A 121896-nucleotide genomic window follows, 5' to 3' on the forward strand; every position below is an offset into this window, starting at 1 on the left:
TTTAAATAATTTAGACTTAATTTAGAGATCGAAGAGAATAATTATTTTATATTTAACATTTAGTTAAATATAATAAATATAATTATAATTTTTCACGATTATAATGGATTAATCTAACAAAAAATGAAGAATATAGTTCATGCGCATAGCTCTAATGTGTAGATCGATAGGTTGTCGTTCCACATTCTTCTTTGTACTTACCATGGATGCTCAATGAGTTGATGACCTTGACCAACTACTACGAAGACGTACATTTCCGGAAATGTCCTGATCTCACTTCAAATCTTTCTCCGACATGATAGATTGTGTACAATCTTTTTCACAAAGGAAAGTTGATGAAAATATTCTCAGTTAAAAGAAAAGTAAAATAAAATTTTATTGTGAAATTAATAAATAAAAAATTTATAATTTCATTAGAAATATAAATATATTGATAAATAACAGAAAAAATAATAATATTAAAAAGATATGAAAATTGAAATGTAAATATATAATATTGTTTAAAAATATTCAATTTTAAAAAAAAATCTGTTTAAAGATTACAACTTTTCTAGAAATAATAATTATCTTACGGAAATAGACGATTCGTTGATTTAAATAAAAGGATATACCACATTGTTTCTGTCTTCTTCTCATATAATCACTTCCCGCTATCTTTCTTTAGTATGGAATTCGTTCCGAATGCGCATGTGCACAAGATTAATGCGGCGCGCCAAATATTGATATTTATTGTTATATCTTTAAAATTTTATCCTTATTTTATATAATTTATAATGAATAGAAATTGAATCTCTTTATTAGTAAATGCTTAAAACTGTAATATAAAATATGCTAATTCATTTGTATTTAATGTACAATATAATATAAAAGTTCTTCGATAAAATTGCATATATTTTAATTATTAAAAAAATTAAACTTTATACTTAATAGGCTTGGATTTTCTAAACTTATATTCTATAAATTAAAACAATTTAATTTCACATTTTTAAATTCTCTTAATATATATATATATATATATATATATATTCCACAAGTATATATTTAATAAAAAAATAAAGAGATTTCGAGCATGTATTGAAGCATAATGTGTCATGGGACATTTCATGGATGCCTTTGGTGATGAGTACAGAACCGAAGGCAGGTGGCTCTTTATACCATAGCATGAGTTCAATGTGTTCAGTTTTGCTATGACCGTCGTCTGGTCACGAGACATCTCAGAGGTAGAACTCCTATTTTAAGTTCAACGCATTTGGTTTCTGTGTCAAAGAAGAAAGGATACTACAATGAAATTCCGAACATTTGTTGTGAGTTGACAAAATATCTTTTTTCTTTTATTTCTAAATATTTTATAAATTTTATTATGTATTATTATTTATACTTATATTATATTTTTATCCACTAACATTATAAAATTTTTATTTTTATATATATATATTTTTTTTTAATATTTTTTTTTTATCATTCAATAGAAAGTTGTTTTTATATGTAATGACAATATTTTTTTAAATTATTTGTTTTCAATTTCAATAAACATTTGATTGAACATAATTTCTGTCGAAACGAATATATCGAATATGTCTGATTGGTATGTATTACAAATCAAAACTAGAGAAAAAAATTATATAAATTTAATATAAGTTGATGTTTATTATAGAAAGGTCCCGTATTCAGTAATCACAGGGAACCGGTATAAAGTAATACCGTTACACAAATGCGTAATAAACATCATGCGGGAAAAATATACTTTTTCGTCTTTTTTAATATCGTTTCATATCATATCATCATTATTTTTATTTTTTTTTTCTAAGATTCGTTCTAAGAAATTAATTAGATAATAGATAAAATTGATTAAGTCAATATAATGTCTTGTTAAAAAAAAATAAATAAATAAAAATTTCACAATAATTTTTATCAATATTATCAATATTATTTTTATAACATTTGATTTGATAAAAAATCTTAGATTGATTTATAGAATAATGAATTTATATTAGAATTAAATTTTATTCTATGAAAAAATATGAAAAAAATTATTATTTTTCTCAAATTTTTTCTATGCAATTCAACCATAAAGAAAATTACAATCATAAAATGTATTTCTCTATGTATTTCTATCATTCGAATCATTCTAACATTCTAAAAATCAAACAAATAATCTTGTAAATAATTACAATTTCTATAATCAAAATTAATAATTTTTTAGTAACTTGATTAATCATTAAAAGCTTGTATAATCTAATAATTGAACCTCACAATTTTTATCCTCGAAATTCCTGAAGATTAAAGAGCCGAAAGAATGCAATGATGATTAGTGATCGTGCACGCTTAGTGGGGCAGTCAGTATACAAGACTATAGTCTCGGGTATTAATAGTCCATGGAGCGTGGACCGAGTACCGTTAAGGCCGAATACGATACACCTTGGTATCTTACTAACGGGGAATGTCTTGTAAGAGCGAAACGTGTAGAGCCGAGAGATCATTGACAGACAAGCTAGTTCAAACAACGCGATATTTATATCCCGTTGATCCCCGGGATCATATTCGAATAATGCTTCCCTCTTGTTGCAGACAATAACTTGTTGGATCTATGAAATTCTGACAGACCTTCCGTTTGTTTTAGGTTAAGATTTTAATTCGGCCGCTGTAATAAGGTTAAGGTTAACTATGCCTCGTCTGATTTTCATGATTTTATAATGAATGAAAGAGAAAAAAGTGTTACGATTGAACAATGTAATAAACGATTAGTGTAAAGTACGATTATAAAAGAATAATATGACATAATAAATATCAAATTTATAGCTGATACTTTTGTGCCTTACGTGTCATGCAAATGAACATCCGGATACGAAACAAACGAAATCAAATGACGTCGATTCGACAACGGAATCTAATGAACCACCAGAAGGATATTATGCTTTTGTTAAATCACCAAATGCAGAACCGCCTAAAGTGAGACCACCACCTTATATAGACAGCGATAAAGAGTGCTATGGTACGTGTTGTGCTATTTATTAATAACGTTAATATTACGGAAGAAATAATTAAAAAATAATTTGTTTTCTATTGTTTCTTTATATATAAATTAATATGTATTAATAAATTAACGACTAAAATTTTTAGATACCGGTAAACAGGGAAAAGGTTTCGTTTCTATACATAATATTTGTGGAGATCTTAACAAGGGTTATATCCCACGAAATCCTATGAATCAATATTTCAATGGTTCGTCATATCCTTTGTAAGTGTAAAATAAAGTGTATATAAAATTTTCGTAACAAATCTTAATTTTTCCATATTATATCTTTTTCTTTTTTATATTTATTACTTTTATTATTATTTTTTTTTTTTATAGTGCACTATTGAAAAATCACACGCTGAAATTTTTGAGCAAAGCTTTGCCTATACTCAAGGCCGATGATTCATTACCGAAGGTGGCCACAGTTCACTCGTATTTCCAAAACTCGTTAGTAAACATGTAAAAACTTTAATTTCTCGTTATACATTTTATAAAATGTATTTTCTTTTTTTTTTTTTTTGTTCAAATATCAGTGTAGACACTGATGAGAAACGAAGCAGAAGTAAACGATCATCCGATTCAGAAAGCGCATTAGACACTCTCAGAAATGGTCGTAAATTTTGCGAGAATGGTGGAGGAGTGTAAGTTGTCAAATATTAACAATTATTAAATCAACTAACTAACTAACTCAAATTCGTATCTTCGACTATAATCTTCTATTTGTATTGAAGAGTTTGCATGCTCTACAAGGCTATACAAGGTGAGCCATTGGCTACATCAGCAGCTGAACGTCGTGACGAGCCTTCTACTCCCGAGTATCGTCAACGAACATCGCCACAAGAGAAACCAGAGTACACTGGCCCACCTACTCCTTGTCCAGCTAAAGTGGAATACGCGACACCGGTGTTCGCCAAGAATTATCAAGGCGTTTGGCGTTATGTAGTTCAAATACCTTACGAGGGTTATTTCACACAGACTATTGAAGTAACCAGATGCATGTAATATATACGGATTGAAATATTATAATTAATTACTATTATCGAATGATTACTAATATCTAACCATTTTTATAGGCAATCAAGATGTCATTATTTGGATGGTGGATGTCTGTCATCGCCAAGGTGGACTAGCTTGTTGGTAGCGGAAATTTTCTATCCCGATACATTCGTGGAAGAAAACCAAAACTCTAGAATCAATGGTCTAAGAGATATTGCAGGTTCACCGCCGCCTGTTCACGATTTTCAAAATTATCAACAATATTTACAAAAGCGTGCTGGTGAAAACGAAGCTCGAAACAGTGGATCGCAGCATCATTGCGATGGTGTTGACGAAATGGGTTGTTTCCAGGTAATAATTTGAATAGATTTTATGGATTTTAAAATAAGAAAGTACTGTTTCTTGATTTCATATATTATATTTTCGATATAGGTAAGATTGTATTACGACTGGTTCCTTGTACCAGGAAGCTGCAAGTGTTGGCGTCCCGATTATTTCAACCGCTATGTCCGTCGAAGCGGATCTAACGTTGAATTGTGATAGAAGCTTTGTGTGTCAGATCGCATGGATGAGCAAAGGGACGCGTTCATGAAACTTAAATCGATAAACATATCGGATTTCGTTAAAAAATGCTTGCTATTTTGATCGTCAGATGACCAAGTACAATTATTTTTAATAATTCGTAATAATTTTATTTATTGATTAATGACGATAATAATTCTAGTTACTGAAAACTAACAAATTATTAGATCATATATATATATATTATATATGTGAAGAAATATTTTTTAATTCTAATAATAATTCGAATTAATTTTTGCTTAATCGATATCAAAGTGGATGGATAGTCGATATATTAGCTTTAATATAATTCTATTAAATTCGCAGCATTGTACAAGATTTATAAAGACTGAAAAGAAATACCAATGTCATGAACGCAATAGAATTTGTACTTTTAGAATAATTTGTAATACTTGCAATACTAACGTGTATTGTTATTTAAATATTTCTTTTTTTTAATTAATTCAAAGTTTCATGGAAAAGTATGAGATACATTTTTTTAAACGCGCAAGTTTAATTAATATAAATAATTCTCTTTTTTTACTGATCATAAGCTAACATTTCAATAATACTAAAATTGAACAAATGTAAGAATAATTAAAAGATTTGTTATAAATAGAATCAAGATTTTTCAATGTTTTTAATATTTTTGTATTATTTATATTGTTACTTTTTTCATTAAAAAAAATACAGGAATCGATACTGAAGATATTTTTATTAAAAATTTATGTTCATTCCCTTATTTTAGAGTATTGTTGTATTTTTTTTATTTTATATATATTTATTTTTGGACATAAATAATATTTTTTGATTTAGAAATAAGAAAATTATTTACCTTTATCGCTGTATCAATTCGAAAATTATATATTTTAATTTAATTCTCAAAGTAGAATAAATTTCATATTTATTTTCAAAAATATGAACAAACTTATAATAACTGCTAAAACCAGTTTCATATTTTAAAAGTCGATATATGAAACGACTCGAACGACTACATTCGAATCAACATAAAATTATATTTTTCATTTCAAAATACTTATTACATACGTTATTTACGTAATAATATTTATATATCAATAAATTGCAACGTAGAAGATTAACTATTAAAATTTAACTATGTTCATTTATTTAAGAAAAAAAAATTACAAAATATCGAAATTAAAAAAAATATATATTCTCAGTGAGAGTGATATTAAACGAATAATTAAATAATTAAACAAACCGTGTTATTTTGATTCTATACATTAATAGAATTTCCATATCCCGTGCTAAATCATCGATCGAATTCTTAACTTAGTCCTCCTCGATTAAAATAGATGAAAATTTGCTTTATGAAATTATAAAATGATCTGTTCTGTATAGGTCATGGCTCAACTTTATTCTAGACCTTCCTTCCCTCTCTCGTCTCTTTTAAGCGCTTTACGCAACGCATTCAGTAATTGCACATGTAATTCCTGCATTATACTTATCTTAACCTCAACGAGCTAACCAAATGTAGGTATAGTACATACCTACGATTAAAAAGAAGAAAATTCGGACAACGTCGTTTACAATTCCCTTCCGAGATTCGTAGGCAACCGTAGTCGTTTACAATGTTACATACACTGTGTGTATAAGTATTGCTCGGTTGGATCAATACTTCGGTCGCTGAAAGACAAGGCGAGAGATAGTTGAAATGACGACCGTTAGAAAGAGAGAGAACCACATGGTGTCTGTCGAGCATGGTTATCGATCGATTCCACTTGTTATGGGGACATTAAGTTAACAAAAATTAAGAAATAATTCGCATTGATTTTATTCCATTATTCAATACGAACAGTTCGAAAAACTACCTTATAAACCGATTGATTTACTAATTAAACTTTCCCTCATAACTACTACCCTTTTTTAATCCTGCATTAGTCTCCTTGCTTAATAATCCTTGCTTAATTTATCAAAAATTAATTTGAAAATCGGAGTTAATGTATTTTGAAAGATTTGTCATTTGATTTTTATTTATTGATCAATTCTTTTTTATTTAACTCAAGTATGGACTTAATTCTTACAATATTAATCGTTATTATGGTGAATTGGTAATATTTGTTGAAATCATTATGTAAAAGTATGTTATTTCTATTTAAATAATATTTTGTAATTTAACTTCACATTTAATGTTTAACAATGATGCTTTTTTAAACTTTTTTTTTATCATTTGGACAAGATTCCTTTTTTTTTTATTTTATTTTTATGTTATTTTTTTATTCTAGTTGATGTGGATTTAAAATCAAGAATAATAATTGATAGTAAGTTATTATTAAACATTTTATAAATTATTAAAACAATTCAAAAAAGATATTTATAAATTCAAATATTGTAATTAATAAATTTATTATTAGTTATATACTTAATTCAAATACTATTTTAATTATTTATTCATATTTGATTTTTTGATGATAATCTGATTGCAAAATCGATAATTCGATAATTATATAATTCGATATTATGTTTCAAGAAGATATTTCATAAAACAAATGAATCATATAACACGTATCACTCATTCTATTTGTATCATTCTATTCGTATAAAATATTTTTATATCTTTAAATTTGCATTGTAACTAATCATTGTACAATTAATTATATTGAAAAATTTTATAATTTTAAAATCAAATATATTTCCTTTGAATCTTTCTTGAATCAATGAAGCTATAATATATTCAATATCCAAATCTAATTGATCGTTTGATCGTTCGATCAGAAACGATCGCCACGCGGATGTTTGAAAGATCGATAGAAACACCTACTCTGCGCCAAATACATTCTTCCACGTGATTCAGTGTAGCGCGCATATGTATCATGATAGTATAGAAATGTATATATATATATATAATATATTATATATATATGCATATACATATACACATATATACAAGTAGTGACAGCGTCGGCTGCTGCGCCAGCTGAAACGAAATAGTGGGGGTTATATATATAATGCGAACATAGACGGATCGCACAAGGGGAATGCAACGAGGGAACAGTTCAGTGTTAACCGACGGAGGAGTGTCATTTCATCGTCGTTTTGTCGGATCTTTACGTCAGGTGTATTGTTTCCTTTTTTCGCTGACAGAACACAATTGAAATGTACAATAAATAAGCATGCGATTAGGAAGGTAATTAAATAGACTATAATGTTATCAAAAACATCGAAACGGTTTGTCATTAACTGAAAACTAATCGGTCTATTTTGCGCACGACATGTGGCCAACGTTTCAAAACGGTTCGAGACTTCTCGCTAAAAATACATTTGCCAAACGATCAAAGTGCTGCAGATTAGTGAAAGAAAAAATCAGTGATGTTTTATAATATAGATCATCCTCATGCCAGTGGCAATATGCTTCCATCACCCGGTCTTTCGAACATAATCGTAATACAATGAAAATTCATGAAAATCGATTCCAGGAAGCAATCTCTTGGTTATTCATATGTTCTATAATTCTCATGATTGTCCGTCAATTTATTATCTGCATCGCAAAGGAAAACAAACACGATTCGACGAAACATCATTTAGCAGCAATGGAATCCGTTGCAGTTGTTAAATGGATTTGCTCTTTATTAATATATTGAAGATATGTAAATTTATACCGAAATATGGACAAGGCAGTTGTTAAAAATCATGAAACAACAACATCTGGTACACCATACACTTTATGGTTTGGTATACAAGTGTATCGCGATAGAATAATCACCGATCGTGAAAAATCACTAATTTCGAATTTTAATGGAGATTTATCGTCATCATATCACGAAAACGTTACAGTGTCATAGCTTACCGTGGTATTATTCCTTATATTGTAAAAAAGACGCGCGAACACTTAAAATGTGCGACAAACTATTTTCTATACAAATAAAGAAAAAACTATTACAACTCATAAAAGGAGTATGAACACCGTTTATCAGGTAAGTTTTAATCTATTTTTTATCTAAGATAAATAATAGGTACATTCAGATTGATTGGATTAATAGTGATATAAGAATAGTAATAATCTAATTAATCGATTGTAAAAGGTTATAATATAAGAATTATATTCAGCATTTTTATACATAATTTTTATACATAAAAATTAATAAACAAATTAAGAAAAATTGATAATCATTCAAACAGATCGTACGCATTTGTAATTCGTATCGATTGAAAAAGGAGGGAAAACATTAGATACAATCAAAATATATGAATCTAGATAAAGTTTTTCCGTTAGAACAAAACACGTATATCGAAAAATAAGAAACCGGTGTCAAGTGGCGCCACTAAATTGAAAGAATTTACCAAAGGGTTTAGAGAATTGCAGCTTTATGTGACCTATTTTTATTCCTAACCGAAGTTCATACTGCACACTACATCAATTATAACAAGTATATATTACTATGATTAAAAAGCTGATAAAAAAAGCATAAAAGAAACATATATCTGATTATATCATAGTATAATAGAATTCTGTTATCTGAAAAAATTATAAAATTAACATATATATATATTTTTACCATATATATTTTGACCAAAATGGATATATTTATAAATTAAATCATATAACATCCTTTCACGAAAAAAAACAAGCGAGACACGTCAAGATCGAATAAAATACGAATTTCAAAACATTAATGTAGAAATATAAAATAAGGATTATGATCAAGAATCATAATCAACGTGTGCCGCCAGAATTTAAAAGTGTAAAGCCACCAAAGATTTGAGATCATCAAAGGTTGAATTAGATAGTACGAGTAGAGTATGTCTCTTGTCTCTGTGCCGTCCCGCTAGCCAACTTTCCAGCCACGAGTACGTCTGTCATGGCGCTAAATTAAGTCTAATCGATCCTTTAGTAGACTATTTGCAATCCTCTAATTCAATTATGTAATGTCGCATATGTTGAAATTTCATAATTTCGTAACATGTTTTAACATTCTAATTATCGACTGTTTTATTTTTATATTCTTTATTATTATTTCCTTTATTATCTTTTTTTTATATCTATTTTTTATTCTTTTTTATATCCATATATATTTCGCGAAATTATTTTTTGTTTAATTTTGCTTAATTATATATATATTTTTTTATTTTTTAATTATATGTATGCTTGATTTTGTTAATTAAATATTAAGTGAGTGTTTTTTGTATATAAAACATATGATTCGCGATAAAAACCAGTCATAGGTATGTTTGATTTGAAACATAAGCAAACATATATTTTTCTGTTTCGTTATCAATCATGTTATATTCTGGAAAATTTATTGAACTGTTAATTAAGCATATTTAAAAAATGATTTATTAAAATATTGTGTAACGATGTGTAAAAAATTTTCATTTTTTTTTTAATATTTTTCAGTTAAAATCTTTCTCGAAGAAATAAAATTCTTAAAATTTTAAGCACGTTTAGAATACAATTTTGTCACGAAATATTTTTCACAAGATTACAAAATCTAAAAATTACAAAATCTAAAAGTTTTGTTTCTATCTGTAATATCGTTTTTAACAAAATTAAAAAAAAAAACTTTAAGGATTGATTTCACCCCTTCAAAGTGATATATTCATTAAAAACAAGCTTCACGTATAATCATGCTTTGCATATTTACAAAATTGTACAAAAACAGAATTTTTATTAGTTTTGATAATACATAACGCAAGTAAATGAAGATTTTTGTAACTGATATATGGGAATATAATAATCATTTGTTTATTTTTCTGATAATTGCAAATAATTTTATTTTTCTATTATTATAAAAAAAAAATTGCTGATACAAAAACAATATTTAGAATTATATTTCACGTTGTATATCTGTTACATTTCACTAATGAATTAATATTATAAATAAAGGTTAGAATAATTATTTTTAATTTTATATTATTATATGCACAAAGGCAAGTTGAAAAACAAAACTTGTTTTTTATATAAAATAATTTTTTTTTCATAAATTTTAACGAATCGTAATTTATTTTACAGATAAAATTTTATAAAAAAAAAATGTATAAAATTTTACGCATGAAGATCATTTTCGTTCTCGCCTCAAATTTGGGATTCCAAATATACTAACTTTCATCAAAGTCATATCATATTACGATGAACAAGATAACAAGCTTACGCATTATTTTTTCCTTTATTTTATTTAATTTATTTAGAATTTACTCAAACGAAATAATATCTCTGCAACTTACATACTTTAATTATTTCTTTAAAATTTATTCTAAACCTATTCTTATATTGATTCTTTTTTCCAGATATGTGCCATTTATGATATAAAATCAATGATATTTCGTTCGATGGATCTTTTTTCCTTTCCTTTCGTGTTTCTTTAAAATTTGATTCGAAATTGGACAGAATAAATAATAGTAGAAAACTTAACACATTTATCAGAAATATTTGTTCATCGTAACGATTTCGATCGAATAGTAATTAACAAATGTTTCTTTCTTCAAATACAAATGGAATTTTCACGCTTTATCAACACAAATTTTTTTCGTTTATCACGATTGTGTGTTTTTTCTTTTTTTTTTAGCCTTATTAGCCTTATTATCAATGATATCTTGAGCAAATAAATTTATTTGTTTAATTTTTCGTTATCATTAACAAATTCATATGTAAAAGATAAATTTTTTTATTTGTATTTGTTCTCTCTTATCGTTTGACAATGTAAGATAATGGAACACGTTGCTTTGAATTCCCAGTTGCCAAAAAAACATTTTATTCTATTATCGATAAGAAAGATGTAACATCTTCTTGTAATGTAATTTTTTTTAATATTTATGAATTTATCAAGAATTAATAATATAAGATTAATAAGAGAAGAATAATAATCTAATAATTATTAGAATTAATAATAAAATTATATTGTTATATTAAGATAAGGAATGAAAAAAAAAATAATTGAGAGATCTAATATTTATAAATAGCGTGAAATTATCGTGTAATTATACATATATAAGAGATTGAGTCTATTTGGAAGAAAAAGTAACGGTAAATTAGAAGTCAATTCAAATTAATTTTCAAATAAAAAAAAATTAGAATAAGAATAGAATTAAATAATTAAATAAAATATCTACAATGGGGTAGGTATTATTCATCGAGACGTTAATTATTTTTTATGTGCAATAATATTAAGATTAACACAAAGATAAAATCGCAATAAATACTTATAAAATAATAATAAAAATAAATATATTTATTTAATACGCCTCAAATTTCATCTCATAAAATTCTTATCGTATAGAAATGTATATATGTATATAAAAATCGACATTTTTAAAAATTTTAATTTAGAAAAAACAGTGTCAAATAATAAATGTTATCTATTTAAAAAAAATCTATTTGGAAAAAATATCTGATGTATAAAAAATTATATAAATGATTCCTTCTTTTCAATTTTTATTTTTTTTTTTTTTTTTATTTACTTTAACTCAATCATGCGATATAAGTAAATATAATACTTCTTAAAATATTGATAGTACGAAATCATGATAATGTTTGGCATTCTTGATTCGACGGGAAATATATAAAACGTTACAATTTCATAATCATTAGAGGAACGGCAAATGTCACGTATTTTACGTGTTAAAATTAATAACGCGACGATTTTTCAAAATCTCATCTGCATAAAGAAATATACACATATCGCCGGAAGCGCATATCTTATCGTTTCCGTCTTATAAAAGCTTTAATGCACGAGGATGTTATATTTCCTAATTTTACTCTCATTCGTTTGCGAAGTGAGCAATTTTTGAAAGAAAGAAGAAAGAAGAATAGTTTCGATGATTTTCATTATTTATCCAAACATATATGTATATATATATGTATATATCGCTTGAAATAATTTCAAAATTATTTAACTTGTAACTCGGTTTAGAGGTAAATTATCTACGGTGATAATATTCTTTTTTCTCTCTCTCTCTCTCTCCTTCTTCTAGAAATATGTGTTAAATCTATCTCTCGTGTGTATTAATTTTATCCTCTTACCTTTCAGGTTCAAGTATAATGAAGTCATCTATGAAAATGGGGGTGATAGCCTTAATAGGTCTGTTCGTGGTGTTTTACCAATACCATTTGTCAACCAGCGTACGATTCGATCAGATCGCAGATTTCAACACGGGTGGTTCCGCGGAAGAAAGCCCTGTTTTATCCCAGGAAGAAGTAGAACGCTACGTAAGGACGTCTAAATTCAAGGAAGTAATGGTAAATCTTCAAATCATCATCAACGTTCATCGTTTACGATTGCCCCTTTTAAAATGTACTTGCTCCCTATTTGTAGATCAAAAGCGCTGTGCATAAAGTTCAAGAGATGAACGGGCTCAGTCCAGACATAGCCTCTATGTTGGTACAGCAGTTAACGAATTATTTGCACAAGGATATTCTCGAATTATCCGAGAATAATTCGAAGAACGATCAAAACGTATCGTTGAACGAAGAGAGGCGAGAATCGTCGATGAATTCGGACAAAATTCCGGAACCGTTGTATATAATCACGCCGACGTATCGTCGGCCAGAACAAATACCGGAACTCACTAGGATGTCGCATACTTTGATGTTGGTAAAGAATGTTCACTGGCTCGTTATCGAGGACGCGACCGTTGCCACTAAACAAGTGACGAGGTTGTTGGAACGAACAGGATTGAAGTTCGAGCATCTGACTGGTAAATTCGATAGATTAGAAATTAGAACGGAATTTGCAAAGTAAATAAAATTAATTGAATCTAATAATTAACCTAAAATCAATCCATTTTCTTCGCCTGTTTCGCATCTATTTAAGAATAATTATTTATTTTAATATTAATTTTTATTATTTTATCATTATGTGTACTATAATTAATACGTGTAGCATGATATCCTTTCAAAATAATCAAAGAAAAGCAATTTCGAAATCTTAAACACGCCACTACTACCGAGTCGATATATACATAAATAGTTTCGATGAAAATTAATTTCGTCGATCGATAACCATATTGCCAGAAAATTAATTGAAATAACCGCAAAGGTCTTGATGAAAAAGCTTCATATTGATTTTGTTAGTCAGGTCACTCCGTGTTTAATATGTAATCGTGATACTCAGCATGTTCAGCATGTTTTTACAAACATGGAATCATATTGACATTTATGCAAATTGATGTATATCGTTTATGTTTATTTATGTATATTGAATTGTATTATAGTATATTCGACTTTAGATGCTTCTTTTTTTTTTCCAGCTCCGATGCCTGAAAAGTACAAGCAGAAAAAGGGTGCCAAACCACGAGGCGTGTCTAATCGGAATCGTGGCTTGCAATGGATCAGAGCAAATGCAACTAATGGCGTCTTCTATTTCGCCGATGATGACAATACCTATGATATAGCACTCTTCGACGAAGTATTATTTTTGCAAATACGCTCTTATTACATAATATGGATAAAGTTCTTTAAATTATATAAAGATTATGAGAAATATGATTTTGATATAATTTTATGTATATTAAAAAAAATTGCCTGAAATTTTTTTTGCTTTTTAATCCAAAACGTGGCATAAAATTATATCATTTACTTTAGATAATGTTATTTAATTATAACTATGTTTAAATAGTTAAACGGTTAAATTATATATTTTAGATACGTAAAACGAAACGAGTCTCCATGTTTCCTGTCGGTTTATGCACCAAATTTGGTTTAAGCTCGCCCATTATTAAAAACGAAAAATTCGTCGGATTTTACGATGGATGGATCGCCGGTCGAAAATTCCCAGTCGATATGGCAGGTTTTGCTGTAAACGTGAAGTTCCTGCTTCAAAGGCCAAATGCCTCGATGCCATTCAAAGCTGGATACGAGGAAGATGGATTTTTAAAAAGTTTGGCACCATTTGAACCGAAAGAAATTGAATTCTTAGCCGATAATTGCACCAAGGTACTCGCTTGGCATACGCAGACAAAAAAGAACGAACCAAGTGCACCTCTTGATATGAAACTGTACGGTGAAACGAACCTAGTTAAATTAAAACAACAAATAGTATGATGTTAAGTCGATAGCGACTGCATTTTCGAGTTCGATCTAATTTTAATGATTAATAAGTACGAAACAAAGTGATTCAGTGCCTGAAGTATTGTAAAGTACGATTGGCGTAGTAATGATCTTTTTTTGTTTTTCTAATTTTTTTATTGTTAATCTTAGGAAAAATTTAAGAGAATTTGTTTAAGATCTCCATAGGAAATGTTGTAGATAAATGATCTTCATAATGTTGTTTGTTTTTTTTTAAGCTTGTTATTAATCTTGAGCAATTGAATTTGGGAAAAAAATACGAATTTCTTTTATAGCTTAAAATTTTTTAAATAAATTAGCGTGCAAAAAGAATTGAAATTGATCTAATCTTGTTACGGAAGTATGTTTCTGTATATATATAGTGATATTTTACATATAATATATTTAATTAATATTAAAACTTTAGTTGTTACAGTAATTACTTAATAAAATGAAGACCAATTAGTGCGGGAAAAGTGATTCAATTGAAAGTTATTCGATGCGATAATACTATGATAAGAAAAAAATTTATTATTAGAGAAAAAAATTTTATTGCTCAGTATAACTTCTTGCATTATTTTTGCAACTTCTTCCATTTTATTTCATAAGTTAGTCGTTTTCCATTTATTGTAATTTCGCAACTACGCATTTATTTTGTATCTGATAAATGAATCAACTGCTTTTTTAAAATCACACATCGAATATTCATTAAGTTTTTAATGTAACAAAGTGAATACAAATTACCTTTTGTACTTATTCTTATATAAGTATCGTTTTAAATTATATTTCTGTTAAACAACAAACATGTACGAATTTACCATGCGAAATAGCGAATAGGAAATTATTTTATTACTCTGTTTTTATAATTAGATCCATTTTTATTGTTTCTTTAATATTATTATTTTATGTTACTTCTTGTTATATTTAAGAAAATTGATTATATGTTCATAGTACATAATATTAAGTGAACAAAAAAAAAAAAGAAGACGATGACAAAATATTATGTGCACTGGTTTTTAATAGATCGTGAATAATATCATAAAATTAAGATTCTCGCAATTTGCAATAAAAAAGATTTCAATCATCAAATTTGATATCATATCGAATGCATGCGTAGATAGGAAAAAAATGAAATACGACAAAGCGTTTCAAAAGATCTATAACAAAATCTTATGAATAAATATTAATTTATACGACTTTTAAATATATTTATTTTAAGAAAAACAGATCTTTTGAAGTTGTATCTCAATATGCAATATTAATTATCAAAATAATATAAATGAATATAGAAAATAATATTTGAAACAAATTTTTTAATTATCAAATAATCTTTTTCAAATTTTTTTGCTTTTATTGTTCAAGAAAAATAATTTTAAATTTTGCACGCAACCAGAATATTATTATCTAGTCCAACAATATCAAAATAAAGAAATTATGAAGAATGGCATGTTGAACGAATATAATTATACGTTATTTTTTTTTAGAATTTATAAGACTAACAAATTTATTTTCTAATTTGTTCAAATATCGATATAGATGATTCTTACAAAATTAATTACAAATATTCTTATATTAGTAAGAATTTGTCGATATATATATACATAATTTTGTAAAAATGTTGACGGGCACAACGTGTATAAATTATAAATTTCGTTTGCAGTTTTCTGCAATTTGCCCGTATTCTAATTAAGCTGAAATATCGTGAAAGCAATAAACTTGTTGTTAGAAAATGTTGGCTTCGTACCAATTATGTCTTTGCATCAGTATTAATAACTTTAACAATCATAAAAAATAAATGAAACATTTAATCATAGTAAAATAAAAAAAATAAAAACAGCTTTAAATTAGAGATCATGATTTTGAATATATATAAAAATGCACGGAAAACATTTTAATTAAAAATCCGTGTTTTTAATACATGTGTAGACTGATTATAAATACGCTCCTAAAAAATTTTTATTCTTGAAAATAAAAAAATTTTGAGTCTCTATTATTTCTTGAATTATATTCTCTTAATATAAAATCGAAATTTCTGACAATAAAAATTTTTGTCTGAATTTATAATTTTGTATCGTGAAAATATAATTGAAAAAAAAATGAGACGTGAGATTTTTATCAAATTCATAAGATACCGTAATATAGGAAAGAATTTTTTACCAAATTTTATAAATTTATACAAGAAAATTATTTGAAATTCTAGTTTTGAGTTGCGAGTTTAAAAATGCAGAAATTTTAAAGCTTAATTGATTAATATTCAATATTGCGTTTTCAACATAATGGGAAGTATTCTCGCACAATGCTGCTTTTTATGTCATGAATACCTCATATATTCTATATATTATATATCTATTATCAAGTCGGAGTTCCAGTATCCATCTGCAAAATGTTGCCAATAATAACTTTTCTATTTACTTTTTCGTTTAACTTATGAGCAAAATGTATTATCATAATTATAAATAGAGAAATAATAAATTCGATAAGAAATCTTCGATAGCATCGTTTTTCGGTAAAATGCTTAAAAATTTTTTTATATTTCACGACATTATATCAGAATATATTATGTTTTGCAATATTTGACAAGAGATACATTGTAAAGCCGAGAATGTAATATCTATATTTTTTACATTAAAGATTAAGATGCATTGCAATTTTGAAAGAGAAATAATGAAAGTGTTTTCCATTGATATCCTATTCATTTGTTATCATATGCTAAAACATGGAGAAGGAAAGCAAATAATGAACGGAATAAAAATTAGAGAATCAACACTATCTTTAAAATAAATGAAATAATATAGATAAAGAGAGCAATATTGTACGAAAAGAGTGAAGATAGCGTAAAAAAATTGAAATCAGTGCCATCTTCAAAGTATTATAAATAAAACATAAAAAAAAAACACAGAAAATAATAGACAAAGAAGACAAAGATAGAAATAGATTAAGAATTGACAGTTAACGCTATCTTTTAACTGTTAAAGATATCTTTTTAAAGACAGAATAAAGTAATATAAGATTTAAGAATCAGTATTATTTTTTGAGTATTTTTAAGAAAAACATTTTTAATATTCAAGAGATAGTACTATCAATCAATTCTCTATTTTTTTTCTATAATGTTATTTTTTTTATTTATGACGAATATATAATTTTTCGTATATTCTATCTTCTTATTAAATTATAGCTTCTACAGTTTGTCCGCGAGATAGCGCCATTAATATTAAATTCATTATTTAGTTTCTTATTTAATTTAAACATAATATAAAATATCCAATTAACAATTTAAAAAAAAAAGAAGAAATAAAGCGACAATTTATTACTTAAAAATACTAATTTGAGAAATATCATAAATAAAATTGTATATGAATGTTTCGAAATAAGAAATTCACAAAAATATTAAAATTGGAAAAAAATTTTTCTTAGAAGAAAGAATATATTGAAAAATATATCTATATATTAAAAAGCGATACAAAGATTGAAGTTTAATTTCATTTATTATATATATATGATTTAAATACGTACATTTAAATATGTGAAATAAAGAAGTCTCTTTTAAACAGCTAATAATATTTAAAAATATTTTAAATTTTATTTTAGTATTTTTTAATATTACCGTATTTGAACTATTATATGTTTCCTTTGACTCGATAATTCATTGTGCTTACGTCAACTTGTCAATGTGACGTCGTTATGTTATAAAATTGTTTTTCTATAACTTCCGTTAAGCAATTTCTTTTAAATTCCCATTTATAAAGAATAAACTTTTAGTTCAAGTATCGTTATCTATATATCATACAAATAAAATTGTCGATATCTATAGATACGATTCTACGAAAGTTTAGGTAAGCTCTAAAATCTTCTTGTAACGTAAATAACTTTATATAGAGTTGCAATAGTTACATCAAAACGGTTTCTTTGCCATTGTTCGCAGCAAGTGCTTCCGTTGAACATCGTTAAGTTTGTTTTTTTTTCATTAAGTTCTTAGGTTTGTCAGAATAATTATGAGACATTTTTTTTTTCATTTTATTTACATTTAATACATTTTTTAATTATAGATTTTTGTGTCCAGCGATTGTTTTACAGCGAACCAACCAAAATGAGTTACGGTTATCAAGTAAGTATACTTACTTTCTCTTTTTTATTATAAATTTTTTTTTTATAATATTATACATTTTTATATTTCGTTAACAAATTGAAATATTTGTAAATGAGATATTTTCAATGAAAAAAATATTATGAAAATGAGTCTTATAGATATTATTTTTCTTAATATACAGAAATCTTATATATAATGTAATATACATTTTTAATGCAATTTTATTCAAAATTCTTTTTTATTTGAAATAACTAAGACCTGCATTCCTTCTATTTACCTTTTTTCCAACTACCTTTTTTCCAGAGTATATAAAAATTTGATTATAACATTTTCTATTTGTACTCTGACTATCAAAGGGACCACCACCACCAGTGATTCCTGGAAATGTAAAACCACCAACATCATTTGGGCTTCCACCTGGTACACCCTCTGCCCCCGGTGCTCCGCCTTATTCTCAAAGTGGCAATATAGGCTTTACAAATATTCCTCCTGTATCTTTTGGAATGCCACAGCCTTATCCTTCTCAAGTCTTAACTCCTTATCCAACACAACCTTCTCATCCTATACCTAATCAATATTCTCAATATCCTCCTGCAACTCCAGAAACTCCTCAAAAATCGATTTCCTCTTATTCTCAACAAATGCAGCAATCATATCTAAATCAATCTACAATATATCCACAACAACAGCAAAATTATAATTATCCAAATCTTCAGACTATATCAGACTCAAAAGAATATTTTAATACATCTTCTCCTTATACCTTTGGTCCCAATGTTTATTCAAATAATTCAAGCTCCTATCAAGGCGGAAGCTATCCTGGGGGGCAGGGTGCAGGATTCTATTCTCCACACAAGGATAGATCTTATCAAGCTCATCCAGCCCCAGCCCCCCGGAGAAATCAGTTTGCGCCTAAGGTGAGATTAAATGAAGATATATATAAAAGACTACATTTTTTTAAATATTAAATGTATTTTACTCTATGTTTCCTTATTAAAAATATTGTATATGATTTGTTTTTTTGGATTACAGTTATCTCCTACAGTCATATCATATAATGATTTTGATGCCAGAGCAGATGCAGAAATTTTAAGGAAAGCAATGAAAGGTTTTGGTACAGATGAAAAGGCTATTATTAATGTACTTGCCAATCGTAGTAATCTACAGCGCCAAGAAATTGCTGTTCAATTTAAGACTTTATATGGGAAGGTAAAAAATTAAAATTTAATATACAATATTAAAAATTAAATTAAAGAAAAACAATTATTAAAAATTAATTAAAATTTTTTTAATAATAAAACAGGATCTTATAAAAGATTTAAAATCCGAATTATCGGGTAATTTCGAAAAATTAATTCTTGCTATGATGATGCCATTACCACAATTTTATGCAAAAGAATTGCATGATGCAATGGCAGGTATTGGTACCGACGAATGCGTTCTTATCGAAGTATTATGTACTATGTCTAATCATGAGATTTGTGTAATTAAACAAGCTTATGAAGCAAGTAAGTTTTGTTTGAGATAATGTTTTATATATGAGATAATGTAATTATATAATATTACAAATTCTTTATTAAAAATTGTCAATATTTTTTTTCATTTAGTGTATGGAAAAACACTAGAGGATGATTTAAGAGCTGATACTTCTGGAAATTTCAAGCGATTAATGGTATCATTATGTTGTGCTAATAGAGATGAATCATTTGATGTAAATCCTGCATCTGCTATAGAAGATGCAAAAGAGCTTCTCAGAGCTGGTAATTTCTGTAATAATATAAATATTTTGTGATATTTTCAAAATCTTTAAAATTATCACTTTGATTTTTCATTTTAGGTGAACTTCGTTTTGGAACTGATGAATCAGTATTTAACTCAATACTTGTTCAAAGAAATGTTCCACAACTGAAACAAATATTTGAAGAATATGAAAATATTACTGGTAACAACATTGAAACTGCAATCAAAAACGAGTTTTCGGGTGATATTAAGAAAGGTCTTTTAGCAATTGGTAAATAATAAATATTATATTATTTTACACATATATTTTTAAAATTATATATTAATGCAAAATTAATTTATAGTGGAATGCGTTAAAGATAGAGCAGGTTTCTTTGCTGAACAATTATATAAAAGCATGAAGGGTCTTGGTACAGATGATGATCGTTTAATCAGATTGGTTGTTACTCGTTGTGAAATAGACATGGGAGAAATCAAAGAAATATTTAGACAGCGATATAATGAATCACTGGAAGATTTTATTTCCGTTAGTATATTTAATAGAATAATATAATATAAAAAAATAAAAAATCAAATCTAATGATCATATTTTTACAGGGTGATTGTTCTGGTCATTACAAGAAATGTCTTCTAGCACTCATTTCTTAAAACTATTAACAGAAGTTATATTTGGTTCCATTTAATGACTTTTTCAAATATTTTACAATTTATATATTTGTTTGTATATTCTTGATTGCTTGATATATTGATGTAAATGAATAATATATTGAAATATTATATATTATAATTTACATAAAAACTTTTAATTACAACTTTAATTACATAAAAAAACTTATAAAAGTTTGCATATATTATAATATGAGGTATAAGGTAAAGCTTTGTATGATGAATCTCAAATCTTTATATTATTGTTAAAAATTGAAGTATTATAAAAATATTATTTAATTACAAATCTACAATAAAATATTTAAAAACGAAAAAATATTGACAATAAAATGATGACTAGTATTTTAATATTTATAAAATATATTGTTATCATTTTTATTTTATATATGCTACATATATACATATTTCTATATAATATTATATATTTTATGAATATTCTAAAATAAAAATAAATGAAAGAAAATAAAAATGTAAAAATTTTAAATATTTTAAAATTTTATTAAATAAATAATATATTTACAATTGTATATATTTATCATTCCTTAATTTACCAAGAAATTCTTTGAGGATAAGGCTGATCATTCCAATAAAAAACTTTATTGATAAAAATATAAAATTGTAAAAAATTTATTATTAATGTAGTTATTGATTCTGCAATAATTTGCCATGTTTTTGGTTTTGTAATAAAACAACGGTAAAGTATATATGGAATGATAAAATATCTTGGTTCTACTAATAATTGTGGAATGAGTACTATAGAAACCATAAGAATATAATTAATCTGTGTTATAAATCTTAAATGTTTAAGCCCATGAAACATTGTATACAAAGTAAATGAGTATAATGGTACCAAAAAATATTTAAACTGTTTGTATCTTCCCATAAACTTATTCCAAAAGTAAAATACATAATGTCTATTATCAGCTAACATATATGGATGAACAAAAGTATTAAAATGAACAATTATAATTAAAAAAATAATACTACAACTTGCAAATATCCAATGTTTACTAATAAACTTAAAATAATTTTTCCAGGAAATAATCATATATGGCCATAAAAAACAAAACAGAAAAATAGAAAAATATAACAATTGAGGAATATGAAAAGTAGGAACATGAGCTGTTCTATCACCAACTACAATTCCTTTGTTCCATAGAACAAAAGAAACAAATAATAAACATACTATAATGTATGGAAGCAATTGTACACACAACTGTAGGATAAATTTTGCAAGTAACTTCCATTCATGACATGTTTCTTCTATTATTCTTTTCCATAATAGCTAAAAATTACATAATAATATAAATTTCAAATATAATAAATATTTTTATTTTTTTTGTAATAATAATTTACTCACTTTTAAATAAATTATTGAATTATACTGTTCATATGAAATTAATTTACTTATTTTATGATCTAATAAATCAAATAAATGTTCCACAGTAATAAATGCAACCCAAATAATATTTGTTTGTCGAATTAATATAGATAAAAGTCCTGTATATTATAATTATAATTGCTATTTTTCAAATTTAATATTCTTGTAATATTCTACAATTTATTTCTTTTTATACATACCTATAAAAGCTGCAGTTTTAAATTGTTTATATAAATGTAACAATAACATCAGTAATATTGCATTAACTGATGCAACGTCTGTATAATATAAAAAATGCCAGAAAAATAAGGGTGGAAAAAACATAATATTACAAGCCACAATAAGTTTCATCCAATCATTCCATCTTTGTTTCCAATAAATTATTGAAATTTTTTTAATTATATTTTGAGCAAGATAGAGATTTAAAAATGTTCCAAACAAGTTTATGCATCTCATGTAAAAGATATTACAGAGTTTCAAAGGTGATAAAATCAGAGTTGTAATTAAATATAAACCAGGTAAAGTAGTAATTTTAGGATTCCACTGAAAATAACATTCTCTAAATATATTCAAATATAATTTTTCATTACTTTATTGTTTTTTGTGGGAATTATTAATGCTTAATAAATAATTTAATGATGTAAAAGAACTTCAAATAATATATATATATATATATAAATAAAAAAAAAATTTATAACTTTTCTTTAAGTTGTCAAGTTGTAAAATGATTTATGTACAACTAAAATAATTTTATTTTTTAAATACTCATAGACAATATTCAAAAACATCATATAATATATATAGTGTATATAATATTCAATAATAATATTTTATCTTACAAAAAATAAAAAAATAATAAAACGTACCTGTGTAAAATTATTATTACAATATTGCAAAGTCTGAGATACGTGAAAAATTTCATCGATAAAATAGTAAGGTTGTACATGGTTTAAATAAATAAATAATATTACTATATTTGAACAAATTATTACTATTAATATTTTTTGTGAATATTGAATAAGTTTAATCATAGATTCATTCATCGTTTATTGAAATAAAAAGAAAATAAAGATTTATAGATTTAGAAAAAATAAAATAATTTATAATTACAAAATAATCCGCACTCAATCAAAGATATAATAAAATGTTATAACATTTCATTTTCATATATATCTATTAAAAGTTTCAAGAATCATAGTTTAATAATTAATTTAATTTTTTTTATAATTTAATTTTACAATTTAACACATTCATTTAGAATGCCTTATACTTTTTGTGATATTAATAATTACTAAAACATTTCCACTCTGAAGTTAACGCTAAATCAATATTTTAAAATCAGTCGATATATCGATTTATAAAAATTACAATTTAAAGAAGAAGCGGGAACATAAAAAATACATTATCTATTAAGTAATTTTAAAAATATTAACTTTAAAAAAATAATTTTTATATTGTTATATGTTTAATAAATGAATTTCACAATAATATGACGTAAATAAGTTTATTTGAACTTAATTTCAGATTGAATAAAATAATCTGAGCAATTTTTTTTCCCTTTTATCTGTAGAAATATTGATAGAATACAAATATTAATATTATACAAATAAGTGGATTGCAAATACTAGATTGTTCTAATATGTTACGCTTCTTATTTAAATATTGTGCTTATTTTCTATTTTCTTTAATTAAAATCTTTAAAAAAATGAATACATTAGACAAAAACAAATATTTAATATTTTAAGGATACTTTTTTTTAAGGATATGTTGTACAGGAATTAGGAAACAATTTATCAATATACCAATTCTTATAAATATTTAAAATTCAAATTAGAAATTAAAAATTTTGTATATATATATATATATAATATATATAAATTTTTATTAATTTTTGTTAATTTTACGAAATTTAAAATTATTATTAAATTTTCAAATTAAAATAGAAGCAAATATAATTCATTCTAATAATTTGTTATCAAACATATCAATATAAATTGATTAAATCGAATTTTGTGAATTTTCATTCCTTTCTTTGATTTTAATATGAATCCTTTAGTTCTTGAATGACCGTGTATAATTCCTCTTCGATGTATTATTAAATGGAGTTTATAAAGGCTATAATATATTAGAATAACACATTAATGTTCAATTTGATTCTATTCCATTTAATGGTTTCCTGATCGTTCAAATGTAAATCGTTTCACATCGTAAATATCGAACTTTATGACATTTTTTTACCTGAGAATAATTACAGGATAAATTTTTAATATACTGAATGTAAAATAATCGAAATTTCTTGAAGTACAATACACAATTATGTGTAAGATAGATATTTTGTAACTATCATAAATGTAAAACATGATCCTTTTATACATATAGATATATTATACATAAAAAAGACATAGGCAAACTGTATATATCACGAATGTTAATGCATATACAAATTTATAAGTTTTGTATGTATGCACTATACAAAGCTGAGCATTTTCTTTATTTAAATTCTAGTATCTAATTTTTTTAAGTGAAGAGTATACTTATTAATCACTTTTTACTTCTATTTTCATTTTCTTAATCAGTCTAAAACAAATAAAGCATGATACAAATTATACATAATATATAAGTGATATACAATTGCTTGAGAAACAAAATTATGACATTTTTGAGCTTATTACAAATATATTACAAATATTTATTTTTATCAAATTACAGTAAATTCTAAACAGACCTATAAAATTGTTATATATAATTAAATATTTTTTTTATAAATTTAAAAGTTTCATAAAATCCAAATAAAAATAGAAAGATATTAATTTATATTTTTAAATTGAAATGAATAATGAAAAAATATTTTGCATCCAAATAAAAATTTTGATATTTTTTAAATGATATGTAGAACCATAATTATTAATAAATAATTTTAAACACAAAAATTTATATATTCGTAATGGATAAAAAATTCAATTAATAATAAATAAATACTTCATAACAATATTGAAATAAGATTGTTTCAATTATTTTAGAAAATTTTAATGTATAAAAAAGAATTGAAATCACGTTACAAAATATTCATAATTAAAAAAAATCACTCGTGTTTGACTATTTAAAAGAAAGTGGAAAATTGATTAATTCATTAACAACAGGAAAAATTTAATAAATATAATTTTATAATGTCACCAAAAGTTATATATCATAGAATTTAATACTTTATAAATTAATTAGTTTAAAATTATTTAATTAAGATATATAAAGTTTAAATTATATTTCTTGTTGCAAATGAATTAATACTTAATACTTTCTACATCTCCTAATAACTTTTCTTGTATCACACAGATTATAAGAGAACTATAAATTGTAGAATATCAGAAATGACATTATTGAATAATAATAAATCTTTTTAGCACGCAAACTTTTTCACTGCTAACAAACTAATATATATTACTTGCAAATATATCTTATCTCAATGAAAGCATTTTACTAAGCTTAATTTGAAGAGTATGCATTTTAACAAGGAAGAACTTATTCCTTCTATTTCACATAGTAATCATTAGTTTTCGAAATTCGAGCGCACAATTGAAAAATGGCAGAAAATATATAAAACAGTATTCTTCAAACTCACTTGGCTACCTGAGATATTTTGTATCTTTCAGTCATTTAAAAATTTTCTAAAACGGAATAAAAAGAGGGGGGGGGGGGAGAGAAAAAAGGGCATGTACTAAAAAGTACACATGCTAACACTGAAAGCAATATCTAGAAAAATATCAAAAAAGTATATGCTTATTTTTATTCAATCTTTTGTCTCTCCTATTGAAACTTAAAACACACGGTAACTTATACTTTTGTACGCATTCGATTCTAAATATTGCTTTTAATGTTTTTCAATTTCTTGAAAGAAAAAATGAAAAGAGATGAGTGAAATTACGAGATTGGAAGAGACATGTTCTTGTTTTATATAGAATAACGAATTGTATAATGTTATCAGCACTTGTGGAATGCCTGCAGTCAATGTTATCTCAAATACTAAATACATACACTAAAAAATTATACGTTTCATACAACTATAACCACTCCTTAAAAAAACATCAAAGAATACTAGCATGTTATTTATACATTTAGCATCACTCCCATGGATAAAGGAAATCCTTTGTAATAATGATAATAAAAAATAAAAAAATAAATTTATATTATATATTGAGATTTTAAAATTTCAATTATAACGTTACAAGCATTAATCTTAAACTAAGTGATTTCCTTTTCTGTGAAAGCAATGTGTAACTAATACCGGTTCATTAAGCTTGAAAGTACTTGTCAAAGTACAAAAGATAAAAAGATAGCTATCTTAAAATAAAAGCAACTTTTTGTGCAGATAACAAATAAAGAGCACTCCTTAGGAACTAATAAGACTTAAACATTATTACCGAGATCTGAATAAAATCAACTTATAAAAATTAAAAATATATATACAATTATATTAAAAACAAAAATAATCTTCTAATAATAGGGAGATTTAAAATGATTTAAAATGAAAATATTTTGTAGAAAGAAGTAAAGTCAAACTTAATGGAAAATATAAAAATAAAAAATAATACAAAAGAGATTTAAGAATTTTTATATTTATGTTATGTTTTTATGAAAAAAAAAATAATAAAAAATTATATTTTATTAAATTTTAACCAAAAAAAAAGAAAAAAAAAAGAAAACATTTTATATTTAAATTATTATAAAAAAAAATATAAAAAATAATATTGACATATTTACTTCATTTCTACAAATGTCACAGGAATACTTATTATTAGAAGATTATCTGTATTTTTAATTTGTCATAGAATTAAATAAGTCATTTATTACTTAAATTGTAAAAAATTTTTTCTTATTTTTATTTCATCGTGTAACAAAATTGTTATAGTTGAAATATGAAACAAATGGATTTTATTCAATTTATATTATCTGTCAAAATAAAAAAAAATATGAATAAATTTGAAAAATCTTTTAAGATAAAAAAAATCCATAATAATAAATTATATTTTATATATTCTTTAATTGTTTTCATTTTTTTTAATTTAGAAATTTATGAATATTATAATTATTTAATTAAAATGACAAAATCCATTTCTTTTTCACTTTCAATAAAAAAAAAGGAATTTAGTTACTCAATGAAATTATTAATTGCTATAAGACATATGTAGGCTGTAGAATTCTACTATAATAAAAGTACACTAAAAATATAGAATTAATCCTATTGACCGAAGGCCGATATGTAATATAAATGTCACAAATTTGAAATTGTGCCTGTACAAGCTATTCTAATATCTGTACATTGCAATAATACAATACAGTAAGTCAGCTAGATATGAATCACAACATAATTTATCATCATTTTATTGGAATATATTCTTCTTTCGCTTATTTTTAATGTAAATTATATTATCGGTCGATCGTAGTTAATTATATACAATTTTTTTTCTAAGTTATAAATAATTAACAGAATATTATTTGTTAAAAAATAAAAAATAATAGTACAGAAATTGAATGAAATTAATTAACTATATGGAATTTTCACAGAATTTATTTTTTTTCTTTTTTTATGCTTTAAATAGATGAAAATTATAAGGACGTAGTTTTTATATGTAATTACTTAAAAAAAACTAATATATCAATAACAGGCAATGCCACAGAGTGCTCCATATCGTATCTCTAACGAATTATTGCTTTTTGCACTTTTCGAAATATTCGGAACGTCATTACGCTATGTATACCTACATATTGTGTAAAAATTACTTATGATCAAAGTTCAATCAAGCTTACATGCATTGTAGCTTTGAAACTTTGAAAGATATACATTGAACAAAAAAGAAGAAAATATTGCAACTGCAGTTATTTCCGGTTGCTTTCGTTAATCTGATTTTGATATATAAACGATATTGTATCAGGACTCCATAAAATAGTTGTTGCGTATATTACGCATTAGTAAACTGTATTGTCATTAAAAAATATTATTTTCTCGGGTACATTTGGCAAGCATGCACTTCTCAATTTGGAAGATCAAATCTTCAAGGGACTTCAATTGAATAAAGGCTAATCAAAAATCAATGAAAACTACGAGAGGACGGTTCGCACTCTCCTCCAACGTGCTTCCCATTGTGATTTATTTCTTCTAGCGCTCCATCCAAATCCAAACCCAGAACCAATAATAACTTTATTAAAGTAAGCGAAGTTGTTATTGCTGTTGCCATTAACATGACCAATATTCGTGTTAAGATTGGCCAAATTAACTGCATTTAAGATACGAACAGCAGATGAGAGTCGTAATTTACTTGCTGGAGAACTAAACACCAACTTGCGGCTCTGTTTATTGTTGTTGCTGATATCCTCGCTACTGCTCGTACTATGGCGTTCACTTAATTGTTTTGCCGTATGGGAATATTCAATACAAAATGATTTCACCATTGATCATTGTCGATACGTTTGAGATGATATGCCATTACCAGGTGTCACGTAATCTCCAATCATCAAGCTGGGATTCACTGGATAATGTGAAGTATTGCCAAGGACCAGCGATTGCTGGAAAGTAACACCAAGCTGTAGCGCGAAAGACACGCAGGCAGGCGTACACTTTAGTATCCTTTTGCTTTAATTTTATTAATTATTTAGCGAGCTAAATTTGGTGCAAATATTTATACATATTGTACATGAATATGGTGCATATATGTTAGTACACTCTGGTACCATAAAGATTAGCTCGCTCATAATCTAATTAAAACATTTTTACACTTACCGTAGCGGGAGATGTAAACATATTTGGTGTAATTCCACCACCTATTAATTGTGCTGCTTGTGTACTCGTTGCTGTACCTCCTACTCGACCCCTACCTGTACTTGAAATTGAACCTGGATGAATATTTGGCTGGCCTCCTAAATTAAACCCACACAAAAAATAATTATTTTATATTCTTAAAATAAAAAGTTATTTTAACTATTTTTTACCTATTGCAAGTAAATTACTGGGATTCACTGCTGCGGTAGCGTCCATAGAAACTTCTCCTAAACCATTCACAGACATTCCATTAACCATATTTACTGCTTGTCTGGCACCTTGTGCATCTAAAGTTGTCCAATAAGATTCGCTAGGTGAGGTATTATTTAAACCAGGTGGAGGTTGCGCTGCTGCACCTGTATATCTAAAGTATGGATTTTTCAAATCCAAAGTATTACTACTGCTTTCCATATTCGTTCCTTCCAGTTTTAATTCTATTGTTACATCATATGATTGTCTAAAACATTGTTTTATATGAAATTATATATATATATTTTATATTAATAAAATTTTGAAATTTTATAAATTAAATTATTATTACTAGTAGAATTTACTTCACCTTTTATTCGCAATAAGAATAACTTTTCCGGATAATAGCTGGCCACTTTTACAAAACAAAGGATTTTCCAGAAGACAACGAACTTGATACCAATGGGTAAGAGGTTCTGTTGGAGCTGTACTTAACCAAACCTGTTGTGTCGATCCAATAAATGCAACATCAAACCAAAATGCAAGGCCATGACAAGTACCACTTTCCAATATATGAAAATCAACATCGATTTCTAAAGAATAGATAAAATGAAGTAACATATTTTTATTATTGAAAATCTTATTTATATAATATATTTTATGAAAACCATATACAATATACAAATTTTCACCTATTTTATGTAAATCAGTCTCGTTAGCAGTTTGAAAATCTACAATATGTCTGATAGATTTAGCCATACAAATTCTTATATCAAAGGTATCAACAATTGGCTGTCTAAAGTATTCTTTCATCGCGTTATTTCGCATTGCTGAAAGATCTACACCATGAAAACATGTTTGGTACCAAAAGTTAGCTTTATTAAATTGTTCCATATAAAGATTTTCATCGGAAAACGGTGCGATGTGAAGATCTCCTCGAGAGGGAAACATTCTTCCACCTGTATAATGATTATTTAACTGTTGTTATTATAACAGATGTAAATGAATTTAAAAAAAAAATTGTAAAATATTTACCTGGAACTAACCACTTTTTAGCATGAAGATATGTTTCAAGCATTCTTTCATTGTACAACATATAACCCATTGGTTCACTTACTATGCAATCTACTTTTTCTGGTAAATCAATTTCTTCTATTTTACCAGCTATGACAATAATCTTATCTGATAAATTATTTGCAGCAACTAATAGTTCTGCATGATTTGCCATATTACTTGCTTCCACTGCATATACTTTCTTTGCACCAGCTTGAACTGCAAAGAATGATAATATTCCAGAACCTGCACCTACATCTAATACAACTTTATCTTTAAAGTCAGAAAGATTTCCTAGAATTGCTCGCTGGTAGGTACTAGTTCTAATATAATCTTGCATCATATTTTGTTGCTGGGATAAATAACCATAAAATTGAAAATATTGCATAGCTGAAGATTCTTCCGTCCTTTCATTAAATGCAGAAACACCTTTGCCATTTTTCAGTTTCAATATTTGTGAATGAAAATTTCTAAAATCTAAAAAAATGTTATTAATGATATAAAAAATCAGATTAAATAGCACAATTTTAATATGTAATTGTTTATTAGCTCACCTGTTTCATTAGCAAATGTTATAAGTAAACTATCTGTATCAAATGTGAATACATAACTTCTAGATGAAACTCTAGAACATTCTGTAGTAGGAGTTACTGGGAATTCCAATAATGTTGTTTTATCCCTACCAATTATATCTCCTATTGAGAAAAATAAAAGATATAAAAAAATATCTTTTATATTTATAAAATAATTAAAAATTATTAATATTTTTAAAATCTTCTTAAAATTATTTAAAATATTCTTTCTATATTTAAAATATTTTTATTATAAAATTTTTTTTATGATAAAATTATTAAATTGCTATATTAATAAATTGATAAAAATTATAAAGAATATTTAAAAACAATAAACGAACACAATTATATATTATGCATTTTCTTTCTCGAAATATAAAGAATAATTCCAAATGTTTAAACAAAAATTTACTTATTATTAAATTATTTAAAATTTATTAATATTCATTATAAACGAAAATTATATTTATATAAGAGAATAATTACATCGTAAATATTGTATATTCAACTAGATAGTTAACGAGAAATATAACAATACAATATTAATAGTATTCTATTTTTTATATATTCTTGTATAACAAATTAAAAAAATTTCAACAATCATACATACTAACAATTGTCATTAAATTTTAATTTAAAGAAAGATTATAAACGCTTATTTAAGTATGGTTATGTTGTCTATTTCATAACGACAATAATATAATTTGTAATTAATTATTTATTGACAAATAAGTACCTGCAAGGAATTCAATGCTAAGACCTTGTGGATCATAGTTGATATTAAGCGTGACCGGCTTATTAAATTTTGCTGTTGACTGTCCATTGTTTGACAAAGTCGATACTGTCACCGCGCGAAACACTTTCGCCATTTTTAGACACCGCGTGCGTATTGTACGCTGCAGTTCTGTAATTGGTTCTACCACGCTTGTCTTATCTTAACGTTGTTTTCCGGAAAATTTTCAATAAAAACAAAAAAATATACGATATCGCCTCTCTCGATACAAATCACTCAAATAATATTAAACAGATCTTGCTTGAAATTACAATTTTTCACGTTCGTAGACCGAACCATCGACTAACCACCCCCGGCGCGTATTACACACGCGCAATAGGGTTACTAGAGTACTGAATATATAGCTAATTAAACTCCCTAGATTCACAATAACTAGATAATCATGATTAAGATAAAAATGAAATACATCATTATTGCACTAATTATAGATATGTAATTGTATCTTCTATATTTTTTATTAGATATTTCATATATTACTTGCAATTAAATGTATGTTCATTTTATATTTAAAATATTTTTTTATAATTTATATTTTTTGTATAATTGTTAACTTTTGAATATGAACTATTATCTATATTTTCTTTAGGAAATACGAAAAATTTGGTTAATCCATTACCAACTTAAAATTATACAATGTTATTCTATAAAAATATTAAAAATTAATAAGATATATTTATAATTTTTAAAACGTTTGCATTAAATTAAGAATGTTATGTTATATATATTATTAATCTTTATTATATAATAATTTGATTATTAAATTATGAGATTGTTAATAAAATGATAACCAATCAAAATCAGGTTTTGAATATGTGTATAAAATCTGAAATGTTATTGGTCACAAAGTTATATGCACGGAAGTTTTATATATTTTCTAGAACGACCTGTACGAATCACGCGCATACGATTAGTGGTATACGATTCTCTGATCGATAAATACGAGTTGGACAATAACTCGAAACTCGAAAGCTAGCGGCGTGGCTGATTGCTCACCCCCATTTTTGACAGTGCATCTGAAATATTGCACTCTCTCAAAAAATGACTGCTCACGACCAAATGCGCGCTATGCTCGACCAATTGATGGGAACTGGACGGAATGGTATGTATTATCATTTCATATAGAAACACGATTATTTTTTGTAACTTTATTATTTACAGTTATTTGAAATCTTTCATACAAAAATACAAGATGGTGGCTTACACTTTTCATAATTACTTATATAGTTATCTATTTTATTAATAAATATATCATAATTTTAGGTGAAAATAACAAATTTCAAGTGAAGTACTCGGATCCAAAGGTCTGCAAGAGCTTTTTGCTGGCATGCTGTCCACATGAAATCTTATCATCAACAGTGAGTTTGTTTCAGTTATTACATATTGAATATCGATGACATACCATTGGCACTTTTGCACTACAGTAGAGCATTTTCGTATTTCCCTTTTGATACTTCTTTACATTAATATAAAAGCAATCAGACATCAATACTAGTGATGTCATGTTTCATTTTTTTGCTATTACATTTTTTCAGCTCATTCTGGTTACACGATTCAATTGCTTTTTTTCTTTTTAGTAAATTTATTTGCTTCTTTTTTCTTTTTTATGTTGCAAAATAGCAATGTTGCCAAAATACATATTTATTAATTCATTAAAAATAAACATAAATCATATGTATGAAATCTGTAACAATTTGTAACTATGAGTATTTTAATATTAAATTATGGTTTGTGTTTTAATATGTTAAAAATATTTGATTTTTTCTTATATAAAATAAAAATGATATATAACAAAAATAATTAGAAATAGTTGTTATATTAATATCATTTGGTTTGCACATATATAACTTACAATAGCTTTAGATATTATGTTTTATCCAAGCTTTTTATTGTAGAAAAAAAATATAATATCATTGATTATATATGAAGTATAAATATCATAATTTTTATTTTTAACAATTTTAGTAATAATAATTTAGTATAGCATTTAGTTTCATATTTTATTTTTTCACTAAATAATTAAGAAATTAAGAATCTTTAAAAAAATGTATAATTTTATATAAATAAACAAATACTATATTTTATTATAGAATCTTTAATCAAAAAATAATTATTCTTATCAATGAATTTATATTAACATTTAAAATACAATATATTTTTATATATTTTATATATTTCATGCACTAAATGTATAAATATATATGTACATGCATATGTATAATAGAAGAAAGAAAAATTATACACATATATATTTCATATTATACATATAATCATCTTTTATTATGCTATTAGTTGATATTATTAAACATCTTTTTATTTTTTCAATTTATCTTATCAATCGTATTTAAATGATATTTCATATTTTTTAAAGATAAAAAATATATATGATTTGATAACTGTATATTGATAAATTTAATAAAATTTTATTTTTTATGTATTGTTCTTTTTATTTTTTTAAAAAATCAATATATTTATATTTTGTAATACATCTATATAATATTATATTTTGAATCGTGTAACTATGAAATTATTTGATTATTATTGAATTACAATTTTTATCAAATTATTTAAAAATAAGTCTGGTTGCAAAATTTTTTTGAAAGTATTTTTGTTTAATAACATATATTTAAATATATATATATATATATATATATTTATGTATCATATATATATTTATGTATTATGTTAAATACACAAATACACTGATAATTCTTTTTTTTTTGTATTTATATAACAATTTTTATAATTTTGTATAGTATAAGAAAAAAACTTTAAATACATTATACATAATATAATATTATTTTTCATCAGTGCCAATTGGTCTGATCGATTTTATATAAAATACAAAATAATTAAACACAATTCAGTTTTGCAATATACAAATAATAGGATGAAATTTGTGTGATATATTCGGAGAATTGATTCCGATCAATTCACACCAGATAGGCGTTGAAGTGCAACACGGGGCAGCAAATAATGATAAATAAGAAATAGCCCTTTAAATTTTTTAAAAGAAGAAAATGAGATAGAGAATATTTTAATTTTTGATTTAAAATATTTATTCATATTATATCATCACTTATATTATTTTTGAAATCAATTTCATTAGTTTATAAAATAAAATTTCATGGTACAGTAAATTATAAATAATAAATTTTGTACATAAATATGTATCTGCATAAAGAAGTTATAATTTAAATATATTAATTGTCTCCTAAAATATATTTTATGAATATACAACCCAATATTTTTCAAATTTCATCTCACTTCTTTTCTTCGTGAAACCTAGAAATATATTAAAAAACTACATTTATTTTAATAGCCCCATACAATCACGAAACATGCATGTAGGAAATTTCGAATGATGTAAATACGGTTGATATAGAAGCAAATATTTTACGCTTATAGTGAAAATATGATTTTTCTATCAACAAGATAATAGTATTTTTATAGTACTGCTTCGCGCATTTCTTTGTCATCTTGTGCGAATTGGTCCAAAGGGTGTTTGTTAAAAAAATTGAAAATTCAGTTTCTTTTTTATTATTCGATTCTATAATCGCCAAAATACTTATAGTATTTAATTAGTAAGGCGACATTACAAATTATTTTCTATGTGTTTTCTATGTTCGCTTCAAATTTTCTTTAAAAAATGGTTTTAAATGAGTAACTGCATTTTCAGCTCAAATATATTTCACATTTATTCAAGCAATATTAAAAACATATTTAAAAAAAATTTTTTTAATTATCTTATTTTTTAATTTCAGCAAATGCAATAAACGTGAATAGCGTTGTGGTTGAAAATTTCTTATCATTGAAAATGCGAGTCAATATAAAGCGTCTATATTAAGTGTTTGTAATGTCACATAGGGAATTGTTACATTTAGTTCTTATTTGTAATTTTTTTCATTCGATGATTAAAAAAAAAAAAAAAAAGAACAAAGAATTATGTTTTATTTAGTTTATATTAAAGAATTTGCTTGAAAGTATTACATGCTCAGGGACATTAATAAAAGGAGACTCGCAGCCTAGCATTCGGTGCATAGGAGGGCGTCTCTTATCGCAGTTAGCAAGCACCCTTCTAATATTTTACGCTTAGGTTTATTAGGGTAATATTATAAACAGTTTTACAAGATACGAGAAAAAAAATAAATAAAACGAAGTATTTAAAGATATTAATTTGAAATAAAAAAAAAATTATGCAAAGAAATTTTTAAGAAAAAAAAAAAAACGAAATATTTCTGGCAAATACTCGCGAGAATGACGAATATACAAGTTCACTAATGTCAATGTACCTACAGTTCTATTTCCAGAGTCTCTGGAAAAAGCAATTCCAATCAGATCCATTGTACAATATTGTTGCGAGTATTGTCCGCTCATATGTCGTGTTGTACTTCTCGCTCTCACATGCGCGTTACTGTAAGTACTGAAAAGCGAAGAGGACGTACGTATTACAATTCTACAATTTGATTATCTCTTAACATAATTCAAATACTAGGTATATTAATTTGATTAATGATATATATAAAGGCGAGCGGTTACCTCAGCCCCTCTACCGGTCAACGGTGGCGAGGCTGAGTGTTGAATATTAATTCCGAGACCCCGAAAGGCCTGTATAAAGTTGGTGAGTAGCGTCATGCTGATTCATGAGACGATGTCTTATTGTCGCTTCTTACTAATAATGCCGTTTACGGCAGGTAGAAATGAAGTTTACTTTGAAAGTATGTGTGAAAATCGTATTCATCCTCGGAGATATAATGGGTACAGGAAATGAAGCAGTGATCTGTAAGTAAATTAAAAAAAAAAAAAAAAAAAAAAGAAAAGAAAAGAAAAAAAGAAAAAATGAAAATTAAAGAAAAAAGACAAAAGAAAGGAAATGCGAATTGCCAAGAAAAGTACATTTTTTTGAAAAATTGAGTCTCGGAATTGTAAATATTTCTTTCTTAAAACCAAAATTTGTTTTTTTCAATTAATTAATATACAATAAAACTTCGATTGGTTAATTCATGTAAATTTATAATGTCATATAGATGGATAAGTTTCAATACAATTACTATTACAATTCATTCAAAAGATTTTTTGATTAACTTTCAATTTGTAAAAAAAGAATTGTAAAAATTTGTAAAAAAAAAAATGCAAACGATTAATTTAATGAAATCTTCAATCGAGGTTTTAGTTTATGTTAATCTTGTGATGTTAAAATTCAAATATTGATATTTTCCAATTCATCATTCTTTCAAACATGTGTACCATTAGGGAAAGTCTATGTAGAATTGAAATGTATGAAATTAATCATAATGCGTATTATCGTAACGCGCAATAGTATTTCTTTCAGTTTATATTCTTCATAAAACTTTAAATCTATTAAATCTCCGTTTTATTTGAAAATAATAATGATAATTTTAATAAAAAAAGAAAGAAATGAGTGACTGAGCGAATGAATGAATGAGTGAATAAGAGAGAGAGAGAGAGAGAAAGAGAAACAGAGACAAACTAAAATCAAGAGGAAAATTATGCAATGATCGTTAATGATTAAGCGTTTTATTTTGGCAATTTGCAAGGCGATAAAATTATCCATGAGAAAAAAAGAGAGTGAAAAGTGGCATGAACAGTGAGCGAGAGGGAGAGAGACATTTATTTAGGGGAACTATACAACGCGCCAGTTTTATTAGAAAAATTTTCTTCAGCATTGGATGTACGTATTGAATTCGTTTTCTAAATCGTCTAGAATTCACATATGGAAATTTCGTGTTCTACCGTATATAGTATAATAAACCTATTAGGCTATAAGTTGTTTCATAGACCATTGAACATATGAACTTAAGGTGTGTGCTGATTGTAGCTTCATTGCCATCGCATTGTCGTGTCAGGCGGAGAGGTGTTACCACTCTGTAAGTGAACATAACAAAATATTTATCTGTAAATTGAATTGCATTTTTACTTTGTCTATAAAAAAAAAAAAAAAAAAAAAAGAAAAAAATATAATGATATTATATTGGTCGAATGTAAGGATATATGCGTGTATATATGTATGAATAAATAAATATATGTAATAGTATATTTATTTACTCGATTTAAAAAAAAAATATATATACACGTAGATATAATTACTTTGTAAGCTCGAATATTTATATCGAAAGTGTTTGTATGTTCTTATATCTAAATAAAAAAAAAAAAAAAAAAAAGAGAAGGAGAAAAAAATATATATTTACACGTATCTTTCTATAGATAATTAGGGTTTTTAATTTCTGCCGTTGTTATGTTTTAAATAATTTAGTTAATTTTATCTAAGACTTAACTAGTTTAGTTTTCTATTTACGGAACAGCCAATTGAGAATCTTGTTCTTGTCGTAATATAATCTTTCATAAAACAAGTCGGGAGGGATTATATGTATATATATGTATATATATATATATAAAATAAACCCAATGAGGCTTCTTGGAATTGAATATAATAATAAGCTAATATCAAATGGTTTGTGAATCGCAGCGCATGGACCTGGGAGAATGCCCCCAGATTCACGACTTGGCCCTACGGGCTGACTATGAGGCTGCACAAAAGAAGAAGGACCATTTTTACGACATCGATGTGAGTATTTCCTTTTTTTTAAATATCAAATATAAATTGGACAGTTTAAATTTTATAATATTTTTCAAAACTTATTTTATAATTTGCGAATACTTTTTATTTCAAGGCTATGGAACATTTACAAAATTTTATTGCCGATTGCGATCGTCGTACAGAGCAAGCAAAACAACGTCTCGCGGAAACGCAAGAAGAACTTAGCGCTGAAGTAGCGGCAAAGGCGAATAACGTTCATGTACTCGCTGAAGAAATTGGCAAAAAATTGGCTAAAGCCGAGCAACTTGGCGAGGAAGGCTTTGTTGAGGAATCCATGAAGCTTATGGGTGAGATTGATGAATTACGAAAGAAGAAAAATGAGGCTGAACAAGAATATCGGAATAGTATGCCTGCATCCAGTTATCAACAACAAAAATTAAGAGTTTGCGAGGTTTGCAGCGCATATCTTGGAATTCATGATAATGATCGACGATTAGCGGATCATTTCGGTGGAAAATTACATCTAGGCTTTATCAAGATTCGAGAAAAGTTAGCAGAACTTCAAAAAACCGTCGAAGAACGACGCAAAGAAAAAAGAGAATCATTATTGGATAGACGCAGAGATAGAGATAGAGACGATCGTGAACGTGATCGTGATAGCCGACGTGGAGGATTGGGTTACAGAGACAAAGATCGCGATCGCGATCGTGAACGTGATCGTGATCGTGATCGTGATCGTGATCGCGACAGAGATCGTGACCGTGACCGTGATCGCGACCGCGATCGTGATCGTGATCGTGATCGCGATAGAGATCGAGATCGCGAACGGAGAGATAGAGATAGGAGAAAGTCACGCTCTCGAAGTCGCAGTCGTGGAAAAAGGTTGGTAAAAGTCGTGAAAAATTAAATGAAAATTTACATTCTAACATTTTCTATAATAAATTTCTTGTGAAAATTCAAATAACATTTTGCTATCACGGAATTGGAATCTGTAAACAAATAAAACACAATTAGATTTTTATAGTTTTAGTTGCTAAGAATAATTATTTGATTTGTTTTAGATCAAAACGTTCACGCAGTAGTAGCCGTAACCGTCGATCCCGTTCTCGCCATAGTGGATCTAATGATCGAAAAAGATAAAATTAATTATCATTTTTAATTATGCTCAATCATTTTTTCTTCGTATGAATTTTCACGTGCTTATTTATGCACAATGTATGTAAAAGAAAAAGAAGGAACAAAAAAACAAAATATTTGCAGAATATCATTTTTTCAATAGAGATTTTTTTTCAAGAATATAAATTAAGATTTGTACATTATGTCCATCACACTTTATTGAGAATATCAATATTTCGAAATATATCTTTATGTAAAATTAGATATATTCACCTGTCAGTGTAAAAACAGGAATGAATTTATTAGATATTAATATACTAATATACTTATTCTATTTCTTGATATATCGATTATACTTTTAAATCTAGTTATTATTTCATGTACATAAGAATAATTCAAGCATAAATCCATAATATTTGAAAATGTTACATATTTATAATATGATTACATGATTTTATGTGATTATTATATGAGCATAAGAAATGAAGATATGATCTAAAAATATATACATTTAAATAATTATTGGTTCAAAATATTGCAATCGTGCATTTTCTCATAACCTTGTATTTTAGTTAATTCGTAAAATAAAAAAAAAAAGTTATTATTGTAAAAAGTTTCGATTATAAATTGCCTTCTAAGAATAAAAATTTTAACGGTTCATAAATTTTATAACTCACTTTTATCAGAAATTAAGAGATACAATTAGAAGTTTATGAAACGTCATAAATTTTTTTCTAAAGAACGAGATTTATACGCGAAATCCTTAACAATAATAACTGTGATACAAAGCTACGAAAACTTCAAATTTCTAAAAATCGATAAATAAATTAAGATATGATTAAAATGTTTTATTAGATATTAAAAAATGTTAATGATAAAATATATGTAATTAATACTGTTTAAGAAGGGATATTTATTTTAAGAGTCATGTACATAATAATTATTGCAGAGCTATTTGTACATACAAAAGTTTTGCTTAAATTTACGTTTGAGGGAAGAAGACAGAACTTTGTTATATATTCGTATTAAGATTATTTACATTTTATTAATTTCAATAGTCCTTGCATTTTATAAGAAGTTAATGGTTTCTACACATACTCACGACCTTATAATAAACGAAGTTCAATCTACATTATCTTGGAAAATCAGTTTTACATATCCTGGTGTTCCTTCAAGGGGGACTGCGCAAAATGGACAAATTGCAATGTAACCATTTGTACCATGTGGAATTGCAACTTTTTCCCAATATCTGTAACACATATTTTTCCCATTATAAATATATATTATTAAACAGATGAAAAACAAAGTATTATAGTATTCTCGATACTAACTTAACAGTTTTTTCTGTAGCCATATGTCCACAAGGTCTAAATGCATAAGTAGGAGGGCCACAATCAACATAAAATGCAGGTTCTATTCCCATAGAAAGTTTAACTACTGAACCAGCTACCAGACACATTGGACATCTTCTTGTAGCTTTATCCTTTTCTTGACCCCAATCATGGAGGCCTTGTACATGTCCACATTTTAAATAAACATATGGTTGTTGTTGTGTTGAATCTGCAGCTGCTTTACGTGGAATAACTAATGTATTTAAACCAACAGGACATTGTGGTCTTCCAGCATTTATAGCATCAACCAATTCTTCCAAATCATGTTTTGTCTATATAAAATTTTTTTTTTATTTTCAGTTTTCATGAATGTTCATGAATAAAAACTAATCTTTCTAAAAAAATTATAGTCTTACTGGTGATTTTGCTAGACCTTCGGCCGATCTCCAAAGTAACGTGGCACCACAGAGATCGATCAAAGTTCCATCTTGCAAAATATTATTCTCATCTTCTACGACGTTTCCTTTTTGTTGGGCACTTCGACTTTCCCTTAGCGAAAAAACTCCACCACCTACACTAACTTCTCTCCAGAAACCACATTGCGCTTCACCGCCACAAAATTGACCTCGCGGATGCATTATTAAAACGCCATTTGTTGTGAGCCCATCAATTTCGCGATTTTCTTGCCATTTTGTTGCTTTTTCCTAAAACGATCAATTTTTGTTTTTTTTTTTTTATATATTCTATAGAAATAGAAATTCATAACTATGTAAAGAATATTACCCCTAAGAAGATATTTCTTGAACTATCAAAACCTGCAGCATATATTCTAGCAATTCTAGGATCTGATCGATCAGCTAAGATCCGACAAGCAAACCTACTAATTGTACTTTGAGCGACGCGTCCCTCATTAGAACCATCGCTTCCGCCTGCACACGTATCCATAACGACAAAATCAATAGGAGATTCGGAAGAACGTCCAACCTATATTATTCACATATATTATAAAATAATAATATAAATATAACGCAATATTAAAAACATAATACTAAATTTACCTGAAACATATCTGTTCCTTCATCTTCGGTATATTCGACGATAACGGCCTGTGTCCGCGAAAGAGTATATGAAATTGAGTGTTGTTTTGTATTAAGAATAGCTTGAGAACTATGAGGTGTCTTAACGATGTAATGTTTACTGCGCTTTACACCATTTGGAACAGGTCTTTTAAATAGAACGAATTTACTTCTCCTTCTTCCTCTATCTCCTGGTGGCAGGAATCCATTGTAACTAGAATTAAATATTGAATTGAATTTTTTTATTTTAATATTTTCATTAAAATATAAGAAAAAAAATTGTTTTCTTACCCCAAAATAACTAATTCTCCATATTTTACTAATTGTTTTGGTTTTTCATGACGATAACTGTGGGACCTATGAGGATTAGCATGTGAATGATTGTGATTATGTTTGCTGCGAGGACTGTGAGGTGCACCAACTGTTTCTCCTTCTTCCACAAGTAATGGACTTTCACTGCTACCACCGTCAGATCTGGAAGAATATAATTTAATAATTAATAGTAAAACTAGTAACTAATATTATTTTTATTGTATATTCAATATATTCACAATATTATACTATATATAATGATTTTGTTAAAATATGATCATAAATGCTAGAAGAAATGAATGATTACTATTTCTGCCACCTTTTCCTTTTTTATTTCTTACCACATTGTAAAATTTGATACAAGAGTTATGTTCCTTATATCTTGAAATATTCTTCGTATTCCTAATAATGAATATAAATATTTTTACAAATATTTTCATATGGTGGAAGTACCTAATTTTATTTTTTTTATTTAATTATATTTTTTTAAATTATAAATTGTTTAAATCTTAAAGGTGGATGTCAGTAACATAATCAGTATCAGTTAGATTATAAATTTGTTATTTTTAAAATGATAGAAATTACAAAATTTATTTCACAATTTACTTTAATTTAGAAATAATAATATTTATTTTAAATAGTTATTATTATTTTCATATTGATCTTAAAGAAGATTTTTTTTTAAAAAAGATTATATAATTTGAATCATATAAAAAGAATTTGAAAAAATAAAAGATAAAATATTAAGTCACCTCTCTCTCTCTCTCTTTCTATTTGTAGATCTCTGATTTTTCTTGTCCTACAGTATGTAATACGTAAACCACTTACTTACCGCGAAGGGCATGGAATACGTTTAGTTACTGGCATCCTCCTTTGAGTAAAATTAACAGATTACTACTTCCACTGTACTTCAAAAGATACTCATAAAGACATACAGTCTTAAGTATCTTTGCGAAGTTGAGCAAACATGAGCAAGTGCAACATGGGATGCTGTGTGAATTGGTAATTATAATCTGCAATAAGAAATATTTAGTGTAATGATAATTGCTATATTGTTATATATTTTAACATTCTCCTAGTTTTAATAAAAGTTTTAATTAATCTAATTATTCTCTTGATTGAAGAAAAAATAAATGATTTACTTCATTAATAAATAATTAAATAATTTGTTATCTTAATTATTACATTTTAGTTATTATTATATCAAAGTAAACTTTTTTGTTTTATTAATTAGATATAAATAAAATATTATATTTGTTAAAATTTGACTATCTATTTTTATATACAATAAATAAATATTTTTACAAAATATTTGGTTTTGTTTAAAAAAAAATATAATAAAATTTATTTATTATATTTCAATATTTATTTATTTAAATTAAAGTAATAAATTACAAACAAAATATAAAATATATCATTATTTATTTATTATTTATTATATTAATATATCTATCTATATCTTATATATATCTATCCTTGATCTATTTATCTTATCTATGTATTCATTTTTATCAAAACATTGCATCCATCAATTGCATTATGAATAAGAAACATATATTACATTAAAGATTTCTAATAAATTAGAAAATTGATATTTGCATACTTGCAACTCTAAATGATATTTATTTAAATGATACATGCTTCTCATTTAAATAAGTTGAATATTTTTTTTTTAATAATCCTTAATTTTTTTTATAATATTAAATCTTAAATTTAAATATTTCTAATTTATTTTATATTATTTTATGCATCATAAAATAGACATTCAATAATATATTTACATCTCTTCCCTTACTTATATTTAATAGTATATTTAATAATAATAATTATTTTTCAATTTGATAATATTAAAAATTTTACATAAATAATACAACATAATATTTATAATTAACATTTTTTTTTATCACATACATTTGTATACTTTTTTGGAGAAAATAATAAGACACTTTGTATAAAACAAAAATATTTATTTTATTTCATTATATATCAAGTAAAATGTTTTGAACAAAATATATCTATCAATTTATTCATTTGTTACTTTCATAATATAAATATTTTATGAGCATATAAATTAACAATAAATAAAGATTTCGAGAAATTTTACATCATGTTTAATCTATAAAAAAAATATTAAGAATAGAATTAAACTCTGTTGATAAAATTTATTTTTTGAAAAATATTATTCAGGTAGCATCATATATATTACAAAAATAATAATATAGAAATATTTATTTCATAAATAAATAAATGAAAAAGCTTTGAAATTAATAGATTTCAAAAAAAAAAGAAATGTCGAACAAGCACAATAATTATAAAGGAATCACAATGTACAAACAACATTAATTAACCTAAGCATCCAGAAACGATGGTCTATTTACCGTATCACCATGCTGAGCTCTGCGTTCAAAAACGGTATCGCTGCACGTTCGAGACACGCAACAACAGTCAATTGATCATATGCACAAAAACTAACGAAGTATAAAAATCATTTGTCCACTCTTAAGTATGCCTTAATTTAATTTTCCATTTCTAAATTACACTGTTACTATGTTCATGATATTCCAATAATGGAATCGCGCTGATCCTCTTATTCATGATTACGGCACACACGAGAAATTACAATGAATTTTATTAAGATGAAATCACTTTAATAAAAAATATTTGTATCAATAATATTTCACGATAAACAAGACACCGATATTTCTTTTCCGATAATCGCTAGACACACCGATTATTTGTAAGTACCTCGCATAAACTATACTCATCGAACAATCACGACCGAAGGATATACGAGTAGAAGCTGACATAGGCACCAATGTAAGAAAAAAGTCCCTTGTTTTTTAACACAATCTAACGTCTGCATAGTAGAACTAATGCAGCGCCAATTTCAAATGAATCAACAAGTCTTTATTATTCATATATTCAATAGTTAATAATTAATTTTTTTTACTAATGTTTTTGATATTCTAACAATCTTTTGTGTAGAAATTATAGAAAAAAAAATAAAAATCAATAATCCATATTCTTTATAAAAAATAATTTATTTTATTATATAAAATATTATATTATATAAAAAATAATTTAATATGACAAAAATAAAAAAATTTATGCAAAGCTTATAAAATTAATATATTATATAATATATTATATTTGATTATTAAAATGTAATAATTTCTTTTATAATTTGGATTCGAAACCATAAAAGGAAATAATTAATTATCTAATAATTTGTAGTAAATAAATTATTATTACAACTAATAATATTAAAATGTATTATGCTATTATAACTATATAACTATTAAGTATGTATTGTTTTTATATAATTTATTTAGAATTCAATAAATTTAATTCAATCATTTTCATTATCACGATAATAGCATTCTTTATCTTAATTCTAATATCAAAAAATAATTTTCATATATTATTTTCAAAATTAGACAAATATTATATATATAATATTAAAAAAAATGTAATTTCTTTTCAATTAAATGAATGAATACTTACATTTTATATTCTACTTGTAAAACAAATGTAATAGATACGAATACCATTATTTGATGTATGGTTCTGCTTAAACTTTTGCTAGGAATAATATATCAAATGAATACTGTAATTATAAAAAAAGGTAATTATTGGAAATAAAACATATAAAAGATAGAATACTCTTTTTATTATATTTAAGCTGGAACATATATAATTTTTTTTACAAATTTTTAATATTTTTTGCTCACTGTAAAATCTTGTCAATTATTTATTATTAATTGTATTGAAAAGTATATTATAAGTATAATATATTAATTTTATATTTTTTTTTCATTAATTATATCCTGAATATTGTTTAACATAAATTTCTTTTTAAATCATACAGGCTATCATATTTCATTGTTCTATCGTAAATATTTGAAAAAGTAAATATATTTTATCAATATATCAATATTAAATAATTATCGCTGTTATAATTGAATAATTTTTAATAATTTTATTCTTTAAATATTTTTTAAAATATTTTTCTATAACAGCGAGTGCATTTAAAAATATTTATTATAAATATATATTTATATTAAAGAAAATTATTATTTGATTCGTATTTACATAAATTATTAATAAAAATAACTCATCTATCCTATATAGATAATAAATTATTTTTTATTGTCATGAATATTTAAATAAATTATATTTAAATGTATAATTTAAATATATAATGTATAAATTTGACATTTTGTAATACTGACATCGTTTGAAATTCCTTCTATCATAATATATGGATGAAATAAAATATCTTGAATGATCATGATTATAATTTTTTTCAAATAAAAAATATATTTTAATTTATTCAATTATTATTATGATTTAAATTTAACTACAATAGAATGATTAAATTTCCTATAAATAAGACGATGTTATATATTTAGATTAAAATGCTTTATATATTTGTCTAATTTAATTATAAAAATATTGAATTTCTCTTGCATTATCACAAACGAACGAAGTATAAAAATCAGTTAGATGAATTATGATCTATAATGATTTGGCATGGAATATATTGATTTTTTTAATTAAGTTGCAATACAATCATTCTTAATGTCTTAAATCATGTATTATTATTGTTAATTTTTTTTTAAAATGTGAATTTCATACTATTGTTTTTTTTTTATAATATTATCCTATCATTCGAATAAAATAGTATCATTATAAGCTTCTATTTTAGCATTAATTTTATTATTATTGTAAAAAATAAACATTTTCTTTTTCTTTTTTTTTCCTTTTACCTCGGCTATCAAGAGACTGAAGCAGAAAATCAAAACGATGTTTTGTCTCAACAATTTTGGCAGAGTCTTCTGAAATGGCCATATCCCAATGATAGATAAAAGACGTTTGTTCAATAGATAGGCAGGTTGTTCGAAGAAATCCATGTCGACTGTCGTCGCACTTCTTTCATTGCTTTGACTCATAATCTCTAAGAGAAATGAAGACTCAATCAATAAGAACTGCACAAAGAAAATCGACAAAGATTCGCTCGTTAAATCATTAATGGATCAATTAATTATTTAAACAGTCTATCGTTTTATAACTCATTAAATGCAATAGATTTTTGCGTTTTTTTTAGAAAGACTTCCCTCACTTTTTATTCTTTTAAGAATCAGATATGTTCGCAAAATGATAGTTAATTAGATGATAGTTAAAGACGATTATCGCTCTTTTCTTTCTTTTCTTTTTTCTTTTTTTTTTTTTTTTCATTCTATAGAAAACGTTTTGCTTAATAAGTGATAATAACGATCGATTGTTATTAAGCGATACGTTGTAAGTAAATTCTACAGAAAAATTTTCTTTGTAATAGAATGATTTTCATTTTAAAGTGAGATAATTCTTTCGAATGAAAGACACTTGTATTTCGGTATAGGCAAAGCTAAGAATATAATATACGAATTGCTAGTTTCATTTTTATGCGAGACTTTCTTTATTTGAAATACGTATTTTTTTATTTAATTATATATATATATTTTTTTGCAATGATTGATCACAACAATTTATGCTGTTATGTTAATAAAACTATAATAGTTATTATATTTCTTTTTTTTATTAGTTTTAACCATAGAGAAATTTGATCTAAAAATTAATATATTTCAAATTTTAATATTCTTAAAATCACAGATCCTATATATATATATATATATATGCATATATATGTATATGGAAAAGTTAATCATTTGGCATGGAATAAAATTTTATTATATCAGATTCTTGAACTTTATTTATTTATTTTTTGTAATTTTATATTTTATAATTGTTTTTCTTTTTTTTTCAGCTTAGAGGATTATATAGTGTGTGGGGAGTTAATTATGATGCAGTCATTGAATGCATGCCACCAATTATATCAGTTTTTCAAAGTGCGTCGATGTACTTCAACGGAATTTTTAATACAAAAAAGGTATGAATATGTATTCTGTCTTCTTTAATTTTCTGATAATTTCCGAAAATTTCAAAATTCGCAAATCAAAAAATCGAATTTATAGAATAGAATAAGAAAAAGAATAATTTCAGAATAAAATTTTAGAATAAATTTTTCCAATTTTTATAAAACTATATTTTTTTATTTTTTTTTTATTGCAGATTAAAAATATATTATTATTCATTAAAAATGACCATAAATATTATATAAATCGTCCAGAAAATATAATTCTTCAAAAATATGATATGCAAGGAAAAAAAATTACATTTTATTATATTTGTGAGTGTATTAGATTTCAAAATGAAAAATTTTCATTTCATAGATTTTTAAGACTGAAAAATTTTTCATCTCTATTTTAGTATATGTTTACACAACATTGTTAGTTTATTTATTATTACCAACAATACCACTGATAATTGATTTTATTACATCCTCTAATCATTCTCAAAAAAGAAACTTTCTATTTGAACTTGATTATGGTATGGATAAACAACAATATTTTTATTATATATCTATACATTCGTACATTGGAACAGCTATAGTCGCGAATTTAATTGCTTCTTGTGATACTATGTATATGCTATATGCTCAACATGCCTATGCTTTATTTGCAATTGTAAGGTAAAGTTTATTTTTTTTATTAACCCAAATATTTCATGACATTTTATTTTAAAAAAATTTTTTCCTAGTTATGAATTGAAAACTATACATATTTTGAATACAAATAATTTGATAAATATCAGAGATTATCATTTACTTGAAAAATATAAAAATATTAAATTATTACCAAGAGATGAGAAGAAAGTTTACAGAAAACTATTCATTTGCATAAAAAATCATCAAAATGCAATAAAGTCAGTATTTGTTCTATCACATTAATACTTTTTTTTTTTTTTATACAAAGCATTAATATATTTCGTTTTTCATAGATATTCAAATCTTCTTGAATCACTATTTACTAAATCCATACTTGTTCAGTTATTCTTTAATGTTCTTTGTCTTAGCATTACAGGAGTTGAAGTAAGCATTCATATAATTAATTAAACAACTTATTTTTGACTTGTAAGTATGTAAATACTTTTTTATTTTTAGACTGTAATAAAATTAGGTAATTTAAATGAAATGATGAGATTTGGATCGTTTACATTTGCACAAGCTGTTCACATATTTTTTCTTTGTCTCCCTGGACAAAGATTATTGAATCATAGTGAAGAAATGCATGTCTCAGTGTAAGAATATTTTATATTTCATTAGTTTTTTTTTTACTTTTGAATTTTAATGAATTAATTATAGATTAATTAATTTAGGTGCAAAGTAACCTGGTATATTTTTCCTAAAGAATATCAGAATTTATACAAATTTTTACTTGCAAGATCTTTGATATTTAGTAAATTGACAGCTTTTAAAATGGCAACCTTGTCTATGCAAACATTTTTAGCAGTAAGAATCTCTTATTGTAATTTATTTGAAATAATGATAAGAATTAGTAGAAAATATTTTATTATTACTTATTATTTTAGATTATTCAAACTGCAATGAGTTATTTTACTATGTTGTTATCAACTACATGAATTTGAATGAATTATTAATATGTATCTTAGTTATATATTCAATAGAAACTATTAATACAATTTTGCTCTTTAAACTTTTATTTACATTACATACTGTTATGTATGATATTTACTGTAACATTTGAAAAAAAATATACTTAAATGTGTATAAATATATTTACATCAACGCGTATTAAATTGCAATACAAAATTTTTAATGTAATGTTATGTCATATTATGTCTCAAAATACATTCCAATATAAATTTTTCTTTTTTTTTTTAATTGTAATTTGTAAGTTATGAAAAGTCATGAAAATCTATGCAACAATGATCATGTAAAGTATTAAAAACTAGAAAATCAAATTCAAAAATTTAATTAATTAAAGTATATTTTATATAATAAAATGATTACCATAGAAGATGATGTTCATGCTCGTAAAGAAACGAATTGGTGGAAAACATCTAAGATATGAGGATCCAAATCTGGTGTAAAAAGTAAAGTCTCTAATGTTGATGAATATTTTTGAACTTGTTCATGATGCTATAAATAAAAAAAAACAAACAATAGTTAACATTAAGTACAAAAAAATATATCTTATTTATATAATTTCATTAAAAAACTTACAGTTAAAAACACTTGCTGTAATCTACCTATGGTCCATTTGTACCAGTGAGTATTGTAGTCTATACCATCAGTATCACATCGTCCAAGATGTTCCGAAAGAATCATTATAAAACGCTGAACAAATGAATAATTAATTTAATGTTTTTATCATTACTATATAATAACAATAGTAATATAATTATTTATACCTGAAAAATGATAAGGAACAAATTTTTCTGATCTGCTTGTGCTGTTTCCAACTTTTCTTCCATTCTTTCCACTACATCTTCTGATGGTTTTTCCCTATTTCTATCTTTATTATTATCTTCATCTTCTGATGATGAACCTGATCTACTTTCTGCTCTTCTCAACTTCTCACGAGCTTCCGCTAATTCTGTGCTTAATTTTGTTACATGTTTGTTCTTTTTTCGAATTGTTAAGTGAAGAATTTCCCAAATATATAATCTTGAAAAAAAGATTATAAATTTATTAAATATATAATATTTAATATAAATATTGCTAAATCAATATTGTAATAAAATCATATATACTTGGTAAATTCTGACACCATCTCTTTAGAAAATATCCAATTGGCAATGGCACTGCATTCGATTATTCCAGTTTTCAAAAATTTATCAGTTAAAACCACCATCATTTGATAATGATTCTTCCATAATGCATACATATTTCTTAAAATACATATTTGAGCTTCTTCAGTTTCTGCAAGAACCTAAATATACAAATTTATTACATACAGTAATTAATTCAGTTAGATTATAAATAATTTCCGTTTAAAATCTTACTTGAAAAACATAATGAAATTTTCCTATTGCAGCAAAACTGTGACTAAAACTTTTCGAACCTAAATTTAATAATGTCTGTACAAAAACATCGATCTTTAAAGGATTGAAATTATTTGTTTCTTCATTTTCTCTAGGACCTGGTAATGTATTTAACACATTAAGTACTTCTTCCGGTGTACATTTACGTCTAATTGAAACAACTAATTCATGAGCTGCTGCTGTACCTGGAAGTGAACCTAAAAAAGAATTTTTTTTAAATAAATTTTATTTAAAATTTCTGAATAATATCAAAAAAAAAAAAAATGTTGAACTTACTGGCACCTTCAGAAGTATATTTATAAATAGGTTCTGGAGGTGCAGGAATTAATTCAGCATATGATTCAGGCATCATATCCCGTATTCTTTGGTAATATGATAATCTAAGCATATATTATAAATTATAAATTTAATCATTATTTAACTGTTATAAATCTAATTATCATTACAAATAATTAAATATATATGTACCGTAAAGCTTTTAATAATACTTCTCGAATAAATTTTGGTCGTGGATGCTCTGGATCACGTTGTAAACAAGAATCCCAATCTTCCCAAGACCAACGAAACTGAAAATTGCTTAGATGATATGCGAACCACCATACAAAACGATCGAAAGCAGTTGCAGCCATACTATCTATACGACGGAATAAAATTTCTGTCGCTTGAGCCAAAACCTATATTAATAGGTAAATAAATTAATAAATATTTTTATTTTTATTTATATTATAATTTTGAATTATATTCTTACCTGTGGCATTGTTGATGGTTGTAATTTACAAAGTTCAATCAAAATTGATCCATAGCATATTTCTAAATGCTTTGGTGCTGGTAATCTAAATAATTCACCAAATATTACTTCAACAATGCAATAATCCAGTGGTATTTTTGCTTTATATGGAAAATTCAATAATTGAGCTGCACTGTAAATTATTATATATAAATTTTTAATTATACAATTGAAATACTACAATACAATAAATCAAAAAAAAATATATACCAATCTTTTCTTTCAAAAAAATAATTATTGATAATTTGTCTTAAATGTTCTTCTATAAGAAAACGTTCTATAGCATGACTTCCAGGTAATAATGGTCCTTCAGCTGGACAATCTGTATAATCAAACATGCGGAATACTACTGTAGGTAATGGATAAGAATAAGATTCATGATGTGGTGGTGGCATTATAGTAGGTAAATTATGCTGTAATGCTTCACACAAAATTGAATCAAATGCTAGATATGGTCTAGGAATATGTTTTTCTGCCCAATTGTCCTGTCTAAGTTTTCTCACTTGAGCCCATAAACAATCTAAATATTCTTCTTGAGGATGAGGTGTATCACTTGACCAAACTCTTAAGGCTGGTTGGTGTTTTTTATTTCTTTTGTTTAAAAATATCTCTATTGTTACCATTAAATGATCTAACTCTTGTTCTTTTTTTTCATATAATTCTCTTCCTACCCAAGGTAATGTTGATAATACAGCATAGACATACCTAATATAAATGATAATAAAAAAATATTTTTTTTTATTTATTAAAATCATTCATAAAATCATATAAAATAGTTTTATTTACATACCAATCACGTCTTACTTGAGGAACACCATCTTCATTAGCAGTATCTAACATATTATCAAAAAGTTGCATTAAAGATCCACAAGATAAGACATGACAGTTTACTAAATCAGCTAAAAATCTTAATGAATATCTAGCTACATCCCATTTACAAGCTTTCAATGCATCTTTAAAATTTTTCACCATATAATCAACAAATTCACCACCAAAATTAAAATTCTTTGCATTCAGTAATCCAACAAGTGTGGTATAAATTGTACATTTTTCTGGCATTCTAATTGCACATTCAGTTAGAATCCTAAGAATTTTGCTACGAAAAAGTCCAAGATCAGCTTCCAACACTGAAGCTAAACCTTCTAAGTTACTTTCTAAAGAAGATGTAGATTTTTCTCCTACTCTCAGAATAAGAGATTCAAGTCGGTCTTCAATTTCTTGATTCTCTGATACTCTTCTACGTTTTTTATACGCTCGTTCTAAAAAAATTTATATAAAAATGATATAATTTTTTTATAATATAAAAAGAAAACTTTTTCAATGATTATAATTTTTAATTTTTTAATTAATACAAAAAATGAAATTACCATATCCATCTTCCTCTTCATGAACTCTTCTACGACTCATATTTAAAAAATTTAATGTATCGTATTAATAAATCGCAACGTTTACAACCTAATATATTTTAACACAATTTGTCACGTCCACAAACGTATGACTCCACCAATAGTTTAGCCCGCCACCGATAGATGTCTTAAATTTTCTCACAAGTTCATATAAATTTTAGAAACTAAATTTTATCCCATGTTCACAATAAAAATATCAAAATTATATTTACACGTTTATCACTACCCTTTTTATTAATTTTTTGTCTTTTTTGTATTTTCTACATTTTCTATTTTTTTTCACAATAAATATAAATTAAAAAATAAAAAAATATTATTTATACTTCTATCATTGACAAATTTATTTAATGGTTTCGAAACGAAACGCCGCCTTTTTTTCGCGCTATTCTATCTTTTTTCAATTACACCAAAGATTCAATTGTTTTTTTAAGTTAACACGATTACACTTCTATGTACAAATTATCACAGTAAAATCATTTAATTGTAAAATGCATCAATAAGTAACTTAACCTTGTAATTTTTTATAACCTATACATAATGTAATTGTATATAATTATGAAGCAAAGCATCACACTTATTTATCAGTAATATATAAAAGTAATTTTTAACATTACTTAAAATATATATTAAACAAAAATAACATAGATTGTTACAATTTTTACATATTCGTAACGCTATGGTAAAAGCAAAATATCCACCTAGTGAACAAATTTGGAACCTCAAACTAGGAAATGTAGAAATTAACATTATATATGAATCTACTATATCTCTGATTCATGAGAAATAGCGGTGACTCGCAAATAAGTTTTACATTTATTCTAACCTAGATTGTAAGTAGATCGAAGGTAGAATTGAATTTTGTATTTTGCATTCATTTTATGCAATAATTCAAAACAAAATGCCTGAAAGCGTGAAAGTAGAATCGAAGACGAATAAGGAAGTCAGAAGTGGAAAAGAAGAAGATAAAAATGAATTGGTAAGTGTTTTTCATTGAAAAATAATTTCAAAATATATAATTTTATAAAAATACATAAAAATATAAAATAAAAAATTGTCTTTATTTGTGTTATAAATGTAAATAAGATAAATGAAATATTAATAAATAAAAAATAATATTAAAAAAAATTTATATAGACTTTAACATTATTTAATTTACGTATTTTTTTAGTCTGAAGAAGATAAACTCTTGCAAGAGGAGTTAACTAACCTCGTCGAACGCTTACAAGATCCCAATACAAGTTTACATTATTTAGCTTTAGAATCTTTACGTAATCATATTCGTGCATCCACCACATCAATGACCAGTGTTCCAAAACCTCTTAAATTTATGAGACCTCATTATGATACTATGAAATCCATCTATGAAAAAATAACAGATGCAAAGTCTAAGGAATTATGTTCTGATGTTATTTCTGTTCTTGCTATGACAATGGGTGAAGGTAGAGAATGTCTTAAATATAGACTTACTGGATCTGCTTTAGCTATTGGAGAATGGGGACATGAATATGTTAGACATTTATCAGGAGAATTAGCTGGTGAATGGGATGAATTAACAGATGATGCAGAAGCTATTAGTAAGAAACTAATAGCTCTAGTACATGAAATTGTACCTTATAACATGGCACATAATGCAGAAACTGAAGCTTGTGATTTATTGATGGAAATTGAAAGATTAGATTTATTGGAACAATATGTAGATGAAAGTGCATATCAAAGAGTTTGTTTATATTTAACAAGTTGTGTACCATATGTGGCAGATCCAGAAAATAGTACTCTACTTCATGCTGCTGCAAAATTATATAGAAAGTTTGGTCAATATCCTCAAGCTGTTAGATTAGCAATGCAATTGAATGATTTGCCACTTATTGAAGATATATTTACAAACTGTACTGATTTGTAAGTTAAATTATTGAAATTAATTTTATCTATCAAAATTTAAATTAATACATAATATCTCATTTTTTTAGATCAATACAGAAACAGTTAGCATTTATGCTAGGTAGACAGCAGATTTTTTTGGAACTTCCAGAATCTACTCCAGAATATGATGATTTGGTAGAAATCATGTCCAATTCATTATTAAATTATCATTTCCTCAATCTTGCTCGTGAATTGGATATAATGGAACCAAAAACACCAGAAGATGTATACAAATCACACTTAGAAAATTCTAGATCTCCATTTGGTGGTGGTCAAGTAGATTCAGCAAGACAAAATCTTGCTGCAAGTTTTGTTAATGGTTTCGTGAATGCAGCTTTTGGACAAGACAAACTATTAGTTGAAGATGGAAACAAATGGTTGTACAAAAACAAAGAACATGGAATGCTCAGTGCAACAGCATCTCTTGGTCTTGTTTTATTATGGGACGTCGATGGAGGCTTAACACCGATAGACAAATATCTTTATTCTTCTGAGGATTATATTAAATCTGGCGCTTTATTAGCTTGTGGTCTTGTTAATTGTCGCGTGAGGATTGAATGTGATCCTGCATTAGCTCTTTTATCTGATTATGTGTTACACAGTAGTAACACAATGCGTATTGGGGCGATCGTTGGTCTTGGATTAGCATATGCAGGATCAAATCGAGAAGCTGTTTATGGTCTTTTAATTCCTGTACTTAGCGATCCTAAATCTAGTTGGGAAGTTATTGGTGTAGCAGGTCTCGCTTTAGGAATGGTTGCAGTAGGTTCCTGCAATGCTTATGTTACAACAACAATAATGCATGCTCTTATGGAGAAGTCAGAAGCAGATCTTAAAGATACCTACGCTCGATTTCTACCTTTAGGTCTTGGATTATGTTTCTTAGGCAAACAAGAAGCTGCAGAAGCTATAATAGCAGCCTTAGAAATAGTACCTGAACCTTTCAAATCAATGTCCACAACTTTAGTAGAAGTATGTGCATATGCTGGTACTGGCAATGTCTTGAAAATTCAACATCTCTTGCACATATGTTCTGAACATTACGAACCATCAAATGAAAAAGAAGACAAAAGCGATCGTAAGGATAAAGATAAGAAAGAAGAAAAAAAAGAAGATAAAACAAAGGATTTGAGTTCAAGACAGGCAATTGCTGTTCTTGGTATTGCTTTGATTGCAATGGGAGAAGAAATTGGTGCTGAAATGGCATACAGAACATTTGGTCATTTATTACGTTATTGTGAACCTGTTATTAGACGATCTGTTCCTCTTGCACTTGGACTTATATCAGTTTCCAATCCGAAACTGAATATACTTGATACTTTATCCAAATTTTCTCATGATAGTGATCCAGAAGTAGCACATAATGCTATCTTTGCAATGGGTTTAGTTGGAGCTGGAACAAACAATGCAAGATTGGCAGCAATGTTAAGACAACTTGCTCAGTTTCATGCAAAAGATCCAAATAATTTGTTCATGGTTCGTATTGCACAAGGTTTGACGCATCTTGGTAAAGGAACTTTGACTTTGTCTCCATATCATAGTGATAGACAAGTATTAAGTCCTGTAGCTCTTGCTGGACTTTTAGCTACATTAATTGGTTTTCTTGATGTAAAAAACAGTAAGTATGAACTTTTTTTAAATATGATGATTATTTAAAATATATTAAATTAATATGATTTTTGTTTTCAGTCATTTTAGGTCGATCTCATTATTTGTTATACACATTAGCAGTTGCAATGCAACCGAGAATGTTAGTAACATTTGATGAAAAGTTAAATCCTCTAGCTGTACCAGTAAGGGTTGGTCTTGCTGTAGATGTCGTAGGTCAAGCAGGAAAACCTAAAACTATTACTGGTTTTCAAACACACACAACTCCTGTTTTATTAGCTTACGGTGAAAGAGCAGAACTTGCAACTGAAGAATATATTCCTTTAACACCAATTATGGAAGGTTTTGTAATTTTAAGGAAAAATCCGGACTTTATACCTTAATTATAAAATAATTAAGTGAAAAACATGCTTTATATAAACTAAATATAATGAAACTATTGCGTGTATACAGATTATCTTCTTGATATATAATTCGTGAATTAAACAATAGATCTAAACTAATTAAAACTATTATGGATTTATTTTTTACGAATCGCTGAAACATTTTAATAATAAATAAAATCAATAGTTTTAGTAATTTTTTGTATTTTCATTTATTATAGTAATAAAATTACATTTTTTTAACAATTATATACTTTAATAATTAAAATACTGATCAACGTGTAAAATATTCAAAAAGTAGTCATTATATATTCACGAGTTACAAAAATAGTAAAAATTTTTGTTTACTATACATATGAATTGGCAAGATGAAATAATAAGTAATCAGTCATATATTAAGTATGAAGTATATATATATATATATATATATCTCTGAAAAAATGATTTTTTGCCAAAATTTGTGTCATTAATGAGCAATCATTATAAATTTTTTTCAAAAATACTATTATGTATGAAAATGTATATATGTATTTAATAATTACGCGAATTTATATTATTCAATAAATTCTATTAAAAATCTTAAATTATGTAGATTATATTACACAGTACAAAAAATTAATTTATATTTTTTTTGTAAAAAATATATAATGAAAACAAATTATGGAATAAGGTATCTTATTTAAGTTAAAATACATATATATTTACTATATGTATTAATAATATGTGATATCTAAATTGCACAATTTGTTTTCAATTTTTTTAAAAAAATATATGATTATTTTAAGTAATACGAACACATTTACATTTGTTATATTGTTTTTAACTATAAAAATGTAAAAAAACGATATTAAAACATTACCATTGCGGTATGAGTCAGTAATCATTTAATTTCATTGTTTTATAATTAAGTATTTTTTTAAATTTTTCTTAATGAATTAATAATATTAATTTTTAAAGTATTAATTAAAATAATAATTAAAAAATAATACTAATAGACCCATAAGTCTATATCACTATATAAAGTGTTTCAAAATCACCGCCTGTTTACTTATACTATTTATTCTGAAACACTCATATCTTAAGTATAATTTTAATATCTAAAAAAATTCTTTAAAATTTTTATAAATTTTTTAAAAATTCTATCAAATTTAATTTTTTCTGTTGAGAAATAATATGAAAATTTTCTTGACAATTGCTTATTCTAATCAACAAAAATTTGCTTCCATGTTACAATGAACAGTCACTGGCGCTAAAACATGATGAGACCCTAAATGGGTTATTGGAGAAGGAAGACAAATAGATTGTCTTCTTAAATCAGGTTCAGTATTATTACCAACTACTAGTAATGGTTCAGCAAATGTTTGTTGCTCAGAATCATCATGAGGTGTCATAGTACTATATCCATGATCACTATCACCTCCAGGTGGTTTCCTATAATTTGAAGAAACCCTATATGGTGATATAGGTTCTATGCCATCTCTTATAAGAGAATCTAAATTGTTTTTTGTTTGTTCCAATTCCATAGGTTCTGCATCACCTTCTAAGTGAGTCATGCGTAACATATCAGGTGAAGTATGTATATGTAAACACTGATGTTCTAAACCAGACTGAACAGATCGAAGTCTATAACAAAATAGCATTAACCCTAATATCAAAAGAAATGCTAATATTCCACCAGCCACAGGTCCAACTGATGGCCATTCATGTATTGTAATTTCTTCTGTTGATTGAGAATCTAAAAAGAATTACATTAAAAAAAAAAGAATAACAAAAAATATATTGTATTTCATTACAATCACTTACTATAAGTGCCATCACTAAGTGGCATAAAAGATCCAAGAATGCCTCTAAAACATACAGACATATCGCTACAAAACGGTACTTGCAATGGTGTTTCTCCATCATTGTCTATGTGACACCATTGGCAACCTATAATTCCTAAACAGTCATTTTCCATTTTGAATATCTTACAATCAATTGATGGACACGTTTTCAAATTTGTAGATTGTATCCAAGACATTGAATTTCCTCCTTGTTCATATGGTGCTGGGCAAGGTTCGAGATTTATTTCATTTATAGTATATTCTGCGCAATTAGAATAATATAAAGCACATTCACAAGGACATTCACATTCAGTTTGTTCCATTCTTTTACAATTTAAACACGAACGATCCATTGTACTACATGGACAAAAAGCTCTTAATAAATTACAAGTCACATTAACTATTCCTAAAAATATATTAGTTCCTGGTACAGCTGCTACTTGATATTTAACACAATGTTCACCATGAACTATATTTGTAAGAACTTCATCAAGTGACGTATTAAACTGATAATATCTTTGTACAGTACCATCTAAATAATTTATGCAAGCTTTTTTCTTCACAAATAGCTCATGATTTAATATATCATTTGCAACCAACAATTCTTTGTGAGTTAAATGTTGTTGTTCGATTTTACCGGTCGGTTCTAATAATGCTGGATGTGATACTAAATATCCTTTATCATCCATTAGAAAACATTTTACCGTCAAATTATTACAAAATGGAAACATTTCTTTCAAAAGTCTTGAAATAAAACCTAAAGCTACGTCCATAGATACGATTGCAATAGCATCATCTTTAATAATTGATTCCGAATTACGATGAATTGTATGACTTAAAGTAACAATATATCCAGAACCACCAGCACCCATATAAGGAGATGTAAAGACTAACTTTCCAGGATGCTCTAATGCTTTTCCATACCATATTCTTCTTTTAGGATCAAAACCAGAATCGAGCATAATTCCTGGATATATCTCTAATACTCCACTTACAACTCCAATGATATATCTATAATAAAATAAATTAAATATCTCATTTTTTAAAATTCTGTTTCTTAAATAATGATCTTAAAAAAAATATAAATATACCTTCTTATGATAAATTTATTTAAAGCACTTTCTATATGTCTAACTTTAAAATAAGCCAACATTTGAGTCAACATAGCTACATCTGGTCTAACAGATTGATGTAGACCAGGATTAGCTAATAAGCCTGTTAAATCTTTTAAATATGCCATATAACTTTGCATTGTTACAGCAGTTCCAGTTTCTAACAATTTAAGTTGTTCTGTTGGGGATTGAAAGCACCATGGAGAAAGATAGACTACTCCTGTTGCTAAAATATTTTTTGTTTTAAAACATTTTTTTAAATGCATTTTTTGTTCATATTTCTTTTTTTTTTAACTTTTAAATTTTAAATTTAAATTTTTAAGTTTTAAATTTTAAAAATTTAATAACTTACACAAAGATAAAAGTTTATTATGATAAGTACAAAGAATTCCTTTATCGGCAAAAGTATGCATTAAAAGATCGAGACGATGATGTAAAATATTCATTGACAATGTTGGTACTAATTTTGCAATAGATAATGTGCTTTCATTAGTTGTTGATATTAAGCATACTATTAAATCCGTATATGTTAAATGTTTCCATCGATACCATTTCTAAAATTTAAAAACTGAATCATATATGGATTTTATATATACTTATAAATATCAATGTACCTGTTTGCCTAATTGTGTTTTAACGTTTATAACACCTTCGTATTCTTCAATCATTATTTTTACAGTTTCATAACTAATATTTTCTATATGATGTAAATGAACTCTGAGTGGTTGATCTATTATTGTTTCTATTCTTGGGAAATCTTTACTAATCCAAACTATACCTTTATTATCAAATAGTACAGCATACACATGTGCACCAGCATTAAAATATGTTATATCATCAAGAAAATTTCGTAATTTAATATCTAAAGATATTAATGCTTTATTTGTAATGTGTCCAATAGACAAAGTCATAGTTTTACTATACAAATCAAAATATGGATCAGACAAATAATAATCTTTTTTATGATCCTCAGAACATTTCAAGTTAGAAAATAATTTTGATACTTCAAAGCCAAGTATATTTTGTGTAGGAAGAGTTACAATATCATTGTAATTCTTAATATTTGAATGTGATTCTTGATCTATAAGAAAAGTACATATTAACATATAATATAAATGAAAAATATATTATTATTATATATAATATATAATATATAATTCAACTTACCTGAAAGAATTAATATTGTTTTTATGTAGCCATTTACTTTTTCTGTAGAAATCATATTTTTTATTTTTCGTAAATGAGATGTAAGCTTAAGTGTATTAGTTAAATGTATAAAAACTATTTCTCCTTTTACATGTTGCAATAATTTATTAAAATCAAATTCTATTGTATCATTTGTTTCTAAAATTTGAACAAAATTTAAGTAATTAAATAAAAAATTATAATATATATAATGTATAAAATAATACCTATTCTATTTAAACTGTGAATATAACGTGATAATTGAAATTTATTAACATCTGTAGCTTTCAATAAACCATCCTTGCAATGAATAGAACTATTATTAGAAAGACCAATAACATTAACATGATCTGTATAAGACAACATATCAATTATTGTCTCTGCAGTTATTTGAGCTAAGGTAATATCTCCTTCAGACATAAACATAGCATGTTCAATTAATAATAATACATTCTTTTTTGGACAATACTGAGATAATAAAAGAGGTCCAATATTATGTCCTGCACTAGGTGGACCACACATAGTAACTGGATACATAAAAGGCAAGAGATGTAAATTTTTCCATTCTTGATTTCTCAAATGGATTGCCAATTCTAAAATAAATTAAATTAGATTGAAATTTATAAATTTTAAATAAATTTGTTTAGATACCTTGTGCTATTTGTGAACAAAAATCAGCCAATCCATTTGATACTAAATCTAATCCATTTGTAGATTCAGAATATTCAAATAAATTTTCATTTTTTGCTAAGATCGGTTGTATAATGTTATAGCTTTGTTTTAAAACTTTTGCATAAGATAATAGTTTGTTATTTAATTTATCCACAAGTAAATTCAATTTCATGTTCAAACTACTTGAGACATTCATAAACTCTATTTCACCAAGCATTTTTTGGAATGGTTTCAAACCAAGTTCTGCATCAGTAATTGACCGAAATTCATTCGACAATCGAATCACGATGTCTCGCAAACAAGTCCCATTAAGTGGTTCCGCATTTACTTGCTTTCGCAGGGTTTTGCCAAATTGACATTTTGCATTTGCGTTTGTATCCTCATCAGCTGAACTATGCACATTTATGAGCATGGTTATTGCAAATCCTAATAATAATATTCTCTTGACAAATTGACTCATTATGTCAAGCTGACTCTATCACATACAAAATTTAGATGCACTGTATATCGTTACATTGATAGCTTGAAATCTACTTAAAATTATGGATTGGTATTAATGGTTATAGCACTCGATCAACAATAATTAATTCAAGCAAATAAGTGAATAATCATTTTTTCTATTGTACACCTGTTTGTATGTAACCTGAAAAATTCTTTATACCGCCATAACAACAAGGCTACCGCAAACAAGGTTGACAAGTACACAACTGGAAATATTACTTTCTTAGTCCTATCACTTTCTAAATGAAATCTAATCGATGTATCTTTAATATTATAAATATATGTATTGCGGTTTTAAAAGCCACTGGTTAATTCTTTTGATATCATTTTTCGACTTTTTTGTTTTAAATTTCGTAAAAGTAAATATGTACAGTTTTCAAAAAAATGTTGTTACATAAACTTAAAAAAATATATATATTAATATAATATAATTTTCGATAAATAAATCAAATATAGAATTGTTAAATTTAAATATATTTAAATAATAATTTATATATTCATTAATAATTAATTAATGAATTAAAATATAATAACATTTAAAAAAATTTTATTTAAAAAAATTTAATTATAGTTTTATAGAGAGAATGATGCTATATTAAATTTTAAAAAAATTAAAAAATTTTTAAATATATTATTACTTAGAATTTCCATAATTTGAACATTAAATATAATGGTATAATATAATAAAATTGTTAAATTTTTTTTATAGAATTTTCATTGATAGACCAATAGTATTGAAAAATTAAATGTTCCTGCTTTTACACTGACCTATACTGCTTGACGCAAACGAGAATCATAAACGGATTTCAGTTAATATGTTTAACAAGTTTCTATATACGTGGAGGCATTTTATTACAACATTATTATATTATGTCATAAAAATATAATAGTGAAAAAATCGAAAATAAGACTTAACATTGTTTATCTAATGTAATGGACAAATTAGAGAAAACGAATTACGAATTTTTTTATTATGATGTTATAAGGTAAAAATAAATTTTATTATATATTGTTTGTATATTTTATGATTTTATAATTATGATTTATTATGAATAAAATTATTTTTATATAGAAAGGTTTTTTTATATTATATGCGCTTATAAAGAAATAGATTTTTAAATAAAAAATATATATATAAATATTTTACTTATAATATAAATACAAAATTAAATAATTTTATTAAGTTTTATTTGCGATAATATATCAAAATTAAAATTATTTTGACCATTTTTTAATATTTTTCTAAAATCTTAATATTATTTTTAATATTTTAATATTATTTTTAATATTTTAAAAATATATTTAAAATTAGTCAAACAAAGATTTTATTATTTAAGTTCAAACAAAGATTATATTATTTGTTTATATATTTATTATTATACATATTTTGTAAATAAATCAAAAAATAAAAAGTTTATTATAAAAATTTATTACAAAAATTTATTTTTTATTCATAAATAGATATTTAAATATCAAAAAAAAACATTATATATTATATATATATCTTAAAGATAAATATATAAATATATTTTTTTAAATTGATATTTTTTTTCTCAATATCTATATCTATTTATTAATATTTTATTTATTACTTCCATTAAATTATATATAATATTGATAACTCAAAAGTAAAGCTGATAAGAAATAAAATATATGCTATTTTATGCATTAAAGACATATATAGTTAAATATATGTAATCTTTTGATTTGATATTTCTTAAACAGGTTATAGCAAAAGAATGAGATTTAAATAAATTTTTTTCTTTCATAATGAGGAATAAATATTTTGGACATGGATATAATTAACATAGAAGATGTGGAAACTGGTGTTCGTTCATCTAAAAATTCTACTTCAATACAATGTAATTGTATTCATTCAAATTCAATATGCTATATTGCTATAACAATTGCTACTCTGGCTCTTTTGGGTGCAATAGTTTTTATCTGCAGAGATTATATTAAAGTGTTACTTTATTGGATTGAACATCAAAATATATGGATCGTTACTGTAATATTCATTGCATTGTTCACAGTGGTCTCATTTCCTATTGTAATTGGTTATTTATTTCTTATTATTGCCAGTGGTTATCTGTTTGGCATATTAAGAGGTATTGTCATGGTAGTATTATCTGCCAATTTGGGAATAGCTATAGCACATGTAACTCTTAGTTTGTTATCATCCAAATTACCTATTGGAACTCTTATGCAAAATGATACTGCAAGAGCAATACTCAGAGTTATATCTGGATCACAAGCTTTCAAAGTTGTGTTACTTGCAAGATTAACTCCTATTCCTTTTGGTCTACAAAATACAATTTTTGCGGTATGTTTTTATAATTAATATAATTATAATTTATAATTATTATATTTAATTTAATAATATTAATAAAAAATTATATTAATAATATATAAATATTTAGATAAGTAATATGGGTGGCATTCAATATCATATAGCTAGTGCATTAGGATTATTGCCTGCTCAAATCATCAATATTTATTTGGGCAGTAGTTTAAGATCTATGCAAGATGTTCTTGAAGATAAATCAACAGCAGCAACTAGTTATATTGTCTTCTGTTTTCAAGTATATAAACAAATTAAGATTTAATTTTTTATAGTATTTAAAAATACAAATAATTTTTTTAATTTCAATTTCAGATTTTAATAGGTATTTCATTGATGGTATATGTTGTACAAAAAGCACGTAGAGAACTTCAACTAGCATTATTAGAAGCTGATCTTGCCTCAATGGCTGATACTTCTCATTATCTTCTTGATACATTACCAGATTCTAAAATTGTTTTGACAAATCTAATTGCCTAAAAATGGAAATTTTTTTTTTGAAAATGAAAAAACTTTTTCATTGCATGTTTCATATTTAACAATTTTATTTACTCACTAAAAAAAAAATAGAATATTTAATAATTTGAAAAAGTTTAATTTATTACAGCAAATATAATTATACACTCATTTATAATAGATAACTTATCTTTTCCATATAATATTATTATTGAAAGTATTGAATATTTTGTGATACAAATAATAATAATTGTTTTATCGAAAATAGTTTAGTAAAAATTTTTAAATTCGAAAAATAGAGCATCATGTTCATATTATATTTATTATTTAGATTTGTGCCAAATCTTTTTTTTATATATTAATTATTTTACATTTAAAAATCTTCATGTATTATCTTTATAAAAAATTGAGTGCATTTATATTTGTTGATATATATTAATTTTTATGAATTGTTGGCAGCTTTGCATTTATTTTTGCTAATACATTTCTATATTATAATAAGTCTTCCAAAATATTTATTAATTTGAACTTTACATAGAAGAATTGATTAACTGGGGAAAAAATTAAAAGTCAATCAAATATGCAAAACATGAAGAATATTAAAATAAAAAACGATAAAGTAGAAAACGATAACTTATTTTATTTAAATAAAAATAAAATTTTTTTGTATATAAATTTAAATTATCTTTTATAATGAGTATGTTATATAATTAGATTATATAATTGCATTGTATAAAAAAATGTGCAAAGAAAGAATGTATAAAACACAAAAAATAACTATACAATGTACAATGTATTGAAAAAAAGATTTAAACTATTTGTACAGGATATGCATGATTTTCATGATATTTTCTGTGAATGAATATGTATTTTTATAACTGTGTTAAGATAAATTAAATATAAAAAGATCATATAAAAATTGTTTAAAAAAAAATCCAGGTATATATGATTTTAGTTATTTGATTTCTATATAATATCTTAAATATAATGTACAGAATACAGAATATTAATTAATATAAAAAGATTACATATTTTCATTTTTTATAAAAAAACAGAATATTCATATTATATAATATTTATATTATTATATAACAAATTATTAAATAAACTTGATATGCATTTGTTTGGGAAGACTGAAAATATAATAATTAGCTGCAAATTTGTATTACTTTGTCATTATATCATTATTCAAAATTTTTGTCATTTTTCTATTGTATTCTATCCCATTTTATACGTTATTATATTAATTTAAATTTAATTTTTTTCAAATTTAATTGATCTGTATAATATCATATTTGTCATAGCTATATGTATTATATATTCTTATTTCATTACATATAATTAGTAACTTTGCTTATTTTGAATGACTATGTATATAAGATATTGTACCAATTTGAATGATAAATTAAGATATACTACATAAAAAAAAGAACTGCAGTGTACAAATGTAATATATATAATTGTATTAAATAAAACAATTATTCACATATTATTTTATAATTTTGTTTTTAAATATTATATTTTTTTTTATATTTTTCTAATGTTCTTTTAATAACTGCAAATGTAAAATCTGCATCCTCTTTTGTTATGCATAAAGGTGGTTTTATTCGTAATACCTATATTAAATATTATTAATATTGAGATAATAAATCTTAAAAATATGTAATTATTATTTAACTTACATTTGCATGTAACCCTCCTTTCCCAACGAGAATTCCCATATTTTTAATATTCTCGAAAATCTCAAGTATGCGTTCAGATTCTAAGGGTTTTTTCGTCTCGGAATTTGAAATTAATTCAATTCCGATCATTAATCCTTTTCCTCTAACATCACCAATAATATTAGGAAATTCTAATAAAAAAGTACTCAAACGATTGATCAAATACGTGCCAACTATATGTGCATTTTGTTGAAGACCTTCTTCTTCAATGATCTAAATTATTGTCATTTTAATTTATTACATTATTATTTAATATTGTTACACTTAATATTATAATATAATTTTAAGAATATATAAATAAATATAATATAATTACATCTAATACTGTTGATCCTACAACACACGCAAGTGGATTTCCTCCGAATGTATTAAAATGTAATGCAGAATTTAAACTATTGGCAATTTTGTTATTTGTAACTACCGCTCCGAGAGGAAATCCATTTCCTATTCCTTTTGCTAGAGTTACTATATCCGGTTCTACACCGTGACTTTCAAAACCCCAAAAATGTTCTCCCGTTCTACCAAAACCAGTCTGAACTTCATCCGCTATATAAAGACCACCCTTTTCATGAACATAATTATATATTTTCTTAAGAAAATATTTGGGATATTGAACTGCTCCTCCTATTCCCTAAAAGTTGCGTAACTTTTGTATTTTTTAATTAATCGTAAACAAAATCAGGAACGAAAAAAATACCTGAATACTTTCAGCTATAAATGCAGCTATATTATGCGAACATGGCAAGCTAAAACGGAACGATTCATCAAATTTTTGAAAATATTTTTCAGAAGCTATACATTCTTTATCTTTACAATCACATTTTCTTCCTGTCACTTGTATAAGCGAATCTCTACATTTTGATCCACCCCATATACCTCTATATATATCTGGATATATCATCTGAAATGATTCTATACAATTATTTATTTCTATTTTAAGTTATTAGAAAAATCTGATCAATGTTAATTATTATTAATATTAATTACATGTATATAACCAGGTGGTTGTACAATAAATGGATATTTCCATGTACTCATTGCTGTAGATGCTGATGTTCCATAAGTTGTACCATGATAACTGTTTCTTAATGAAATAATATTATGATTACGTGTGTAAAGTCTAGCCATTAGGAAGGCTAATTCATTTGCTTCTGAACCACTATTTGTTAGATATACAACTCTTAATTTACTTGAAAATTTATTCATTAACTTGTTTACATATTCGTATAAACAAGGATGCATATACGCAGAAGATATATGGTTTAATTTTGATACTTGTTTAGATATAGCAGTTATTATTTTTCTAAAAAAAAATATATTATTTTTTTATATTTTTCAATTTTTATCATATTTTTATCAATATATATTTTATGTAATCTTACGGATGAGAATGACCAACAGAAATAGTAGCAACTCCACCAAACATATCCAAATATCGTTTCCCGCGATGATCCCATAACCATTGCCCTCGACCTTCATGTATTAATAATGGTTCTTTGTAAAATTGTTTCAAAGAAGGAGATATAATTAATTCGTATGCTCTTTTAATAAATTCATAATTTGTACCCTATATTATAAATAAATGAATAATTTTTTATATATTATGTATTACATATTTATAATATAAAAAAAATAATTTTTATAAATAAATGAAACATTTTACCTTATAGATAGAAGGTGCATAATCACAATTAGGCATTTTTAAAAAATCATTTGATGTACTTGCAAAATTTCTTGTTTGCATAGGAAACCCTAAGATATTGTATTTTATTTTAAATATATTTTAATTATAAAAAAACTAATTGAATAACTAATTAAAATTTAATACATAAAAAAATACTTACATTTTAAATTTATAAAATATATCAAATTAGGTCGAATTGCGATGATTCGTAAACATTTATTTAACATATTTCTCCAAATTTTTAATAATTATTAAAATACAAATTTTATATTTTATGTTAAAAATTATTGATAATTTATTTTTTACTTTTATGAACTTTGTATTGTTTTATGTTTGATGATCGAATATATATTATAAATGTTATCCGATTATGTATGCACAAATCTAAAAGTTAATGAATTTATTTTCATATAAATATTCGTGTATTAAATATACATATAAATTCGATTCCATATATATATAAATGAGGTCAAAAAATTTAAAATATTGATACAAAAATATTCTATTGTAAATATTCATATTGAATATTAATACTGATGTTATTTTTAAACAAAATTAAATCCACATTATTTTAATTTATATAATAAAAAATTCTTTTTAAAAAAGATGATATTAAAAATAAATCATATTATTATTGCTGTATAAATAAATTTATTTATAATCAATATTTATTTACATAACTATTTTTCTATTCTATTTTTATTTCGAAATATTTACTTTTCATTAGATATTTTATTATTTTCAATATATAATTGTTGATTTGAAGATGATTTTATTTTAAATGTTATTGGTATTTTTTCTAAAATAGGACTTATTTTTTGTAGACATCTTATCCATGATAATAGAGAATCTTTGGAAGATGTACCTGTAGCACAAATTGCATAATATACTCCATCTTCTTGCTCATGTTTAGTAAGAGGTATTTTAAAATGATGTTTTTCCCAAAATGGAATTTGCAAATGAGATATATCTAAAAATAATATATATTTCCATTAGTTAATATATAACTATATTATGTTATATAATATACTACAATATTATATAGTATTGGATAATATTATGGTATATAAAATTATTAGTATAATGTAATAATGTGCTATATTTAACATAAAACTGTGAAATTTTTTTTCTTTTACCACTACAGTCTTCATAAATGATTTCTCTTTTTATTGGATCTCCTTTTAATACAAAATAATTAATACAATATTTATCAACCCACATCATAAAAGGACCTTCTACGATTAATGATTTATTAGTTGGGTGTACTGCAAGAAGTTCTTGTTGTGATCTACTCATAGAAGATACAATCCATGTATCATCAATTGCATCAGGTATATCTTTTGTTTTATATATAATAGTATTAGCTTGTACATCTATACAAGACATTTTTGTTATAGCAAATTCAGCAAGTTCTTTTGGATCTATTGGTATCGGTCTGGGTACTGGCCAAGGATTTAATTGAGAAAACTTTGGAAACCAATAAAATATGTTCCAACACTTTTTTATAACTAGATTCTTATCACCAAAAATTTTTATAATCAGTTCTTGAATCTCAAAATCAGGTATTACAAAATTTTTTTCCATTTTTTTAAGTATATTTATAGCTACATTTTGATGTTTTGCATAATGTAAAAACATATTTTGAAATTTATTTTTTGGTATATATTTGTTTTTTGGAAATATATCTAACAATTCTTTGTATATTTCTAAATCTTTATTTACACCAAATTCATCCATATATTTTAAAGCAGTTAAAATAAACTGCAATTGTTCTTTTCTAGCACAATCTTCTTTTTTATATAAATGTATAATTTCTAAGAAAGTTTCTTTCTCTTTTCTCTTCACATTAAAATGATAAGGTATAATCTTACTGGCAGATTCATTTTTATTATATAAAACTTGTTTTATATGAAGATTATTAACAATGGTTAATTGTATATTTTTATGTTTTTTAATTATTAAAAATTTATTTGATAAAATAATATTTTTCATTAATGTAAGCATATTATTAATTTGTTTAAATTTTATAATATTTACTTAAATTAATTTATAAATATATAAAAATATATAATAGATTATCACTGTTTTTTTTCTATTTTCTTCTAACCTTTTTAGTATAGTTAATAAATTCGATAATATGTACACATAAATAACAATATAAATAACATTGTAAACAAATTAATTTATATAAATTTCAATATCAATTTATTATTTAATATCTAATATCAATAAAATTTTATTGTAAGAATATTTTTTAACATAGAACAACATTTAAGACTTTGTATTTGTTTTCATGTTTTGAGATATCAATTCGGTAAAAAATCAGAATAATTATATTCAATTTAATCACAAAAATTGATAAAATTTTTAGATTTTAAAAATAATTTCTTTAATAGATAGTTATTTATATTGTCATATATTATATGGATAATTTATAAATATTAGAATCATATCTTGAGAGCATAAATTTTACAGAATAAATACAAACAAGCAATATAAATGATGAAAAAAATGATAAGAATAGGGTAAAATAGTACTTTTTTATGCAATCAATTATCAAAAAGAAAATTTTCTAATATTAAATAGTCAAATTAATAATTTCTTAATTTAGTATATATACTTGAGGAACTTCTAACAATTTTTTAGGTATATGTATATAATTAGATGATAATAAATTTAAGACAAAAAATTCTTTTATTGGTAAATCTTTATTAATTAGTTATCATTCTAAACTTATAAACTATACTTTGAAATATCAGAAAAAATACAGAAATATATATTCTTTTCCATGTAAGTAACACATTTTCTTTATTATCATTTTTATGTCGTTCTTCCAACAATCATGATAAAATATTGAAATCATCTTCTGTTATGCTATAAATGAAATACATAAAAAAAGAATAGAAAATAATAGAAGGAAGTGTAAAAATTAATAATTAATGTCATTCTTATCAATTAATATTTCTTGAAGGCTAAAGATATTTCTTCAAAAATACACACAGAAATAAAAATTGAAGATCAATTTTTTTGAATATTTTTAGTAGGATAATTGTTTGAAAAGGATGGCATTGATCATCAAATTTTATCCTATTTCTATCTTTTTCCCATTTTTGCTTATATTACAGTTGTGATAGAGATGGCGCTGATTTCCATATTTTTAATAAATTTCTGTCCTTTTTCCATCATTTATTTTTCTTGTCTATACTTGTTCTGCATGTGATTACAAAGGAGGTACGGAATATTAATTGAATTGTTTTTCTTTTAAAATTAAAATGTGTTTCAATCATTAATTTAAAAAATATAAATATTATATTCTCAGTTCTACAAAGTATCTCTAGGTCTATTTTAATTATAATGCGAATATTTTTACGCGAGGCAGCAGCAGCAGAATTTATATATATATATTATAAGTTTATATGTTTATTTCAGCAATAAAAGAAATAGAAAAGAATCTTGAAACATTTTATAAAATAACGACGTTCTAAAATAAAAACACTAAAATGATAGAAATTTTAGTGTCTTTAGAATAAAAAAAATATGCATTGAATATAGATCTATTTTCAATTTTATGTGTTTTGAATAAATCCAAATGAATAAGCAGTATCTATTGCAATACTTAATTATTGTAATACAAAACTTAAATAATATTATAAATTAATATTTTATTATAACTATTAGTATTAAAATATTTTTATAGAAAATTAATGAATTTTTTTCAGAATCGTTATAATACAATTATAATATAATTATAATACAAATGTTTTGTATTTAATTTAATAGAGAATGAATGTTATTATTCAAATTATTATATCATATGTTATATATTGTTTATTATTAAGAAACGAAAAATTATCATATAAATATTAAAACATCGTTAATGAATAATAAATTTTTATTTTTCTAATCTTATTTAACTATAATGTGTAAGTAATTTATTTTTAATTTATTTTAATTTATTTTTTTAATAAATTAATTTATAATTAATGGAATATATTTTAATAGTGTTATTAAATTTTATATTATAGATCACTATTAAAGATAATAAAAATCGATTTGTGCATATAATATTTAATTTAATTTAATTATTTGTATATATAATAAATAATAAAAAATAAAAATTAAAATAATATATAAATAATATATAAAATTTGAATTATGAAAAAAAGAAATATTTATTCTTTATAATAAATATTATGTTATTTATATTCATTATATATGACTAAATATTATTAAAAAATGAATCCTATGCTAAAAATATTTTTAACTCATTGTTGGGCAAATATATATTTAATAATTGGAATTAGCATAGGCTTAAGCCTTAGTATGATATTGATACCAGTCAATATAGATAATTATGATGGAAACACAGAGTATTTGATACATTATTTAAATTATCAAGAAGATTTAGATGAATATGAACCAAAAATAAATGTTAATAATAAACCTCAACAAGCACAAAAAATATCTAAAGCATTAGTACGTCCAAGATATTATTCCACAGAACTTGGAATCAGAGAGAAATTATTTATAGGAGTTATAACAAGTCAACAATATTTATATAGTAGAGACACAGCAATTAATAAAACAGTTGCTCATATTGTGGACAAAGTACGATATTTTATTTCTATACCTGAAGGCACAAAACCTAATGTTACTCTTCCTGGTATAGTTGGATTTACAGATACTAGAACAATTTTAAAGCCATTTCATACAATGAAATATATAATTGATAATTATTTGGAGAATTATGATTATTATTTTTTAATCAAAGATATAAGCTATATCAATGTTAAAAAATTAGTAGAATTCGTTAATAAGATTAGTGTAAGTCAAAATGTTCATGTAGGTGTTCTTGGAGATATTTCAACTTATTGCTCTTTGGGTAAATTAATTTTTACATTAAAACATTGCTTTATTTAATATTCTATTAATAATAAATTATTATATCTTTCAGATTCAGGAATTCTTTTGAGTAATTCAGTAATACAAGAATTAAAAAATAATTTAGATTGGTGTGTGAAAAATGCTTATTCTGATTCAGATGATATTAATTTTGGACGATGTATTGTTCATTCTATCTCAATACCTTGTTCTAATCATATACAGGGACAAAAATTTTTATATACCAAGTTGAAATCAACATTCTTATTTGAACAAAATTTGAAAGAATTAGTTAGAAATAAAGAATTTCTAAATTCACTTGTAATATATCCAATATATGATCATCTATTTGTTTACAAATTGAATACATATTTTGCAACAGTAAGTTTTTTATATATATTAAAAATTAATTAATTTATATGTATAAATAAATATGCTTATTATATAGATTATTATATAATATGTACAATTATATTATATAATAATTATATAATTGTACATATTGTATTGTAATATTGTATAATTTGAGATTTATGGGAATAAATTACAATTCATTAATGGTTTTAGATAAAAACTATTGAGATTCAAAAAAAAATTTTAAATATTCGAAAAACAATTTTAAATATGCAAAATTTAGGTCCTCTACAACAACGTAACGTTTCTTGGCCCATCGGTAATCAACCAGGAAATAATGCCATTGGACGTTTCGATATTTTACGATGGACATATTTTAATCAGACTCATCTATTTTTGAATACTGATTTTTCAACCATACAAGAATTAAAAACCGATGTTAAATTTGATATAGATCGAATAATTAATATTACAGTCTTTAATATTATTTTTAATAGTCAAATTGCATTAAAATTCAATAAATTATTGAATGGGTATCAAAGATTTGATGCATCTCGAGGAATGGATTATATATTAGATTTAGAATTTATCAATATTAGTACCAAGAAAATATTAAGAAAGAGGATTGAAGTGTGTAAACCACTTGGTAAAGTTGAAATTTTACCCGTTCCATATGTAACAGAAAACACTAGAATAAATATAATATTAATCGTAAATTTATCAAAGAAACAGGATGCATTGAATTTTTTGGAACAATATGCTTTAGATTGTATGGAAAAAAAATATAAAACTTTTCTTATGATGGTTGGTATTTTTTGCTAGATATTATTTTAGAAAATCTTTTATGTACATATATCTCTTTTGATATTGAATTATTATTTAGGTTCTCTTATATAATTTTGACTCCGCATCAAAAGGTCGAGAAGACATATATTATGAAATTAAGCAATATGCGCTATTTTTAGCTGAAAAATATAAAAAACAGCAATCAAAAATTACTTGGCTCTCTATACGCTTACCAAATATTGTAACATCTGTTAAAACAAATCAATTGCTGAATATTGCTGTTACAGATTTATGTATGAGAAAATTTACATCTGAAAGTTTGATACTTTTTGTTGAAACAGGAATACAACTTCGATTGGATTATTTAAATAGAGTATGTACATTATTGAAAAATTATTATTATTATTTAAAAAAACTTCATACATAAAAATTAATCAACCATTTAATATTTAGGTTCGTATGAATACTATTAATCAATATCAAATATTTAGTCCAATACCTTTCATTGAATACCATCCTGATATAGTACATATAAATGATGTAAAAAAAGTTAATACAGATATTAATCGAAATTATGGAAAATATGACGAATATAATTTTAATAATATCGCCTTTTATGTCAGAGATTATAATATTAGTTAGTATATTTTTATGATTTCTTTTCTATTTCATAGATTTTCTTTTTCATTTTACAATTAATAAGTTTATTTTTTTTTTTTGCAGTGAGAAAAACTATTGAGGGTAGCATTCCAATAATACATTCTGATCGAGATATTCTATCAATATTAAAACTTTCACAAAATATTGCTATTAGTTCTTTGTTTGAAATGTTTGTTTCTTTCAGTAACATGCATACTTTACGCGCAATTGAACCAGCTCTTAAAGTAAGATATACAAATATTACTTGTGTCGATAACATTAATATCAATATGTTTTGTATACAATCAAAGAGTCGTTATTTGGGTCGACGTAGTCAACTTGCTAGATTGATTCTAGATTATCAAACTTATAAACATAGTTTATTAGCATAAATTGTGTATGCAAATATTATGAGAAGTATTATCTATATACATTATTTTAATATTAAAAATTTTATAGCTTATGTAAAACAAATTCAAGTAGTTTTAAAAAAGTTTATAAATAAAATCATAAAATTCTATTATATTTCACAATTCTATTATATTGACACAAAAATTTATATTAAAATAATTTATATATATATTATAATAAAAATTAATATATATATATATATATATATTGTGTGTGTGTATATAATAAGAGAGATTTGTATCATAATGGATATTTTATTAAATTTATACATTCTATTTAAATAAATATTTTGTAAATAATACAATCGTTTAATTTTTGTTTTTCACAACACATCATATATAATTTTATATTTATTAAGATTGTAAAGAAATGTATATTATATTATATATAATATTTAGATTTAAAAAATAATCAAATTAAAGATTGTAAAATCAAACATTTGCCAATTTCTTAGAAAATATATTAAAACATTTTGGCAAGATTTTTATAACATATAAGAAAATAAAAAGATATATAATTATACTAAATATTAATCAATAATGATTGTACAATCCCTTAATACCTTATAAATAATACAGTATATTACTATTCATTACATAATTCATATATTTTTTTGCATAAAAAGCAAAAGATTTGTATATTATAACTTACTTCAACACAGAATATATGGAAGATGCTATCAAATTTACTATACACATTTTTCTGTGTATAATGTGAAGTAAAATTGAATTGTTTTATTTCATCTAAATCCTTCAATAACAGAAAATAAAATGTTGAAAAAATAAACTTTTGGAGAGAAAAGATCTTTAAAAAATCTTTTATTAATCCTGAAAATCACTGTTCAATAGAAATATGTTTATTGATATTATTAATATAATTAGATTATTAATATAGAAGATTATATATAATTAAATATATTACCATTAGGTACTATCAGATTCTGATTCTGATAATTGTAAATCATCATTTAGAAGATTATCTGGCATTAAACATGTGGGAGATGAAGCAGTACTATTTAAATGTCCTAAAAGGAAACATAAAAATAAAGTTATTTACATTTACAATAAAGATTAATAAAAATAATTATGTTGAAAATATACCATTGGTTCCTGTTAAAACTGGAATATTTTCAGTGTCTGAATCACTATCTGAACTCTCTGTAGAACTACTTGAAGTAGAATCACTAAGAGCACCTTCATCACTATCTATAGTTACAGAAGGTTTCATAATAGTAGTATTATTTGTACATGATGACCTCGAAGGTATAGAATTTGTAACAGGAAATGATCCAGTTGATGTTAAAGGACAATCATCATTATCAGAACCAATCATTGGCAAACTAGCCAACACTGAATGCGTCACTGATGGTTGCACTGGTGAACTAAAATTCTGTGTGTTTTTAATAAGTTTAAAAAGAATCTTAATATATTATTATAACATAACTATATAACCAAGATTTCAAATTAGTTTATATTTTTTTAAGAAAAATTTCAATTTTGATTTTGATTTTAAAATTAAAAATATTTAAATTATAAAAAAAATAAAATAAAAATAAAATCAAAATTTTCTGATACTTCTTTACATTTAAAATATATTTAGTACCTATTAGTTGAAGTAGAAGGTGGACTTTTGCCATGATATGGAGAAACTCTATGAGGACTATATTGTTTTGGATGTAATTGAATACTAGGTTCTCTTTTTTTACCACTAATAACTTTTGATCTTGTTGTTGTTCTTCCATGTGTAGGACTCTTTTTAGTTTCTACTGGAGTTATAGGTCTATTGCTACTATTACTATTATTACCTCCAGAAATTCCTAAATGTGATTGAAACTTTGGTTCTGTTCTAAAATAGAATATGATATGTACATATTATGATTAAATATATTTTATAAAAAGATTACATACCTGGTTTTTTTTACTTGGATATTTGCTGTTAATTTCTCCAATGTAATTTCTCCAGTAACTCTATCAATTATCAGAACGCATTCCTTATGATAAGGCCTTTGAGAACCTTTAAATACAGTATGAGGAATTCCAGCACCATCTAAATGAGGAACAGTAACTGTCATCATATTGTTTGCTCCAACATCAACTCTTGCTACTTTGGAAACATCAACACTTGCTGGTTTAAAATCATCTATAATCAATATTATAGTTATTAATTACTTATTAATCAATTATGTTTTTATACAACATTAATAATCATTATATTTCTTGTATTTTTTCAAATATATAATAATATAAAATAAAATAATTGAAAATATATTTATGAATTTAGATTATAAATTAAGAAAATTTATATACTAACATTTTAAAGTATGAAATGCCGTCGATCTATTGTTTGTAAAGCTTGGTCCTAATTTGAGTTCCCGTATTTCAGAACCTAAACCAAGCCGCTCAGCCATATCACGTCCGATTCCTTGAAAATTTGTTTCCGCGAGTGAAGTAACTGATTTCATTGAATACTATTTTATTATTCTTTCTTTCAAGAATTTAAATAAATTAGATGTTAAAGGCAATATTATATATAAAATTCACGAGCAATTGAGATTTATTATCACACGTTTTATTCGTTACTATGCCAAAATATGGATGTAATCAGTCAACCTTACCAGACAAGAAGATTCTGTATTTGCAAGGTCTGACGTCACATTCATTTAGGAATAATAAAGGGGAGAAAGCTGGAGGAAATAATACGAAGTGATTATCACGCCACCTATCCGGATATATATCTTAAAATATATTTTACGCGATATTACCGCCATAACTATGTTATATTATTGTCATATTATTAGCATTGAATTTAGTATTATAATATACAAATTTGAACAAAATAGAATTGTTTAAAATATTTTATTAAGAAATTTAATTTTCTATTCACATAAAAAGTTTATGTACTTTATATTAATAATAGTAATTTTTCAATATTCTAGAAATTTCTATCTAAAAATTTTCATTTTGTGATTCTAGGGAATTTATCGTACAAGTTTATAAATTCAAATTAATTATATGTAAATTTTATTTTCATAAATATATAATGCTGCATTCATACTGCTCTTTGCAAATTATTTTCGTCAACAATAAACATTTTTGCGAACAGTAAGCAATCAGCATCAAATTGATTAATATAACATAACATAACATAAAAACATAAAAATAAAATTTATTCGGAAAACGTTATATTTGCTCATGAGTTCAAAGCGTATATGTTGTAATGTAACTATAGTTCAATTATATTAAATAATTTCTCATAATTTTTATATAACATACTAGTAAAGTTTTTAAATCCTTTTATTTTTTAATAAATATTAATTGTTCATTGTTTTATTACATTTGTTTTTCATATAAAAATTCTTTTATCAATGTTTTCTATTATAATTTTTATTATTTATTATTATTTTATTATTTTATTATTTGTTATTAAATATACAGCTATAAATAAATATTTTCCAGATATTTTTACAAAAAAAGGTATGTAAAAATATGTAAAAATTAAATTATCCAAAAACTGAGCGAACAATCTATAATTGCTTGATCTGCTCTGCTATTTATTAGCATCATTATGAACCTAGCATAAAAGATATAATATTATATTCTTATTATTTTATATTCTTATATTAATATATATATATATTCTTATCACATTTCATTCAATGTCAAAACCATAAAAATTTCTACAAAACAAAGAGAATATTGAGTTAGATCAGTACTTGGGATATCATAATAATAACAAAATTCATCAATAAAAAAACGTTCAAATATATATGACATAACTAAACTAATAACATTGTAATTATTGTTTCTCAAACCAATCAACATAATCATTAACAATTGCAGAGTAGTAGTAATATTTATTAATAATTGATGCCTTCTCATTTGGTTTTCTTTTCGTTTTGGTTGTAAATGAAAAAATACTGGCAAAATGCCCAATGAAAGTATTATAAGTCGGACTTTTTCACTAATCCCATATCCTTGTAAAATACCACCAGTAAACAATGCCAATGGTATAACATCCACTATCTTAGAGTACCAATCATAAAAAATTCTTAAGTATTTTATTATATTGGTTCCTGATGTAAAAAGTGGAGCTCCTGAAAATAACATTGCTAAAATAATATAAATATATTTTATATTATATGTATAAACATTAATTATTATTATTGTTGCTATATTTTTTATATATGAATTAATTGCTTTTATATATAGAATTTTAAAATATCTCTATAAATCTAAGATTTAAAAATATTATAAAATATCAAATTTGTTTATGTTTATTGTAATTTATCATTGTTATTATTCATCTACATTTATCTTTATGAGATTTTATTATAATATTAAAATATAAGTAATAAAAATATTATTTGTAATATTATAATAAGTAATATTACAAATTTATATTACATATATATTTTTAAAACATAAATAAAATTGATATTATTATATTAATTCTAATAATTTTTAATTATATAATAATTATTTAAAATTATATATCAGTAAAAAATTTATTCTTCAAAAAATATTATATAAAAGTGACACTTATATATTTCATAGATAGCAATGAATATATATTAAAATATATATATAATATATATTTTATTATTTAAGTTTTATATTTAAAAATTAAATATATTTTCTTTAATTTTACTAATTAATTTTCAGTTTGACTTTTATTAACTCATTAATATAAGATATATTATTAAAAGATTCTATATAGATAATATTGCTTCAAAAATATGCTATGCAAGTATTAAGATATAAAATATATTTAATTATCATAAAATATATATAAATATATTCTTACCAAATCTGAATGCTCCTACTATGGCATGTGAAAGTAGAATTTGAAAGGCACGAAAGGACCAGATACTTGTTTTATCATATGTATTATTGAGAGTTTTCATACAACAAAGTGTTACAAAGAGTTTCACTAAATGTGCTAGTATGCTGCTCGAACAAATCATGGTCAACTTTTGATCATCCACAGATACTGTTTTTTGACTTAATTATTCTGAATAATATAAAAAGTTGAATAATATATTAAATTTGATAAAAATTTCTATACATTATAATATGAAGAAGTGCTTTTACGTTTAATTAACTCAGTTCATAATTCTTTCATAATTTATTAATACCTAAGTAAGATTATATCAGATCTTAGGTAATTAAACATTATTTCTTAACAATTTGTACATATCTTTCCGAATTAGTTCAATTTCATTATAACACAAATATATATAGATAACAGCACGAACATTATATTCTATTTAGTAAATGATAATAAATCTACTATGTAGTATCATTTACTTCATTTAAGTTTTTAAGTGTTCAATCACTCAGTCTTGTCAGATTTTATATCGGAGTCTGATATCACATTTGGAAATAATAGAAAAAATTAAGAAAGGAAGTAACACGCCATTACCGTGCCGTCTATCGAAACTCGTATTAAGATACTTTTTCACGCTATATTAAATATCATGATTTTTGTTGTCGTAACATGGTATATTATAATATTAAATTTAATATCATAATGCGATGATGACAAAAATTATTTAATGTTATAATCGTAAAAATCATTTTATATTTTATTGCTACATGAAACATATTTTAATATGATAGATCAGAATATGATAGATAGCAGTCGCATTATGTTACTTTAAGTTAACTTTTTCTTTCTTTATTATTTTTAAATGAAAGTAAGTGTCCCTCAAAATATAAAGTCTGGTCTGACAAAGCTATTTTCACTACATATTTTTAACTATCACATAAATATAAACTTAATAAATTTAATAATAATTTAATAAAAATTAATTATTTAAGTTAATAAATTTTATAACATTTTTCTGTATAACATTTTTATTAAATTTTTATTACTACAATTTAGAATTTATAATATATATAAATTTATATAATATAATTTATAATAAATTATATAATTTATATAATAATATAAATTTTATCATAAAAAAATAGATGATTTTTTTTTAAAAATAAAGAAAAAAGTTCTTAAATTATAAAAATAATTTTGTGAATTATATTTTATAAATAATGTTTAAGAATATAATGTATATTTTATAACATTTTATATAATGTGAACAAAATAAATATTATAAAAAGTGATGATAGGAAGGAAATATAGGATTAATATAAATAACTATAATTATATAATTGTATATAAAATAAAATATAAGATTAAATATAAGTTTTGGCGTTTATTCAAAAAAATTTTTAATGGAAAGTGAGTCTTTTGCGCAAAAAAGGGAAAGAATATGAAAGTCAACGTCTTTCTTTCATTCAAAATGACGTGACTGACAATATATTACTGATGTGAAGCGTTGATGCTTTTATTAAAAGTTTTGCAGTAGTACTGCAGTATTTTTACCCTTGACAACTTGTAATTGCAGTAAATGTTCGTGCGCATTCAATATAAAATCATTATATTATGCTAAATTTTATACAAACTTTTGTATTAGAAATTTCAATTTTACTAGTGATATTCTAAAAAGATTTATCAATGAATTGCAATTCATGCTTTTTATTTTCTAAGATTACAAATAAAAATTGATTTATTTTTGCATAATATAAATTAATTATATATTTCTATAATTTAGTGAATTTTTTATATAAATAAAAATAATATAAGCATAAAAATAATATAATTGATACAGTTAATAAAATAAATAAAATGATATGATAGTTAATTATTAGAATTAGTGATTAATTAACTTGATTTTAAATATTTCGTTTGTAGAATTCTAAGTTTTACCTGGAGAGTGCTGCCATCTATTAAAAATTCACAGATTATAATCGATTATATAAATCTTAACTTATTGTGAATGTTTTACATTTATATTAAAATATAAAAATATTTCAATTAATATAAAATTCTAATAATTATAATAGTTTTATATGTTATTATATAATATATTCATAGATATTCATAGATTTAATAATATTATTTAATTTCATATGTAAATACATTGTCACCAAAATAAATACATTGTCACCAATAATCGTGTTTTATATAATATTTAAATTAAATTCAATATAACAGTTTATATATTAACATTTATAATTAAATAATATTAACAGATATGAATTAAAAGAGGTTATAAAAAATAATATTAGCATCTGTTTATTTTTTTTCACATCTATTTTTTTTCTAATTATGAAACTATAGTAAATTAAAAATACAATAAAAAATTATTTAACGAATCATTCTTTTTAATTCAGAATGTAAGAGAATTTAAAAATTTTAACAATAATTATAATTATATAATTTTATTATTATATTTTGGCAAACAACATGATTGATATGTCATCATACATTTTGAATTTTATGAAATATGAAATAATAAATTATAAAAAGATGTCTCGTATTTCTTATATTATAAAATATTTTTTTAGATAATTATTTTCTTTATTAAGATTACAAATAATAATTAAAAAAATAAATAATAAAATTTTTTGATTTTTAAATTTAATATTTTTACGTATTATTTTGAAATTTAATTACATAACTCTTTGTAACTCGATTTATACACTAATTTCCGAAAAAAAATAGTAGTTTTTTTATATTATTGACATAAAAAATGAAAATAAGAGAAAGAATTCATTATAGAAAAAAATATTCATTGTAATATTTTATTAATTTATTAAGTAATTATTTCCTTTTATCTTATTTTCTTACACAATATTATAATTACTTGTATATTATATTTTGTTTTTATGATTTTTGTTTTTTTATTTCATGTATAGAGTTTAATCATTGTTTAATGATTACAATTGGATTTAAATTATCTCACAAAAAAATTACTGTTATAAAAAAAATTTTTTTTTATGAATTTTCTATCGGTAATGTATATCTATTTAGATTTTCTTCTTTCGCTTACATTTCACTTTTTTTTTATGATATATTCTAATTGTAAACTATAATTGTATAAATATAAATGTATTATGTAAAAGAATAAAAAGGAAAATAAATTATCTTCAAGTGATAATTCATCATTATCAATATCTTCATCATTTTATTTTTTACCACGCTAAAAAAAAAGTTTTGCATCAAAATTTCTCTATTAACAATTTTAATAAATATTAATATATTTTTTTAAATGAGTAAATATTTTTTTATAAAATATATGTCAATATAGTGATGCAAAGATCATAAAAAAAGATCACAAAGATGAATAATCTATCATTCGAATATTTTATACATTTGCGATTGTTATCATTGAATTTTAAATTGAATATTTGACAATCTACACTATACATAATATATATACTTATGAGTGCACAAAAAATATTTATTTTCAAATTCATGTGCCTAATTTTAAATTGAACATTATTTGAACAACTTTGTATACACAAATATATTATTAAATTTTTATCATTCAAATATATTTTAATTTATAAACAATCAGAATTAAAGATTATTTCATAAAATTTTTCATTAAACAAAATATTTATACAAATTTGCGTTTCGCTATTAATTTTTGAATGATTTTCAGATATTGATGTTGATATATTTTAAAAAGTTTTTTTTTAATAAAATATAAATATGTACTTCAAATATGAAATATGAAATTCATATATTTATCATGAACATGTATCGTTGTTAATTGATGATGAAAATTCATATCGTTTAATTCGTTTAAATTATTGTTGATAATAATAGAAGAGAGAAAATATTTAATTTTTAAAAAATTAGTTCAACAATGTTGAAAAGGAATCTATTTTTGCTCAAATGAATCTTTATTTCGTATTGAGAAACGTGACCGCGGAATACTTGACTTATTAACGACTTAGTCGATAATGCTTCTATACAATATGCGTATAACGAAGTAAAAAAGAAAGAAAAAAAAAGAAGGAAAAATTATAATCTTGAAAACAAGTCGAATCTCAAGATTTCAATAACTTAGACATTCGGCATTGTAATATTAAAAAAGTTTTGATCTATTACTATTGTTATCAGTCATTGATATAGTATTTGATAGAGCGTATATACAACCATTATTTTTCTGTTTATTATGTATACAATTGTATTTCTGCTTGCTACATATATCGTGCATATTATATGATATATTTCACGTGGTTGTGTAAATAAACATTTTTTTTATTATTTTTAATGATAACATGGATTATAATACATGACAAATATTTACTATGAATATAAAATTAAATAAATGTAAATGAAATAAATATAAAATGTTTTTTAAATTTTTAATAATTTTTAACATCAAATTTTTTTATTATTTTTGTTATTGTAAATAACATATATATTATTTCTTTATGATAGAGATAGAATACTTTAATATTTGATGGTATTCGAGAAAAAAGTATTAGATTAAGGATGATCTTCAAAGTTTGAAATTGAAAAGCAATTTCCAATAAGTTCTTTCTTTTCACGGAAGAGAAGTTAAGTTCATCCCTAATGAAATAGTTCGAAGAGAAATTTAATGAATTCCACTTTCAGACTTTAAACTCAATGTGAAATCGTTAATTTTATCGGTTGATATCTAGTTCAATGCGCTCCTTACAGTGAAAATTTGAAGAGAAACATAGTGAAACCCTCCATTGAGTTTCTCGGATATTTCTGTGCAATTCATATAAACCTGTTCTCTTCTTTTCGTTCACGACTTTATTAAATGATATTTAATATTTACATTATAAATAATGAAGATTATAACTTTCAAAATTTACTTCATAAATATTTGTATAGGTTATATTTGACTCTATTAAGCATTCACAAATATAAGGAGATATAGTTACATCTTATTAATTCAATTAAATAGAAATTTGAATTAGGTAAGTACATATTTAAAATTTGGAAATTCAAAGTTAAAAATTTGAATATATTCAAATAACTTGATATTTGAAAATTTAAGAATTTAAATACTTTTAATTTTCTGTTATGATACTATAAAATTCAAAAAGTGGATAATTTAAATGTTTCTACTCTTTATCATATAAAAATATGAAAATAATCTTTGAATAATGCATTCAAGAATTACAAGCATTTTCTTTAAATATCATCTTCCGGCCTTGGATAGATCAAGCGCAATCGTAAATTTGTACGAATTACGTAAATAATTTGTCGAAATGAATTGATGCACTTTGTAAAATGCTTTTAAATAGCTAGCGACCTTGTGTTTTAAATACAAAAAGAAAAATAATAAATAATATTCAAAGTGTAAATAACATTTAAAATATATTTAATCGAGTAATTAAAAATAAATTATAATAAACTTTCATTAATGCCAAAATGATTAGAAATATCAAAACAAAATAATAATAATAATTTATATATTATTTAGAGTATCATGATCAAAAAAAACAAATTAAAGAAAAGATATTGTATATTGTTAAACTCGTTAAAGAGTAAATTAATTTTTCTGTTTTTGTATCAACGAAATATCATTATACAAAATATATATATCACAAATTATAATTCTAACTTTTATTATGCAATGAATATATCATATAATATCAAAATCATTCGCGATAAGTTTTCTTTGGTACCGAAATATGAAACGTGTATCGCATTACCTGGATTAATGTTTCGTGTGATATAGAGATCAACGTCCATGATGATCCATAATGATGATCATCATGCAATGCATTCTCTCATAAAATATAACGATCAATACGTATCTTATTTAAATCTGTCTATTCAATCGCGTTATTTGATTTATCTAGGACAGTTGTTAAGAAGATAAATAAAATGGAAAATTTTTTTTACGATTTATATTATCATTTATCATGAACATTAAATTTATCGAAACTCAAATTCACGATTATATATCGATTATTGCTTGATAGGAATTTTTTTGATGACAATACGACGATATGAAAATAAAAATCGATACACAAGTTTCAAGATAAGAATTCTTTTTTTTAGACATTTATAGAACATTTATCAAATCTACGTTTCTTTAGAAAAAAATTGATTCATTATTGTGATAAATATTCAACAATATGGTTCTGGCGATAGAAACGGAAAAACGATAAAAAATATAAAGGTGAAAGAGAAGTTTGCCTCTCGGATATATGCACATAAAAAAGTACATTTGCGGATAGAAACTGGAGGACAAGAAAGTGATGGTGGTAAAACTGTCTCACATATACGTACACGACATACGAAAGAGATGAAAAAAAGGGAGAAGTCTCAAGAATACATGTAATGGTATCGTTTACTTGCGGTGAGAACATGATCTGTTCTTTACGACGAAGAGAAAACACAAGATAGTGGTTTCCATTCAGGTACTTTAATAAACATGTACAGTTGAACGTATTCTTTTGAACGTATTATTATTATTATTTGATGATGTATATATCATCCTTTGAACACGGGCGGATTCTAAAGTCATTTTACAATGATCGAGAAACACAGTAAAATGATAAATGATTTTGAATCCGCCTAATACGCACTGGATTAAATTATTATAAACTATAATTGGCAATGTTTCGCGCAATACAAATTACTGCGAGTAATCATTTTGTTCATTTTTTTCTCCATGCTTTATTTGCGCTCCTTTTTTCTTTTCATTCAATCTCATTACAATTTACGCTTAAAAGAATCACATCGAAAATTTTGAAAAAACATCTTGAAAGTTTGTCGAAATATTTTTCTATTCATTAGTCTTTTTTTTTATGTATCTTTTTTTCTTCTCTGCCAGAGTGCGATTCGAATGTGCAATAAAATTGCGGAAAAATATTGTACAGAAAATCGCAAAAAAGTTCACATTCGATTTTCGGCGGACGTTCGTGTCGGTAAAACAGTATTCTATGATACTTTCATTAGATATGCGCAAATTTTTCTATACAACTTTTCGACTCTTTTAAACAAACAATTTATAAAAGCATCGATATATAAGTAAAGGCAGCGTTAAATAAAATTTTATAAAAATTTAGAGCATTGAAATTAAAAAGAAAGTTATTTTACATATTAATTGGAAATGGAAAATTTTTATATAAAAAATTCGAAATTATTATAATTTATTAATGCCCAGATCACACATTCATGGCAAACAACTTAACGTCCGCCTAAGTCTTTATATTACCTACTTACAAATATCGCACATACTTGTACATGTACATACACACATATAGAGATACGATGTATATACATGCATCAGCGCGCTACACTCAATGCACATCCACGCAATCCCATTGATATTTCACATTTCAGGCACCACCAACGAACGGTAGATACGTATGTACATTACTATCGAATATTACATCCGGCTATCGATTTTCTCAACAGAGTGTACAACATTCGATCGCGATGTCTCAACCTTTTATTATTTGGCAGTAAAAAAATTAAGAAATTAGTCTCGCGGAATTATTATAATTTATAGAGCAATGTGTTTTTTTCTTATCATTAGAACTCATTATTTACAGATTTAAATAAAGAAATTTATTTAAAAATCAAAAAAGAATCAATACATTAAAGCTTTTTTAGTTTTAAAGAAAACTATGAATAATTTTTTAGTTTTAAGAAAAAACTTATGAATATAAAAAAATTCCGCATACTTTTCTGTTTGATAAAATGAGATCTCCATATATATTTATTTATATATACGTAGATATATCGATAAATGAAAATTGCATAATTTAGCAGAGCGTTAGAACTTATTAAGATAAGTAATAAGTATGTTCTTTTTTATTAACAATATAAATTTTTACAAACATTTTTCATCATTTCCTTTATTCTATATCTTTTTTTTTCTTCCAATGGCGTACAAATCCATCCACTCTTGAGCATTTTTTTTTTCTGTTTTTTATGATTCGCTATGGTTACAGGATATGCGCACGTACTGTACGTGTTATACACTATGCTCAATGGTCACCATTAATTTTTGTTCGTTTTTATTTAACACATTCGCTACGAATACATTTTTATAATTTTGTTTGTTTAGAAGATACCTGTTGTTCGATTTTTACAGAAAATTTTTGTAATGTCGCGTTATTTCTATGGTAATAGTTACTACATGTGAAACTATCTTAAGCAATAAATCACATCACGGCTTGAGGTATAGCGAATTACCATTAAAAGTGAAAAATTACAGTAAGACTAATGTACAAGCCACGAGTGATTCATATATCGCAGCGAAAGTGTTAATCAATGTAACGGTGGAACGTTTCCATCTTGGTTTCAAATCGAAACTACCCTCCTGCAACATTCTCTCTCATTTATGCATACCGCATCAGTAACGCATAACATTCTACTTTACCGCTTCGTCGAAATTGGATGGAAAGAAAAATTCGAACGAATTTTCGGCGAATTTGATTATATGTGCTTCGTAAGTCTATTTTAGCATATGATCCATATTTATATAGCGTTTTGAACAAGAGTAAAATTATTTAAAAAAAAAAAAAAAAAAAAAGAATGAAAAAAAATTGTTATATATTACTTTTCCATTTATGAAAAGTCATATCACAGTATGAAAAGGAAAAAATAGTTTTTAATTGTTTTTAATAGTTTTAATTATGGAATAATGAACACTTGTAACGTAACGTTACTATAGATTATCAATGCAATTATATCGTATATTTCTGTATTCGATAAGCAGTCTGTTCGATGATGGAAATTTTTACTTGTTAATTTATTGACAGTCAAATATATGATTAATTTTATCATTTCGTTTATTATAGTCTTTTTTTTAATCAAAAACAATCAGCAGTGGAAATATCTGCAAAAATGCAAAAATATTTCTCGTAGATTACAGAATCATGCTTCAAAGTATCGATGAATCATCGATTGCTGCTTCTCAACAAATGCCGAATCCATATTCATGAGATCTCCTTTTTCCCCCCTTTCCAAACGAATCGAAGGCGGTAAACTCATGCAAACTGGACACTTATGGTGTTCTACACCAGTTGGCGCAACGAGCATAAGCACACGCATACGAGACAAATACATAGCCGATAAAAACGATTGTACGTTCTACCGACGTTTTCAGCCTGTGAGATCCAAGAAAGAATGTACAAACCGAGATGAAGCGCGCGATACAACGATATCTTTGATTACGTTTAAGGAAGTCTTTCGACGTGAATGTTCAATGAAACAGGACGCCCACACGCGTAATAACACGATTTGAAATCCTCTTAACGCGGCTTACCGTCAATGACGGTAATAGGATTATATCAAGAAATCTCTAGATAATCCAAATTTGCGCGCGAACAAGTTCAAGAGAGAAACATTTGCCAAATTGGAAAACTAATTAGAAATTATATCACAATCTTTACATCATCGATTTTATTCTTCTTCTTCTTCTATCATTCTTATTTTATTTTCTTATTTCGTAATTAATTTAAATTGGATAAATTCAAATTGGATAAATTCAATCGATTATACATTAAATTAATGAATCGATTTATTTCTCGATTTATCAATTGAGCAAAGATTGATAGATTTAATACGAATTATATTCATCTATTTTTTTTAAATAATTTTTTAAGACTGACATTAAATTAAAATTATAGAAGAATTTTAATTCAATTATATTTGTATTTATATATATATTTATTATCTCAGTTGTTTAATTATAGATTCCAATTTATTTATGTATTTTTTGAAATTGAAGTAACAATGAAAAATTGAATCTTCAAATTTTTATTAAATATATTCAAAGGAATGTTTTATTTTAAATAAAAGTGAGAATAAAATAAAAAATTCGTTAAAATTAAATCATTGATTAATTTTATAATTAAAAATATCCATTATTGAATTTTTTTGCATTTTAAAGTTGGCGAATTTCGATGGTTATGAAAAATCAAAATACAAAAGTCATTTTTAGCATGAAAATTGCGTTTAAAACATTTGTATTGACATTCCTACTGACCTGGATATACTCAACTACAAAACAGCATTTAAATTGTCCGATAAAACGCGTGGGCGTCGTTTCCCTTTAAACTTTTAAACCTCGGCCGGACACAGTGCCATTTGATTCCGCCTAAGATTTAAAACGGTTCGCGGGAAGAAGTGACATGATACGCGAACGAAATTTTGAACGAATGACTAGTTAGACTAACGAGTTCATACTTAAATAATGTACCAGGTGGCGCCAAAGGAAAAACACTATAAAAAAATAGACTTAAGTAAAAATAACAATAAGTCTTTGATGCGTTCTTATATGTATATACATATCTATATAATAAATTCTTATATAATCATTAATGATATCGATATTATTAATAATTTTTTTCATATTATTATTAATAATATCTGTATTAATACTATACATTAATAATTATATTATATGTATATGATACACATGTATAAAATCAAATTAATTGGACATATGTAAAAACTTTAAAAATTAGTATGTGAATTCAAATCGGTTCGCACCACTAGGTCAAACACAAATCAATCGATAAAATGTATGTCTATCGACGCAGCGACGTTTCGCGATGACATATATTACATAAGGCGCGGAAATCCTATTTAAGCAGATCACAGCTGCTTCCGCTTGGCCACATTTTGGATCTCTCTTAAGTATATCTCTTCCATCGTACACATTTACGAACTACTGGTCGATTTTTCATTTTTTTTATTTTTATTAACAGAAGAAAAAACATAAATACAAAAAATTCTATATAATGCATTTTAGCACATTTAAGATACGTTTGTAAAATTTTTATTGAAGTATCATTAGAGAGTGGTTGCAAGCTTTGAAAATTGGTCTAAGTGTCTCATTGAAGTGATAAATTGATCCTTTCAATTTTTTTCATTCGTTCCAATTCAATATAAATAAATATAAATACTCGATTTTTCAAATCATCATATCACAAAAAGAAAAAATTATATATTCGAAATGAAATTTGAAACATCACAATTAAAAAAATTTTATCACTTCTATATCGACCGATAACTAATGTCCATTGGACAAAAATATATATTAATTTCGAATAAATTTCGAAAGTTCTAAATCCTCCATATTTATACGATCGATCGTACGGTATAATCGCGTGATTCATTATATTAAAAAAAGAAAAGGAAATGTAACAAAGAACAAATATATAAAAACGCATAAAATTCCTCCTAGCTAATTAATGTCATATACATATTATGCATATATGCGTGCGCACGTGATACTCATTGTCAGATTGTTCACGATATCTGAATGCTCAAACCGTGCATCAAATCAAATTTCGATTGTAGATAAGAATAAAATAAATTAAAGATTTTTAGGTTAAGTAATGTGACATTTTTAATCAATGTATAAAAAATATATATATATATATATATGCGTGAAAAAAAATTGAATAATACTTAACCAAATGCACAAATATAATATACTTGCTTTAAATTATGCGTATGAATTATGCTTGAGTTAAGTAGACAGGTTAGGTCTGAGTCAGAACTGCAGTCGATGTTTACGAGTACGTATACATTTCAGTCCATATCTTCTCTGCATTCTCATCAGTTTTCGCATTCTATATTAAAAATTTATTGCGAAATATCGCAACAAATTTTACTTTAAAATATAAATTTTACTATAAATAGATTTTTAAATTAATATATTTTTAAATTCCAATATTTAAAAAATAAATCTAATTTTATTATGAAAGATAAATTCTTTTGTTCAATTTCATTGCACATTACTGAAAATATACATATATATGTATATATATAAAATAATAAAAATTCATGTCAATGGAATAGTTAGAAAAAAAAAAAGAGAGAAAAGCTGATCAAAGATTCTTTATGATTACCGTTCCAATTTTTCAATAACAAAGAAAATTAGTTAGAATAAGTTCTCCAGATATAATTTATTTATGTTCAACATTGCCTCGATCTTTCACTTCGATAATGCTTTGTTGAAATATGTATGCTTTTAAAACAAAAAGATTAAATTGCACTTTTAATTTATAATCACTTTTTTAAATTTAAATTCATATTTATTAATGGATTTATTAATAATATGTAAAAATAATAGATAATTGTCGTTAATTTTCAATATTTTATCATATATATCTATACTCGTGAATTTGAAACTTTAAAATATACATATAATGCCTTTATTATCGACCGTGATAAAACAAGTCTCGTCGACGATAATTATTATTACATAACTCGTACAGAATAAGGGTCACAAAGATAAGTGTAATAATAAATGTAACATAAATAAAATATCATAATCATATTGTATAAAGTATTCTCCATTCTTAATGATTTTTTTCACGATTCTTAATGATTCATTTCTCACGATAAAATTATAGCAATGAAATTGTTAAAAAAAGAACAATTTTTTTCGCGAAATAGATGGCAGAATAGTATCGAATCGGTCAATGGCCTTTCTTCATCGAACGGAGATCAATGATGGCGAGTTCACAAACTTAAACCGAGAGAGTCGAGTGTTTTCGAGTGCAGTGCACTTGAAGAACCTTGAGGTCAGCTTCCTCTTCTCGAAGAATGAACCACGGACCTTGAAATCGATCGCGCGAAACAACGCATCGAAAACTTTGAACGTTGCCGCGTTGTTGAGATATACATAGATCTCAGAAAGGGAAATTTCACAACTGGTATGTGCTCGATATACGAAATTCCAATTTCATCTACGAACTTCGAATTTCGAAATGAGAATTAGAACGTAAAAATAATTTTCTTTCAATCACGAATCATTTTTTTCTTTTTGTAACTTTTTAAATTAAATATTTTAACCTAACTTATATTTCGTTTTATCTATCTATTTATTTATTTATATGCATTATGTTAATATTATAAACAAAATAATAATTTGATTTCACTAAAATAACGAATTGAATTAGAAATAAGCAATAACTAATAACTAGAACGCATGTATGTTTTCAATTGATTCGCGTGCTATCCCCATATATAAGTGAGCCAACCCTGCTCTTCGTATTGTTCTCATCGTCTGGCGTGTCCCTTCGATGATTCATCCGCTACGATGCGAATCGAATGCTCGTTTGCCCATGTTTCTACGCTGTCGCTTGGACAGAATTAATTTTTTTTCTTTTTTTTTTTTTGCATAACAATTTCGGTCATTTATTTCGAGTGTTCAAAATCGGAACTGGATCTCGAAGAATCCTCTGAAAGGCTTAATGAACTGCGCAGCATCTTCAATGAAAGTTCCAAATGTCAGCCCAGTGTCAACATTTTTCGCATTCAAAAAATGCTCGAAGCAATTTCTACGACGTCGTTAGCCGAACTTTTCTCCAAGACCGCACCTTTTTTTAAATAGTTAAACTTCTTATGAACGAACGTTTGATTCGTACGTATACGTTTTAAAATTATCAATTCGTGCTAATATCAATAACGAGAAATTTAATAATAAATATTAAATTTCAATTTAATAAAATATTTTACATTGAATTTGATGTTTTAAATTGATTAAATAATTTTTAATCCGAATGTTCATAGATATGATTCAGAGGAGATTAGCTTGAAATAACGATTGTAGATGATAAAATACTAGGAAGGAATTGATAATAAAATCGATGTCACGAAATTCTCCGTTGTTTAGTCATCGAGATAACATGAAAATGATTTCATTTGATCTGTTAAATTTTATTTGTCACGAAATGGAATAACCGCATTTCCGACTTTTGCTCGTTAGTCAGGATTGACCAGGTGTTTGTCAGGTGTTTTTATCATGCGATACTTGTTGGTGGAAAGACTGAACTACGGACGACAGAGAAAATATTCATTCAATTATGTAATGATAGTAAACAAGTATTCTTACGTGTGTAACATGATTGTATTACGAGGAGGTGAGTCGACAAAGAATTGATAAAGATAATTTAGTAGATATTATTGTTCAACAATAACTTGTTTTCAAAAAAATTGTTGATTTTATCCATTATATATATAATTACACGTAATTTCCTCAGTGTACTTCATCAAAATATAACAATTATTTTCAATTGTGGATATTACCAACTGTGGATATATTTTTTTAATTACGATTACAATTATAAAAGTATTCAATTATTTTAATATAAAATAAAAAATTCTTTCTTCATTCTCAAAAATAAGAATCTGAAGAATCGAAAATTTAGAAATTAGAATTTTATAAAATATTCTTTTATGTATAAAGATAATCGATGTCATCAAAAGTTTGTGATATTCACAATTAAAAAATTCTCTGCTCTCATTTATTACGAGTATAATTAATATAAAATCTAATTTACCGAGCGAAATGTCATTTAGACATTTAACCTTTTAAATTAAAAATTTTTTGAAATACTATTGACTAGACGAATAAATTTCTAAAAGGCGTGCAATTTATGACGAATTTCAGAAATATCTTTTAGCTAATATTATTTTAAAAAGTACTGAAAGATATTTTATCTATCGAAGCGAGCGAAAGAAAGAGAGGGAAGTGAGAGATTTCACGCCGTGAGTCATGGTACTGTTTAACGCGTACACAATTATTATGTATCACGTTAATTTATTATTAACCTAGACATATTCAGCGTCGTCCTCTGTCTCTCCGTAAAAGATGTTCTACACTAAATTTTTCACAACTTATTCGTTCGTTTTGTTAAATTTGTTTTGTTAAACAACTTAGTGTTCTTGTTTATAAAAAATTGACGAGCTTCAAAAGAAGTTGGAAAAGAGATAATATCAAGAGATAATTTAAAACTTTTTAAAATTATTTGAAATCTCCATCACGTATAAAACAACGATGACCTTGTTTATAGGTAAACATTAAATACGATAAAACTTGTATTACATAAAAGAATATATAGATGTCTATATGAATCACGAACATACGTCATTGTATAATTTATATGATAGGTTCAAATAAAAAGATAGTGAATCATTGAGGGAAAATAAAATTAGTCTCATTATCTTACATGAAATATTGATTGGCTATTTTCGATCACGAAAAATGTATTTACAAAAAAAAATAAAAAAATAAAAAATAAATTAAAAAAAATAAAAAAAAGAAACAATAAATTATTTCCATAAGAAAAATACTGAAAATCTTTTCTACTGCAAGAAAAATAATGCCATCTGATGGCCACTTGTTGTATTAGCCGTTATTATTGCTCCTTCATTAAACGCACTTGCATAATGACACTTCAAGTCCAGGTTTTTCTAAGTTTGTGGAAAGAATGTTTTCATTTAGCATTCCTTTAATCTTGCTGGAAAGAACACCAACAAATCTTTCATTATCGTCACCAAAAAAAAAAAATATAAAATTAATTTCTTTGAAATATAAAATTAGGGGGAAAAATAAATGGAATATCTTTATTAGTTTCTAAAAAAAAAAAAAAAAAAAAATTAACAAGGATATGGATGACATTTTTTTTCTAAATTTTAAATAAAATAATATATAATAATGATATAATAATGTAATATAATAATAATTTTGATATTGATTATAAAATTGAATTACACATTTTGAAGTCAAGATAAGATTATATTTAAGATTAGGCATTAAGTATTAGGGATTAGATATATCGATCGATACGATCAATAAATCATTATACGATAGAAAAAAGTTCTTTACGCAATATGTGCAAATGATAAGGATATTAAAAAGAATATTGTCTCCGATAAGATTATTGGAAATTTAATACAGCTGTGATATCATCGAACACGAAACTTTTAAAACAGTTAATAAAATTCGCTTAAACAAAGATTTCAAATAGCATATTTTGTATACAAAAATATACAGTCTATCATATTGTCCCATAAAAGATAATTCGTTTAGGCTTACATTTGTAATTTGAATCGTTCTAAATTATCAGGGAATGGTATTTATTCAATAATTAATAGAAAGTAAGTGAAATTTTGTAATGAAAAAAAGATGTTTGACTGGAATGACACGTTAGAATCTTTCGTATATACATAGGACATGATCTATTGTTTTCGAATTGTTATATATAAAAATGTAGAAACAATGATTTCTATTTTAATCAGCACGTTAAAATTATAAAAATAAATTAAAAAAAAAATTTCACAATATATTTCATATGAAATAAGCCATATCTGAGATTTTGTTATAATTGTAAAATACAATTATACAATTTAAAAGATTTGGATTAATCATTAATACAGAGAAAATATATGTATATATTCTCATGAATCAAATATGAATAAATGTTATTTTCTTTTCGCTTTTCCAGTAAAATTTACGTCGATTCAATTAAATTTTAATCGCATCCAAGAAGATAACACGATACATTCTAAAAGGAACTTCTCTTTGCGCAAAGCAATCTTCCAGAAATTTCGAGATCATTCTTGATATTGTCCCATTTCCCCCCTTCTTTTTCGTTGAAATAATCTAATCCATTTGATTTATTCTTAAAAATACGACATACATTTTCTTCCACTATTCCTATTTTCGACAATTTTTTTTTTAACTATTTTTTCTTCTTTTCTTTTCTTTAATCGTAAATTTTAAAAATGACGTGCTTTTATGGATAATTAAATGGTGATTTCGAAAATTTAAATCGTTTGGGAAATATCGAATGGAAAATATATGCGAATCGATGGCGAAAGGAAGGAAGGAATAATCGTTTAACTTTCGATAAATCATAATAAAAACGATTTGGACAGCCGATATTCCGTGTTCTATCGGGATGAAAACACCAGGTAATTCGCAAGGGGAAATCTAACTGACACAATTGATCCCTCGTTCCGCGAGTCAACGAGTTCTTTGCACGAAAATAAACGGTATTCGATTCAATCCCGATTATCGATTCGAATAAAACTTTTTGAAAGTTTCTCGTCTCTTATTTTTTACATTAACGAAATGAAATTGTCGAGTAGTAAATATTAGGTTACGGTGAGTAACACGATACAGGAATTTTATTATTCGAATAAATGAGGTTATGGTACGAAATTAAATTATCGAATAGTGATATTCTTATGGGTATTTCAAATATTTGTAAGAAAATTGCAAGAAAGAAAATATTGACTTCTTCGTATTAAAAACTTTTTGTGTACGTATTTTGATCGATATTTTTGCCATAGTCGCGTCTTGTTGAATCAACCTATAATACGAACTCGTATATACAATTAAATGAAGAACTTTAGGAAATTTTAATACAAAATGTCAAAATTCTAAAATCGAATATTGGATGTTTCACTCCGTGAAGCTACTTCAAATTACATCGAATTGAAATACAAGCTCTAAATCGAATTGTACGTCGAGTTTAAACATATAGTCTATAATGATCATTTACAGGCTATTACGGTCCAAAAATCACAATGGCTCCCATCTAGTCGAAATCGTACGGTTGCAATTGCTGTTAATTAAACGCATACACTATTTCGTTTAAGCATGACGAGGCATGGGTTAAACAGTTATTGGTCCTGTAGTGGAACGGGACAGTATAAATATCACAATTAATTGACCACTTCACTGATGAAAGTGTCAGGGTTCAAAAGCTTTAGATTCATTTTTATCGTTAAGCGACACCGCTTCACTCCTTGCGCAAAAAAACTTGCTGAATCTGCAACTTTTCATCAAATCCGATAATATTCTACGGCATTAGATATGTTTAAATTTGTTTCTTCCGCGAATTGGAAGAGTCTGCATTGTCTATATTTACATTTTCCTAACCTAACAATAATAATTAATGAAAGACGTTTTGTCAAACGTTTTTCGATAATTTATCTTTTAAATAATTTATTCACTAAAAATTAATTAATTAAAAATACTGAGAAGCGGAAAATACAAACCTAAGCTTATGTAACATCTTTTGATATATATATAGACTTTCATATTATCTCGACCATTCACCCTTCATTTTTTCTTAGATAATAAATAAAAAATTCATATTTTTATTTTATTAATTAATTTTCGAATAATTATTTTTTGTCACAATTCATTAAAATTACCTATTAGAATATGTATTTATATTATTAGAAATAAAAACATAGTTAATTTTTATAAATGCACTAAAATAAATAATTTCAAACTAGATGTCATTTTTATTGCCAACGTGACTTTGCTAAACGCAAGAAGATTTTAATTAAATAAATCTTGGCATTATGATTTTATCTTTAATTAAATAGCATGAGAAAACTATTTTTGTTGATTGCATTTTGTGCAAATAATTAAAATATGTGAAACAATAGAAGGAAACAATATAATTAAACAATATAATCGCAAACAAATACAATTCTTATAATTCATAAAGAAAGAATAAAGGGTCGATACTTTCGTTTGAAATGTTGCAAAGTTTATAATTTTCGCGAAACTCGTGACGAGTAAAGAATATAGAAAAAAAGCAAATAACACTTATCTTTAAACTGGATAGTACCACAGACGCTCACAATCAGTGAAATTTCATTTCGAATTATTTATATAGACTAGACTTTTCAAAATCTCTTAATCTTTTCAGTATTAAGGACCAATCAATGAAATTGATCAGCGTGTTATGAATATATGCAATAAACGCACATGGACATATGTACTATATATTATGTAGGTGATACGTTACGTAAACGATAAATTGCAGCATCAGCGGAGTTAAATTAGACTTAGACTATGTATCGATAATTTTTTTTCTTGTAAAAGACAAGAAAATTAATTGAATGTTATTTTCAATTCTTATAAATTTTGAAATTTTTTTTTATAATATATCTTTGATATAATTTGATATCTTTTTTCACGAAGTATTATTTCTTTTCTTTTGTATTTCTTATCTTTTCTTTTATATATGTTCAATAATATATAAGTGAAATGAAAATGGACATTTATCCGGCACTAAACAAAAATGTCAGTAAAAATTTCTTTCCGTTCTTTGGCTCGAAAATGATAAAAGAAAATGAATCTAATTTTTTTTATCAATTCAAATTTTGTTTATAATGAAAAATATCGATACTTTATTTAATTATAAAAAATTTCTCATTAAAAATTTCTTATCTTTATTATATAATTTTCAATGCCAAATATTGAAAAAAATAAACATTTATTTACAAATCAAAAACAATATTAACATTAATACTTCAATAATAAAGATAACGAACGTGAAAATATTCTGATAATGACAATACCAATAAAATATTAAATTGATCGCGAAACCTGCGCAATCATATTTTTTTTTTTTTTTAGAAATCATTTCATTAGAATGTATCAATAATTTTGCGCTGAATATACTGCAATAACGACTGCAATAAAGATTATCCGTTTCGGACAATGATCTTAAAAAAATAAGATTATATATATGTACATTAATTATTATTTACTTTATCTTTTCTTTTTCTAACCTATCATAAATAAAAAATGTTTTATTTTTTTATGCTATATTTTTTCCAAAGAACATTGCACAAAAAATAAGCATACCGTTAAGAATCAACCAGCAGAGATGATATGCAGAATAATTGAAAAATGACTTTGCACGTGCATACACTCATGTCGTGATTACTATTTTATGTAAACATATCATATATATGTACGTATATGTGTACACGCGCGCACGGATATTTCTGTTTAATACATTTCTTGTGTATATGACATATATTTTTTTCTCATCCTAACGTAATAAGTACTATATGCGTAATAGCATAATATATCAGATATTACAAAACACCCACGCGTATAGTTTGATGTGGATGTTGATCTGTATATGAATGTATATACATATAAAAAACAAGGAAAGAATGATGAAAAAGAGAAAAGAAATAAAGAAAAGAAAAAAATTAAGAACGTATTTTTCACGATATTTCAATATTTCACTTTTGCCTTAACCTCTTCTGCGACTCCACCCCACCTGAGCTTATAAACGCGCGATCGCCACTGTATCAGAGGATCTAGAACTGCCTGAAGGAAAAGATAAGGCCTGGTGATTTCGCTCAGTAACCATCCGCATACAAATTCTAACTTATTGAACGGTAATGGGCCATTTTGCACGACGCTCAATAGCGTCCAATCGAACATGAACCACAAAAGTATGTGTACTAAATAGAAAACAAGGGAGTCCCACTCAAAAAGTACGCTGGCTGCCCAGGAAGCACAGGCACCTAATACTAAACACTCGCTAAGTGGCTCCAGAACAATCATGGTTGGCAACATAGCTACCCTCAGTTTTGCCCACCTTCGTAATCTCGCCTGAAATGAATGTAGCTCACAATGACCGCTATTTTGTAACGCTGGCTGCGATGACACTGTGATACGCCAACCACGATCGGTCAATGACTTTGCATAGAAAAAGTCCTCTGCTAAATACACACCGAACGTCTTTAATCCACCGACCTCGTCAATTGGCGCTTTCCTCAATAAAGCTGACATACCGGTATGACAGTTTATCCTAAGTAAATCGGCGGCAAGATACATACGCGATTGTACGGTACCAAAAAAGATTTTTTCGTATGCTGCGGCAAAACCTTCACGATCACAGGTAAACGGCATTTGATGTACCAATGCAACATTGTCAGTCATGTAATTAATCATATCCAAGAGCGTATCCTCTTTCATCTTGATACCACTGTCACTGATCAACACAAACTCATGCTTGGCCGCCTCGTATGCTGGTTGCATATTGTTGATCTTTGGATTTACACCTACATTACAGCCACCGATAAAAAGTTTTGCGTCCACTTCTGGATACTTCTCAATCAATTTACGCACTAACATTAACACAGGATCCGAGTCATCTTCCACACAAAATAATAACTCGTAACGTGGGTATTGCATGGTGAAAAATGTCTCTAAATTACTGAATAGATTCGGATCAACGCCCATTAGTGGTTTTATGATTGATACACCGGGTAAGGGCGTTTCGTAGGTTGGTACTTGAGTGATTTTACGATGTAGTTTCCAGTGACCAGCAATCAGTGCCAGTACATGAACAATCCACATCACTGACCAGAATATCATGAAAAATATCGCAAACCCGTAGAGGGTATATATCATGGAGTTCATTTTCAAGCAAAAATCCTAAACATTCGGAGGCCTAACCTCCAGGACTCCTAGCTCACCTCACTACTTTGATGTCTTCTTTCTCTCTCGTTTTGTGATTATTCGATTCTTTCGTACCTATCAATTTGAATGATAATCTGAAAGCCCGCCATCCTTTTGGGACGAGTAAATGACATCCGCCGCATTCTTGACGACGTTTCCATCGTGCCGCGATCACGGATGCCGTTGAAAAATCGCGCGGGCCATCGATGATGTAGCGTTTTTGGCAATTTCCACAGTGTAACACCGTTTTCACGGCGATCACAACGGTGACGACGACGAGAAAGACGTGACCACTGCTTCCAATACATTCACGCACTAACTAACTCCGCGCGGCTTATACGGTGGCTACGTAACCGCGTCCACGGTTACTAGCACTTGAAAATGCCGGCACGCTGTGCCGACGGATATATACCAGGCTTTATATACTTCTTTTTTTCTTTCTTGTTCACTTTTCACTGCGACAAGGATTGCCCTTCTATTCACAATTACTGATACCGAAGCACCCTCTTTGTCGTCACCAACAACGATCCTCCCCAATTTTCACCAATACATTCATGAACTTCACTTCTTTCATGCAGGTAGTTTTAACGACACACGATAGACGGTATGTTCCTTGTATTTGATGCGTTTTTTCTTTTAATAGTTCTTGAATAGTGCCAATCTTTTATTCCCTAAATATCTTGTATGAAATAGGATCCAGAATAAAAGCGTTTCCTTTTTGCCTCTTACCTCAAATGTACAACGCCTTTCGATAATTGACACTTCCTGTGTTTCATATGAACATTTAATAACCGAAGTTCATCAATCCTTCAGAGTGAAATGTATATAATGTCAAGATAGGACGTTCAGTTTGTATTCACGGACGACTGCTTCCTTTCATAACGATGCGCCTACGCGGCCTTGTCCTGTTCCATTCCAACCGCAACTACGGCACTGCCATCGCGTGCCGATGCATGTCATGTCGATAATCAGACTTCTGTTGGTCGATTCGAACCGATTATAATCAAAAAATCGAATAGTAAAAGCAAAAGGGAGACAAAATAGCGGTTTAAACAATCGAACGCGTCTTACACGCAACGACGCACCGCCAAGCGTCGACAGGATAACTGGCTGCATGTGACAGCCGGCAGCTCTAATTCGCTACTAAGTTCAGACTGAACGCGTTGACGGCCGCTACAGTCAACTGGCATCTAGCGCCCGCGAGTCACCATTTTTATAAAAAAATTTAAGACTCGAACGTGTTATCATACGATATAGATTTTTTAATATTTTCAAAAATAAGTGAATCATTTGATAATAAAATAATAGATATTTGTTTTGTTAGATATATTATCATATATCAATTTTATATTTTATTTTTTGACAAATTTAAAACAGAATTAATCTATTGAACATTTAAAAAGAAAGTTAAATTAAATAAATAAAATAATAAAATTAAAAACAATAATTTAAGTTTTTAATTATTTTCTTTATTATGCTCTAATATTAATATTAATAACTAATATTTTATATCAATTGTATATGAAATAAATTTAATATATGTTACATTATAATATATACATCAAATTTTATAATATAATTTATGTATATAAAATAAACATGATATATATATAAATTTATATTTTCGGTTTATTTAAGTGAAATCGAGTAAATATAATGTTAAACGTATACTACAGGTACTTTATGATTATCGCTCCAGACCAAATTTATCAGGAATATTTTTATCGCATTCTTTGTGTCAACTATCCATCGGATAATTTACATTGGCGTAAATTGTATTGCTAACACATAAATCGTGCAAACAGGCGTATTAGATATACAAAGAATAGAGACCTATGAACTATGTTACGAGTAATGCAAATTATTAATTCTTGTTCTTTAAAAAACATAATTAAAAAACAAAAAGCAGAGTTCATATTTAAATTTTTTTACATAGTAAAAAAATGATATTTACTTTGAAGAAGATTTTTATACACATGTAAATATTGAATTAATTAATAAACAATGATAAATTTGAAATAATTTTATATATACATAATTAAAATTTACTATGCTCTAAATTTTTTAAATAATGGATGTTTGTTTGCTGTAGATGAACTAGGAGCTTTTTTATATTCATAATAAACTGCATCATCTGCACCAGACATTGATGTCATGTTTCCAGCTTTACGTACAATCTGAAATAATAATAATTTAAATAAAATAGAATAATATATGATATTATGATTTGATTAACATATTTTTTAATGTCAAAAAACTTACAGGTCTTGGACCTTCTCCTGGTATTCTTTCTTCATCCGCATCCATATCACTGGCAGATAGGACTTGTTGTAACAAATGTCCTTGTTCTTCTCGAGATGTATACATCAAATCTGGTTCCTATTTTAATAATTAAATTAATAAAATTTGAAATAATTTTAGAATATTTTTATTTAATTATTATTAGTTATAATAGTGTTTTGTTACTAGTTATAATAATTATCATAGAATTAAAATCAAAATATGTTATTTATCTGAAGAAATAACTATTCTAAAAATTATTAAATGGAAAAAAATATTCATGTTTTATTTTACAATGCATATTTCAAATTTAAAAATAAATTTTAAAAGTATATGTGTATTTGAAAAATTGGAGTTTTAGTTTCAAATTAGTTAAAAAATAATTTTGCAATAATTAAACAGACAAAGTATTATTGTTAATGAAATATTATTTTAATATGTACCTCTTCCATTCCTGCAAGTTTTGTAATAACTTTATAAGCATATCCTTGATTGACAAGGAAACGTTGGCGTTTTCGCGAGTAATTCATTTCCATCGTATCTTGCGATACTAATGTATAAAAAAATGCATTATATTCTTCCGCAATGGCACCTATAAAAAAGCATAATAATATTTACAATTGGTATGATTAATAGATTTTATGTAAAATGATTTATAAAAAACTATAACTAAAACTACCTTTTTTAGCTCTTAAAATTCGTCCTAAACGTTGTGCTTCTTGACGCCGTGAACCACCATGTGAAGATATTTGAATCAATACATTAGCTTCTGGTAAATCAAAAGAAGTATCAGCCACTTTACTAACAAATATAGTATTCACTTTAGTATTGAATTTAAAGTTTTGCAAAATTTGTATTCGTTCACTCTAAAATTAATTTTATCGTTATATATCTTACAATTGTTGCAATTTTTTTTTACGTTTATACTTACTTGACTAGTGGGCCCATAGATATATGGTTTATTCATTTTAATAGCATAATGCTTCAAAGCAAAAACGTTATCCGAGAAAACAATGGTTTTATCGCCACGCCTTTCATGATATCGTATCAAATATTGGCAGCAACGAAATTTATTAGGATTCATTACATAAAGTAACTATAAATAGAATAATATTGAAAATTCAAAAATATTATATCAAATTAAATTAAATTAAAATAACGTACCAATTTTTTACTCATTTTACAACCAAGATATTCTCTATAAAATTCAGGTGTCATAGGACACCAAACTTCGGCACATTGTACTCTTGCAATAAAACCTCTTTTTTGTAATTCTAACCAGTTGGCTTCATACAGTTTAGGCCCAATAAGAAAATTGAGATCAGCAATTTTGTCATCTTCTCGAAGTAATGTCGCGGTCAATCCCAATTTACAATGAGATTGAACAATTGTTAAGACTCTTCTAAACATTTTTGCAGGAATTGTATGTACCTCTATAAATATAACAATATTAAATAATTTAATGAAAAAATATAATTTTTTAATCAATTCAATCTATTAAAAAGATATATTACCATCTAAAACCATAATTCCCCACTCTTGTTCTTGAAGCCATCGCATAGTTTGTTCTGCTTCCCATGAACGTTTCTGAGTATGAGTAATCATGGAATATGTTGTAATTAAAATTCCACAGCCCATAGGCTTATCTTTCGCTTCGCTCGTAAATCGACAAATCATTGAATCATCCGCAGTAGACCACATTTTAAATTGCTGCTTCCATTGTTCTACTGACACTCCAGAATTACATAATACTAATGCACGTTTTCGAACTGTACAACAAGCTGTTACTCCAACTAAACTTTTGCCAGCACCGCAAGGTAAGACTATGACTCCCGATCTAGCTCGTCCATTTCCAAACATTTTTCTTAAACTTTTCTCCTGATAGGGTCTCAGTACAGCTGATGGTTTCAAATCAATGCTAAAATATAATTTATTAATTTTTAAATATTTTTTATCATTTGTATTAAATATAATTCTATTATATGTACTATTTTATTATACTTTATATCTGGATTTATAGTATCATTACGAAAATCATATTCTGCTAATAAAGGATATTCCAATTCAATACATCTTTTTTGTATAACTTCAATTTTTTCCTGTAAAAAACTTTTAATATAAATATTTATAAATTTTTTATATTTATAAATTTATTTTTTATAATCTCAAGTAAAAATTAAAAAATACCTGATTTACTTCAAAACTAACTGTTTTTAATTCATGCTCTTCTTCTTCATCTTCATCCTCTTTATCTATTTTATCATAAAAAGTAGTTATATCTTCAGGAACAGCAGCTGTTTCTGCTGGAACCTGATCATTAGTTGGTTCTGTTACTTTGGTAGTTCCAGTAGGAACATTAGTTATGGCTTTTGCTCCAAACTAAAAGGAATAGAAATTATTAATATTATATTTTATTAAAATAGTGATATAATTGGTATATAATTACCTGTGGTGTTTTTGTTTTATTTTGAACATTTGTAATTATTTCATCTTTATCATCTTCTACATTTTTCTTTAATCTACATTCTTGAATTACAGGATCTTTCAATAATCTTTGTAATACTTCTGGATATGGAGATTCAACAAAATATTTATTGTGTTTTAATACTAATTTCACTTTACCATATGACAATGTACATAATTTAATAAATTCTATAATTCCGTCAGGAATGCTGGTTTTACTAAGTCTTTTTAAATATTCTATTATATCATGTGTTTGAAGACCAACACTTACAGCAGCATATAAAGAATAAGCAGTTAATTTATACTGAAATGTAAAATTTAAAATATTAATAAAATTATATAAAACTTAAAATAATTTTATAAATATTATATAAATGAATTTGTAAGAGTATTTTTACTTCATGAATATGTTCTGGACGACATACAGGTTCTGAGATAGCAATTAAAAAATCATGAGCATGTTTATATACAGGTGAAAAAGATTCCAAAAAAATATGTCCATTTGGTGCCTAAAAATATTTACATAATAATAAAATAATTCTTATATTTAAAAAATTATGAAAAATAAATTAATTTTAATATCTTACCACCCAAAGTGGTCTTAAAGCACAATCAGCTTTTAAAATCATTTGTGAACGATAATCTTTTGCACCAAATTCATCTTCTAATGCTGTATCATCTTGTTTTTCAACATCATTCTTGGCTGCATCAGGTATACCTTCAGTTTCATTATCATCTAAAGTATCATCTTCATTGTATTCTTCTGGATCTTCCTTACGTTTTTTCCATTTACCTCTGTCTATAAAAATAAATTTTTATTACAATATCAAACAATTTTGTTTTCTTTATATATACATAGTATAATTTGAAATTTTAATTTATAGAAAATGTTGTAAAAATAATAAAATTAATTGTTAAAAATTGCAAATTTTTTAAATTTAATTTTAAAATAAAAAATAAGTTTATACCATTGTCTTTTTTGAAACGTTTTGGAGGACCCATTATTAAATTTAATCGTCAAATTATAAATAATCTTTTTTATTACATTTACAGTTAAAAAAATTAAAGAAATTAATAATTTTTACAATTTAACAAACATACGCAAAATAAGCTAAATGCTTTAAAGGTAGAGTGCGAAAAACTTAGAGTGTATACATGATGGAAAAATGGTTAGTCATAGAAAAAATATAATATAGATATAAAACTCAGTAACATAATTTAATATACATATATATCTTTCAATTTATAAAGGTAATATTAAAGATAATTATATTTTGAAATAAAATAAATTCTATAAGAAATTTCTATTTACATTTATTTATATCATTACATTTTTTGTCTTTTAAATAACAAAAATATTAATTTATATCATAATTATTCTTAAATAACTAAATAAATCTTAAATAATCACTAATAGTTAATTTTTAAAAATTTTAAAAATATATTTCATTACATTTATAAACAAAGATACTGAGACGAATGTTTTAATAATAATTTAATTATTGTAATATATTTTAAATATTTCAAAATATTAATTATTATTAATTATATATATAATGTTATATACATATTATATATATATATTGTATATGCTATAATATAATATTGTTTTAATTATTGTTGTAATTATTGTTAGGGACTTAGAAATAAGTAAGTTTTAAACTTATATATATCTGAAAAATGTTTTTTATTGATAATAAATCAGATAAAAAAATACAAGATTAAATTTTATAAGATAATATAAGATATTTTCAAGAGTATTTATTTAGTACTCTCAATTATTCTTGTACTTTATATATATACTGTCAAGAAGGAACATTGCTATTTGTATCAAAAGTTTTTTCACTGATTAGGCCTAAAGAAAAAAGACAAACTAAAGCAGCACCTTGTTCTGCCCATTTTTTATTTTTTTCCCTTGAAATAATTTAAAAGACATTTTAACAATTAGCTTTAATAAAATAAGAATATATGATATAATATACATATAATTTTTTTATTACCAGAAAGATGATCCATATTTCCGTCCATCAACAGTAACAATAGAACGGAATAATTTTCCTTTTTGTTGTGTATTATAGTTTGGCATTTTTTTTCTTTGAGTTTGTGTCCACTTGTGTAATACAGTTTTTGGTAGTTCAAGATCTGTTATATAATTATTTCTTAAAAATGCACAATGCATTAAAATTACATCTTCCTCCTCTAAAATCTTTCTTTTATTACATAATTGAGCCTGTTTTTCATCTTCTTTCATAGGTGAAACTTGAGATCTTCCTAATAAACCTTTTTCTTCAAATTCCTTTTTTTTCAAATAAAAATAATCACTTAAGTCCCATAAATTGCTAAAGCAAGATATTTATAAATGATATTATGTTATCAATTTATAAATAATTATATAATATAACTCATATTTTAATAATATAACTCATACCATATTTGTTCTAAAGTTTGAGAACTAAGAAACTTTTTGCCTAATGTTGATTCTTGTTGTTCTCTAAGTATATTTTGTATACAATACTTAGTATTGGAAGGTGAATTATCACAATCCACAGCATATTTTAAATATGATTTTATCACATCTTCCATAGGAAGTAAACCTTTTTCACTAAATATTGAACAATTCCATTCAGCTGCACGTGCAAGCATTACACTACTGCATCCTGTTATTTCCTTAAATCTATAAATAACTATAGTTATTTTTAAACTATATAATAATATAATTATATATATAAATTATATAAACAACAATATATAATAGAAGTAAAATTTAAATGAAATATTACTTGAAAATATCAGAATATTTCTGTATTTCTTTTGATCCTCCATTTGCTATAACTGGTATAGAAAGTCTATTGGAAATTTTTTTTAGAACTTCATTGCGGTTCATATGTTGTGGTCTTTCATGAACAGTACGACCATGAACAGCAATTGCTGCTATACCAGTTGATTGTAAAAGTTCACAAAGTTCTATAGTCTTATCTATATCTGGCAATATACGAATTTTACAAGTTACTGGGATATTCAAATTATCTACTAAAGTTTTCAAAATATTTGTAGCTGTTTCTGGTTCTTTCAAAAGAGCTGCTCCCATTTTTCCTATTAAGGAAAACAATTTGGGACAACCCATATTTAAATCAATTCCAGCAACATCTTGTTCTACCATTTTAGCTACTTTTAATGCTCTTGCTGCATCACAAGTACCGATTTGTAAAACTACTTTATCTTTCTCTTTGGGACAAGTTCGAAAAGTCACTGTACCATCTGTTTTGTCTATATAATCAATTGTTCCCAAAACATCTAAAAAAATGTATTTTAAAATAATTAATGTATTGTAATTTTTCTCATTTTCTTTAGATTAAATAATTTTTTAATCATAATGTTAACATTTTCTTACTAACATTTTCTTACCGTTTTCACGACGAAATGATCGTAACAATTTCCAGTCTATTAATTCTTCCGTATATACTACATCAGCACCGTAATCGAGTGCAAGAAGACGCATAGGAAGAGTACCTATTCGTACCATTGGTGCTAGTATGAGTTTATTCTCATAATTTAGTCTTTTTCTTTCCATTTTTATCATTTTATTAATTACATTAATTTAGTATTGTCAATATGTTGCTATTCCTTTCATGGTTTTGAAATATAAATGTTTCTAATTTATTATTTTCTTATTGTCGCATTTATCATTATTATTCAATGATATATGTTATTAATTAATTATTCAATGATATAAGTTTTTCTTTTGAACATCTTAGTAAATTATAGTAAATTAATAACTCTAAATTTTTTGTAGCATTATCACACATCAAAATTTTTTTATAATACCATGAACATGCAAACAATGTTATTTCATTATTATTTAACTAGATGGCAGTTTCATTATGTTTAATCGTATATGTGATGTTGATCCAACTTAGTAAGAATTTCTTATTCTGTGATTAATGATTACAATACTTTCAAATTTGAATGCTAAAATCGATTAACTGTCAAATAATACGTTAATAATAATATGGTACAATCTTCTCTTTGTTTCAATAATTTGGCGATTAGTAAATCGCTCAGAATCTTTTATGTGTACAAACTATTGTCATAAGAGATTAGTAACCAAAGTAATTGAACGGCAGACAAAGAAAAATTTTGACAATGTTCACACCATCTAAACTTACAGATACAGATTTGATTGATGTGACCGTATTAAATACTCCTCAACCACAAGCAACTTCGACTGTACAAAGAAAAAACACGTGAGTTTGTTTTTTTTATAAATTTTATATCTTTTAATTAATCTATATATATATGATTTATATATATATATATAATATATACATAATATATATATAATAATATAAAAATTAATTCTTAATAATCTTTACAGATTTGAAAGTAAAGTTCCTGATAAAAATATTAATGAACCTATTAATGAATCTATTAGACATAAAAGTATGACAGAGAAATGTGATGAATCATCTCTTGGTATACTTAATGATATGCCTTCTTGTAAGTTTTTTTTTTAAATTATAATATTATATTATACTTTTTAAAAAATAATAAATTTTTATAGTTTTAGCTGAAGTAAGTGGATTGGAAGAAATAGAAAAATGTGATGAGAATAATTTAAATTCAGAACATGAACTTGTTAGAAAATTACTTCAAAGATGTAGTGATTTAAAAACTACCTTTACTATACATGGTAAAGATTTATTTTTTTTTTACAACTTTTTATAGATTTTTATAGATTAACAATGAATATATATATTTTTTATTTACATTACAGATATAAATAAAGAAAATGATGTAAATATTCAAAACTTATCTGATAATATTAATCCTGCACTGATTGATTCCAATCAAATTATTTTTCAAAATGAAAACAGTTCACATTCATTTATCAATAAAACAAGTAGTGTAAGTATAATTTTTTATAAAGAATTAATCAAAATGATTAATTGATTAAATGATTAAATGATTTTTTATGAATTTCATATCCAGGTTATTTTTGAACCAAATGAGATAAGTGCACGTTCATCAGGATTAAGTAGAAATTCAGAAAAATGTTTATCATCATCATCATCAAGCAAAAATTTAAATACAATAACATTTGATACAACAACTGCTGAATTGATGGCTCAATTTAATAATGAAGATTTTCGTCCTGCTTCTGAAATGACTAGTCAATTCATAGCTGATGAAGCTTCTTGGCAACAAAATTATTCTTATGCTCTTCCTACAACTTCTACTGAAAAAGAACATCTAGATTTATCTTGTTTTTCTGGTGTAATTGGTGAACTAGATATATCAGTAGAGTAAGTGTAGAATTATAAATATTTTACATAATAATATATAGATTATAATATGATCAAATTTTAGATCTTGTGCTGGACGTAAGGTATCTATAGGTGAATTTTTTAGAAGAAAATGTGGAAATTTTGGAGAATTATCAGATAATGCAGTAGAAAGGCCAAGTTTAGGTTTATCTGTAAATAGTCCAAAAAAAAAAGATCAAATTATACCATTAGTTGATTCAACTATTGTAACAGAAGGTATTATTTACTTTATTTATCTAAATAAATGTTTTATATATATAAAAAATTATTTTTTTTTTTATAGATTTTTCAATTGGATCTATTGCTAGTAAAGATAAAACTCAAAATATGCAAAGTACAATGAAAGATATAGAAGAACATAGTATTATGAGTTTGACCAGTATTGCTCAAGCATTACAGGATATTGATAATGGTACACCTAGAAGATTAGTAGATCAACTTATCATGGCAAAAAAAAAAAGGAAATCCTTGCGCATGCAAGAAGAAAATCTAATTAGAGATACTTATACATTAATGCCTTCAAATAGAAAATCTATGCCTATTACTCCAAGTAGGGATATAGATAACTTTAAAAAAGATATAGGATTATTAAATCTTACAACAAAATTATCTCTAGATAGTAAAATCATTAATGAAACTATAGGTATTAAACATTCTATTCCAAGAATGCTTTCATTTGATTCTAATTCAGGTGTAAAAGCAAATGTTGAAGTTGCTTATCAAGAACTTAAGAAAGAAATAAGTAATGAAAAATTATCATCTTCACATAATGAAGGTATATACATTTTATTTTCTAAAAATTTCATTCAACTAACCAATAATAGGTTTGAAATTTTTTTTTGATTCACTTAAAAAAAAATTATGAATTTTAGATTTTAAATTATTATTGGAAGATTCTAAACTAACTCTTCCAAACTATATAAAAAAAGAAGTATCACCTTGTATTTCAAAGATTAACACAATAATTAATCATGAGAAACAGTTTGTTAAACTTGAGAAGAAAGAAATAGAAAAAAAAGATGATATAAAAAAGGAAAATATTTCATATAAAGATAAATTAGAAATTTCTATACAAGATTGTTCAAAAGAAACTCAATCTTATGTTAATAGTATGATGTTATAACACAACAACAAGAGTAATTATATGATCATGCTTTTGCTTTTTTTTATTAATTGTTATTTTTTTATTTCTTATAGATGTTATTATTGGCAAAAATACGGAAGAATTATGTAATTGTATCGTTGGTTTACCTAGAGAGACTGACATCGAACTTTTAAATAAAAGTGATAAATGGATGCTTTGTTCATTAAATATAAATCAAATTCAAGGAGATAAAGAAATTATTCAACTTTCATCACCAAACAATGTTGTTCTTGTTAAACCAAATTCAGAAAAGTTTTTTAAGGTAAAAAAAAAAATATATATTTTAATATAAAAATTAAAAAAAAAATTATATACATTAATTTATATATTTAGATTATTGCAACAGTAATGAAAATGAGTAAACCAATTATAACTGTTGTAAACATAACAGTATTAGATGTAGTAGCAAAATTTGAATGGACTATGAAACATATTATTTGTTTCAAACCTGAAGAAATCGATATAGATATATCAAATCCTTTACAAAAAAAGGAATTAGATTTTCAATATGTTGTTGAGAATAGTGTGACAATTCTACCTATTACAATAAAAAATAAAAACAGTATTAATGTTCCTATTAAATTTTTTATATCACAGGTAATGATTTTATCTAATTTCAAATAAATATATTTTTTATTTTTTTAATTTTTTTTTATCTTATCTATCTTTTTTATTTTCTTACCTTAATTAAATGCAGCATGAACCAGTAATATTCAGTTTAGAAAATTCAGCAGAACCACAATATATTATTCTTAAAACTCAAGATGCATATATTATAAATATTCAATGCAAGGGTATTCTACAGAAAAGTAGTGAAATGCAACAACAATCTTTACAACGTTTCGATAGTACTTTAATAATTCAAGCTGAAAACAATTCTGTAGAGAAAAATATACTAATCCAAGAAGTTCCTCTTGTTGTACAAGTAGGAACTTTTAAAATAGAAGTGATTGAAACAGATTTACCTTTGATTATTCCTAATAAACAAAGCAAATCTTTGTCTGTGATTAATCTTGGAACGATACCAATAGTTATATCAGCCACATTTTCTGAAGACATTGACTCAAAAAAAAATTCTAAATATTTTTCAATTGAACCAGAAAATATACATATGCAACCTAAAGAAATTGGACGTTTTTTTATCACTTATAAACAACAAATTTTAGACATTCCTAAAATGTAAGAAGGTATTTTATATGTAGATTTATATTATTATGAATTTATTTTTATTGATTTTTATTTATATTTAAAGATATACAAAAATTAAATTAACTGCTGCTGGTAATGTTCAACATTATATTATAATTGGTGAATCGAGCGTATGTACTGAGGGAGAAAATGAAAATTTTCCTCGTTGTGAAACCCCTCAGTATTTACCATCTGTAAGTTCTCCTTCTTCTCCACATAGTATGGTTTCAAGCAAGTAAGTTTATTATTATATTTTATATTAAAGTTTTATGAAGTTCTGTTAATATTTTATACAATATAGGTCAAGCGCATCTGGTAGAAATTCTTCTCTTAGTTCAGTATCAGGTTCAACTGTTGCTGGAGATAAAATTCCTATAAAAACAACCCATGCTGCTCTGTCATGGAATAGTTTAAAAATAGGAAAATCGGAAATTAAAGAATTTACAATTCGTAATACAAGCAACAACAAGATTAAGATACAAGCTACTATATCAGATAATGAAAAAAATTTTCGAGTAATATATTTAATTTATTATAATAAATTAATATTTTACATTTATGTTTTTATACAATAATAAATATATTTTAGTTTCTTCGAGAACGAGAAGCCGTTGGTACAACTATTGTATTGGTATTGCAAGGTTCAGAAAGTAGGACATTGTCTGTTGTATTTAGTCCTCATCATATAGGTGCAGCAAGTGGAAAAATTATATTTAAGCATTATCAATCAAAAAGAGAAGATTCTGAATCTTTACCTTCGAGACAAGTAAATAAATTTAAATATTAAATATTAAATTAAAATAAATTTTACTCTTATATAAGTCAAATAATAAATTTAAAATATATTATTTATAGATATTTCTATATGGTTATGGGGGTTATAGCAAAGTCGAAATTTCAGAAGTATTCAAAGACACAAATGGAAAAATGTGGTTGTCACTTGGCATGTTAAATTCAGAAAGTTCTTTAAGTGCAAAGATAAAATTACAAAATACTGGAGATTTATGTTCTTATGTTAAAATAAAGTTAACACCAAAAGGTATAAATATTTAAATATTTAATTTATTAATTAATAAATTAAATAGTTAAATATTAACACCAAAAGGTATAAATATTTAAATATTTAATTTATTAATTAATAAATTAAATAGTTAAATATAAATGTATTCATCATTTTTTAAATAATTCTTGGATGATTTTAGCTGTGTATCCTACTATGATATCAAGTTGGCAAGTAAATCCAACTGAATTATTGTTAAATCCAAAAGAAGTTCAATGGGTAACTCTGGAATTTCATCCACGAAAAGAAGATTTAGCGTTATTACAAAAATCTGATGTATCGCATGTTGGAACATTATTAATTACTCACGGAGATGAACCTACGCGTTTGCGAATTCGTAGGTAAGATATTAAATTTATAAACACTTAATCTATTTTGAATTCCAATTATATTTTCAGATTATATAAAAAGATGAAAGAAACAGGCGAGTTGAATGGAAATGAAAATGAAACTTTTAGAAATATAGTTCATCCAATATGTAAGGTTTTCTCTGGAGAACAATTAGTATCAGATGTAATACCTATTCGAGATTCAGTGGTAAATAATAATAAATTTATTTATTTAAGTTTTTTTTAAATAATCTATCTATGTGAATATTATTTAGCAAAATTTTGGAGATCTTTGTCGTGAGATTCGGCAACACGAAATAATGTTAACAATGGAAGTATGTGCTGACGAAACTCTGTCTGTTCTTCATGACAATCCTGATGAATCACAAATGTTTTATTCTCTTTATAGTGAAAATAGTCATGTATATGATGGAAATGCAGAAAGTTTTTTACCTTCAGAGTAAGTGTAATTATTAGTATAATTCTAATGTAAATAATTTTTATAAATAATTGTATTTAAATAAACAAAATTTTTAGGACTCTCGTAGAAAATACTTTAATTCAAAACGATATGAATATCAATAATTTTATGATCAGTCCATCTATTGTAGTTTTAACTCCACCAACTAGAACAGAAGCAATTATAACATTAAAAAATTCTTGTACTGTAGCACAGCCATTTGAAACTCATTTATCAAATACAGAATATCTAACTATTGTCCCTACTGAGGGAATGATACCCACCAGAAGAGATTTTCAATTAAAAATTCAATGCAAACGAAAAGTTGAACGAAATTTTAATGCGATTCTTGAAATTTATACGGAAAACAATAAACTTGAAGTACAAATAAGAGTAAATGTTAAACAGTTATGAATTGATGTTTTAAAATTAATTTTTTATTGAAATATTTATTATACAAATATGCTATTCAGTTTTGAATTTTTATACGAGCAATATTTTTATTATCAATAAATTAATTTTCAATCAATTTCTTTATTTATTTATATATTGTTTGATGATATCAAAATGTGCATTATTTATCTTAAATTGTACATTATATTTTGAATGAAGATTTTGTATTATCTGAACCATATTTTGTACGTCATTTATGCCAGAATGTAATTTTCCTTCTACAGGAAGTTTAAAATACGAGAGCATATCTAACAAACTTCGTGGATAATAGTTTGTTGCATCACAAAAAGTACCTTTCAAGTTTATCCATTTCATAAATTGTGTTGGAAACGGTATGTTTTCTAATTTACATTGAGCTGGTAACATAAATTTTAAATCCCAATCACCACATGTAACAAATGCACTATCATTTCCATTTTTGAAATAATTGTGTTCCTCTAACCAATTACAAAATTTCATAAAGATTTCTGAAAAATGGGGTTGGTTGTCCACCATGTCTTGTATAATTCCAGTAAGTTGTATACAAAATGGAGTAAGTTGAGGATGAACTTTTGGTTTAATATATTCATGGAACACATTCACTATTTTCCAACTTTTTGTACACACTGCTGCACAGGGAAATTCAATAATTTCTTGCGGTTCGATTTTTTCATATTTTTTGCAAGTGCATTCAAAATCTAATACAAGCAGATAGTTGAAATGTTGTTTAACTTCTTTGGTTCCTTTATAAATAGATCGTGGATATTTTGTTAAAACTCGATAAGCCATAGTTTTATTAAATATGTTTATAATTATTGAAAGGAAAAGTTCACAGAAAACTGATTTAAGATATGTAATATTTTTAAAATTATATTTGAATAAGGTTAACTATGTAATAAGGTTAACATGAATTCTTATTGAATTGAAAGATGATGATTAATTTTTAACATTTTCTTAAATTATAACTTTAATAAAATTATTATTTATTAACTTATTATTTTGCTTTACAAATATTAATTAAATTATAATAAAAAACTGTGTTTAAATATGTTATTAAATTAGTATCTTAAAGTAAATATTAAGAAAGATCACACGGTTATCGCGGCAAATTCAACTTTCGTAGAATTATAACTGCGTGTTAATATAAAATAATGTTATTATTAACATAATATTAAACAAATATAATGATTTGAAAATATATATATATATTAATAATCAATAATTTGACCAAGTTTTTTTAATCGATTAAGTAATGCATCACCTCTTTTTATTATATTTTGATAAACCAATTCTTGATCGCATGAAGCGTCAGGTGCTTTTCCTCTATTGCAACTAGCGGCACTAACAGTAACGATCATTTTAGCCACTTTATCGATTTTACAATGCAATTTACCGTTCGCAATGAAACGTGCTATTTCCTGTTCTATAAACTCTTCTGTCACACCAAATTCTGTTGCCATTCTATTTAAATTAATAGTTCTATATGCTTGTAAAAGTTGAGAGTATGCTTTCAAACGCATCTCTCTTACGTAATAACGATAATGGAAATGGAACAAAGGATTTATCTTAAGTTCATGCTCTATCCAGGCAAGATTTTCGAAGAACTCTTTGTAATGACAATCATAAAAAGAATAAAAAAATTCTCTATATTTAGGTGCTTCTGTAAGTAATGTTTGTTGCAGAAGTCCGTTATCGTTAAATTGTGTATCAAGTTCTGATCGGGATAAAGAAATTATTCCAGATAATAACGTATATTCTACTACTTCTTTGAATGGTAATAATTCATAAGATTCAAAAGTAGGTATACAATCCAATAGAAGTGTTGCAGCACGGGAAAAGCTTCGTGTTGCAAGATAATAAACAGCTTCGTATACTTTCAATTTATTACGACAACACCAATTGCTACCCGATGCATGACATCCTTCCATCAGATCCGTTATCTCGGAAATTATTTTTGCCATCGAACGAATATTATTTCTTATGTATGCTATTCTAAATAAGCCAAAAGCAGCTTCAATTCTAATGCTAGATGAATTACTTTCATCTTTTAAAATTGAGGTAGCGATATTTGTAGCACGATCAAGATCACCAATCTCGCAAAAAAATTCGAATTTTTTTCTCCAATTCTTTTTTTCAGTGTCCTCAAGAGTAGAATTATCAGAAGATTCTAATTCATTCCATGTAACCTCGTTTTTATGTTTTATCGCGTTGATAAGATCTTCATCAATTTTCCAATTGAATTCTTTGCAAACATCTTCATAGTAACGAGTCATATTTCCGCGTTTTATTGTATCGAGAAATTCAGTTTTTAAGTTGTCATCATTTTGGTATTCCTGTAGAGTTAATTTAAATCGAATCTTGATAAGAAGTATATAATTAGGGGTCTTATGACACAATTCTGGATCATTCATGACTGATATTTTTTAATAATGAATATCATATATGATTTGTATATATGAAATGCAAGTCTTTTGTTTTAATTTAGATCCACTTTTTAACATTTAAACAATTTGAATTATTATTATTATCTTTCGTCATAGGTTCATGAATCGTGAACCAATCAATAAGTATTATTTAAAACAAAAATGGCGCGTTTTTGGATACCCGGCAACAACATTAATTGTATGACATCAAAGAATAGATTCTAACCTTAAATACTTTTTACGAAATTTATAACATAATTTCGAATTATCGATGACTTCAAAACCTACTCAATCTACTAATTTACCATGGTAAATGTACATTCGTTTTATAAAATTAAATTTAAATTAAAATTTTATTTTAAAAATAATCAAATAAAACTAAAATTTCAATCTCTTATTTTAGGGTAGAAAAATATCGACCAAAAAAATTGGATGATTTGATATCTCACGAAGAAATTATTAAAACTAGTTAGTATTTATATTAATTTTATGATTTTATAAAGATATAATTTTTAAATTATTTTATTACAGTAAATAAATTCATCGATGAAAATTTACTTCCACATCTTCTTTTTTATGGACCTCCTGGCACAGGAAAAACAAGTACAATACTTGCTTGTGCACGTAAATTATATACACCAGCTCAATTTAATTCAATGGTTTGATGTTTTATTTTATATTATTTTTATCTTATATAATTTGATATTTCATATTAAAAATTTATATTTATCATATATTTGACATTTATTATATTTTATAGAATAAATATTATTTTTCATGTAGGTTTTAGAAATGAATGCTTCAGATGACAGAGGTATCAATATAGTTAGAGGACAAATACTTAGTTTTGCAAGTACAGGTACAATGTATAGGTCTGGTTTTAAATTAATCATTCTTGATGAAGCTGATGCTATGACAAATGATGCACAGAATGCTCTTAGGAGAAGTAAGTTCTAACATTAATAATTTCCTTTATTATATGTAATTATGAAGAATATATTCTATTCAAAACTTGTTTCAGTAATAGAGAAGTACACAGACAATGTAAGATTTTGTATTATATGTAATTATCTCAGTAAAATTATTCCTGCCCTTCAATCTCGGTGCACTAAATTTAGATTTGGTCCTCTTTCTATAGATCAAATTTTACCAAGGCTAGACACTATTATTAAAGAAGAGAAGTAAGTATATTGATTGTATTGAAACATTATATGTATTAATGATTTTTTTATATATACTTTAGTTTAAATGTTACGGAAGATGGAAAACAAGCATTAATAACATTGAGTGGAGGAGATATGAGAAAAGTTTTGAATGTCCTTCAAAGTACATGGCTTGCTTTTGGGGCAGTTACAGAAGAAAATGTTTATTCTTGCGTTGGACACCCTCTTCCAATTGATATAAAAAACATTGTCAATTGGCTATTCAATGAATCATATGAATTGTGTTATTGTAGTATCCTTTTTTTCCTTATTCAAATTATTGTTTGTCTTCAAATTATAATTTTTCTTAATACATGTTCAGAAATACAAGATATAAAGTTAAAAAAAGGACTGGCATTACAAGATATATTAACAGAACTTCATTTGTTTATAAATAAAAGTATGTTTCTTGCTTTTAAATTTCAAAAAAAAAGATATCACACATAATTTTAATTATTTTTTTTTTAGTTGAATTTCCAGATTCGATACTTATTGATTTAATAATAAAACTAGCTGAAATAGAAAAGAGGGTATCTATTGGTTGTAGTGAAACAGTACAATTAAACGCCCTTGTTTCAGCGTTTCAAAATGCTCGCGATATCGAGACTTAATGCTTATCAAATTTGAGGATACAATTAAGGTAACATTAAATTTATGGCACTATTCTATAAAGAAGTTTAAAATAAAACTTGATTTAATAAAAATGTATTATTTTTTTTTTTTGATAATAAAAAAAAATCAATATTTTTAGACAAAAACTCCATATCAAGTAAATAATCTCTCCATGTTCCGCTATTCACTTTATTCCTTAATTTCCTAGTAAATTATATTTTTTCATAAATAACAATTAAAGTGATAAATCTCCGAAAATAAGTTGTTGAGAATTCGATAAAAAATTGAAACTCATTTATGTAATATTCTATTTAGATGCATGGAGATAACAGAAAAGTTAAAATAATAAGTTTCTTATAAGTAATATTCAATAGATACATCTGTACTCGAATTATTATGTAATTGCACTTGATCGTACAAATGAAACGTTGTTTGTTATTTATATAACAAATATTGCCTAATCAATGCGATTGTTCACGAAAACATCTATACTATAAACAATACTATATGTATAATATATCAAATACTATAAACATGTAATATTACTATTTTTCTTATTAATAGTAATTGAGATTCTAATTTCAATAATTGATTTGTTGCTTTGCAAAATATATGATTAAAATATCTTTTGACAACAATAAATTTTTTTTTAAAAATAATTGATATAATATTTCGATTTTTTTATGTAACGATATAATCCATTATTATTTTGATTTTAATATCACTGAGAGTAAAAAACAAAACATTGCCGAATTAATATTTCATATTTAACTTATTTTTTATCAAATCATATTATTTTTTTCAGCTTCTATTCTCTAAACAAAATTTTCACTCGAACAAATAAAGCACATCATTTATAATTACGATTTTTGCTCATAGTTGATATTAATAACAATGCATATTTAATTGAAAAAATATTCATCATTCGATTACTATTAACAAATATATATCAAACAACTAATAAGATTTCTCATTTAATTTACATTATTAGTATATCTTAACATATTATATATTATTGTTACAGTCGCGGTTGGAGAGACTATTCATATAGTCTTGAAGTGAGATGAAACTGCTGAAATCGTTTTATTCCTATCTTTGTTTATATTATCTCCATTAACTGAAATAATCAGATATATCCAGTATTCTGTTTTTTTTTTTTCGTTCTTTTAAACTTTTAAAATAGTCAATATGAATATTTTATTGCTAAAATAATTTCTTA

The 121896-nt window shown here is 25.1% G+C and overlaps 23 protein-coding genes across 57 annotated transcripts; 10 read left to right on the forward strand and 13 right to left on the reverse strand.

Annotated features, from left to right (window-relative positions):
- Nucleotides 1-1142: 1142 nt before the first annotated feature.
- On the forward strand, nucleotides 1143-5273 carry LOC108001130 (uncharacterized). 3 transcript variants are annotated; one of them, XM_062082207.1, is made up of 9 exons: nucleotides 1155-1304; nucleotides 2621-2730; nucleotides 2800-2992; nucleotides 3121-3238; nucleotides 3353-3463; nucleotides 3550-3657; nucleotides 3748-4014; nucleotides 4090-4363; nucleotides 4445-5273. In XM_062082207.1, the coding sequence occupies exons 2-9, from the start codon at nucleotides 2698-2700 to the stop codon at nucleotides 4550-4552; spliced, it is 1212 nt and encodes a 403-aa protein (XP_061938191.1). In that variant the 5' UTR covers nucleotides 1155-1304; nucleotides 2621-2697; the 3' UTR covers nucleotides 4553-5273. The 3 variants fall into 3 exon arrangements, with proteins under 3 accessions (XP_061938193.1, XP_061938191.1, XP_061938192.1); XM_062082208.1 differs by lacking the exon at nucleotides 1155-1304 and adding an exon at nucleotides 1329-2447; XM_062082209.1 differs by lacking the exon at nucleotides 2621-2730 and having other exon boundaries at nucleotides 1143-1304.
- Nucleotides 5274-6172: 899 nt separating this feature from the next.
- On the forward strand, nucleotides 6173-16303 carry LOC107995820 (galactosylgalactosylxylosylprotein 3-beta-glucuronosyltransferase P). Of its 3 annotated transcripts, none has more exons than XM_062082210.1 (5): nucleotides 6173-8508; nucleotides 12559-12767; nucleotides 12844-13225; nucleotides 13778-13935; nucleotides 14172-16303. In XM_062082210.1, the coding sequence occupies exons 2-5, from the start codon at nucleotides 12570-12572 to the stop codon at nucleotides 14568-14570; spliced, it is 1137 nt and encodes a 378-aa protein (XP_061938194.1). In that variant the 5' UTR covers nucleotides 6173-8508; nucleotides 12559-12569; the 3' UTR covers nucleotides 14571-16303. The 3 variants fall into 3 exon arrangements, with proteins under 3 accessions (XP_061938194.1, XP_061938196.1, XP_016909006.1); XM_062082212.1 differs by having other exon boundaries at nucleotides 7563-7721; XM_017053517.3 differs by lacking the exon at nucleotides 6173-8508 and adding an exon at nucleotides 11652-12443.
- Nucleotides 16304-18004: 1701 nt separating this feature from the next.
- Nucleotides 18005-21925, forward strand: LOC107995974 (annexin B11). 10 transcript variants are annotated; one of them, XM_017053791.3, is made up of 9 exons: nucleotides 18005-18406; nucleotides 18620-18678; nucleotides 19017-19577; nucleotides 19693-19869; nucleotides 19964-20168; nucleotides 20268-20420; nucleotides 20498-20671; nucleotides 20745-20926; nucleotides 20998-21925. In XM_017053791.3, exons 2-9 carry the CDS (start codon nucleotides 18661-18663, stop codon nucleotides 21046-21048), a joined length of 1521 nt encoding a protein of 506 aa, XP_016909280.1. In that variant the 5' UTR covers nucleotides 18005-18406; nucleotides 18620-18660; the 3' UTR covers nucleotides 21049-21925. The 10 variants fall into 10 exon arrangements, with proteins under 10 accessions (XP_016909280.1, XP_016909285.1, XP_016909283.1 ...); XM_017053794.3 differs by having other exon boundaries at nucleotides 18224-18406; nucleotides 18634-18678; XM_017053792.3 differs by having other exon boundaries at nucleotides 18229-18516.
- LOC107995976 (putative Dol-P-Glc:Glc(2)Man(9)GlcNAc(2)-PP-Dol alpha-1,2-glucosyltransferase) lies at nucleotides 21544-23771 on the reverse strand. Its single transcript, XM_017053800.3, has 4 exons — nucleotides 23314-23771; nucleotides 22648-22990; nucleotides 22427-22566; nucleotides 21544-22351 (listed from the first exon to the last, which is right to left on the reverse strand). Exons 1-4 carry the CDS (start codon nucleotides 23488-23490, stop codon nucleotides 21614-21616), a joined length of 1398 nt encoding a protein of 465 aa, XP_016909289.1. The 5' UTR covers nucleotides 23491-23771; the 3' UTR covers nucleotides 21544-21613.
- Nucleotides 23772-27992: 4221 nt separating this feature from the next.
- LOC108003228 (histone-arginine methyltransferase CARMER) lies at nucleotides 27993-32190 on the reverse strand. 2 transcript variants are annotated; one of them, XM_017065369.3, is made up of 8 exons: nucleotides 31809-32190; nucleotides 31055-31195; nucleotides 30483-30977; nucleotides 30140-30406; nucleotides 29818-30040; nucleotides 29429-29715; nucleotides 29220-29356; nucleotides 27993-29023 (listed from the first exon to the last, which is right to left on the reverse strand). In XM_017065369.3, the coding sequence occupies exons 1-8, from the start codon at nucleotides 31939-31941 to the stop codon at nucleotides 28895-28897; spliced, it is 1812 nt and encodes a 603-aa protein (XP_016920858.1). In that variant the 5' UTR covers nucleotides 31942-32190; the 3' UTR covers nucleotides 27993-28894. The 2 variants fall into 2 exon arrangements, with proteins under 2 accessions (XP_016920858.1, XP_016920860.1); XM_017065371.3 differs by having other exon boundaries at nucleotides 27993-29005; nucleotides 31809-32189.
- Nucleotides 32191-32724: 534 nt separating this feature from the next.
- LOC107995855 (putative RNA-binding protein Luc7-like 2) lies at nucleotides 32725-40070 on the forward strand. Of its 11 annotated transcripts, none has more exons than XM_062082218.1 (7): nucleotides 33120-33220; nucleotides 36161-36483; nucleotides 36557-36644; nucleotides 37702-37750; nucleotides 38350-38448; nucleotides 38555-39303; nucleotides 39483-40070. In XM_062082218.1, exons 5-7 carry the CDS (start codon nucleotides 38353-38355, stop codon nucleotides 39559-39561), a joined length of 924 nt encoding a protein of 307 aa, XP_061938202.1. In that variant the 5' UTR covers nucleotides 33120-33220; nucleotides 36161-36483; nucleotides 36557-36644; nucleotides 37702-37750; nucleotides 38350-38352; the 3' UTR covers nucleotides 39562-40070. The 11 variants fall into 11 exon arrangements, with proteins under 11 accessions (XP_061938199.1, XP_061938202.1, XP_061938204.1 ...); XM_062082220.1 differs by having other exon boundaries at nucleotides 36561-36644; XM_062082221.1 differs by having other exon boundaries at nucleotides 36161-36278; nucleotides 36358-36483; nucleotides 36557-37750.
- A 360-nt stretch (nucleotides 40071-40430) lies between these two features.
- Nucleotides 40431-45128, reverse strand: LOC107995854 (protein pellino). 2 transcript variants are annotated; one of them, XM_017053570.3, is made up of 7 exons: nucleotides 44635-45128; nucleotides 42236-42418; nucleotides 41927-42158; nucleotides 41652-41852; nucleotides 41285-41572; nucleotides 40869-41200; nucleotides 40431-40786 (listed from the first exon to the last, which is right to left on the reverse strand). In XM_017053570.3, the coding sequence occupies exons 1-7, from the start codon at nucleotides 44643-44645 to the stop codon at nucleotides 40660-40662; spliced, it is 1374 nt and encodes a 457-aa protein (XP_016909059.1). In that variant the 5' UTR covers nucleotides 44646-45128; the 3' UTR covers nucleotides 40431-40659. The 2 variants fall into 2 exon arrangements, with proteins under 2 accessions (XP_016909059.1, XP_061938198.1); XM_062082214.1 differs by lacking the exon at nucleotides 44635-45128 and adding an exon at nucleotides 43089-43269.
- LOC107995856 (odorant receptor 13a-like) lies at nucleotides 44932-49967 on the forward strand. 3 transcript variants are annotated; one of them, XM_062082227.1, is made up of 8 exons: nucleotides 44932-45073; nucleotides 48063-48185; nucleotides 48368-48485; nucleotides 48566-48827; nucleotides 48896-49060; nucleotides 49136-49226; nucleotides 49299-49435; nucleotides 49514-49967. In XM_062082227.1, exons 2-8 carry the CDS (start codon nucleotides 48117-48119, stop codon nucleotides 49743-49745), a joined length of 1074 nt encoding a protein of 357 aa, XP_061938211.1. In that variant the 5' UTR covers nucleotides 44932-45073; nucleotides 48063-48116; the 3' UTR covers nucleotides 49746-49967. The 3 variants fall into 3 exon arrangements, with proteins under 3 accessions (XP_061938211.1, XP_061938210.1, XP_061938212.1); XM_062082228.1 differs by lacking the exon at nucleotides 44932-45073 and having other exon boundaries at nucleotides 47453-48185; nucleotides 49514-49646; nucleotides 49727-49967; XM_062082226.1 differs by lacking the exon at nucleotides 44932-45073 and having other exon boundaries at nucleotides 47452-48185.
- LOC107995853 (nuclear cap-binding protein subunit 1) lies at nucleotides 46796-53640 on the reverse strand. Of its 2 annotated transcripts, none has more exons than XM_017053567.2 (12): nucleotides 53357-53640; nucleotides 52780-53248; nucleotides 52200-52694; nucleotides 51951-52122; nucleotides 51671-51876; nucleotides 51479-51582; nucleotides 51164-51399; nucleotides 50912-51090; nucleotides 50570-50825; nucleotides 50382-50495; nucleotides 50169-50297; nucleotides 46796-47213 (listed from the first exon to the last, which is right to left on the reverse strand). In XM_017053567.2, the coding sequence occupies exons 1-11, from the start codon at nucleotides 53394-53396 to the stop codon at nucleotides 50184-50186; spliced, it is 2385 nt and encodes a 794-aa protein (XP_016909056.1). In that variant the 5' UTR covers nucleotides 53397-53640; the 3' UTR covers nucleotides 46796-47213; nucleotides 50169-50183. The 2 variants fall into 2 exon arrangements, with proteins under 2 accessions (XP_016909056.1, XP_016909057.1); XM_017053568.2 differs by having other exon boundaries at nucleotides 46796-47244.
- A 525-nt stretch (nucleotides 53641-54165) lies between these two features.
- LOC107995852 (26S proteasome non-ATPase regulatory subunit 2) lies at nucleotides 54166-57502 on the forward strand. Its single transcript, XM_017053566.2, has 4 exons — nucleotides 54166-54371; nucleotides 54564-55291; nucleotides 55363-56933; nucleotides 57005-57502. The coding sequence occupies exons 1-4, from the start codon at nucleotides 54294-54296 to the stop codon at nucleotides 57304-57306; spliced, it is 2679 nt and encodes an 892-aa protein (XP_016909055.1). The 5' UTR covers nucleotides 54166-54293; the 3' UTR covers nucleotides 57307-57502.
- A 5-nt stretch (nucleotides 57503-57507) lies between these two features.
- LOC107995954 (VWFA and cache domain-containing protein 1) lies at nucleotides 57508-62996 on the reverse strand. Its single transcript, XM_017053741.3, has 8 exons — nucleotides 62078-62996; nucleotides 61654-62019; nucleotides 61409-61585; nucleotides 60856-61322; nucleotides 60594-60795; nucleotides 60221-60467; nucleotides 59110-60140; nucleotides 57508-59041 (listed from the first exon to the last, which is right to left on the reverse strand). Exons 1-8 carry the CDS (start codon nucleotides 62556-62558, stop codon nucleotides 58512-58514), a joined length of 3501 nt encoding a protein of 1166 aa, XP_016909230.2. The 5' UTR covers nucleotides 62559-62996; the 3' UTR covers nucleotides 57508-58511.
- Nucleotides 62997-63339: 343 nt separating this feature from the next.
- LOC107995956 (transmembrane protein 64) lies at nucleotides 63340-66888 on the forward strand. The gene is made up of 4 exons (XM_017053744.3): nucleotides 63340-63585; nucleotides 64325-64922; nucleotides 65020-65181; nucleotides 65256-66888. Exons 2-4 carry the CDS (start codon nucleotides 64392-64394, stop codon nucleotides 65418-65420), a joined length of 858 nt encoding a protein of 285 aa, XP_016909233.1. The 5' UTR covers nucleotides 63340-63585; nucleotides 64325-64391; the 3' UTR covers nucleotides 65421-66888.
- On the reverse strand, nucleotides 66837-69141 carry LOC107995955 (alanine--glyoxylate aminotransferase 2, mitochondrial). The gene is made up of 8 exons (XM_017053743.3): nucleotides 68962-69141; nucleotides 68781-68869; nucleotides 68500-68684; nucleotides 68105-68420; nucleotides 67815-68018; nucleotides 67434-67748; nucleotides 67079-67330; nucleotides 66837-67012 (listed from the first exon to the last, which is right to left on the reverse strand). The coding sequence occupies exons 1-8, from the start codon at nucleotides 69026-69028 to the stop codon at nucleotides 66905-66907; spliced, it is 1536 nt and encodes a 511-aa protein (XP_016909232.1). The 5' UTR covers nucleotides 69029-69141; the 3' UTR covers nucleotides 66837-66904.
- A 291-nt stretch (nucleotides 69142-69432) lies between these two features.
- LOC107995762 (evolutionarily conserved signaling intermediate in Toll pathway, mitochondrial) lies at nucleotides 69433-71438 on the reverse strand. Its single transcript, XM_017053429.2, has 2 exons — nucleotides 69938-71438; nucleotides 69433-69771 (listed from the first exon to the last, which is right to left on the reverse strand). Exons 1-2 carry the CDS (start codon nucleotides 70803-70805, stop codon nucleotides 69515-69517), a joined length of 1125 nt encoding a protein of 374 aa, XP_016908918.1. The 5' UTR covers nucleotides 70806-71438; the 3' UTR covers nucleotides 69433-69514.
- Nucleotides 71439-72585: 1147 nt separating this feature from the next.
- Nucleotides 72586-76173, forward strand: LOC107995750 (chondroitin sulfate synthase 2). Its single transcript, XM_017053407.3, has 7 exons — nucleotides 72586-72724; nucleotides 72827-73683; nucleotides 73756-74063; nucleotides 74250-74840; nucleotides 74920-75195; nucleotides 75276-75459; nucleotides 75546-76173. The coding sequence occupies exons 2-7, from the start codon at nucleotides 73038-73040 to the stop codon at nucleotides 75851-75853; spliced, it is 2313 nt and encodes a 770-aa protein (XP_016908896.1). The 5' UTR covers nucleotides 72586-72724; nucleotides 72827-73037; the 3' UTR covers nucleotides 75854-76173.
- LOC107995991 (ell-associated factor Eaf) lies at nucleotides 76107-78584 on the reverse strand. Of its 3 annotated transcripts, none has more exons than XM_017053833.3 (6): nucleotides 78183-78584; nucleotides 77780-78011; nucleotides 77475-77717; nucleotides 76973-77253; nucleotides 76794-76896; nucleotides 76107-76699 (listed from the first exon to the last, which is right to left on the reverse strand). In XM_017053833.3, the coding sequence occupies exons 1-5, from the start codon at nucleotides 78331-78333 to the stop codon at nucleotides 76796-76798; spliced, it is 1008 nt and encodes a 335-aa protein (XP_016909322.1). In that variant the 5' UTR covers nucleotides 78334-78584; the 3' UTR covers nucleotides 76107-76699; nucleotides 76794-76795. The 3 variants fall into 3 exon arrangements, with proteins under 3 accessions (XP_016909322.1, XP_016909321.1, XP_061938213.1); XM_017053832.3 differs by having other exon boundaries at nucleotides 76107-76709; XM_062082229.1 differs by having other exon boundaries at nucleotides 76107-76896.
- A 291-nt stretch (nucleotides 78585-78875) lies between these two features.
- Nucleotides 78876-81642, reverse strand: LOC107995990 (uncharacterized). 3 transcript variants are annotated; one of them, XM_017053831.3, is made up of 3 exons: nucleotides 81007-81564; nucleotides 80676-80882; nucleotides 78876-79965 (listed from the first exon to the last, which is right to left on the reverse strand). In XM_017053831.3, the coding sequence occupies exons 2-3, from the start codon at nucleotides 80833-80835 to the stop codon at nucleotides 79514-79516; spliced, it is 612 nt and encodes a 203-aa protein (XP_016909320.1). In that variant the 5' UTR covers nucleotides 80836-80882; nucleotides 81007-81564; the 3' UTR covers nucleotides 78876-79513. The 3 variants fall into 3 exon arrangements, with proteins under 3 accessions (XP_016909320.1, XP_016909319.1, XP_028521558.1); XM_017053830.3 differs by having other exon boundaries at nucleotides 80963-81563; XM_028665757.2 differs by having other exon boundaries at nucleotides 80676-81642.
- A 5473-nt stretch (nucleotides 81643-87115) lies between these two features.
- Nucleotides 87116-102959, reverse strand: LOC107995758 (ceramide glucosyltransferase). Its single transcript, XM_062082230.1, has one exon. The coding sequence runs from the start codon at nucleotides 101719-101721 to the stop codon at nucleotides 100525-100527; it is 1197 nt and encodes a 398-aa protein (XP_061938214.1). The 5' UTR covers nucleotides 101722-102959; the 3' UTR covers nucleotides 87116-100524.
- Nucleotides 102960-103207: 248 nt separating this feature from the next.
- Nucleotides 103208-107678, reverse strand: LOC107996010 (general transcription and DNA repair factor IIH helicase subunit XPB). Its single transcript, XM_017053859.3, has 13 exons — nucleotides 107472-107678; nucleotides 107091-107302; nucleotides 106902-107012; nucleotides 106487-106807; nucleotides 106228-106419; nucleotides 106042-106139; nucleotides 105555-105958; nucleotides 105205-105473; nucleotides 104972-105136; nucleotides 104720-104906; nucleotides 104484-104632; nucleotides 104023-104139; nucleotides 103208-103937 (listed from the first exon to the last, which is right to left on the reverse strand). The coding sequence occupies exons 1-13, from the start codon at nucleotides 107503-107505 to the stop codon at nucleotides 103809-103811; spliced, it is 2388 nt and encodes a 795-aa protein (XP_016909348.1). The 5' UTR covers nucleotides 107506-107678; the 3' UTR covers nucleotides 103208-103808.
- Nucleotides 107679-108173: 495 nt separating this feature from the next.
- On the reverse strand, nucleotides 108174-110083 carry LOC107995914 (tRNA-dihydrouridine(20) synthase [NAD(P)+]-like). Its single transcript, XM_017053663.3, has 5 exons — nucleotides 109909-110083; nucleotides 109284-109797; nucleotides 108932-109177; nucleotides 108504-108842; nucleotides 108174-108417 (listed from the first exon to the last, which is right to left on the reverse strand). Exons 1-5 carry the CDS (start codon nucleotides 110081-110083, stop codon nucleotides 108309-108311), a joined length of 1383 nt encoding a protein of 460 aa, XP_016909152.1. The 3' UTR covers nucleotides 108174-108308.
- A 522-nt stretch (nucleotides 110084-110605) lies between these two features.
- LOC107995913 (uncharacterized) lies at nucleotides 110606-116537 on the forward strand. 2 transcript variants are annotated; one of them, XM_062082231.1, is made up of 19 exons: nucleotides 110606-110747; nucleotides 110879-111000; nucleotides 111065-111193; nucleotides 111278-111408; nucleotides 111493-111806; nucleotides 111871-112043; nucleotides 112111-112602; nucleotides 112700-112936; nucleotides 113025-113233; nucleotides 113305-113568; nucleotides 113669-114150; nucleotides 114224-114394; nucleotides 114461-114674; nucleotides 114749-114925; nucleotides 115015-115198; nucleotides 115362-115560; nucleotides 115618-115756; nucleotides 115824-116008; nucleotides 116086-116537. In XM_062082231.1, the coding sequence occupies exons 1-19, from the start codon at nucleotides 110647-110649 to the stop codon at nucleotides 116420-116422; spliced, it is 4260 nt and encodes a 1419-aa protein (XP_061938215.1). In that variant the 5' UTR covers nucleotides 110606-110646; the 3' UTR covers nucleotides 116423-116537. The 2 variants fall into 2 exon arrangements, with proteins under 2 accessions (XP_061938215.1, XP_061938216.1); XM_062082232.1 differs by lacking the exon at nucleotides 112700-112936.
- Nucleotides 116424-118851, reverse strand: LOC107995745 (26S proteasome non-ATPase regulatory subunit 6). Its single transcript, XM_028665705.2, has 2 exons — nucleotides 117702-118851; nucleotides 116424-117246 (listed from the first exon to the last, which is right to left on the reverse strand). The coding sequence occupies exons 1-2, from the start codon at nucleotides 118849-118851 to the stop codon at nucleotides 116543-116545; spliced, it is 1854 nt and encodes a 617-aa protein (XP_028521506.1). The 3' UTR covers nucleotides 116424-116542.
- A 180-nt stretch (nucleotides 118852-119031) lies between these two features.
- Nucleotides 119032-120823, forward strand: LOC107995916 (replication factor C subunit 5). 2 transcript variants are annotated; one of them, XM_017053666.3, is made up of 8 exons: nucleotides 119032-119172; nucleotides 119267-119331; nucleotides 119395-119522; nucleotides 119647-119809; nucleotides 119885-120044; nucleotides 120107-120318; nucleotides 120388-120465; nucleotides 120534-120823. In XM_017053666.3, exons 1-8 carry the CDS (start codon nucleotides 119135-119137, stop codon nucleotides 120674-120676), a joined length of 987 nt encoding a protein of 328 aa, XP_016909155.1. In that variant the 5' UTR covers nucleotides 119032-119134; the 3' UTR covers nucleotides 120677-120823. The 2 variants fall into 2 exon arrangements, with proteins under 2 accessions (XP_016909155.1, XP_061938223.1); XM_062082239.1 differs by having other exon boundaries at nucleotides 120107-120465.
- The last annotated feature ends 1073 nt before the right edge of the window (nucleotides 120824-121896 follow it).

Source organism: Apis cerana, linkage group LG11 (assembly GCF_029169275.1).
Source record: "Apis cerana isolate GH-2021 linkage group LG11, AcerK_1.0, whole genome shotgun sequence".
In the NCBI taxonomy this organism is placed as follows: domain Eukaryota; kingdom Metazoa; phylum Arthropoda; class Insecta; order Hymenoptera; family Apidae; genus Apis; species Apis cerana.

What these genes read in the sequence shown, in the direction of transcription:
- LOC108001130 (XM_062082207.1), top strand. Translation starts at nt 2,698, where the DNA reads ATGAAAGAGAAAAAAGTGTTACGATTGAACAAT. An exon ending in CAGCGATAAAGAGTGCTATG is followed by an intron (nt 2,993 to 3,120) that starts GTACGTGTTGTG and finishes TAAAATTTTTAG; the next exon opens with ATACCGGTAAACAGGGAAAA. An exon ending in CACTCGTATTTCCAAAACTC is followed by an intron (nt 3,464 to 3,549) that starts GTTAGTAAACAT and finishes TTCAAATATCAG; the next exon opens with TGTAGACACTGATGAGAAAC.
- LOC107995820 (XM_062082210.1), top strand. Translation starts at nt 12,570, where the DNA reads ATGAAGTCATCTATGAAAATGGGGGTGATAGCCTTAATAGGTCTGTTC. An exon ending in GAAGTTCGAGCATCTGACTG is followed by an intron (nt 13,226 to 13,777) that starts GTAAATTCGATA and finishes TTTTTTTTCCAG; the next exon opens with CTCCGATGCCTGAAAAGTAC. An exon ending in ATATAGCACTCTTCGACGAA is followed by an intron (nt 13,936 to 14,171) that starts GTATTATTTTTG and finishes TATATATTTTAG; the next exon opens with ATACGTAAAACGAAACGAGT.
- LOC107995974 (XM_017053791.3), top strand. An exon ending in GAAATCAGTTTGCGCCTAAG is followed by an intron (nt 19,578 to 19,692) that starts GTGAGATTAAAT and finishes TTTGGATTACAG; the next exon opens with TTATCTCCTACAGTCATATC. An exon ending in CACTGGAAGATTTTATTTCC is followed by an intron (nt 20,927 to 20,997) that starts GTTAGTATATTT and finishes ATATTTTTACAG; the next exon opens with GGTGATTGTTCTGGTCATTA.
- LOC107995976 (XM_017053800.3), bottom strand. Translation starts at nt 23,490, where the DNA reads ATGAATGAATCTATGATTAAACTTATTCAATATTCACAAAAAATATTA. An exon ending in GTAATAATAATTTTACACAG is followed by an intron (nt 22,991 to 23,313) that starts GTACGTTTTATT and finishes TGTTATTTTCAG; the next exon opens with TGGAATCCTAAAATTACTAC. An exon ending in TAAAACTGCAGCTTTTATAG is followed by an intron (nt 22,567 to 22,647) that starts GTATGTATAAAA and finishes TATAATATACAG; the next exon opens with GACTTTTATCTATATTAATT.
- LOC108003228 (XM_017065369.3), bottom strand. Translation starts at nt 31,941, where the DNA reads ATGGCGAAAGTGTTTCGCGCGGTGACAGTATCGACTTTGTCAAACAAT. An exon ending in TAGCATTGAATTCCTTGCAG is followed by an intron (nt 31,196 to 31,808) that starts GTACTTATTTGT and finishes TTTTCTCAATAG; the next exon opens with GAGATATAATTGGTAGGGAT. An exon ending in TAAAAAGTGGTTAGTTCCAG is followed by an intron (nt 30,407 to 30,482) that starts GTAAATATTTTA and finishes ATCATTATACAG; the next exon opens with GTGGAAGAATGTTTCCCTCT.
- LOC107995855 (XM_062082215.1), top strand. Translation starts at nt 32,904, where the DNA reads ATGACTGCTCACGACCAAATGCGCGCTATGCTCGACCAATTGATGGGA. An exon ending in ATGAAATCTTATCATCAACA is followed by an intron (nt 33,221 to 38,349) that starts GTGAGTTTGTTT and finishes TGTGAATCGCAG; the next exon opens with CGCATGGACCTGGGAGAATG. An exon ending in ACCATTTTTACGACATCGAT is followed by an intron (nt 38,449 to 38,554) that starts GTGAGTATTTCC and finishes TTTTATTTCAAG; the next exon opens with GCTATGGAACATTTACAAAA.
- LOC107995854 (XM_062082214.1), bottom strand. Translation starts at nt 43,123, where the DNA reads ATGCCAGTAACTAAACGTATTCCATGCCCTTCGCG. An exon ending in CGTATTCCATGCCCTTCGCG is followed by an intron (nt 42,419 to 43,088) that starts GTAAGTAAGTGG and finishes ATATTCTTCCAG; the next exon opens with ATCTGACGGTGGTAGCAGTG. An exon ending in CAAGAAATATCTTCTTAGGG is followed by an intron (nt 41,573 to 41,651) that starts GTAATATTCTTT and finishes TGATCGTTTTAG; the next exon opens with GAAAAAGCAACAAAATGGCA.
- LOC107995856 (XM_062082227.1), top strand. Translation starts at nt 48,117, where the DNA reads ATGCCACCAATTATATCAGTTTTTCAAAGTGCGTCGATGTACTTCAAC. An exon ending in GAATTTTTAATACAAAAAAG is followed by an intron (nt 48,186 to 48,367) that starts GTATGAATATGT and finishes TTTTTATTGCAG; the next exon opens with ATTAAAAATATATTATTATT. An exon ending in AATTACATTTTATTATATTT is followed by an intron (nt 48,486 to 48,565) that starts GTGAGTGTATTA and finishes TCTCTATTTTAG; the next exon opens with TATATGTTTACACAACATTG.
- LOC107995853 (XM_017053567.2), bottom strand. Translation starts at nt 53,396, where the DNA reads ATGAGTCGTAGAAGAGTTCATGAAGAGGAAGATGGATATG. An exon ending in CCTCAAGTAAGACGTGATTG is followed by an intron (nt 52,695 to 52,779) that starts GTATGTAAATAA and finishes CATTTATATTAG; the next exon opens with GTATGTCTATGCTGTATTAT. An exon ending in TACAGCAAGTGTTTTTAACT is followed by an intron (nt 50,298 to 50,381) that starts GTAAGTTTTTTA and finishes TTTTATTTATAG; the next exon opens with CATCATGAACAAGTTCAAAA.
- LOC107995852 (XM_017053566.2), top strand. Translation starts at nt 54,294, where the DNA reads ATGCCTGAAAGCGTGAAAGTAGAATCGAAGACGAATAAGGAAGTCAGA. An exon ending in AAGAAGATAAAAATGAATTG is followed by an intron (nt 54,372 to 54,563) that starts GTAAGTGTTTTT and finishes GTATTTTTTTAG; the next exon opens with TCTGAAGAAGATAAACTCTT. An exon ending in TTTACAAACTGTACTGATTT is followed by an intron (nt 55,292 to 55,362) that starts GTAAGTTAAATT and finishes TCATTTTTTTAG; the next exon opens with ATCAATACAGAAACAGTTAG.
- LOC107995954 (XM_017053741.3), bottom strand. Translation starts at nt 62,558, where the DNA reads ATGAGTCAATTTGTCAAGAGAATATTATTATTAGGATTTGCAATAACC. An exon ending in TCACAGTTTAAATAGAATAG is followed by an intron (nt 61,586 to 61,653) that starts GTATTATTTTAT and finishes TTCAAATTTTAG; the next exon opens with AAACAAATGATACAATAGAA. An exon ending in AACAATATTAATTCTTTCAG is followed by an intron (nt 61,323 to 61,408) that starts GTAAGTTGAATT and finishes CTTTTCTTATAG; the next exon opens with ATCAAGAATCACATTCAAAT.
- LOC107995956 (XM_017053744.3), top strand. Translation starts at nt 64,392, where the DNA reads ATGGATATAATTAACATAGAAGATGTGGAAACTGGTGTTCGTTCATCT. An exon ending in TACAAAATACAATTTTTGCG is followed by an intron (nt 64,923 to 65,019) that starts GTATGTTTTTAT and finishes ATAAATATTTAG; the next exon opens with ATAAGTAATATGGGTGGCAT. An exon ending in ATATTGTCTTCTGTTTTCAA is followed by an intron (nt 65,182 to 65,255) that starts GTATATAAACAA and finishes TTTCAATTTCAG; the next exon opens with ATTTTAATAGGTATTTCATT.
- LOC107995955 (XM_017053743.3), bottom strand. Translation starts at nt 69,028, where the DNA reads ATGTTAAATAAATGTTTACGAATCATCGCAATTCGACCTAATTTGATA. An exon ending in ATGCACCTTCTATCTATAAG is followed by an intron (nt 68,685 to 68,780) that starts GTAAAATGTTTC and finishes TTTATAATATAG; the next exon opens with GGTACAAATTATGAATTTAT. An exon ending in TAGGATCAACAGTATTAGAT is followed by an intron (nt 67,331 to 67,433) that starts GTAATTATATTA and finishes ACAATAATTTAG; the next exon opens with ATCATTGAAGAAGAAGGTCT.
- LOC107995762 (XM_017053429.2), bottom strand. Translation starts at nt 70,805, where the DNA reads ATGCTTACATTAATGAAAAATATTATTTTATCAAATAAATTTTTAATA. An exon ending in CATTTATGAAGACTGTAGTG is followed by an intron (nt 69,772 to 69,937) that starts GTAAAAGAAAAA and finishes TATTATTTTTAG; the next exon opens with ATATATCTCATTTGCAAATT.
- LOC107995750 (XM_017053407.3), top strand. Translation starts at nt 73,038, where the DNA reads ATGAATCCTATGCTAAAAATATTTTTAACTCATTGTTGGGCAAATATA. An exon ending in TGAATACATATTTTGCAACA is followed by an intron (nt 74,064 to 74,249) that starts GTAAGTTTTTTA and finishes TAATGGTTTTAG; the next exon opens with ATAAAAACTATTGAGATTCA. An exon ending in GATTGGATTATTTAAATAGA is followed by an intron (nt 75,196 to 75,275) that starts GTATGTACATTA and finishes TTTAATATTTAG; the next exon opens with GTTCGTATGAATACTATTAA.
- LOC107995991 (XM_017053833.3), bottom strand. Translation starts at nt 78,333, where the DNA reads ATGAAATCAGTTACTTCACTCGCGGAAACAAATTTTCAAGGAATCGGA. An exon ending in GGCATTTCATACTTTAAAAT is followed by an intron (nt 78,012 to 78,182) that starts GTTAGTATATAA and finishes TATTGATTATAG; the next exon opens with ATGATTTTAAACCAGCAAGT. An exon ending in CCTTCTACTTCAACTAATAG is followed by an intron (nt 77,254 to 77,474) that starts GTACTAAATATA and finishes ACAGAATTTTAG; the next exon opens with TTCACCAGTGCAACCATCAG.
- LOC107995990 (XM_028665757.2), bottom strand. Translation starts at nt 80,835, where the DNA reads ATGATTTGTTCGAGCAGCATACTAGCACATTTAGTGAAACTCTTTGTA. An exon ending in AGTAGGAGCATTCAGATTTG is followed by an intron (nt 79,966 to 80,675) that starts GTAAGAATATAT and finishes TGTTATTTTCAG; the next exon opens with GAGCTCCACTTTTTACATCA.
- LOC107995758 (XM_062082230.1), bottom strand. Translation starts at nt 101,721, where the DNA reads ATGAACTCCATGATATATACCCTCTACGGGTTTGCGATATTTTTCATG.
- LOC107996010 (XM_017053859.3), bottom strand. Translation starts at nt 107,505, where the DNA reads ATGGGTCCTCCAAAACGTTTCAAAAAAGACAATG. An exon ending in GTCCAGAACATATTCATGAA is followed by an intron (nt 106,808 to 106,901) that starts GTAAAAATACTC and finishes TTTACATTTCAG; the next exon opens with TATAAATTAACTGCTTATTC. An exon ending in TTAGTTTTGAAGTAAATCAG is followed by an intron (nt 106,140 to 106,227) that starts GTATTTTTTAAT and finishes AGTTTTTTACAG; the next exon opens with GAAAAAATTGAAGTTATACA.
- LOC107995914 (XM_017053663.3), bottom strand. Translation starts at nt 110,083, where the DNA reads ATGATAAAAATGGAAAGAAAAAGACTAAATTATGAGAATAAACTCATA. An exon ending in ATCATTTCGTCGTGAAAACG is followed by an intron (nt 109,798 to 109,908) that starts GTAAGAAAATGT and finishes ACATTTTTTTAG; the next exon opens with ATGTTTTGGGAACAATTGAT. An exon ending in CAAACTTTAGAACAAATATG is followed by an intron (nt 108,843 to 108,931) that starts GTATGAGTTATA and finishes ATCTTGCTTTAG; the next exon opens with CAATTTATGGGACTTAAGTG.
- LOC107995913 (XM_062082231.1), top strand. Translation starts at nt 110,647, where the DNA reads ATGTTCACACCATCTAAACTTACAGATACAGATTTGATTGATGTGACC. An exon ending in ACTGTACAAAGAAAAAACAC is followed by an intron (nt 110,748 to 110,878) that starts GTGAGTTTGTTT and finishes TAATCTTTACAG; the next exon opens with ATTTGAAAGTAAAGTTCCTG. An exon ending in TTAAATTTTTTATATCACAG is followed by an intron (nt 113,569 to 113,668) that starts GTAATGATTTTA and finishes AATTAAATGCAG; the next exon opens with CATGAACCAGTAATATTCAG.
- LOC107995745 (XM_028665705.2), bottom strand. Translation starts at nt 118,851, where the DNA reads ATGAATGATCCAGAATTGTGTCATAAGACCCCTAATTATATACTTCTT. An exon ending in TCAAAATATAATAAAAAGAG is followed by an intron (nt 117,247 to 117,701) that starts GTGATGCATTAC and finishes CAATAATTATAA; the next exon opens with ACATATTTAATAAAACTATG.
- LOC107995916 (XM_062082239.1), top strand. Translation starts at nt 119,135, where the DNA reads ATGACTTCAAAACCTACTCAATCTACTAATTTACCATG. An exon ending in CAATCTACTAATTTACCATG is followed by an intron (nt 119,173 to 119,266) that starts GTAAATGTACAT and finishes CTCTTATTTTAG; the next exon opens with GGTAGAAAAATATCGACCAA. An exon ending in CGAAGAAATTATTAAAACTA is followed by an intron (nt 119,332 to 119,394) that starts GTTAGTATTTAT and finishes ATTTTATTACAG; the next exon opens with TAAATAAATTCATCGATGAA.